Source organism: Hydra viridissima, unplaced genomic scaffold (genome assembly GCF_058129835.1).
Source record: "Hydra viridissima isolate aposymbiotic clone 2 unplaced genomic scaffold, HvirCarnegie_v1 scaffold_10, whole genome shotgun sequence".
NCBI lineage: Eukaryota > Metazoa > Cnidaria > Hydrozoa > Anthoathecata > Hydridae > Hydra > Hydra viridissima.
The window spans coordinates 2,945,254-3,089,432 of record NW_028324309.1 but is presented as its reverse complement, the minus strand read 5'-3'; the positions used below and the strand labels follow the sequence as shown (position 1 = coordinate 3,089,432).

Sequence of the window (144,179 nt, the reverse complement as noted above, 5' to 3'; positions counted from 1 at the left end):
CCACAGTATCTCTGCTCATGCATCCCCACACCATTACACTTATGGGATGCGTCATTGTAACCAATGTGCACTCAGGTAAAAGCTCTTCACCGGGCCTTCTTCTTACATAACTGATTCCATCACTTCCAAAAATGGAAATTTTGCTTTCATCACTCCAAATAACTCTTGCCCAGTCTTCCTTTGTCCACTCCTTGTGTTGTTTTGCCCGAATCAAACTATTCTTTTGTTGTTTTTTGTTTAAATATGTTTTTTTTCTGGATCTTCTTGCTTTTAAACCATTTTCAAAAGAGCCTTCGGCGAATTGTTCTTGAACTAACCGAAGCTCCGGCGGCCTCTAAATCATTTTTAATTTCAGCTGAATTTGCTCTTCGGTTCTTAAGTGCAGGCCTCATTATCATACTTACATCGTATGCAGATGTCTTCCAAATTTTTTTATTTTTTGGCATATTTTTGAAGGTATTGGTTGCCTTAAACCTTTTGCACACCTTCCTCACCCCAGATTTTGTTGCTGCATTTCCCAACTTTTTTGCGATTTTTATGTACGAATAACCTTCTCCACGTAATGCAACAGCTTTGCATCGCTTTGTAGGTGACCAATATCTTTTCGCCATTGTAAAAAAAAGTGCAATTTTAATCAGCAATTATTGAAACTCAACTAAATGACTACAAAACAATGTCCTTGTATTTATAGCTTTAAAGATTTATAGATAAAAATGTTAATTAATGACGTAATGAACTATTATTCATCACAATAAATAGACTAATTTTCACAAAAGCACAAAAATAATGAGACTTAGAATAATGAGAATTACAATTAGAGGCTCGAACCTCGCATCGAACCTAAGACTGATTTTCAAATGCTTTTTCGGTGAAATCGATTGTATTTGAGTTTTTATACTGGCCACTTCGACGTTGAAAATCTATATATATTAATATATAGCAAAATTGTTTAACGGTTTTAACTGGTATTATCGCTAGCGATTAGGAGGCGACTAGTTAGGGAGAAAGAGAAAAAAAAAACATTTGTGCTTTGTCCAACTATTAGTGTAGTGGTTAAGGTGACCTTCTCGTCAGGGTCATGATTTTGTCACCATGGTGTTTCGAAGAGACTATAGCGCCAAGTCCTATGACCTACACCACCATCTAGGTCCACTACTATGCTAAAACGAGCACGTGCTCAAATTTTGTAAAGCACTATAATTTTTGAAATAAGTATTGTTCAGGTTATTTAAGAGAGGAGATTAGTTGTCTCTTTGGTAGTATTATAAAAAGTAAATATTCTTACCGTTTTAAGTGGATATCGAGACTCGGATAAGGAAAAATAATAATATTCACAGGTAAACGGCGTCTAAGCAGTTGGGTAATTTTGTAGAAGAGAAAGTTTAATTAGTAGCTTCAATTTTATACTGAGTGCGGTCCCTTGGGGCTGGACTGAATTGTTATTTTTACTTTCAGGAAAAGAATTTCCAATGAATTATCATTTTAAACCTATTAGCTATTATTTTTGAATTAATTCAAAGTAGTTTGAACCAGATTTTTTGCGTTTTTTAATATTATAATTTTATGACAGCTATTAATCAATCCTGGCGTATGCAAACAGTGCACACCAAAACTTTCCCATCCTAGAGTTAAGTAAAGATTGATGAAAAAATATAAAAATAATTGCTAGAACAAAAAAAGCTTGCAAAAGATTGTTAAAGATTATTTATCATAAGTTTTATATGGTGTTTGCATATTTTTGTTCGTACAAGTCGTATAGTCTCGTTTTGTAAGGAAATTATTTATGAGCAGTTTGGAGCTAGGTGGATAATATTGCTCCCATTTGGCAGTCGAATTACCACACTCGGCATCCGCCAATTATTTTTGACCACCACATTAGAACCAGGGGTCGTTTCGCACAATTCGTATTGCAGATGGTGTGGTTATAGTATAGATCACATATACCCTGGATCCCATTGGTCCAGGCCCAACAGCCCATCGGAACTCACGATGATGTCCGCTACATGTAAGAGCGCTAGGGCGCTACCTGGGGTGAATTAATAGTGGTGTAATGCAAGGTTAGCACAGATAATCTATGCTCTAGTCGAAAGAGTTGTGAGCGTGCGAAGAATCGTATCACCTTAGGTTTTAATCACCCCATTTATGTCGGATGAAAATCGCCTAAAGGTTGTATATTCAGTGTGTCATTTGCTTTATGGAAGATAGTCGTGCTCCCCTGACCAATCACTAACCCAAACGGGCTAAGTAATCATAATATTTTCTCTTAATTGGAAATAGGTTTGCGTTGCTTGGTCAAGACTGAGCAGTGAACGCCTCAGGGAAGAAATAGCATAAGCCCTAAGAATGGGATTAGTAAAATTGTTTTCGGACAGATGTCCAGAGTGGACCAAAGGCTCACGCAGACGAAGAAATTAAAGACTCACGTAGATGAAAAAGTTTCTATGATGAACGCTACACACGCCCAAGGTCGTTAAACAGCCCTTCCTAAGTCAATATTACCTAATGCATCAGATTCATCAATCTTATACCAAACGCTTTTATTTCCTTTAAAGCTGAAGTCTCTCATCAAATTTCCGATAAGAATTAAGATTCTCCTAAACGTATTTCTAGCCTTATTCTCTATGTTCTAGCCATCAGTTAACAATCGCTTTAACACTGACATTTCTACTGATATAAAGTTATTGCTTAGTGCAACTCTAGCCTAAAGATCTTAGTTCTAAACATGTGTCAATACTCGTTTTAAAATTATAAATCCCTGATTACATCAAGATTCTCATAACGGTATTTCTAGTCTTATTCTCTTAGTTTTAACCTAGTGTCAATATTCGTTTTAATATTGACATTTTGATTCCAATTAAGTTCTTACTCAGTGTAATTCTAGCCTGTTTCTCTTAGTTCTAGCCTAATTTCAATATTCGTTTTAGTATTGACTTATCTTAATGTGTTTCTAGCCTGATTTTCTTAATTCTAGCCTAGTGACAACATTCGTTTTAACATTGACTTATCTCCGTGTGATTCTAGCCTAATTCTCTTAGTTATAGCCTTATGTCAATATCCGTTTTAATATTCACAATTCTCAGTGTATTTCTAACCTCATTCTCTTAGTTCTAGCCTAGTGTCAATATCCATTTTAATATTGACTTATCTTAATGTGTTTCTAGCCTATTGTCAATATCCATTTTAATATTGACTTATCTTAATGTGTTTCTAGCCTGATTTTCATAATTCTAGCCTTGTGACAATATTCGTTTTAACATTGACATATCTCCGTGTGATTCTAGCCTGAATCTAATTGTTCTAGCTTAGTGTCAATATCCGTTTTAATATTTACCATTTTCAGTGAGTTTCTAGCCTGATTCTCTTAGTTCTATCATAGTGTGAGTATCCGTTTTAATATTGACTTATCTCTGTGTGTTTCTAAAGCGTGATTCTTTTAGTTCCAGCCTAGTGTCAATATCGGTTTTAATATTGACTTATCTCTGTGTGTATCTAGACTGATTCTTTAAGTTCTAGCCTAGTGTCATTATCCGTTTTAATATTGACTTATCTTTGTGTGTTTCTTGCCTAATTCTTTTTGTTCAAGCCTAGTGTCAATATTTTTTTTAATACAGAAATTAAACATCTTTAATTTGATTAAGTTTCTGCTCGGATATTTTCAAGCCTTATTCTTCTAATTCTATCTGGGTCTTGATCTTCGTTTCAGCTTATGATACATAAAATATCTAAAATTGTATGCTCATTGTAAGCGCTGAAAAAACCGATCTAGAGAACACAAACTCAAAATCCCGGGGAAAAAAAAAAAAAGAGAGACCTCAGCGCGACCCTCACATTGAACTCCTGACATTCTACGAAAATATTAGAAACCCTCCACAAGGCTACGCAGACTTTTGCCAATAAGTGTTTTAAATAATAGTTATAACTGATATTTATTGGAACAGTAAGTTTATTAACAAATTCTTACTTACAGTGCACAGTGACTCAAAACAGCAAAAAATTGGTAATAAACCCCTCACAACTTTTCTATAAATTAAGTGCCCTTTTTTATATAATATGAAATTGCAATAATTATTTATTTCAAAAGTATAAATAATTGTTTCTTAAAACTTTTATTTTGTATTTTATAGTTAAAAGAAGTAAAAAAAATGTGATTTTATTTTAAAAGAAATCTGAAAAATGCGAGATTTTTATTTAATTAAAATAGAGTATTTTTAACTTAAACAAAAGTGTATATTTATTTTGAAGATAATCTTTTGGCTATATATATTTCGAATATACTCAAAAGAAAAAAAAAAAACTCTGATTTTTTTGTTTAAATTTAAAGACTTTTCTAAAAAAAAGTTAGCAAGTAATTGTATTTTTTTTTGTTTATATATCAGCTAAAAAAATGTTCCACCGAGTTCCAAAATCATATACATTTTTTCTAGTTAATTAACATTTCTAATTTTAAATTATAAAGGGATTACTGAGGTCTCCTGCGGTATTGGAAGTTATTAAAGAAATACAAATGTTGATAACCCCTTAAAAACCTTGTTTTCCGCCATTTTTGAAAGTATTTATTATTTGATAAGTACAATATGTTTAAAAAAGCTTAACTGAACAACTTTAATAGTTCCTGTAATATACAGTTAACTTAGTAATGTTGTGTTATTACAGGATGTAACAATGGGAAAATTGTTAATGCCATTACGAAATAAAATTTTAAACAGTGTAAAGTAAAAAAATATATTATACAACTTAAAATGTTTCTGATTTATTAGTTTTATTATATTGATGGTTCTTAAAAAAAATAACAATTAAAAGATTAGATCTTATCCCAAATATACGTGAATTAGGAGTGGATAAATTAAGATTATGGAGGGATTTACATAACGAAATAAAAAATACTGAAGAAATTCGCAAAGAAAACTTAAATAAGTAAGGGTTGCTTTAGTTATATTTATTTTAAAGGTGAAAAGAAAACTAACACAATGTGGACGAAATTATGATACATTTATACAAAAAGAAAATCGTTGGCGTCAAAGAAACCTTATGAACAACAAAAATTGTCATTTTGGTTTTGGAAGGCCCCATAAGCAATTCTCAAGCTAAAAGTCCATAATAGACGTCAATTGGGCGTCCGTTGGACGTCTAATTGACGTCTATTGTGAACTTTTGAAGGAACCGTTTTGGACGTCCTCGAACGTACTTTAAACGTCTGAAATAGAAGGACGAAAGCCGTTTCATTTTGTATGTCCAAAGGACGCCCGAGAATGTTCATTTTGGACGTCCGAACAGACCTTTTTGGACGTCCTTGGACGTATATTTGGACGTTTTGGACGTCCTTGGACGTCTCCGTACCCACTGGGAACTTGGTCCAAACTTCATTGAAACTTTCAGAAACGAAGAAGATTGTCAAGCTAATTTACTGGTTGTTGCTGATCATCGTCTATAATTTCAGACAACAGATAAAAAATCTTGGCTGAAATTTTTAAAATAACTTTTATTTAAAAAAAATACAAATGTAAAAATATTTTTCATTTAAAATACGGATGAAGCAATTTTTATGCCATCTCCCCCCCCCCCCACCTCGCAAATTTGCGCAGCACGTATTCAAATGGATAAGATTGACCATTCATGGTTAATTTACATGGTTAACTATTGTACGTGTTTATTTATGGTTAACGTATTTTCAACAGTTAGAAATGTTAAAGGGTCTGATTAAAAAAATATATGGTTTGAAGCAAATAAAACTTTTTTTTCTATTTTTTTTTTAGTATTTTTACTGATAAAAGGCTTCGAGAGAAAAGATTTTTAGTCTTATAATTATATTTTTCCACAAAGTCTTTTTGAAAAATAAAAAAATTTATTAAAAAGAGCATTCATAAATGACACTTTCAATCCAAATTACTTTCCTGATTTTGTTTCCCATTCCTTACTCGTAGAACTCGACAATGTGACGGATTTACACGGACAAATAATTTATAACAAAAATGTTTAATAATTTGGTGATTTTCAATATATATGCAAGTAACTTTTTTTGTTTGAATATTTAATTTTCCCATTCGGAATATCATTTACACATTCATTTTTTGATTGTCTTACAACAATAGGCACCAGCAAGATATGCGTCAAGGAAATGAGGGAGGGATATATTGGAAGCACTGTTTAAGCACTGATTAAACATTAGTTTACTATATACATAAGTAAACAACTTCCGTAAAAGAAAATTAACCTTCTGTAAAATTAAAAATAAGTAAGAAAACTTAACAATTCTAAAAACCTCAATGTGGGGATCCCGCAGTTACTGATTCTGACGGAAGTGTGAAAAATGAATTAGCATGCTAATCATTGGGGATGGCTCTTTTACTTTTTTTTTACTTACTCAAGTAAGTTAGCTTTTATGAAAAAGTAAGTTGCATATATATTTGTAAACGTTTAAAAAAAATTTAAATTTACTTTAAAAAGTAATTTACTTTTATAAAATTTACTTTTATATTTAAAAAGAATTCATTTTTAAAAAAATTATATTACCATAGTTATAAAAAAAAAAAAAAATATTTTAAAATACATTATAAAAAAGTTACATGCTATCAAATGTAAAAAAACTTACATATACCGAAGATTTCCTTATATCCGAACAGTCCCTAATTACGAACAGCTTTAGTTCACTTATTTTACATCTTTTATTTTTGAGGGATTTTTAAAAGGAAAACTGATTAATATATTGGAAGACTAGGGTAATGAGAATATGAAAAATTATTTTCAAAATATATATTGATACCATTAAGTTTTTTAATTGCAAACAAAACACTTTTTAAAACCCTGAAAATCCAACAATATAAAACCGACTTAAAAAGACAGTTTAAATTGCGTACTGTTTGATGTAGAATTTGATGGTGATTATTTATCTGAAAAAAAAAAGTCAAAAATTAGCAATACTTCGTAAGATATCTTAAAAACAGTACTTTTCTGCATAATTAAAACTTTTCCCAAATTCCGAACAGGGGCCAATGCTATAAACAATTCGAAGTTTTTTTCGAGAAAAAAAATCTTTCGTAAAAACGCAATTTTTCACGTACGAAAAAAAGTTCGTAATCTCGAAGAATTTATCGCTGTTTGTATTTTTTTCGCCCATTGCTATAAAGCATAAAACGTAAACGTCACTGAAATTCACGAACTTTTTTTATCCGTAATATATAGGAGTAATATAATAGTAATTTTTATTGTAACTTTTATTTATTAGGCCTACTTAATGAATTTTATTAGTCATTAAGTATGCTGTACTGTCTATTCTATTTTTATGAATATTTTTAAATTCTAGTATTCGGTGTTTAAAAAATCTGTGTAAAATTAAAGTAGAAACATGAATTTAATTTTTTCGGATGAAGACTTAGATTTCGAAGTTGCAGAAAATGAGCTTCGCCACCGATTGCCTCGAGAGGTTGGTGTTTAAAACATTACTTAAAATTACTATATATATTTTTTTAATGATTTTTTATCGAACAAAATCAGAAATCATACTAAATATGCGCAGAAATTATATTTTTGTTTTGTTTTTCAATTTCATTTTAGTTTAATGGTCGCTTTTAACGAAGATGTTTCTGACAACGTTTTTCGAGAACAGTATCGAGTACCAAGAGCTGTATTAGATTTTTTAGAAACTAGGCTTAAAGATGATTTGCAACATTATACTAAGCGAAATAAAAGCATTTCAGTACGTTTCCAGATAATGGTATTTCTTCATTTTATTGGCACAAATGTTTTTTTTCATGTTCTCAGAGACTGTCATGGAATCTCTACCAACACAATTTATCGTATTATACACAGTGTAGGAGAAGCTATTTTCAATGTTAGTGTATTAAGTTAATAAAACTATTGAAAGTTTTACAATGTCATATAAAGTTGCTTATTATTTTTATTTTAGTGTGAAAATTAAAAACTAAGTTTAGTAAAGAGAAAAATTGTTATCTTATAAGATTAGATTCGACAAGAGATCATAAAATGGCCGAATGATTGCTCCACTCTTCCACAAAAGTTTATGGAAATCGGAGGTTTTCCGTGCGTATGTGGTGTTCTGGATGGGTCTCATATACTCCTTTCTAACCCTCCTCAAGCAGATGAAGATTCTCTAATCAATCGCCATCATGTCCATAGCATAAATGCAATGGCAGTATGTGGACCCGACACGTCCATATTTTATGCATCGACCAACAGTCCAGGAAGGTGGCATGATGCACATGTAAGCCTGTCACTAAGTTATATTTTACAACTGTTAGTTCACTAATGCTGGGTATTCAACTAGTACGTGACATTCTTCGGTATGTTCATATTGAACATACTATTTGAACTATTATGATTGCTAATTAAAATGTAACTTAGACTAACTAATATAATGTATTATAATGTAACTTACAGTAAATTTAAATATTGTGATTTTACTACTATTAGGTTCTAAGAAATTGTAACCTATGGAACAAGTTTGAAATTGGAGAGCTTCCATTTAATGGAGCTGTAATTTTGGCTGACTCTGCGTACCCATGTCGAGAATGGTTAATTCCACCTTTTTTTGGTGATCCAGACGGAGCTCAAAAACGTTTCAACAAAGCACAGAGAAAAACTAGAAACATAATTGAGCGATGTTTTGGCATTGTCAAAAACAGGTTTTATGCTTTGAAAACTGGAATTCGTTTGCATAAGGTCGAAGATGCCTCTAAGCTTATCATGTGTGGATTTGTTATCCATAACTTGTGTATTCAACATGGAGACAACGGTAATGACTTTGAAGAACGCGAAGAAGAACAAGCTGATGAAAATCTAGCTCAAGAAAATCAGAATGATGGAGCTTTGAATAGACGATTACAGCTACTTAACTACTTTACTTAAAAGTATTGTTTAAAAATTCATATACAATTTGCTCTAGAGCATAGGATCTATCAAAATAGTTTGGACATGGATCATAGATTTGTGCCTAAATTAGTTGAATTAAAATTGGAAAAAAATTCACACAATGACTTTTTAATAAATGCAAGAAAGTTTTATAAAATATTAGACCATAAAAATATATGTTTATATCTGTTTTTATATAGTATGTGTATTTTGTTTTTTTATAGAACACGCTTAAAAAAAAATTAGGAGATTTGTTAGCTTTTGTTGTTAGGAGCAATTCTTATTAAGAGTATTTTAAAAAGGTAAAAAATGCTTAATAGCATAAAATTAAGATATGATCGTATTAATATTAAACTAGATTACAAAATAAATTTAAAATATGAAAGATATTGTTTTGTTTAAATTTTAAAATCAACCACTAGCCAATGCAATACCTTATATATAGTTATATATAGTTGTGATGCTTGTATCTATTTCACATCGCAACAGCATTGGTCTTAATGTTTGTGTGAAGTTTTACAGAACTTATTACTGTAAGGTAATGGTGATAAAAAAAATGAAATAACAAGAACAATTTCAGGTTGAAGTTATATTTTTATTGTTACTAAAAAATGTAATTGGTCATGGCTTTACAGTTAAATACCTTCAAGGTGAATGTTTAAATATAGTTATACAACATTTTTCGAAATTTAACATAAAATTATGATGTAGCTCTTCTCTTAATGCTCAAGAATTTCCTCCTAAAACAAAAAAAATTTGTTAATGATAAAGTTATACTAAATACAAGCTACAAGTTATACTAAATACAAAAAATTTGTTAATGATAAAGTCATACTAAATATTATTACAAATTAATTTTAAAATACCGTTTCTGTATTTACAAAATGTTGCTGGTTTGAAGGTTGCAATTTCTCATTCATTAGCTTTGTTGCTGTTGTGTAATATATTGTTAAAGCCTTTTCTTTTCGAATTTGCTGTTGTCTGAGAGCAACGTCCAATTTCAGAAGTTTTACTCTTAATTCTTGTTCTTTTTTTAATCTTTCTTTTTCTAACCGTAAAACACTTACTTTCAATTTTTTAAAACTTCCATCTACCAGGAGACTTTCTCTAGCTTGTTTTCTTTTTAATTTTTTTAATGCCCCCCCCTTGATGGTTTATTTTGAATTGAATCTAAAATTTAATTCTAGGTGTCAAAACAAGATCAGTTAACTAAAATAATAAGAAAGGTGGTTTAGATTCGTTTAAAAATAAGAAGTTTTTAATGGTTTTGGAAATACTAGTTGTGTAAAAATTAAGCACAAATTGATGTTGTCTGTTATATAATTATAAGTCTAAAACCTACAATTAACTAAATTAAACAACTGAGATTTAAAAAAAATTAATTTATAAATTGCATTACCTTGAAGTATCTGACAACTGTCACTAACAAGAGTGGTATTGTCTAAATTAGGGGAGGACATACAATCAAATCTTGCATCTAATATAAACAATCAATTAACTCTATAAATAATAGAAATAGAAATATATATATATATATATATATATATATATATATATATATATATATATATATATATATATATATATATATATATATATATATATATATATGTATGTATTTTATAACACAACTAGTCTTAACCAACAAAGAAAAATATACCAGACATAGACGAAATAAAAGAAGCTGTATCAGAAGATTGTTTCAAAGTAAAGTTTACTTCTTTACTTGATGAAGAAAGGGTGGCAGTGGGAGTGGAAAGTTGGTTGGGAGTGGATGACAATGCATCATCTGTTGTACAAAAAGAGATATTAAAATCAGGAACATCGATTCCAGATACATTTATTGACTTCCTGTCAATAATGTCTAAAACAACATTATCTAATTCTGTTAGTTGTCTCCCTGCAGCACCTTAAAAAAAAAAAATTATATATATATATTTGTATATATAATATATATATACAAAAATATTTAATTTTATATATATATATATATATATATATATATATATATATATATATATATATATATATATATATATATATATATATATATATATATATATATATATATATATATATATATATATATATATATATATATACATATACACACACACAGACATATATATATATATATATATATATATATATATATATAACAAAACTATACCTGTTTTTAGACTCTTAGCAAAATTTTGCATTGTAGCTCTTCGCAAATAATCCCACTCTCTACTACGTAGCTGATTGATATCTTCAATTTTTGCCCCTAAACTATTTAAATGTGACATTATGTCTTCCCAAATTCTATTTCTATGCCTCATAGTAATAGATGGACCTAAAAGTAGATGAAATAAATAATCAATATATAGTATAATATAGTCTTATATAGTAAAATACTAAATATTCTATAATAATATATTATTTTATAATAGGAATCATATATCAAAAAGCTTACCTATATATATATATATATATATATATATATATATATATATATATATATATATATATATATATATATATATATATATATATATATATATATATATATATATATATATATATATATATATACATATATATATATATATATATATACATATATATATATATATATACATATATATATATATATATATATTTATATAAAATATAATGCAATTATACATATTTTTATTTAAATAGTTTGCTAATTAAAACATACCAAGCTTCCCAAGAAGAACCTCTTTGTTTTCTCTAATCTTTATTGCTAGTATCATTTTAAGTTCTTTAGACAGCATTTTATTTTGTTGTGTATTTGTGTATTATATGGCATATTTGTTGACTATTTATACTTTTCTTTAGTCAAACATGAAAAATTTGTTTAACCAAAATTACTATCGAAAACCTAACGAGGAAAAACAACAAGGAACTGAATAATCGATTAAATGCAGATTTTAAGTAATTAGTTTATTATGGAGTTACCAAAATCCTTTTCAGTTTTATCTATAAAATATCTACATAAAAACACAAACAAAGAATGTTCAATGATTTTGAAGCGCTAACGTTGTTCCAGCAATGGCCGCCAAAAATCACGAAGAAAATATCTAAAATTGAGATCAAAAATCTATCTGAAGTTTTTTTTCGAAAAAACGCATTTTTTATCTGAAAAGGCGATTCCCTTGTTCGTTTATAGCATTGGATTTAAAAACGAAGTTTTTATCTTAAAAACGGAATTTTTTGAATGTTTATAGCAATGGACTTTTTTTTTCTTCGCTTTTTACGGTAAAAACTTCGTGTTTTACGGAAAAAACTTCGTTTTTTATGTTTATAGCATTGGCCCCAGATTTTGGAATGCACTTTTTTTTGCAAAAGTTAGAGTTTTTGCGTGCAAGTAGTTAACAACAATATTTAAAAATAGTATTTTAATGACAATAACTTAGAAACTAATGAACGCTTTTAACCTTTTAATTGAATTTCTAAACGTCTTGTTTATCTTAACGTTTGTTAATAAAAAAAAAATGTCAAAGTTTAAAAAAAACGAAGACCGCAAAAGAAAAATTAAACTCTGTATTGAGGCTATCAATAATAAGATGACATATTCAGAAACCGCTTTATGATATAACATTCCTAAAACAACTATTTTTTGCAGACTAAAAAGAATAAATGGAGCTGCTGGTGTTGGGTAGGCCCAGAGCAATAAACCAAGTAATGGAGAGGCTTATAGTTGAACTTGTACAAAATAGCACTACAAGCTTCCTATTTGAATAATGGGGAAGCATTCGCTAAGGCTGCAACTAACCTGATACTAATAACTAAGATTTCTTCTGGTTAACTGAAAAAACTTTCACAATTGATAAAAATTTTGTGCGTATATTAAGTGCGTACAATTTTAAAATGCATTTTTCGTAGGATTGCCATTGTTTTTTTCCCTTTTGCAATAAGATATTCTAAAAGGCGGCAAAAAATGCTGCTAGATGGCATTAGCACAATTTATTCAGGCAAATTTGGAGTCTTATTGTTTTTCACCTGGAGCCTTCAAGTAATTTTAAATTTTAAAAATCTTTTTATTTAATTTTAAGCTAGAGGTCTACGTTAGTATAAATTATTTACTTTTTTAAATTGAATGCCATTTTTTGGGATTTGATATGTACGTTCAGAATTAGGAACACGTGTTCCTAATTCCAAACGAAAACTTTTGTTTTTTAAATTTAAAATTTAACAATATTTTTATTATAAATATACTTGCAGCTTAATATGGTTTGATTCAGTTTATGTTCCAGTTTATTTTTTTAAAAAAATTAGTATGAAATTCAAAAAGCAATGGCAGTTATTCAACTTTAAGCATGATTTTGTATGGGATTAGGGAAATCTACGGTATAATAAGCTTTTCTAACTAGAAATGTTTATATAAAGTTACTTTTGATTACTTAAGTTTCCATTTTGAATAATTCTTGTTACAACTAAAACTAATGTATACTTAAAAAGTAAGTAAATTTACCTTTGGTCGACATTTTCTTTGATAGGATATTTTATGAGAGAGTGAAATGAACTGAAACAAAACTTGCAGCAAAACATCGTTAATTTAATTTGGGGCAACAACTGGTCTGAACGGATTTAGATATTTTTTCCCTGTCCACCTTTAAGATATCGATAATCGACTCCGATCCATGATTATATTGGCAATTAAAACCATTCTTAAAGCCGGAACAATTTCGCATTTACTAGTAAACCAATCTTAAAAACTGAATAAAAAAAAAATTTCAATTCCTGGCCAAACAAGGAAATATTTTACACTAGCCTTAGACTGGAACAGTTATCATTTTGAAAATTTTCAATGACGGAACGTATGGAATTCCGACGGTATAAAGAAAAATATTCTCCTAAAAAAAATCATCCCAGGAAAAATGCCTAAATAGTTTTCTTATATACTTAGATACGTTTTAATGCCATTTTATCATTGTATCAGCTTTTTTCCTGATACTGTTTTTTAATGTATAAATTTTTAAATTAATTTCTTGCTTTTTTATTTTTGTTTTATCACCTGATAATTTTGGAATAAGTGCAGCGGAGTGTACATATATACACTGGCTATTAGGGAGAATATGGACGAAGAAGTACACAAGTGTATGTAAGTATGTATGTATGTATGTATGTATGTATGTATGTATGTATGTATGTATGTATGTATGTATGTATGTATGTATGTATGTATGTATGTATGTATGTATGTATGTATGTATGTATGTATGTATGTATGTATGTATGTATGTATGTATGTATGTATGTATGTATGTATGTATGTATGTATGTATGTATGTATGTATGTATGTATGTATGTATGTATGTATGTATGTATGTATGTATGTATGTATGCAACAAAACAATTTTCGTTATATTTTTCCTAAGAAGTAGCTAATATGGAAAGCAAGTGATGTCCTGCCTTTATTGACCACTTTTGAACCTGATTCTATGTGATAAGTTAGCACCTCTCCCCTATTTAACTGCCTGCTACCACAAAAAACGTCATCTTCCTTTCATTTTTCTGATGATTGCGACCTTTTTTGATAAAAATAGCTGGGTTTCTGTGACCTATCAAATGGGTAATAACTTCTGCAGCTACTTTATAGTAAGTATATATATTACCCCTGCTCTTTCTAGTTCTCTGGATTCTTTCTTTTTCATTAGCGCCCCCATATCATATTTTGTTTTCAGTTAAGGAGTTCAAAGAATACCTCATGTAAAATGTTCTAAATACAACGATACTTTCACTTAAAAGTTTAAAAAAAGTCATCAGTAATCATAAATGACAGATAAACGCATGACCAATTTGCTCTCAGAAATGGTTGAAAATTGTAAAATAAAGCGGATTTTAAAAAGTCTTGTGATGATGTAAATTCTGCACGGTTTAGAAACCATATTCTATAAGACGAAATGAAAGTTTTTAATATGCTAGAATAAAAATCAACAACTTAAATTAGCATTTTCTCCACAATTTAACATTATTCCCTCAATCTTAACTTTATTGGACTTTGTGAAATAATTTTAAACTGTATTCAGTGACATTTCTTTGTGGGGGAGTGGGATGGATATGTGCTATTCCAGGTGCATCCATCACTCTATTATGAAAATAACTAGTATAAAACTACATACACCTAAAAGTACTTTTATAAAACTACATACATCTCAAAACTTTTAAGTGAAATTAATGAAATCATGTGTATTTTTATAAAATGGATATGTGGATTAGTGGCTAATATGTTAACTTTTTATCTTGCTATGTTAAGATGACTTAGATATTAATGTATTTTTAAGGATTTCTAATTTTAACAAAAGTCCAAAAATAATAGTCACGTATTTTTCTTTTTTACCAATCTTTATTATCAATAAACACACGTGATAAAATTCATGAAAAGAAACAAATATATAAGATCATTGTTTTTCTTAAATAACCTTGCTCTTGTAGCCAACTATACGTTCTGTTTGAGTATTCTTAATGCCCATATGCTCTTTTGTACCTGTGCTAATGACAGCGAAAGTCCTTTTGTACGTTTCTACTGCTCGCACCCTATAGTTACCCAAAATGAGATTTTCGACAACTGTTATCATAAATATGGTGAATAATTCCTGCATTTCGTAAAACAAAATATTAGTTTTTGAATTGACTATTTATTACATCATAATCAGCATCCAGTCAGCCTCAAAGTATGCCTTGAAAGCAGCGATAACTTTTCATAAAGTTTAGATTACTCCAACAACTAGAAAAGCAGAACAATCTTCTGCAAACTATTAAAGAACACCAACTTTATCGATAAGTGTTTGAAATTTCTTATTTTCAAACAATCTTCCATGGTGCGAAATCAGATTATAGAGTCTACTTGGTCACTTGTCCTGATTTGACCATATGTTACTTTAGTCTTTGCCGTGATTATTTGAAATAATGTCTTTTTAAGGCCTAAATCTTGCAAGGTTTCTGGATTGCCAAAACAACTAGAAAGAGGGTGTAATCTACATACGTTTGCCTTCTTATTATCACGAGCATCTTAATAGCATTTGCATTTATGAGTGACTTAACTTGTTTTTTCGGTGATCTGATATAAGGAAATCATTTCTTAAGAGGTGATCATTTAAAAATTCTTTGTTCACAATTCTAAGAAACTCTTCACACCATTAATTTCAAGAACGATGTTTAGGATAAAGTCGACAAAAAAATAATGTTAAAGTGATTTTGCGAAAAAATGTTGTTAAAGTGATTTTGAGAAAAAGGAAGAAAAATGCTACGCTTTTGTAACTTTATATTTTGCGTTCTTTTTAACTGGGTGCTATCTTTCTTCGTAACTGAAGAGTGAGCTCATATTTAATAATGACAGGAACGCTTTAATACAGTCAAAAATATGTCGGGAAAATTTTAATGAACAAGAGACCACTTTCGTGTTTAAATTATGACCGATGTATAAGTACCATGTTTGAAAAAGAGCATAGATTAAAGGTTCGTTCAGTTTTTGATGTTAATTAGGAGGTCGTGATAATTGTTGTACCGGACTAAATTGAAGTTCATCAGCGAATTCGTGAAATACTTCGAAAAAAGTACTGTATTTTTTCAATAATACACGAGAATGGGAGAAGATATAAGTTCATTAACAATACAAATTTAATTCGGTAAAGAAAGTTTTTAAAAACGCAACTTTATCAAATGTCGAAGACCTGTATTTTGTTAATTAAACACGAGAATATGAATAGATATAAGTTCTTCAACAATCGAAATTTAATTCTCTAAAGAAAGTTTGTAAAAACGCTACCAAAAGGTGGATTACAATCAGAACATTATTGCAGAAAGTAAAATAAATAACGGCAAATAGGCTACAACAATAACGGAATGATAAAGCAATCGTTCGTTTTTAAGTTCTATTCGAAGAACTTGTATCTGTAGTTGTACTTGTATTCGAGGAACTTATTTTTTTCGATATTCTTGTAACGAAGTTGCGAATATACGAAGTATACATCTTAGAGATTCTGCTGCTTCTACCCACATAAATTAAAGCGTTAAATGCTGAGTTTAATTCAAATATTAGCAGTGCCCATTGTACATATTTACCGGTTTTATGAACGGGCATCCAATCCTCACTGATTACTCTTGTTTGTAAATAATAATAGGAAGCTACCAAAGGAATGTATGCTACCGTGAGTGAAAATGATATTATCGCCATTGTTATGGAAAGTTGCTTTTCTACAATTACGTTTTTTGCAACTTGAATTTCATTACATCTAAGTAATTTTCTTGTACCAATCAATAGTGCAGTGTTGACAGCAAGGATAAACAATAAATTAGCACTTAAACACGATGGGAAGAAATAATTTATAATTTTGGGGTAAACTTGGTATGCAAATAAAATACCTAACCCACATGAGAACACGAAGTTAAAAACGATGATCGGTATTAAGTCCATTTAAAAAATCTACCGCAGTATTTGTTGTTTTTCAAAACAACAACAAAGCGCTCTATCGATATTGTTGACACATTAGTGCATGAGAAAGATAAGGGAAATACCGTCCAAAACCCGATCGCAAGCCTAGTACCACAACTAAGCTCATTTCTCTTTTGAACAAAAGCTAATCGAAGTGGTAAATGAATTAATGCAACCGTAATATCACTAAAAGCTAAAAGTAATACAAGTATTTCATTTGCTGTCGTTTTTTTTCTTATTCTTGTTTTCAGTATCCCAACAATTAACAAAATGTTAGATACCAATATAAGTAAGCTGATTGTTAAGGAAATCACAGTGAATATATCCCTATTCAAATCATTCGGAATCTCTTCATAGAATGGACATTCATCAATTACTTTCATCTTTATGTAAAGCTAAACTCTGAGACATTAGTTTTTGGTATCAATGTCCATTAGATCAAGCGAAACATTAATGACCAGCAATACTGTAGCTGCTGAGAAAATTTTCAATGCTCCCTCTATATTTATAGAAACAAACTCTTCTTTTATGAAACAAAAAAGAAGAGTTTTTGTAAATGACGTGTGATCTTGATTTCAGATGATAGTAATAAATTCAGTGCGACATAAAAATTATGAATAATTCTCACATACGATATGTGCGTTTTGTGTCATATATTTCAACAACAACATCAACAGCATACGACTCTTTTAACGATGGGCAGAACGCTCACACAACACTAATGCGTGATTTATGTCTTGAAAAACCATTGTGTCTGTATTTTTGTAAATTTTGAATTCTGTTTTAGAGTTTTCATGCAACTTTAATTTTTTTAAGAATGATACTGAGCAGTTTAAATCAATAAGTACAGTGAATTGTTGATGTATTATTTAATGATTTTCTCATGGTATTATTCACATAAATACAGGTTTTTATTATCAATCCTCTTTAATTTTACTTTAAAACTTTTAGAAAGCAGCACCACGTTTATTAAGTCCGATAAGGAGTGCAAATTAACTTAAAGCTTCTGAAATAATGTCCTATTGTTATTGCAAATAAATTCGAACGCCAAAAAGATAAAAAAAGTTGTCTGTTTTTAATTTTTAAGAATGACATTTGCTATCAGTAAGAATGCACCCACTTCAAAATATCTTAACCTGATTATAGGTTTATAATTATATTTCTTGGTTTTATGTGTTAACAAAAACATATAATAATTGTCTAAAATGCTGATGCTCCAGAATTATCGGTATAGCTACTATAAAACCCAAACACCTTGGGTTTTTATGTAAAAAAAGGCAAAAAAATGAATATCTGCCTTAGTTTCCTGATAATGTTTTTCTATTTGTATTTATGGGAATCATTTATGTTCAGTTTATTGTTCGAAATAAAAATAAAAGCTGAGGGGGCATAAAGTTCGCACATAGGCAAATTGTGTAGACAAAACGGTAGACAAAAAATGTTGGCATAGGTTGACAAAAAATGTTGGCATAGGTTGACAAAAAATGTTGGCATAGGTTTTAGAATAAAGAATTATTAACAACTATTTGTTTTAGAAAACCGCATATTCAAATTGATTTTTCTTTCTTCCGCTGAATTTTAAGTTCTTTAAAGATTAGGACAAAAATCAATATGAACAAGATTTGTAATAGTTTAAACACAATTATCATCGTTACTGCTGCAACAATCAGGAATGTTTAGAAACAAAAGCTCTCTAGATAATAATTTTAAGATACTTTTGAAAAACAACTTTCATGAATCGTCTACACCGATATGTTAAAATATCAATGTTAGCGGGTTGTTTTCATTCAAAAATATCTTACGGGGTGGTAACTTTTGAATCTTCTTCATTCAGATAAAGATGGCAAAGTATAGAGCAATTATTTACTTTCTTTTAGGGAATTTCGGTCTACACAATATAATGATTATATATATTTTGGAAACATTGTTTTATATTGAAAAGTTATAAAAATCAAAAGTTTCGTACTTATTCTTCATAACATTTTAAAAGAAAAACTTGTGCATCTTCTAGCTGAGCATGATTCTTTCCAAGCTTTAAAGTCAGCTTATTTTAAAGTGTGATTGTTAAAACACAATTTTTTAAATTTTATTCTGTGTCATTTTGTGTGAACAAAATGTTTTATCTTTTAATAAGATCGTTGAAACATGATCTTTAAAGGTTAATAATCAACAATCATTAAAGTTTAATCTTCAAAGTTGCTGTTCTGTAAATTTCGATAACGCTGAAATTTTTTCAAAGCTTTAAATATTTTCATTTGGTATTGAGTCTATCCCGTTTTCATTCTTCTAATCTTCTAACTTATAGCATATATATTGAGATAGCAAATAATGTTCGTTAATTGTGTTCTTCAGCTTTTTAACATAATTAGAAAAGGTTGGCTAGACAAAAAAATAGCGATAGCACACAGTAACATTTTTTGGTTGCTTTTGTATCGGATGCATTCAATATATCTGCTTCATTCTAGAAGCCAACAAATGATTGAAAACGGATTTGAATATGATAACATTTAGTAAGAGAATATTTTTATAGAGCGTTTTATACAAAGCCTTCAAAAAGTATGCTGTGAAAAGAAGATACATCACACAAACTTTATACAGATACGTTGATCAACGTATGTAGGTGAAATAGTGATAAGTAGCTTCTAATAAACTGCTCAAATATTAACCCCAAAAAACCCATTCAAGTTTTTTTGAATGAAAACAATTACAGTCCTCATCCGATTAATAGCAAATGTGATCAAGGCTTTTGAATACATCAAAGAAATAATTATTTTAAAAAATTAAACCTTACATTTTTCGGAGCAACTTTTAAAACGAACTAGGCTAAATTGTGGAAGGTAAACATGTATCATGTTTTGTGGGACAATATTTAAACCAAATCAAAATAATATTCTAAAAATGAAACTTTTCAAAGTGAATTTTTGACAGGCAACCTCATAGGAAATCTGACAGGCAACCTGAAATGCATCAAAAGTATATGTAAACAAAGTTATTGATGTTGCATCAATATACCTCTGTTATTAACTAACCCTCGTGTTAGTTTTCTGATTATTTAAAAAGCGTGCTTACTTTGCCATATACTTTAAAAAAGTGACTAATCTTGTTCCATTTTTTTAATAACTGTAGTATTTTTTAAAAGTTTAATCGACATGTTAAATTTCAAAAAAAAAACTTATTTATGTTTTTTTTTTTGAAAGAATAATTCATTTTGCACATAGTTAATGTTAGCTTGGCACCAAAACAACAAACTATACCTCTTTGTGATGAACCAGTGCATTGTATTTGTAACCAGTGCATTGTAACCAGTGCATTGCTGCTTAAGATGTAGTCCGCCTTGCTTGAAAATGTATTTACATCCTTCTGCCATGCAACTGCTTTTTCGATAGATTAAAATGTGATCCTAGCGTGTAGTAGTAATAGTAGTAGTAGTAGTAGTAGTAGTAGTAGTAGTAGTAGTAGTAGTAGTAGTAGTAGTAGTAGTAGTAGTAGTAGTAGTAGTAGTAGTAGTAGTAGTAGTAGTAGTAGTAGTAGTAGTAGTAGTAGTAGTAGTAGTAGTAGTAGTAGTAGTAGTAGTAGTAGTAGTAGTAGTAGTAGTAGTAGTAGTAGTAGTAGTAGTAGTAGTAGTAGTAGTAGTAGTAGTAGTAGTAGTAGTAGTAGTAGTAATAGTAGTAGTAGTAGTTGTAGTTGTAATAGTAGACATGGGTATATATAATCTGAAACTTACCTAATGCATTTATAGAATATTAGGCATAATGAAGCAAAGCAAGTGAAATTGTGTCCGCTCTATGACTAGGTGTTTGCTCTTTGGTAATTTTTGAAAACTATCTGAGGGTAGACCACGGTTCATAACTTGTCCATCTGAAATACCAATCCCAACAGTTGATTTAGGAGAATATTGCAACTAAATAGAAAATTAATTAATATTATTATACTGGCAAATTAGTAGATACATTTAACAATTTTAATTTAAGCAGTAATCCTTCCATTAATCAAAGTATTCATTTTAATAATCAAAAGAGGGATGCTCTCATTAAGTGAAGAAGTATTTCTTTATTCTGTTTTATTTAAAAAAGAGAAAACCTGACAAGCTGATTTATGACCATACACATGAAATGATGAAATTGAGAATGAAAGGTTCTTATCAAGAATAGAACTTCTTCTTTTCTACAATGAAAAGAATTTACAAGAGAGTTACATTTTGTTTTAAGCCAACAAAGAGTAATCTACATTAGCTCCGACATTTTTTTAAACAAATGCACTTTTTTAGAATGATGATATTTACCTTTAGATGTTTGACAAGGACACATGCAATATCATACATGACTACAACTTTTACTTTTTCATTAACTTCCTGAAGAACTTGATTTATCAAGTAGACTGCATTTGCCAAACTATAAAAAAATGTCTCTTATAAAATATTAAAAAGCCTTTCATATTTTAGGTTTGAGCTTCAAATATAGTATTCAATAATTATTTATTTTAATCAGTAGCTACTTATCAATAATTATTTATTTTAATCAGTTGCTATCTCCAAACTTTAGATTGAAAAACTTTAGAGGAACTTCATGTCTGCAAGCACAACCAAAAACTCCTGTTTCATCAAGTTTTGCGTATGCTTTTTTAGATCTTAGTGAATTTATTACTTTAAAATCATTACATGCCAAAAAAATGTTATTAAAGATTCAAGTTTTCATATTCTTTGATAAACAATAATGCTGAATATGCAAGTTAAATCAGCTATTAGAGAATAAAAATACCTTTAACTCTTGCGATGATAGCTTAGAGTTATAGCTAACAACAAATTCATCTACAATTAATTGATCCATCAGATTAAGATTTTTAAGAACTGGTTTGTAATGACTTTTCCCTGACGAAAACTCTTTTACCAGTCCAAACAGTGCATCAAATGATAACACTAACGTACCAGACTCCTGAAAAATTGACTTTATACAAATATTTAAAATGTTCATTTGAAAAGTATTCAAAATATTTAAATTAATAATTTTGTAACAAGAAACAACAAACATTTGCTAAAAAAAATATGCCAAAGTTTCTCAAAAAAAGGGAATAAATACAGTATATTATCGATGTATTTTACGTACTTTAGGACATGCTGGACATACAGATAACTCAGCAAAGTTCTGAAATTTTGACGTGAAGGTTAAAGTCATTTTTTAATTAAAAGATAACTTTAGAAACACTCACTGGTTAACAGTTTATATACTGTGTTAACCTAATAATAAACAATAATTACTTGGCGCTTGTCTGGTATTGCACTCCCCTTTTTTTTTTTTTTTTGCAGATTCTGGAAGATCTTTGTCTGAAACAGAAAATAATGGTTTGCATTTTTATTTTTGACAAAGAAAAAGTACTCTAATTCACATTTGAATATTCCATTTTTCCGTTAAAAACGACGCTGCTTTTAACTCCATTTTGAAATTTTTTAATGATAGTTTTAAAACCATTAATTCAAACCGCTGAAAACATTTACCTGGTTTTTACAAGCGTTAAGAAATACAAAGAACAAAAAAACAATGATATATTATGTATACTAGATGTCTAACTTCGATCCGAAAAGTGAAGCGTGGAAGCCATTTCTAATTTGGGCTAAAAGCTTATCTTCCTATATGACATTTTAAAAGTTAACATTAAAATAGTGAATTCCTGAGCTGCGTATGGTTGTTCTAATAGATAGATGAAAGGAAGTGACATTTTTTCACTGATTTCCAGTTCTTAAAAAAGAATTTTGCAAAAAGTGGACAATCGCATTAAAACGTGAGAAGCTTACTACATAAAAGCATTCGGTTCTTTGCAGCAATTTTTTTTTACTTATTTAAGTCACTATTAAAACGAGTTTTCGAAGTATCTTTAATTTTTTGAGAAATTTAGATGCTCTCAACATTCATTTTCACTTTTATTTCACATCTCATATATAGCTCTTACCCTTATTACAAATGGTGGATTAAATTTGTTAACAAAAAAAGCGGCTTCACTTTTCATCCAATAAAATCCCGCAAGTTAGACATCTACTATATATAATATATTATTGTTTTTTTATTCTTTGTATTTCTTAACGCTTGTAAAAACCAGGTAAATATTTTCACCGGTTTGAATTAATGGTTTTAAAACTATCATTAAAAAATTTCAAAATGGAGTTAAAAGCAGCGTCGTTTTTAACGGAAAAATGGAATATTCAATATGTTTAAAATGATTTACATACACGCATGCGTAAAAGTAGAAGACGGAGAAGAGAATATACCTTCTTTAGATGTGGATGTCCTATGGAAGTCTCAGGACGTACTATTTTGGACGCATTATTAGGGGGAGTGGGGGCATAACAGCCCCCGTAACGTTTAGATTAATGGAGTATGAAAATAAAAACGGCATGCGTTTTTTATAACAGTGTATTTCGATAAACACATCGTTAAGCTTTAAATTGCTGCAATTAAGAAAAAAATAAAACGGTTTTTGAAAATGTGATAACACAAAAATTAGACTTAGTGAAAAAAACACCCTAAAATATATATATATATATATCTGTGTGTGTGTGTGTGTGTGTGTGTGTGTGTGTGTGTGTGTGTGTGTGTGTGTGTGTATATATGTATATATAATACATATATACATATTGTATATATATGTATATATAATATATATATATATATATACATATACATATTGTATATATATATATATAACATATTATATATATATACAATATGTATATGTATATATATATATATATATTATATATACATATATATACAATATGTATATATGTATTATATATACATATATACACACACACACACACACAGATATATATATATATATATATATATATATATATATATATATATATATATATATATTCAAGTTATATATTGTGTAATGTAATATATGTAATTATACATTGCTAAGAGTATAAATCGATATCTTGTTATATTTAATGTAAAAAGATATTGATTTATACTCTTAGCTTTAAATTTTAATCAAAAACTCATAAAAATTAAATAAAAAAATACAAAATCTTATTTCCGACATTTCAAAACAATACTATTTCTATTTAAGTTTTTACATGAAGCATTCAAGTGTGACAATTGTGATTATTGTCATTCATAATTATCTAACGATCATAAATATCAAAAGTACGCAGTTTTGCCTTCTGTGCGTCTATGCAGTTCTGCCCCAGAGGACAGTTTTTGGAAAGAATGCAGTTTCACAGGTTGCTCATTAAGTTATGCCGATGTCAAAATCGGTTTTTACTTGATGAAAAAATGCTGATAACAAATATGTTTAACACTAAAATCAAATATTGCTTAGTCCTCAAAAAAAAGGTCTGGAAAAATATCATGTAAATATAATATTTTTATCAAAATAGACATTATTACGTACAACTTCCCAGAAACGCAACAGGCGTTCTTTTTGACATAATCGGCATGAAGAAAACTGATTTACCGATGCATGGTATGCTTTTTGACATATTAGGTAACATTTTTCAAAGGGCAATGTTGAAAAACGGTTATGCTTCCATATGCGGTTATGCTCCCATTTCCCCTACTTGGACTATCTTCGATGTTTTTTGATATTTTATTTTCAATATCAATAAAAATTTCAAAAATCAGTTTTCATATCTTATAACTGGCAGCTTTTCTGTTTGAGCTAATTTAAGAGCTAATTTTTGTAGCTGATCTACAGGTAAACATTTATCAGCAAGACACATAACCACAAATCTTTTCATTTAAATACCAAGTGTGTTTTTTAAGTGAGTTCAGTAAAGCTTCTGCTGGTTTAAGACAGAATTCAGAATATTGTATCATTTCATTAATAACCTTAAGATCTGAAGAAGGTGCTGTGGCATGGATAAGAGCCTTAATAAACCACGGAACATAAAACAGTGCTGTAAATGAAGCTGTTTAATGAATAAGATTTCCCTCTTGCAAAGATACTATATTAGAACATAAGCTACTGATCTGTGGCTGAAGAAGATTGCATGTTAAATAATAAACTCTCTGTGCCTTAAAACTAGCATGATGTGAAGCCATTGGAAACCTAAAGTGAAAGTCTTTTATTTTGCAACCTAACCAAAGAACTGCTAATTGTATAAAATACTTGTAGTCATTTCTTGAAAGCATTAATTATCGAAGCAAATTTGAAAGAATGTTAATGATTTAGAAGCCTAAATTTTAAAAAAAAGCTTCATCATAAAAACTTATACTCAAACACATAATCTATTTAAGACAATCAAATCAATTTACTTTTCCAAAAAAGATTCAATTTTGTTATCTGACTCAAATCTCTTCACATTATCATAATTTATCTTCTTTTCAACAATAGATTTCCAATTACACTTCAGCCTTTCTAATAATTCAGTCTTTAGTCCACTTGTATTACCACCCGTAAGAACACTTGAAAAGTGCTGAAATATATTTATTTCAATCTATTTAACTAAACTTTAATAACACCATGTAACAACATTTTTGTTTATGTTAATTTTTTAATGTTTCTTACATAATTTTTGTATGCTGATTTCAGTGGTACCATTGGTTTTTCTCTATCATCAAGATTTCCTGAGAAAAAGCATAAAGTATATTTCGGAGTTTTCGTATATGTGTAATGCAATTAAAACATTATATATATATGCTGATTTTAACTATATTCGTGTGTTTATTTTCAGTTTAACTAATTACAACTGTTACATGAAGTGGTGAATATGTCTAGTAGATCCTGCAAGCTTTGTCCTGACTCATTCTGTTATGTTTGTGGTTACTATATTAGTCCAACACAAGCTAAACATAAGATTGTCAGTGGTACAAAATTCTTTACTGCATATCATGCTTATTTTGGCATGGCTATGGGAGATCAGGACAAATCGTGGGCACCACACTACAGTTGTGGTAGCTGCAGATCAACTCTGGAAGGATGGCTGCGTGGAATCCGAAAGTCAATGCCCTTTGCGATTCCGAGAATATGGAGAGAACCGACGAACCATCATGATGACTGCTTTTTCTGCATTGTTGACATTTCAAAGTATAAAAAACCGAAAGATAGGCTGACTCTAGTTTATCCAAGTACACCATCTTCTATTGGACCAGTTCCACACAGTGATGAATTGCCTGTTCCTACTCCACCTCAATCCGAAGAAGCAGCTGCATATCATTCTGAAGTAGACTCACCGGATGAACTCAATGATGACTGTGATTTCAGGGAACCGAATGATTCACCTCATTTCCCTATCCAACAAGAACTTGATGACTTAGTACGAGATTTAGGTCTCACTAAATCAAATGCAGAACTTCTGACATCACGTTTGAAAGAATGGAATTTATTAGATCCAAGCTGCAGAACCTCGAAATACCGAAAAAGACATGAAACATTCGCATACTTTTATGTAGTATCAGAATCACTGTGCTATTGTCATGACGTTCGTGGTCTTTTCAATGACATTGGCATTGTTCACAATCCTGAAGAGTGGAGATTATTCATTGACAGCTCAACAAGAAGTCTAAAGGCAGTTTTGCTCCATAACGGAAACCGATTTCCTTCGATTCCAGTAGCTCATTCCGTTCATCTAAAGGAAGACTATAAGAACGTGAAGTTGTTGCTTGAGAAAATCAACTACGACAGTTACAAGTGGGATGTATGTGGAGACTTTAAGATGCTAGCATTTCTTCTCGGTCTGCAAGGAGGATACACAAAGTACTCGTGTTTTCTTTGTTTATGGGATAGCAGGGCTGCAAACCAGCACTTCACAAGACGTGAGTGGCCAGTGAGAGAACATTTACAGCCTGGTTCGCACAATGTTATTAATCAATCTCTGATACCTGTTGAAAAGATCTTACTACCACCCCTTCACATTAAACTTGGTCTTATCAAACAATTTGTCAAAGCATTAAACCCAGATAGTGCAGCATTCCAGCATATTCGGCAGATGTTTCCAAAGGTGTCAGATGCAAAAATTTCAGCAGGTATATTCGTTGGTCCACAGATTAAAGTTATGTTGGCATGTAAGGAGCTTGAGGACAAAATGTCTGCTGTTGAAAAAGAAGCATGGACTGCATTTAGACATGTTGTTCATAGCTTTTTAGGCAACAATAAGAGTGATAACTACAAAGAGATAGTGGAAAACTTAATTGTACGGTACGCAGATATGAAATGCAGAATGTCAATAAAGCTGCATTACCTGCATTCACACTTGGAATTTTTCAGACCAAATTTGGGTGATGTGAGTGAAGAGCACGGGGAACGTTTCCATCAGGATATTCTTGCAGTGGAGAAAAGATACTAGGGCAGATGGGATGCAGCTATGATGGGTGACTACATCTGGTGTTTGATACGCGATGACGAGAAACTTCATAAAAGAAAACCTCGTTCTACTGTTCACTTTTAGTGTTTTTTGAGATTGTGAGAGACTGTTACAATACAATATAATGTAACATGATTGCAAAACGATTTATATTAATTATATGTTTAATTGATTTTTTTTTTTTTTTACGACCAAACGATTGATGCAATAAAAAATCCAATGTCATATTCAGACTCAGCATACTCAAATTAATTAAGAAACATCAAAAAACTTTGATAAACAGAAATTTTTTTTTTTTTTGTTACATTGTGTAATAGAGGCGAATCATTTAATTCATTGATAAATATTCACAAATAAATATAAAAGTAATGATATTTAGCAAAAATATTTGCAAAAAATATAATTTTTTTACCATACAAAAAGTGGAGATTAACTTTTTAATTTAAACTTGAGAGTTTTGTAAATAAAACTAAAGATTTACAGATATGTTTTGAAATGAATCTTGTGCAATCCTTTTAATTTTTAATTTAATGAACTATTAAATTTATATCAAATTTTTTTTTTTACTTTCGGCATTAACTAATGCGTTAACGCGATAAAAACGCGTTAATTTGCCAAGCCCTAATATTATTCTATTAACTTATATACATAACTATATTATTATATATTACTATATATTATTATATACTATATATTATTTTACTTTATATCATTACTGATATGTTATTCTTTGTAATGTTCCAGCTCTCAATAATTGAGTCAATTGTTTTTGGCTTTTATTCAAAATAACTTTAAAAATTGTAAGGGAATTTTTTGATGGCATGCATTTTGTATGTTATCAAAAATCATCCACATTATGTATGCTATCAAAAAATGTATGATACATATAAATTTATATCTTAAAATCTTAATTATCCCTTAAAGTTTCGGGATTATCGCTCCTAGTTTAAGATATAAATGCATCAAAAAACACCTTAAAAAAATTCATAATCTATTTATGAATTTTTTAATATAGAAATATTTAATGAACAAACTTCTCATGTTTGACTCAGCTATAACTGATAACCATTATTCTCACTCAGTAAACTTGTTTCAGAAAACTGTGTTTTCTGAAACAAGCTTACTGGTGACCTCTGAGTTAATTATACTCACAGTTGTGTGTAATTACAAGTTTTTTCTTGTAAGTACACACAACTGTGAGTATAATTAACTCAGAGGTTACTTCTAGAGTTATTTGGTTGTAAAGTTTATATATATATATATATATATATATATATATATATATATATATATATATATATATATATATATATATATATATATATATATATATATAACAACTATTTTTATATAAAAACTCTATACAACCAAAAAACTCTAGAAGTAACCTCTGAGTTGTGTATACTCACAGCGCTCAGCTAATAGTTCATGTAGCATTTATGACTTTGTAGTACTTATCTGAAAAACTAATGCATAAAAAATATTTAACTTAAAGAGAAACTTAACTGCCTACCAATCTGTTGTGCTATTTATCTTCTAGCACACATCATTGGGTTAGTTAAGAACTAAAAAGTACATAAGTTATACGAAAAATGCTAATTATTTGAAATTTTAAGATTTCTGCACACTCAAACAAATTCTTTTTCTTCACTACTATTAAACAAAATAAATTTTAAAAAACTAAAATGAAAGTTCTCACTTAGTTTTACCAGGAATTTTTGTTTTATCTTATCATTTTATTCTAAAAAGCGAATAGCAGAAAGTTATTATACAGCAAGTTATTGTAAAAATGTTTTGTTAAATAAAAAAATATTCATATTTGAAATTTATGTAAATATGTAATATTTCGTTATTTTTATGAAAAAAATCTTAGATTAAACAAAAAAATAGATTTTTATTTGAAACTTATCTGTTTATCAATGAGCTTGTAAAACTTGTTTATCATCAGTTTCTTAATTTTTATGTAGCCGTTCGTTTATCATCAGCTTCTTAATTTTTATATAGCCGTAACTCCACCGCTATTTAGGAAGGCCAAAACTGGCTTCAAGAAATTTCCCGTGTACGCAATCCAGTTATATTTTGAGATCAGTGGTATTCAAATGGGTAAGACTGACCATTCCCATTACCTTAGCAAAAAAATAAAAGTTAATCTAAAATCAGATATATCAGGCTGCAAAAATAACCCTGATGGTATTTTTTAAATATTTGTAAACGATGTCCCCACCCCCCCTCCGAATGCACAAAAATTAGAAATTTTTGTAATTTCGGACTGTTGGGACCAACCATAGGAGTATCCATAAAAATAAATTTATATATATTTTTTGATACATATATCAAAAGGAGCCACAAAAACTATTATTGCATTTCTTTTATTGACTTAGGTATTTTTTGCCCCACCCAAGTGGACCTAAATATGTTAGCATATATATTTTAAAGATCGCTAAGATAGGAACTACTTGATATGGTTAATATGTATAATATTAACAATCTATACCTGTTTGCTTTTCGTTGAATTATCCGCTTTTCAATAGCGATCGTGGCGGTAAACACCAATAGTCAGATATTTACCAACAAGCAATCAATCTTTCTTCTACATTATTTCTCTGTGCATTCATCTTTTAAAGGTTAAAAAAGTCCTTTTAAAAAGCTATTGCGATTCTGTAAGTTACCCTTCTCTCAAACTCGGACAACTTTCTCCATCTAGGGCATTCTACTCCGGAGTAAAATGTCCTACCGGAAAATTTACTCTAGCAAACATTTTTCTCTGTGACAAAAAATATTTTTTCATTTTTAGAAAATTATTTTCATATTTCATTACAAAAAAGTTCAATTTTTACTTTAGCCACTTTTATGTGCAATTTCGTAAACAGAATTTGATTTCATATGAACCGCATTAGCAACAAGCTTCAAAATTAGAAAAATCTGTCACCAGTTTTCACGTAGTTTTATAAGTTACAAAAATACAAAAAAAAAAAAAGAAAATTTATTTTGGATCACTTTAACATGTTCATATATTCAGTGCAGTATTCCCCAATTATCTAATCATAATTATTGTTAGATCACTAATTTACAAACATAATTTTGTATGTGATTGTAGCTGATTAGTATTACATCTTGTAAGATACTGCTGAAACAAGCTGCATAAAAAAAATTTAAACGTTTGATATCGTAAACACTTTGTTCATAAAAGAGGTCAGAAGCATCAGCTTTTGTCTTTAAATATGATTTTAGCAACAAGCAAACGGCTGTGATGTTGATTAAAAAATAACTTTCTCGAAGAAAAACAGTACTGATTGCAACAAAACATGAAAAATATCGTAAACTTGCTCCGTTATTCTGTCAGACCAACAGACTTTATTGAACTATGCGTCATACTTTTTGGGCTATGCTTTTGATTGCTTTAAATAATCTAAAAAAAAATAATCCTTAACATAAAAAGTTATGAAAAAACTGTCTTTTAAATCATAGTTCTATCTAAGGTGTCTTGCTACATTATTTGCAACTATATATTTATATATAATTATAGGTAATCTTCCTATAAACTTAGATAATAACAATCAAATGGTATATTTAAAGGCAAATGTTCCCAAATACATCATGACAAAGACAGGCCCTAGAACACTTTTTTTGAAATCGGTTGTGCTAGCAGTAAAGATCTCTGACTAGTATATTTTACTTTAGGTAAGAGAGATTTGCTTGATTTCTTGAATGAGCATTTGGGGGAAAGTTCATGTAAAACCGCTTCATCCTAACTTTCAAACAAACAAATGAAAAATTTAACTTAAATGAACAGCAGTTTAAACCATTAGCGTTTTATATTGTTATAATTACATTTTAGCTATAGTTCTAAATAATAAAAAAAAAAGCAAATTTTTGCGATCTTAGATTGAGTTTATTTTTATCTGAACACCTTCAAGTAAAAAGTAAGCGTAAAGGTCAATAATTATGGAAAGGTATTTGCAAATTGTTGTTTTTGTTTTCAATATGCGAGATTAAATTGAGTAAATTGCCTATATTTTAGTTTGGTCTTCTAGATTAGCATTAATTCTTCACAACTACAAGCAAATTTGCAAGCCCAATTTATTAAGTTGAACTGCTAAAAAGCACACATCAAAGAAAATCGCACGGCGCTAACTAGTCGCACTGTAAAACAGTGGAATTCATATAAAAGGTTTGAAAGTTTTTTGTTTTTAATTTAACAGTAGCAGAAAGTTTCTAACCCTGCGAATAGAGTGTATGACTTTTGTATGACTTGGGCTGCTACCATTTTCTGGTTGTAGCAAAAGTCATACAAAATCGTGAGGGCGAGGAAAAGCCAAAAGTTTTTTTAAGAACTAATCTTATTATATCATTTAATTAAACTTTTGATATAATTTAACATTAACTAATTATAAAAACAATACTCAAGGGCCGGCATAAACCGAGAGAGGGGCGTTTTATTAAAAAGAAAATAATGATCTTCATTGAAACATTGTTGTTTTTTTAAAAAAATGCTACGTTGCTCGTATTTTTGACTTTAATACTTGATTTTCAGTTCTCTTTGAAATTAACTTTCTTAAGTTACCGGTTTAAAATTAAGTTTTTTTACCTAACTTCAAAATAATAGCTTTAAATTTTTGTTCCCTATTAACTTTTCTATTACAAAATGACTGTTAGTTCATTTTGTAAAAGAAAATGACTCTATTAGTTGGTTTGTAAGAGGCGTAAAGAGTCTTACGGATTGAAGAGGACAACCGGAATAAAGCGACTGAAAGAGAAATAAAAATAAGGAGGTGGGAAGGAAAGTAACACTTGTTATAAAATCAAATGGGAAAAAAAAAAATTTAAAGAGCAACTCACGCCAACGTCCTCTAAAAAGAGCGCTACTTTTAACGATTATTTTTGCTTTTATTAACAGATATTAAATCGTCAGATGATTGCTGCTAAATTTATTGTGTACTAACTTTAATAAAACTCGTTTAAGACTAGAAATTTAGATGTTAAAATTCGTTTTTGTGGGGTAAGGTACCTTACTTCACTGATATGAACTTTTACCTTTTACTTTTAATTTCTAAGTTAAAAGATTTCAAATTTTTCCAGTTACCATTTAAAAAAAAGAACTTCTATTATCACTGAGAATTACATAGTCTATTAAGAATTACACACCCTTATAAATATTACAAAGTAAATATAATGCTTTGGAAAATGTTTCTTTTTTTTTTTTTCTTTATTAGGTTAGGGAAAATAAGTTTTCATCACAATTCAAAAAAATTTGATTTAAAAAAAAAAAAGAAAGGGAATGCTGTCATTCTATTGTGGTAAACTTTCTCAGTTAACCTTTTGATGGTGTCTCTGATTCCGTCACGTGGTGATCTTCCGTGACTTGTGCAAAATTATTGGAAAATAATTGTTTAATATTTTTACCTCATAATTAAGATATATACCATATATCTTCGTAAACCATATATCATACTATATTAAGTTGTAATGTAGCATGATATAGAATGTAATCGCAGCGCGAAAATATTATTTTATATATGTTTTTACGTATTTATTTTTTTTTTAGTTTAATATTTATATTTTTTAAAAAAAAAAAAGAATCAAAGAAAGAACAATTTCTTTAATAAATTGATATAAATTCACAAACTTTATAAAGAAAGCTTTTTTATAATCGGAAAAGGTCGATGCAATTAAACAAGCTTTATTTGTAATCCAAGTATCCAAGTACAGTCCAAGTATAGTATCCAAGTATAATCCAAGTACAGCTTTTAGAGATATTTTTTATTAAGATCTACAAAAGTTAAGGGCTTCACAAGTTTTTAAAAAAATTATCAATTTTTTTTTATATATTAAAATTTACGTAGAAGTTGTAAACAAAGACGTAAATGCCGAAATTAAAAATCAATTTAGATTTCAGGTAAAAAAACTATGTCGCCCTTAACGCGGTTTGTTTATCATGTAGACCTAATAGCGCTCTTTTTTTTTTAACTTGTTTAGAGTATTAGCTTCCGAATATTTTTTTATATAGAAAAATGTCTTATTTCAAGCAATGCTAAACAAAATTTTAACAAATAAAAGCAATATTTATCAAAGTTTTAAATAGTTTGTTGTATTTAGATATCTATCGTGTCTATTTTCTTTATATTGTGAAGAGGTAAAATGAGAAAATTATAAATATTATCTTTAAGTTTTTAGCCAACTCAAACATATAACATTCGATCTAAGAAAAGAGCAAGTCAACCAAAACACTAGGTGGACACAGATGTTCAATTAATATGAAAAATAAATATGTCCTACCATTAATGTTTAAATTCTTTTTGCAAACAAGACTAAATATACAGTGATAAGAGTTTAATTAATAAAGTTCTTGAAAATTCTGTAGCCATTTTGAGACAAAGACTAATCAAAAGAAAACTAGTAAAACTTGTTTTAGATTATCATGATTCAGATGTTGAAACAAAAGTACCAAACGAGTTAGGAGAAAAAGGAATCTATTGTCTGTACGAGAATTCAAAATAACATCTGCGGACAGATAGAAAAGGAATAATTGAGAAAATCAAATAGTTTTTTTTGGGGAGATTTTGATGAAGAGTTTTATTTTAAACAGAGTTTTTGAAGATGTAAAAAAGAAAGAGTTTTAAGAGATTTTCTGTAATTCTCCTTATGAGAGATTTTTAAAAGAAAAAAAATTTTAAGAAATCTTAAAGAGGACTTTGTCAGAAAAGAGTTCTAAGAGATCTTAAAGGGGATTTTATGAGAAAAAAAGTTTGGAGATTGAAATAGATGTTTATGAGAAGACTTTATGGAATTTTTAAAGAGAACCTTATGAGAAGAGTTGGTAAGAAAAAATATTTGAGTGACTTTGTTATCTGTATTAATGTATTGTTATTTGCATAAGTTAATGTTGAGAGGATATGGATTGATGAGAAATAGTTGAGATATTTATTAAGAAAAATAAATGAGACGAAAAAAACCAGTTGTAACATTCTATCATATTCCATATTTGCGCTATTCCTACACTCATACCGTTGTTCCCTCGCTACTAAATCATAAAAATGCTTTAAAAAAAACCCGCCCTCACAATATGTTGATCTTTACCAATTCTTATCAGCTCATTTGTTTTTAGTTTGTTCTTGCATTTTTGTTTATTAATGGTTGTGAAGGCTCATATTAGTACAGTTTATAGAAACTTTTATATTACATATTACGTTTTTCTAAGAACAAAACTTTTTCTAGTTACAGTTTTTTCTGTATTGTTTTTCTTTTTGTATTATTGTGTTTATTATTCTTAAAGTGTTAAAATGAGTAAAATTCCACTACTGGAATGGAAAAAAATTATTGTCCTTCACGATGAAGGTTTTTCTAAACTGTAAATTTTTCAAAAAACATAAAAATTTTAAGGACAACTATTAGTGAAGTTTGAAAAAAATTTAAGAATACAGCATCTCTTGAGGATAAAACTCGAAGTGGGAGACCTTCACACCTTACAAAACATGACATTAAGTATTTTAAAAATGTGTCTCTGCGAAATCGGAAAAAACAAGTAAACTACCCCAAGACATTTAAGCTGCAACTGGTACCAAGGTTTCCTCATCTTGCATTCGATGACATTTGCTAAAAGCTTGGTTAAGAGGGTGTAATGCAGTTCGAAAGCCTTTGATTCGTTGTGGGAATAAAGAAAAAAGACTTAAATATGCAAAACATAATAATCATGGGACGCAAGAAATGTTAAAACGAGTACTTTACACAGATGAATCAAAATTTGAATTGTTTGTTACCAGATGCCGTCAGTAAGTAAGAAGAAGGGATGGAGAGGTTTATTGCTCTGATTGCCTATATCCAAAAATCAACTGTGAGGGAGATTCTGTTCTAGTTTGGGTTTGTATTTTATCACCTACAGTACGTGATTTAATCAGTATAGATACAAATATGGCTGGAGAACGGTATGTGGAATATTTAAGACATTATGCAAAGCCATCTGATATGAGACTAATTGGTAATAATTTCATTCTGTAGCGAGGCAATGATTCCAAAGATTGTTCCCGAGTGGCCAAAAAATGTTTACAGAAGGTGTGTGAACAGGGAATTCTCGAAGTAATAAAATGGCCTCCTCAAATTCCAGATTTGAACGTTATTCAAAATGTTTGGGATTATTTCGATAAAAAAAGCTAGAATGTCAATAAAGAAATGTAGAAGATTGTTTCCGAATATTAAAAAGGAAGTCGCCAATATTCAACAAAGTTTCGCTACAAATTTATAATAAGCAATTCACAGAGGAAGCGCTTTTGCGACCAGTGCAAAAGGCGAACATAAGAAATATTAGCACTTTTTCATTTTTTATCATTTTTTGTTAGATTGTTTCTTTTTCTTTGTAATATGTGTCTATAAAACTAATTTTTTTATTTCCTAAGTCGTTCATATTTTCAAGAAAAACCAAAAATAATTGTAATATATATAAAAAGATATAAATATGAAGTGCTTGTTTCTGCAAATATTGAGAGAGCTTTGAAATATTTTCTCAGCAGCTGCAGTATTGTTGCACATGAACGCTTTGTTAAATCTAATGGATATAGCGATCAAAATCTGGCCACTTAGAGTGTAGCTTTACATAAAGATGAAAGTAATTGATGAATGTCCATTCTATGAAGAGATTCCGAATGATTTGAATAGGGATATATTCACTGTGATTTCCTTAACAATCAGCTTACTTATATTGGTATCTAACATTTTGTTAATTGTTGGGATACTGAAAACAAGAATAAGAAAAAAAACGACAGCAAATGAAATACTTGTATTACTTTTAGCTTTTAGTGATATTACGGTTGCATTAATTCATTTACCACTTCGATTAGCTTTTGTTCAAAAGAGAAATGAGCTTAGTTGTGGTACTAGGCTTGCGATCGGGTTTTGGACGGTATTTCCCTTATCTTTCTCATGCACTAATGTGTCAACAATATCGATAGAGCGCTTTGTTGTTGTTTTGAAAAACAACAAATACTGCGGTAGATTTTTTAAATGGACTTAATACCGATCATCGTTTTTAACTTCGTGTTCTCATGTGGGTTAGGTATTTTATTTGCATACCAAGTTTACCCCAAAATTATAAATTATTTCTTCCCATCGTGTTTAAGTGCTAATTTATTGTTTATCCTTGCTGTCAACACTGCACTATTGATTGGTACAAGAAAATTACTTAGATGTAATGAAATTCAAGTTGCAAAAAACGTAATTGTAGAAAAGCAACTTTCCATAACAATGGCGATAATATCATTTTCACTCACGGTAGCATACATTCCTTTGGTAGCTTCCTATTATTATTTACAAACAAGAGTAATCAGTGAGGATTGGATGCCCGTTCATAAAACCGGTAAATATGTACAATGGGCACTGCTAATATTTGAATTAAACTCAGCATTTAACGCTTTAATTTATGTGGGTAGAAGCAGCAGAATCTCTAAGATGTATACTTCGTATATTCACAACTTTGTTGCAAGTGCATCGAAAAAATTAAACACAAGTTCTTCGAATAGAACATAAAAACAAGCGATTGTTTTATCATTCCGTTATTGATGTTACCTATTTGCTCTTATCTACTTTACTTTCTGCAATAATGTTCTGATTATAATCCACCTTTGGTATAGTTGCAACTTTATAAATTTTCTTTACAGAATTAATTTTGGATTGTTGAAGATCTATTCAGATTCTTGTGCTTAATTAACAGATAAATTTTTTTTTTTTCATAAGAATGTAACGAATTCGTTGGTACATCTCACTTTACTGCAGTACAACAAATATCGTGATCTCCTAAAAAGAATCTCATGTTCGTAAAAGAAGCCTCGTGACTGGCATTCTACTGAACGAACGTTTAATCTATGGTCTTTTCCAAACGTGGAACTTTTATATCAGCCAATATTTAAGCATGAAGTAGTAGATCATAAAAATTTAGCTTACATTTATTTTTATTATATTAAAGAGTTTCAATGTCATTATTAAAAATGACCTCGCTCTTTTTTAGTAGCGACATTGAAACCCTTCTTACACTACGAGAAAAGATAACACCTAGTAAATAAAGAGTGCAAAATATATAGTGTGAAAAACGCATTCAGTTAAAGTTAATTCAAAAAATCTATCTTATATAGTGTTTTTTTCTTGCTTTTTCATTGCAAATTCACTTTTACAACGCTTTTTGTTTGAAGTATCCTAAACATCGTTCATGAAACTAATGGTGGGGAAGAATTCTTGCGATTATGAACAAAGAGTTATTGAATGATCACCACCTAAAAAATGATTCCCACACCACGGATCACCAAAAAAGTTGTTTTAGTCACTTACCAATTTAAATGCTATTAAGATGCCACTGATATTAAAATGGCAAACAAAGCTAGATTGCACCCTCTTTCTAGTTTACACCAAAATATATCCTTTGATATTGAGTCAAGGAACCTTACAAATTTTAAGCTGCAAAAAGAAATTATTTTAAACAATCACGATCTCTGTAATGCTTCGGCAAAGTCAGAAGAATCTGAAATATAGTTCAAAATACAAAAAGCCATAGTGTCAAATCGTGACAAGTGATCTAGTAAACTCAATATCTATCTGAGTTCATACTACGGAGGACTGTTTGAAGGCAACAAGTTTTAAAAGCTTATCAATACCGTTGATGTTCTTTTATAGGTTTCAGAAGGTTGTTCGCTTTTCTAGTTGATGGACCAATCTATACTCTAAGGAAAGTTATTGCTGCTTTCAAGGCATACTTAGGGAATGAACTGGGATCTAATTATCTTGAAATAGTTAATCAACTCAAAAGTTTATAACTAGCCATACGGTATGCAAGGGTCTTTCACCATGCTTATGATTTTAGTTGTTGAAAATTTCTTTTGGTTAACAGTACAAAAAGATTTTTACTGTCAATGCCACAGGTACGAATGGACATGTGATCATCAAGAATATTCAAGCAGAATTTATAGTTGGCTGCAAGATCAAGGTTGTCTAAAAATAAATGTATTGTTAAGTATCAGCTTCTTTTAATAAATTTTGTTTAAAGTGTTTATTCATAATAAACTTTGGTTAAAAAATATATAAATTAATATTTTGGGACTTTCGTTAAAATTTGAAATCCTTAACAGCATTTAAGTTTTTAAATCATATTAAAATAGCAAGATAAAAGGTTAACATATTAGCCACTAATCCACTTATTCATTTTATAAAAATACACATGATTTCATTAATTTCACTTAAAAGTTTTGAAATACGTAGTTATAGGTATATGTAGTCTTATACTAGTTATTTTCATGATAGAGTGATGGATGCATCTGGAAAAGCACATACCTATCCCCACTACCCCACAAGGGAATGTAACTGAATTCAGTTTAAAATTGTTTGAAAATATGCAATAAAGTTGTGGAGAAATTGTTCGTCTAAGTTGTTGATTTTTATTCCAGCATATTTAAAACTTTCGTTTCTTGTTATTCAATACGATTTTGAAGCCGAGCAGAATATAAACTATCATAAGTCTTTTTAAAATAGGCTTTTTTTTTACTTTTTGCAGTTCTTACTAAGAGGAAAATGGTGAAATATTCAACTGCCGTATACTTTAACAAATGACTTTTAACAAACAATTTTGAAAAGTACCAAAGTATTAAAGGCATTTTACAAGAGGTATTATTTGACCTCTTTAAATGAAATTAAAATATGCTTAGAGGCGCTGATGGAAGAAAAATGCTTCGAGTTGACTAGAATGAATAGGGCTGATATATACTTACTTTAAAATAGACATACAAGCATACATTACATACAATACATTACATACATACATACATACATACATACATACATACATACATTACATACATACATACATACATACATACATACATACATACATACATACATACATACATACATACATACATACATACATACATACATACATACATACATACATACATACATACATACATACATACATACATACATACATACATACATACATACATACATACATACATACATACATACATACATACATACATACATACATACATACATACATACATACATACATACATACATACATACATACATACATACATACATACATACATACATACATACATACATACATACATACATACATACATACATACATACATACATACATACATACATACATACATACATACATACATACATACATACATACATACATACATACATACATACATACATACATACATACATACATACATACATACATACATACATACATACATACATACATACATACATACATACATACATACATACATACATACATACATACATACATACATACATACATACATACATACATACATACATACATACATACATACATACATACATACATACATGCATACATACATACATACATACATACATACATACGTACATACATACATACGTTTCATTTTTCTTATACTGGAAATAAGGTTTTCAAAAAATATCTGAACAAATTGTTTTAGAGGGCTTTAAAAGTTGTGTATTGAGCAGCAGAAGGCAAATCTATTTGAAAGCCATGAATTATATAAAATATTTTTTCTCAAAAATGAAATTCTTAAAAAAATTTTAAATTAAAATCTAAGCGAAGAAACATTTGCATACTTAGATGCGAATTTAATGCCCTCAACTTTTATTTTTGTTTTGAACGATCAACAGAACATAAGAACGATCAACAGAATATCAGAAACTTTCAATTTAAACAAAAAGCACACAAAGAAAACATGCAGTTGCGAATATTTTTTTTTATCATTCTTTTTTTTTTTTTTTTTTTTTTACTTAAAAAAAACGTTGTTTCAATAAATATAGAGAGAGCATTGAAAATTTTCTCAGCAGCTGCAGTGCTTGCTAGTCATGAGCGTTTCGTTTTATCTTATGGATATTGCTGCCAACAACTGATTAATAGCTAAGAGCTTAGCTTTAAATAAAAATGAATGCAACTGTACAGTGCTCAGGTCGTGTAAACATTCTAAATGGTTTAAATGGTAATATATACATCGTGATTTCTTCAACAATTGGCTTACTGATAATGGTATCTAACATTTTGTTAATCATTGGGATACTTAAATCAAGAAAAAGGAGAAAATGCACAACAAATGAAAAACTTGTATTACTTTTAACTGTTAGTGATATTACGGTTGGATTAGTTCATATTCCACTCCGAATAGCTTCAGTTCAAAAGGGAAATGAGCTTGGTTGTAGTACGAGGTTTGCGATTGGGTTTTGGACGGTATTTCCATTATTTTTCTCTAGCTTAATTGTATTAACAATATCGATAGAACGTTTTCTTGTCGTTTTGAATGACAACAAATATTTCGGTAGAGTTTTTAAAGAAACTTACTTTATACCGATTATCGCATTTGACTTCCTGATTTCATTTGGGTTAGGTATTTTGTATGCGTTCCATTTTAATGATGACGTCTTCAACTTTTTCTTCCCATCATATTTAAGTACTAACTTATTGCTAATACTTGTTATCAACACTTCACTATTGATTGGAACAAAAAAAAAGCTCAGATGTAATGACATTCAAATTGCAAGAAACATGGTTGTGGAAAAACAACTTTCCAAAACTATGATGATAATATCATTTAGTCTTACGGCAGCATATATTCCTTTGGTAGCTTCCTATTACTACTATGCAACGAGTGTTCTCAGACTCGATCTCCATTCTGTCTCCTCAAGTGGAATTTTAAAGCATTGGGCTCTGGTTATATTTGAATCAAACTCAGTATTTAACGCTTTAATATACGTGGTTAGATGTAGCAGAATCTCTAGGATGTATATCTCGTACTTTCACAACTTTGTTGAAAGTATATCAAAAAATTAAATACAATTTGTTTGAAATAACTTTAAAATGAACGATTTCTTCACCAATTGTTCTATTTTCGATTTTTACTGGATGGCTCTTAATTATCTTATTTTCTTCAAAGATGTGCTGATTATAATCAACCGTTGATATATTTGCGTTTTTTATTGACTTTCATTAATTAATAGTTTCAAACGTTGAGGAAGAACTCATATCTATTCACATTCATTTGTTTAATAAGCAGTATATTGTTGATTTGCGAATTTCACGAATTTGTTCACAAATTTAAAAAAATAGCACTTCTTGAAAATGAGTTTTTTTTTTTTTTCAATTATTCTTTCATAAAACCTCAAAAAATATATAAACATGATTTTAAGAGAGGTTACAATAACATATCTGTTTCTGTTCAACGTTAACTAGAGATTATATAAAATGGATCAGTCTCTGTATAGAGTGTATAATGTTAATCGTTTTGTATATTATTTCTTTCAATTTTGTCTTAAAAATCTACAAACATAAAAGGCCATAGTTTTTAAATGTTTTAAATGTTTTTCACTATCCAAATATTTCAAAACAAAACGTAAAACAAAAACTTTAAATGGTTAGTAATTGCTTCATTTTTATTTTTGTTAGTTAAAAATAAAGAAGTATCAAAAGAATAAAATTAACGATAAAAATCTTGAAACAGTAATTTTTAACCTTTAACCGAAAAAATGTCTAATTGTAAAAATACTTTAGAGGGATGAGGTGGTCATGGGGACATGTTTTTGGTGCCTCAGAGTATATACAAGAATGAGAAAAGCTCGGTAGTTGATTTTAGAGGAACTCCCTGTTCCGGTAAAGAAATCTGATAATAGCTCTTTTCTGTTTTTTGCCGAAAACTGAATTAACTGTGTTTTTTTAAAGTGCTTGGAATGTTTTCATTTCTATTAACAGAATTTTGATAACAGTATTTTTTGTATGAATCACTGAGACCACCTTAATGTTCCGCAACCTTTAAAACGATTTTACTTGAATTAAGTTTTAAAACTCAAGTTAAGCCAACTAATGCAAAAAATAACGCTGATGCTAACTTTGCGTAAATGAGTTATTGCGTAAATGAGTTATTGTTTTTTCCATAGCACATTATTAAAAAAACGAAAAAAAAAGGAGAGATTTGAGCTGTTGTGACCCAGATAGCACATAGACGTTGGCCCAACGTTGGATCAACGTCGAAAAATTCGTTGGCCGATGGTCGGCAACCGACATCGAGCCAACGTGGATTTGATAGTCGGCGCGACGTCGCAACCAACCGTTGGGTTAACGTTGGCCCAACGTCGGATATCGACGTTGGGCGAGCGTCGCATTCTGACGTTGGTCCAACGTATAATTCAAATATTATTAGTTTTACTTGTTTGCAAAAACTTTGATTTTGATTCAAAAGGTGTGCTTATCTTTTCAATCAAAAACAAAGTTTTTGCAATCAAATTAAAACTATTTATTTGACTAAAGTGTAACTTTTTTCAACTAAAGGGTAACTGTTTCTTTAAGTAAAGCGTAACTACTTCTTTATAATGTTGAATAAAATGCAATGTCCAAATAAGTTTGAATAAAATTTGACGCTGATGAACGAAAATAAAACATTGATTAATGAACCAACTTAAATTAAACAATTACTAAGAGAAAATCAATATTTGTTGTAATAAACATAATTATGTTAAAGTATTTGTACAAATGTTCAAACAAAATAACGTTCTTCTCGACTGCTAAGCATCCTTACGAATCTTGCATCTTTACTTCACTTGAGACTACAACAACGTTCGAATGTTCCTCGTTATACAATTTGATAGAAATCTTTGAACTTGCATCATTCGTTTTATGAGCTTTAGGCATTGCCATAGCTACTGCTAAAATTATAGGTGTTCATATATTTTTGTGTTTATATATATTATTAGCAAACACTTATCAGTTTCAATTTTTTTACACAAAGTTTCGTCAATAAAGACTTTTCAGAAATCTGGAGGGAGAGGGGAGGACTAATCGCTAATTGGATTTTTGAAAAGTCTTTAAAAGTGATTTCTAATAATTTATTATTGCTTTGTTTTTGTAAGAATATAGGGGGTGTAACCTCTTCAAATTATTAAAATATCCTTTTTTTTTTCGTTTAAATTTTGATTTTCCCCCCTTAACTTTTGTTTTAGTCCCCCCCCCCCCACAACATTTATGATCTTCCTATGCCACTGCATATATATATGTATGTATGTATGTATGTATGTATGTATGTATGTATGTATGTATGTATGTATGTATGTATGTATGTATGTATGTATGTATGTATGTATGTATGTATGTATGTATGTATGTATGTATGTATGTATATATATATATATATATATATATATATATATATATATATATATATATATATATATATATATATATAAACATATATATATACACACACATACACACACACATCAAATACAAAATCTATATTTAAATAATAAAATAGCTAATAACAAACATATGTAAGATATAAGCACTATATACAAATAAAATTTCTATAAATAAAAACATAAAATTTTTTTGATGTGTTACCTGCATAAACATGGCGACAAAATATTTTTTTTAAAATAATTAGTACATTTGTTGATATTTCACTTTCATTTTTTAATGCCACATCTAAACAGAAAATTATTGAAAAATAGTATCAGTATTTTACTGCAAAAACTAGAAGTAAAATGCTTCAAAATTCTCTTATACAAATAATATATGAATTCCAATCACCATTAAAATGCTGCAAATGCATATAAAATACATTACCGTATCCCTCTTTAACAGCTGTTAAAGAGGGATATGGTAACAAATGGCAAATTACAAAACAAATGCTTCACTAGACATAACTGAAAAAAAAAATTTTAACAAAAGTTTCATTCAGTAAATAATCAAACAAAGAAATTTTAAATTAACACACCACTCAGCTAAAGATGCGATAATACCTTTTTCATCAGGATTGCTATCCAGATCACTTTAATTTTCTGAGTCTGATGTGAAATAGCGTTCATCCTGATCATCGTCATAGTGATTATTAAGAATTTGAAAAGGAAAATTATCTTCATCATTGTCAATATCAATCTCATATGAATTGTCATCATAACAAACATTTTCACAATCATTAGAAATACTGCAGGTAGACACATTACTTTTCTGATAACTTTCACCATAAATTTCTTCCATATCTTATCAACTTGCTCTCTCACTCTTCTTCTGTTTGTTGCATATGAAGCAGCCATCTAAACTATTAGTATCAGTTAAATTATATTGTATAATATTAGTAGCCTAATATTATAAACCATTATTAATACAAAAAAACAAAACTAAAAAAAAAATTTAACTTGACTACTTTAAAAATAAGAAGAGCAAGAGGTGATTTAATTCAATTTTATTTTATAAAATAAGTAAAAATATGGATAAAGTTAAATGGAATCATCCTCCTAAAATAATTAAATATGCAATAAAAAGAGGTCATACTCAGAAAATGCAAAAGCAGTTCACACATTCTACCACAAGATTTAATGTCTTCACAAACCTAACAGTTAACAATTGGAATAATTAAACAGGAGAGATAATCAACTCTGATAATGTGAATGTCTTCAAAAACAAGTTTGGTTGTTTCAAAAACAAACAAAAGAAAATAAAAATAATGAAAAAATGAAAAATAAAATGAACACTTTTCCAAAGCTGTCAAAGTTTAACATCTACAGATGTTAGACTCACCACATTGTATGTGTAGAGCAAAAAATTTATTACTATTACTATTATTACATTCTAGCATTTTATATCTTTTACAAATTTTACATCCTATCATAAATATATAAACAGTAAATTACTTAAAGTTTTTTTAGAACATTAAGAAATTTACTATCAATATTGATTAGTCCAAATATTGATTCGTCAATTCAATTTTTATTAAGAAACATATATCTTTTGAATAAAATACAAATATAAGAGCATAAAATGTAGTCTTAATGCATGATATGATAGCCTAATAGAAGCTTTGTAGCACAATTTTTTAGATTCTCCTGCAATCAGTGCTGCTTTGAGGAGAATTTGGTGAAGCAGCACAAACTTGCTTCAGACCATGATAATAAACAGGGTACTCAAGTTCTTGATACAAAATTAAAAAATTCTACTATCTCTAATGTAATATAGAAAAGTTTATTTACAAATTATGTAGCTACATAATTAGTAAACTACTAGTTTAAAGTTAAATAAACACAAAAATGGAAATAAAGTACCTGTATCTCTCTAACAAACTGGATTCTAACAAAGGGGATTTCTTTTCACAACCACTTCTTCGCGTGATTCAATCTTTTTTGATTCTTTTAATACCACTTCTTCTCGTGGTTCAACCTTTCTGAGTTCTTTAACGACTACATTTTCTCATGATTCAACCTTTCCGAGTTCTATAACGACCACTTCTTCTCGTGATTCAATCTCTTTGTTTTAGAATAATTTCTTTACAACTTCTTTGCATAACCAACAGCTTACTAAAAACGGGATTTTTTTAAGAATGGCGGAAAACTTATTTAACACTAAAACCTGTAACACACTGAACGAGTTCAAAAAAGCAAAAATTCAGTAGTATTCTGACGTTGGCCCGACTTTGGTTCGACGTTTTCACTTAAGTGATAAAATAAAGCAACGCTTCCGACGTTGTGCCAACGTTGGCCCAATGTATGTGTGCTAGCTGGGGAGGTTGCTTTAGAAAAGAAATTGAATATTTCAATGCAGACGTATTTCATAACAAAATTTGATTACTAGGCATTACTTGACTGAAGTCTTAACTAAAGCTCATGTTGATAAATGAAACATTAAGTTTGGGTGGGAAAAAATTCACCTCGTTCATTCAAATTAATTGAAGAATTAAGACATGCAGATTTATGAAGATTAATGAACATGTTAAAAAAAACTTGTCTCGAAGTCATGCAGAACATGAAGGAAACATCATCCAAAGATAATTGTTTAGAGTATATATTTTTTATTCTGTATTTAAGTTTTTTGTTATAAAAACTCCCCAAAAGCTATAAAATAATCAAAAAAATGCAAAACTAATTAAACACCAAAATCCTATTGATTACATTCAAACAATCAAATCGTAGAAAAAAATGTTTTTACCCACTTAACTTATTTTGACTTGTTTTATATTTTGACTTATTTCATTGATAACTTTGAAGTTATAGTGAAAAACCTTTTGCGTTTTTTTTTTAAATCTTCGTTTTTACAAATGCTTCGTTTTTACAAATGTAATTCTAAAATAAAATGTTACTAATTTTCCGTAAAGCAATTGATCAATTTTGTCAGAAGCAAAATGACGGTACTAAACGCTCTTTCAGCTTTTACATAGGTAAGAGAAAAGTTTCCTAAAACATTTAAAACGTTATCCCAAAAATTATTCAATTTCACCTTCTCATAGCCTAGGTTTTTCAACCGCCCTTTTTTTTTTTTTTTTCTAGCCTGCACTCTTCCCCCGGCTAGGAGTATTGTAACTCGCTTATATATCTACATATATAGATTTTTTATGGCCTCCACAATTACTTGATTTGGTTGTACCAAAATATATACTTAAGGGATATCTTAAAGAAAAGATATACATAAATAAGCGTAGAAATATCCCACAACATAAACCAAGCAAGCAGGTAGAAACTCTGTCCATACAGCCTCAGGTGCTGAGAACTGTTATGGAAAATGCCATACAAAGAGCTTTTGTTTGCAAAACTGAAAATGGAGGCCATATATGTGAGGTCATTTTTCATAATTAAGATAAAATTGTTATTTTTATGCTCTGTAAACAAAAAAGAATAAACAAAGTACATAAAATTAAAAAATAGATATTAAAATGGTAAAGTGATTTACGCGCCACACCGTATTTTCACATTTGCGACTTTCGCTTTCGTTTTTTAAAAAACCTTTTTATTAACTTGCTCAACGCAGAAACTTTTGCTTATATCTTAACTATAGATGGAATTATTTTATTACTTTGATATGTTTATTGCTTATTAAGTTGAAAAATAATATAATCAAATACATATGTATATTCTTCATGAACAGCTTTTATACTGTTCTTGATCTTGGAGGAAGAGATCACGGACAGCTTTGGAATCGTAAACCAACACCAAAAGCTGACGGGTAAGAAAGGTTTTTATGTAGCTTCATTGGTTGTTCTCACATATATATCTTCATATTGAGTAATACATAGATATTTTGTAGTTTTTTTCTTCAATTGTTTATATTAAATGAGGATTTACATGTGTACATATACACTATTGTGGTATATAACTGTAACTTGGTGCTTCAAAGGCCTATATCTAAAATTAAATAATTTAAGTTATTGTCTTTGCAATACTTTAAATGAGGTACTTTTTATAGTGCACAAAAGGCATTTTGTATGGAACACGAAGGCCATTCTTCAGCTCTTGTTTTTGCTGTCATTTAAGGGCAATATCCAAGTTTCATATTTATAAGAAAGCCCTATAATAGCTTAGGCTAAGTTTATAATTTCAAAAGAAATATGATTCTAAATGTATGCTATATTGCATAACCAAAGAAATATAATCACATAATAGCTTATTTTTCTGTATTTTGATTGTGATATTTTTCAGAAATTTGATTGTGAAAAATGGGAGAAACCTTTAAACAACTGTAGCAGCAAATTAAAATTTTTGACATTGGTCCTTTTAGCACCTATTCATGAATATATAAATGTAATTTTGTATTTTATTGTATATTTACACATTTATATATACTTATATTTGTATACTTGTAGTTATGTATACTTATAAAAAAATTTAATATCCTTTTTCAGCTGTTTTCTTCTTGTCAATCATATCATTAAAAGTAAAGGCTTATCATCAAAAGAGAATCATGTGAGATTCTTACATGCTTCTTTTGATGTTACTGGAGAACACATTGCAACAGCTGATCATCTTGGAAACATTTATGTGTTAAACTTAGAAAAAAATTGGTATGTAACAAGTTACTTTAATGCTTATTTATCTGATACTGATAAGTATATCCTGACTAAGGGGAAATTTTATTATTTTAGTTATAAAAATATATTTTTAAAATATGCAATAGTAAAAATACAGATATTATTACTTTTTTTTACATGATAAATTGCTTTAAAGTTTTAAAAATTCTTAATAACATTTTTAGCATATAACTATCTGCTCCTGAAACTATTAAATAGTTTTCTGTTGTTATTTGATCAATTGTAAAGAAACTTGTCTTTGTATTTTTTTATAACTGATCAAAAGACATAAATATTTATAGTAAAGCTCACTTTATGCTCTGTAGCAATTTCAAAGTTTATAAAGCTTTTTTAAGTTTGTAACCGAAGTCTACTTATAGACTCCTATGTAAAGAAATTACAAGGTTTTATTCAAATTGTAATTTACTTTTCCAGGTTTACATCAGTTTGTAAAACTGGAATTTCAATCACCAACATTTCATGGAATAATTATCGACCAAATGAAATCCTCATTAGCTTAGCCAATTATGAATTAAGATGTTATAATGTAGGTATGTATGCAGATGAAATATTGATATTGATTTTAAAAGAGTTCACTGTATGCTTTGTCAATGTTGTTTTTTAAAGTTTTTGTGTATAATTTCATTAAGTCATAATTATTTTGATTAATTAGATTGTTTAGTTTTAAAAAGTTGTTTAAATTATTTTACTTTGATTAATTGCTGAGTAAACAAAGGTGTAAAAATGTACTTGACTTAATTCACCAATAGTTTTATTAGCTAATAGTTTCTCTTTATCAGAAAAGATGTTTTGCATTTATTTTCCATCAATCAAAACAAAATAAATTTTATAAAACATTTACAAGTATATCTAAGTGAATTCTTGTATGTTAATGAATGAATGTATGTTATGTTTTATAGTAACAAAGGCATTAGTGAACACCTTGAAAGGCCATACCTCTACTGTTCATTCTATTTCTATTCATGGTTGTGGTAGGTATGCATTGACTTCATCATTTGATACAACAATATTATGGGATTTAAATACCTTTACAAAGTGCAGAACACTAATTGGTGCCCAAGACGTAGGAGTCCAACAGGTTTACATGTCTTTTTACATAAAATATAACTCTTATTAACTCTGTGTCACAAACACATTTGCTAAATCTATTTAGTTTAAAAGTGTGTTTATGCATGACTAGCAAATCTTTTATAGGAAACAATGAAAAAAAATCTTTCTATAAGAAACAATGCTTTATTCTTTTTAATTTGCTTAACTTTTTTTTGAATAAAATTAGATTATATAATAAAATTTACGATTAAATAATCTAAATTATGTTTCTTAATGCATCCAGTCAGTTTTTATGTTGTCTAAAATAATTTAAGTTAGCTATTTTCCTAAATATCAAAAGTTTCTAAACTTTAAAGAAAAACTCATTTTCCTTGTTGAAAAACTCTCTTTCTAACAAAATCTTTCTAAAAATTGAACAAAAATGGTTTTTGGAACTTAAACAATTAAAACAGCCATTATTTAAAAAATCTCTTATCAGTAATTTTTTTAGTTTTATCCAGGCAATGATGAAAGGGAATATAAAATTCACTTCCATTATCACCTGATTTAGAAAGGTTGTTCAATCTGATTAGTGAATTAAACAACACTTTACTGCTTTATTTATTTTTTGTTTATGCCCTTATCATTTCTCAAAGAGCTCTTTCATTCATTTGGAAAAAGAACTTGCCTAAATTTAAGCCTCTTTAGTATCTTCTCTTTTATCTTAATTTAATAGTAACAAGCAGTTTATCATGAATGAACTTTTCTTTTAATCATACAACTCACTTTATGATTGCTTTTTCTTTAACAAGTTTTTTCATTTTTCATATGATTAGAAACCTTGTATAATTTGTTGTTAGTTCTTTTGTTTTGTAGTCTTTAGTTCATTTGAGATTGGTTTCTAATCTATAAATGATTTTATTATATTATTATTTTGTAGATTTTTTTCAATATTCAGGCTGTGATTCTATCCTTAGGTTTTCTTTCTTCCCAACAGTAACAAGATAATAACCTGTTTTAAAGATGATAGTTTGTTTATTTGGAACTCAGAAAATATGAAGTGTTTGCATCAGTTGCATTCTCCTGTTGGAGTAAAACCTGGATACAAGTGTCTATCAGTCACAAATGATAGCAGGATTTTAGTTGCTGGTGGTAGGTAAGATCACTTTTATTTTAAACATTGATCATTTCAATAAAATAGTTATTTTCTCTACCACCAGGTTTTAGTTAAGATTAATTTTGTCGTGACTGTCAGTAGTTTAAAGTTTTGAAATAATAATGCATTTTGACATTACATAAAGTTGATAACAAATAGTAAATAGTTTATCTTTTTGTGTACTTTTATATTGTAGTTACAGGTTTTTTTTAAAGTCATCATATTAATTTTTTTTGATAAAGTTAGACTCTTTCTGCACAAAAGTTATAAATATTAAGTGTCACTAGTGTGTACTGACAACTTGGCAGATAGTAATGATTGAGATGAAAAGTTAAGAAGATTCTTTGTAGAATTGCAATATAAAAATGCATTAAAGCTGCTTAAAAGTTTAAAAGCGTTTTCAATACCTTTTTCTAAAAATGAGATTGAAAAAAACAATCTAATAAAAATCAAAAAATATTTTGATGCAAAATTATTTCCTGACCGTGCAGTTGAGAGAAACCAGGTATTATTATTTCAGCTTTTTTTTCCAAATAACAGTGCTTGATATATTAGTTAATGTTACAAAACATCCTGTTGTTTTATAGCTTTTCTTTGCAGATATTTGTTTTTTCTTTTTCTTTTTACAATATCAAATATCTTAAAAGTAAAACATCTAAAAACTTATTCTGTTAACTGCAAAGTTTTCTAGAGTGGATGTTTTGAAATCTTTTTGAATTGAATTTAGATCACGTTTCATTAATGTATGGAATTTGGATAGCTGCCAGTTAATTCAAATAATTGAACTACCCGAGAAAATAACAGAGGTTCAGCATCTAGAGTTTGTTCATGATAACCTCTCTATCAATCAAATGCAAGTAGGTTTTTATTGCCTTTAATTTGCTTAAAGTTTCTGGAATTGTTTTGTGATGTTTATTTACTTTTGTGATGGATACTTCCTCCTCTAGTTATTGGGAATACTAAGTCAAGATGGTATACTTCGGTTTATTGACACTCATTTGTGTAAACTAGAATCAGATATTGGTTCTGTTGAAGAAGTATGTTTTAAATGATTTGCTATAATTTTTATTTAAATATTTGTAAAATTGTTTGTAGTAAAATTATTTCTTTAACTTTTTTTTAATCACAAGGTTAGCCCATTCTTTACACTGATATTTAAGAGTTATGGAAAAGATTCAATAAACAGATATTACTACATTTGTTAAATTACGTAACTTTGGTATAATTATGAGTACTGTATTATATTTTTTTTAGAAAATACATGGATTTACACTTAGTAAAAATGGTCGCTATATCATAACAATTTTAGAAAATGGAAGTATGCTTCTCTACAACATGTCTGCTGTGCTAAATCATCTAAGCAAGGTTTTTTTTTTTAACTATTACATTGTTAGGCCTAAATTTATTTGATAAAATTCTGATTAAATTTTGCACTTTTTATGCAGAAGACCATTTGACTGTATTTTTTGTTAGCAGTAGACCTTTTGGCTGTATTTTTGTTAGCGTATGACTTTTATTTTGTGATCATATAATATTTTTGTGTGGAATTTAATAATCAACATTTAATTCCAGTCCAAAGGTCTAATAGTAATGCAACCAAGCAACAAATTTGGCCATTGATCTACAACTGAATTTTCTTTGTAATATAAAAATTTACTTACTAAATATCATTGATTATGTTTTAGAAATTAGCTTTGTATTTTTTGAGGACTCACAACCAATCATACGCAAAGTGCAGGCAAAAAAAGAATTTAAAATCCTTCAAGAAAAAAAGCAACTAAGTTGTTTAAATGATCAGTCAAATAGTTATGATTCCAAGACCACAGAAGATAGTTTATATGTAAGAACATTAAACCAAAAGCTGGTATTTTATCTTTTGTTGTGTTTGTATGAAATTATTAAATATTAGATATTGAATAAAAATATCCAGGCAAATGTGAATATTGTTAGCAAAAGTTTATAAAAGCTGTTTAGAGTCTTTATTGAAAGTTCATGTTTGCATTTATTTCAATGTATGTGCACAAAAAATATATTTTCTTTCAAAGAGAGACCTTCCTAAAGGTTTAGACATGAAGAAGTTGAGAAAAATTTTAAAAGGATTTGGTGAATATCCAGAAAAGTATAGGTAGTTATTTCTTCTTTGGAATGAAGTATATTACTCTGCAATTCTCTTAACTATGAGTTTTATATTTCATTTTATTAAAGACTGTTTATATGGAAGAGTATCCTTCGATTACCAGAAAATCATATTGCATTTGGTATGTTAGCTGATAAAGGGATACACTCTTCTTTTGCAAATATACATGAGAAATACCCAATTAAAAGTCAGAAACTATTAAGAATGTTGCAGAAGTGGGTTTTCTTGTTGTTTTTTTTTTTGTTTTTTTTTTAATTTTTGTTTTGTTATCTTTTATTTTTAATATTGATTGTGCTATTATTTTTATGAGTCATTAGCTTTTTATATAATTATTTTGCAGAGTACTTTCTGCGCTAGCATATTGGTCCCCAATTTTTGGTGAAATTGAGTATCTTCCCATGATGATTTTTCCAATCATCAAATTATTTGCCAACAATCTGCTGGTTTGCTTTGAAATTGTTGCAACAATTTTATGTAATACTTTATAAATGCATTTTTTTTTTTTTTTATCTTGCTTTATGTTTTATTTCAATTTTTTTTCTTAAATTTTTGACTGTGCATAAGTGTTTTAATGCTAAATGTAGAAGAAAAAAAAAGATAGTTGTATAAATTTGGTTAAAGTTTATTTAGCTTGTAATTGATTATAAAAAGCTAATGAGATTGTAATGCATGTTGTGGTATGATTTTATTTGAATTGAAAAGAAGAAGTTAAATCATAAAAATATTATTTTATGTAGTAACATGGTGCCAAAAGTGGTTTGAATTTTTTCCTAATCCACCGTTAACTATTCTAAACATTATTGAGTCCATGCTTGGTCATCATGATTCTTCTTTACTCCATCATTTTACAAAACTGGATGTTTCTACACAAGTAATATAATTATTTATTTATCTTTTTTTTTTTTTTTTTTTTTTTTTAATATGAAACTTTTATAAAGTTATTATGTCAATATTATGTTTATATTATTATGTTTAGTTCTAAATTTATTTTCTGTTTTACTAGCTTTATGCTTGGCCTATGCTTTACACACTGTTCTCAGAACTAATGACTAAAGATGAATGGCTTGTAGTTTGGGATAACATATTCTCCAATCATCCTGCCTTTATCCTATATTTCACAGTGGCTTACCTTATTCAAGCAAGGCAGACTTTGTTTTCAACAAAATCAAAAGAGGACATTGAGGTTTATTAAAAATATACCTTTAATTATTATGGGTTTTATTTTCTCTATGGGTCCATAAGATTCTATACATCTACAGTTAATCCATAGTCTTAACTGTAGATGTATAGAATCTTAATTTACATTTGACTTTTAATATTATCTTTTTATTTTAGTATTTCTTTCATCATCGTAATGCCATCGATGTGAGCTTAGTGGTCAAAGATACCTACCGAATATCAACTTCCACACCAGCACATCTTGATCCTAAAAATATGCTTAAAAATTTTACACCTTTGACAGAGGGCCAATATCCGATATTTGATTTCTACCCAAAGTTTGTTGTCAATTATCTTGTAAGCATTTCTTATAGTTAGCAAAATGATTTATATTTATAATAAACTAACCCAACATTACAAAATATAGCAATATTGACTTTGCTGTCCTGGTTTTAATGAAGGTTGAAGAAAGAGAAAGAATTCGTGAAGAAGAACTTGAGTATTTAAGGCAGAAGTAAGTGCAATTCTTTATTAGTTTATTGCTGACTTTTATGAAAAACACTTTTTTTTATAGTTTTAAGGACATAAATGTTCTAGATAAAAATAATTGAAATGGTTTTAATAACTTATAGCTGGTGAGCTTTTATAACTAGCAGTTATTTTAGAAGAGATTTTTAAATTTTTAAAGTCTTTGATTTGTTTAATGCACATTTTTATATTGTGAGTGTAGACAACTGACATTTGAACTAAAAAAACAAAAGGAGTTAACAAAAAGGGAAGAGGTAGCATTTTATCGGGAGCAGCAGCAGTTACTAAAGGCTGAAGAGCAAAGAAGAGAATTGATCATTAAAGAAGAAAAGAAGTTAGCAGAGAAGCGCAAAAAGTATTTTTTTTAGTATTTTGTCCTTCTAAATGTGTTCAGGTTGTACAAGGTATTTGAAAACAAGATATGTTCATAAAAGATTAAAAAGATATGTATGCTAAATGTTAATTATTTTTCACTCAAAAATGAAGTTTAGAAATAAACCTTTTTTGTAATGTTATTTAATCAAGTCATATTGCTTCTTTGCAAGATCTAAATTGTCTGCATGCTAGAATCAGACAGTTTTGTTTCACTTCGAAGATTATTCTAGCCTTTGCATCTTTAGCTTTACCAAGTTTTTTGTAGGTAACTCTTGGAACTTCTGTAGAAAATTATTTTTCTTTTTTTCTATTAACTTTTTGATTTCAGTTCTCATCCGAGAAAGGCTAAATCACAACTTAATCTGCTTAATTTTTAAGAAAACTTTTGCCATTCATATCTTAATCTTTTTTTGCATTTTTCATTTCTTTTTTTTCTGGCTGAAATTGATCTTTCCTTATAACATAAAGTTTTGTACATGTTACCACATTTATGAATATATATATATATATATATATATATATATATATATATATATATATATATATATATATATATATATATATATATATATATATATATATATATATATATATATATATATACACATATAACCATAATCTAGTGGTAACAAAAAAAGATTATGTTCTGAAAAACCTTGTGCATCCTGTTGTTATGTTTTTAAATGCTCATAATTCTGGATATTTATTTACATATGTTATTAAAACTTTTTTGCTGCTTCTATTGGATTTGCATTTTTATTGAATTTAAATTTATTTTTACAATGTTCAGGTTGCTTGCTATTAGAAGAGATGTTGCGCTACAGGAATTAGAATCCCATGATATTGTACGTAGGAAGTTTTTACAACACCAGAGATATTTGAAAAGCATTGAGTTTCAACGACTTGATGATGAACTCAAAAGAAAGGTAATTTTTTGCTGTTTCTAATTTTTTAATTGCCAGTCAATGTAAGTAAATTAAAAAAATTATTTACTAATTTGTTTAAAGGTACTTATTTAGATTTTTCAAGGTGAACAAGAAGCCATTGCAGCATTAGAATCTGTAGAAGTCAAAGGATTGGAAATTGAAGCTCAAAAGAGAAAATTTCAACAGGTTAATTTATTCTGACAAATTTTGGTACTAAATAATAAAACTAAAGGAACTAAAAATATTTAACTACTAATAAAGTTAGACTTTAATTATCATAAAGTTGTCACAAAAATGGATTTGCTGTAAGACTATTGGGTACCATATACATTGCCTTTGAAATTTTTTTAGTAACTAGTATTTTTTGGAAAAATGATACACTTTGACAACATGTTTAATACTTTAAATGTATACAATACAAAACTACTTATAAATCATTCTTACTACAATGATAAACTACATACATAAGCTTGTCTGCTTTTCCATATATTGATTAAATATCTTCTAGATATTTTCTTCAAAATTGATATTTGTTGTAATTATCATACAAAAAAAACAGGCTAAGTAAATGGTTTTTAGTAGGCATTTAAAATGGTTTAAATATATTTAGATATTTAGGCAATTAATCTTCAAAGATAAATTAACAGATTTTAGTAAATTAGAAATAAGTTAAAAATAGTTTTAACAAGATTTGAGTAAATGGAGCTTTGTGTCTACAATTCAAACCAATAAAAAATGGATGGAAGAACATCAAATGTCAGAGAAAAAACTTCTAAAAAAAATCTTTAGTTAAGTGGAAATTGTATTAAAATATTATCCAACAGTTAAAAATGTATCTTGAATAAATTCATCAGTGGTAGAGATTTTACTTGTAAGCACCAGGAATGATATGCTAACAGAACTGCATGCCAATTTATATTTTGCTTGTTAAAAGAACCAGCATGAAACAAGTAAACAGCCACCAACCAATCATATTTAATTGCAACATGAACAAGCCATCATTGTAATTTAAGCATATAACTATAAAAATTTATATAACAATAAAGAGTTATATGTTTAAGTTAAAATGATGGCTTGTTCATGCTATAGTTAAATATGGTTGGCTGCTTAATAAATATCAATACAATTTATTCAATATATACAAATATATGCAACATCAAGTTCTGTTCTGAAGTACTCAGGTTCTGTTATAATATATTATAAGTGTTATTTTAACTACGCAGCAATATTTCAAGCCATTTTACTACAATCAAAAAAAAATTTTTAAAGCTTGATTTTTTCAAATTTTTTTCTTAATATCTCAAAACCTCCATCTGGAGAAGTTATCTTTTCCAAATGGGGGTTGAAATTTCAATAGTTTAGGGTTGTGTTTTTTTTTAAAAAACTCTTTTGGCACAATCTACAAATTACATGTTTGTTCCTCAGAATCAAATTTATTTCTAGTTGTTAAGTTAAAGCCATTGAAAAATGTACTTAAATTCAAGAAAACAAAATTTATCAGATTTTTTTCAAAATATTTAAATATCTGTTTTTTCGGCATTTGCTTCCCATCACAATGCTTTTAGCCACCATTTGTTAATATTTGTTGTGATTCTCAATTCTTTAGCTCAAAGGGTGAACTGAATGTCTTTTTGAACTAATTTTGTGCTATGGTGTTTTCAGGAAAATGCTTCTCTTTCTTGCTATCTGCTCATTTTGATACTCCTAATTGATCTTTCTCTTTTATTCTCTTTTAATCTCTCCAGGAGCTAATTCGAGAGGAAGTTAATGCATCTTTTCAAATAAGAAGTCAACAATCTGTAATGCGTCAACAGCATGATAATGAAGATACCAAATTTTGTCACTTAGTTGAAGAAGCCATGGAAATTGAAGGAGAGTCAATCCAGGTATGATTGATTTTTTTTATTTTCAGGTTTAAGTATTTTCAATTTGTGATTTATCTTAATTCAGTTAAAAAAAAATTTATATTGGCTTTTATTGAAATCTGAGATTATCTGGAATTTTTGTGAATTTGCTTTTTGAGAAAAGATAAGAAAATTGGAGATGTTCAAAATTATACCTGTGATGTTTGCAGTTTCTATGAACACTTACACATTTGTTTCTTATGAACACTTACACATTTGTTTCTTATGAACACTTACACATTTGTTTCTTATAAACATTTACACATTTGTTTCTTATGAACATTTACACATTTGTTTCTTATGAACATTTACACATTTGTTTCTTATAAACATTTACACATTTGTTTCTTATGAACATTTACACATTTGTTTCTTATGAACATTTACACATTTGTTGCTTATGAACATTTACACATTTGTTTCTTATGAACATTTACACATTTGTTTCTTATGAACACTGGGTAATTCCATGTAAAAGTGGGACACTCATTTCAGTCACCCCTTGGATTTTCTTTGAAATTTGAACCAGTGGTACCTATTAATGAATAATGAAAAAGTGCAAAATTTGAACTCCCAAATCCAAACGGTTCAAAAGTTATGGCATTTTGAAATTCAGCTTAAAACGCCCTATTTTTTTCCACTTCCGCCATTATGAACTTTGTCGTAGAACTTTTAATTGAATAATTTAAGATCTAGTGGAATAATGTGGCTAAAATTTGGTACCTGACCATTTTCAAGGGTGCTGAATTCAAAAATGTAGATAAACTTGAGATATTTAAATTTTTTGACAGTTTTTTTTTTATTTTAAAATGGCCAGTCAAATTTTTTGTTCTGTTACCATGGGTTGCCCTTTCATTAATTCCCAGAGTTGCCCAAGTCTCATCGATTCCATTTTTTTTTCAAATGAAGTAGATGATCTTAGGCTATCTTTATAAAAAAGATGGTTTTGGTTTCTTAAAGCATAATAAAGATATGTCCTTTTGAAATTCAGACAAAAAATTTCTTTATTTGGCCGCTATTCTCTTTTATAGCGATGCTTTTTGTGTGAATAACTTAAGTTCTAGTAGAGAAATATGACTGAAAATTGGTACCTGACCATTTTTAAAGGTGTTGAATACAAAGGTGAAGAGATATGAACCCAAATCCTAATCTTTTAGAATTATTTTTGAATTTTAAAATGGTATAATATTACTTAACCATAAAACGGGGTAATATTTTCACAAATTGCCTAACTGTCATGGGTTCAATTGTGGTGTGTAAAAACAGTTTATTAAGGTTGGTTTTGATATATAAAAAAAGTTTTGTGAAGTGAGTTATCATGAAAAATATAGTTTTCCAATGCCTGCTGTGATGTATAAATATAGTTTTGGGACGTCAGTTATGTCGCCTAAATATAGTTTTGAAACAACAGTTAACAATAACAAATTTCAATGAAAAAAAATTATTTTAATTTTAGTTTAAATTCTTATTAAATCTTGTTTGGTAATTCAGTTTCTTAGTCATGGCAAACAGCCAACAGTGCTCCATTCGAATCAACCTAGAAAGTGAATGTCATCTCACAACATATACATCGTTGCTGGGAATTGAACCTTTTGAAGATATTCCTGAATATGAAAGAGAAATATTAATGTGGAGGACTGGGCTCTCAATGATAAATATCAAACCAACAACTTGTCTCCATCATAAACATATTTATTTGAAGCGTTATACAACTAAATTAACACGATGCTGCAATCCATTTAATATGCATACCAAAGTTATAAAAGGTATTTACAGTAATCATAACTTTTAGTTTTTTGAAAACGTTGTGAGTTACAATAATGAAATTATTGGCAGCCAAATTCTATTTTAGCTATATTTAACCTTTTAGCTGACTTCTGAAAGTGCACTATTAAATGCCGTACAATTTTAAAATTTTTAAGGTTTTATTAAAATTTTTATACATATTAAAAGTGCTCTTCCCTTTTTTTAGGTAGTCTTCGTGAAATTAACTTGGATACAGCAAAGTACCTATGCAGTAAAGGCAAATTCGTAGTTCCAGGTGAAAAACTTTGTCCACAATGCAGACATAAATTAGCGTCAAGTGAAGAATCAGAAGAGAACGAGTTGGAGATAAAGTTAACTGAAGATAATATGGAAAAAGAAATTATACTGGAATCAACAAGATCATTGCTCAACAGTACTTTATGCGAACTTGAAGTGTCTCCTCTAAAAGTTCATTTACCCAAAACCTCTAACAAGCCTTCACTTGGAAAGAGAAAGATAAAGCAGGTTGAAGAAGCAGTTATTAAGAAGCTTGCAACTGCTCTGGATGTAACCGAATCCGATCTTGTTGCACCAAAAAATGAAGTTCTAAAGGAAATTCAAACCAAAGCTCGTGATCTAGACTACCTTGTAGAATGCATGAAAGAAAAACTTAAGGTTTCTAACAGAAGGCAGCAACTTCAAATTTTGACATTAACCCCAAAATCTTGGTCTATCAGAAAAGCAGCAGAAGAGTTTTCAGTGTCCAAACACAAAATTCAAAATGCAAAGCTTTTATGCGACCAAAAAGGCATCATAGCATACCCTGATCTGGTTGAACGGCATCGAATCAGTAAAGATGTTATAGAACTTGTAAAGCTTTTTTACTGTGACGATGAGTATTCAAGGCAAATGCCAGGTAAAAAAGACTGTGTAAGTGTTGGGGAAAAAAAATACATGTCAAAAAAATTGATTTTGTGTAACTTAAAGGAGCTCTATGTGGCATATAAGACAAAGTACCCAGGCCATAAAATTGGTTTTTCTAAATTTTGCAGTCTTCGGCCTAAATGGTGCATTCTTGCTGGTCCAAAAGGTACACATTCTGTTTGTGTGTGTACAATACACCAAAATTTTAAATTAATGTTGAGTGCTATAGGCCTTGAAACATCTTACCATGAAATCATTGAAAAGATTGTCTGCAGCAGAAAATCTAAAGTTTGCATGATTCACCGATGCAATAGTTGTCCTGGCATACAAGCTGCCCAAAATTATTTCCAGGAGTATCTCACACAAAATGATGATCCAAAAGGGCAATATGACAGTGATGAAAATGAACAGCCAGTGGATTTTAAACAGTGGACAACAACAGATAGAACTGAACTATTAACAATAAAACTTCCATTAAATGAATTCATAGAGCTCCTGTGTGAAAAACTTGATAATATTACTTCTCATTCATTTATAGCAAAATCACAATCTAGCTATCTAAAGCATCTCAAAGAAACAATTAGTATTGATGAGGCTATTGTACTGGCAGATTTTGCAGAGAATTACACTTTTGTAGTACAAGACGAGATACAGAGTTACCATTGGAGCAAGAGTCAATGTTCCCTTCAAAAAAGTTGTCATCTACTACAAGAAAGTGAAATTGGAAATATCTTCTTTTTGTGTAATTTCAGATGATTTGAATCATGATGTTGGATTTATCAATGAAGTTATGCATAAAACCATTAATCATATAAAAACTCATCTTTGTCCCACAATTACAAAAATTCATTATTTTTCTGATGGCTGTGCAGGGCAGTATAAAAACTGCAAACATTTTTTCAATTTATGTCACCACGCTCAAGATTTTTCTGTTCATTGCATCTGGAATTTCTTTGCAACAAGCCATGGCAAATCTCCATGCGATGGAATAGGTGGCACTGTTAAAAGGCTTGTTGCAACAGCTAGCTTGCAGAGTCCAACCACAGGTCATATACTGTCTTCTAAAGCAATGTTTGAATACTGTCAAAAGTCAATCAGTGGAATTACGTTTGTGTACGTCACTGCTGAAGAAATGGAGCTAGTAAGAAACAAACTTACTGATAGACTTTTAATAGCAACCACTATTCCTGGGACAAGAAGTTTCCATCAATTTATACCATCTTCTCATTCAATTATAAAAATGAAAAGGGTATCAGATGATGATGATTTTGCACTAACATTTGACTTCCTCAAAAAACAAAAATATGAAATTATTAAAATTGACAATGTTATGATGTCACAATACCTATTTTGCAAATACGATAATTTTTACTGGCTTGGTATGGTTTCTGAAGTTGATAAAGAGAATGATGATTTTATGGTAAAGTTTATGCATCCACATTATCCAAGTCGGTTATACTACTGGCCAAAGCGGGATGATAATTGCTGGGTGCCAAGAATTAATGTCATTTCTCTTGTTAAAACACCTTCAGCATCTTCTGGGCGTAAGTACCAAATCTCAAAAGAAGATGAAACTCTATTTGAACAAGTTTTATCTTTTCAGTGAAAGTTGATTAATATTTTACTTTCATTATCTAAATGATATAAACTTCAATTTTAGTTATACTTGGTTTATTCCTTTTCATTTTTGAGCTTTTTTCAATAAAGCAGGTTTATAATATTTTTCAAGAAAGTTTGCATTTTAGTTTCTTATTTTTTAACACAACATTTGAGCATGTGAGCTAAAATTTTAGCATGCAACCAATATTTTGAAATAATACCTAATTATTAGAATAATAAAAAAAGAAATTATTTTTTCAATGTCTTGTATATACAAGACATTGAAAAATAAAACATAAATATAAAATAAAAAATAAAACATAAACATGGAAATAAAATTTACTATATAGTAAATTTTACTTCCATGTATACTTTTGAAAATATTGATTATAAATATGCAAGTTATTCAAAACAATATAACTTTTTATTTTATTTCAGAGACCTAAACATTTCCAAAACATCTTATTTCACAATTAGAGTAAGGCAACTACAGAAATAAGTAAAATAAAAGTTATGGTTACAAGAAAAAAAAAGGGACTGTTGACATTTTAAAATTTAAAAATTATTTTAAAAGATTAGGATTTGGGTTCATATCTCTTCATCTTTGTATTCAACACCTTTAAAAATGGTCAGGTACCAATTTTCAGTCATTTCTCTACTAGAACTTAAGTTATTCACACAAAAAGCATCGCTATAAAAGAGAATAGCGGCCAAATAAAGAAATTTTTTGTCTGAATTTCAAAAGGACATATCTTTATTATGCTTTAAGAAACCAAAACCATCTTTTTTATAAAGATAGCCTAAGATCATCTACTTCATTTGAAAAAAAAAATGGAATCGATGAGACTTGGGCAACTCCGGGAATTAATGAAAGGGCAACCCATGGTAACAGAACAAAAAATTTGACTGGCCATTTTAAAATAAAAAAAAAACTGTCAAAAAATTTAAATATCTCAAGTTTATCTACATTTTTGAATTCAGCACCCTTGAAAATGGTCAGGTACCAAATTTTAGCCACATTATTCCACTAGATCTTAAATTATTCAATTAAAAGTTCTACGACAAAGTTCATAATGGCGGAAGTGGAAAAAAATAGGGCGTTTTAAGCTGAATTTCAAAATGCCATAACTTTTGAACCGTTTGGATTTGGGAGTTCAAATTTTGCACTTTTTCATTATTCATTAATAGGTACCACTGGTTCAAATTTCAAAGAAATCTGAGAGGGTGACTAAAAAATTTCAATTTTTTGTCTCACTTTTACATGGAATTACCCCACTTACACATTTATCTTTCCTTTTATCTTCATTTCTTTTCTTTTTTTTCAAAATTTATTTGTTTTAAGAAACTACAGAGAGATTTGGCAGCTGTACAACTGCAACGTCAAAATGCTCAAGCGATGAAAGCTGCTGCATCAAGAGACAATACACTGAAGCGTAACAAAGATTTAAAGACTGCAAAGGTTTTTTGTTTCTATTGCAATTAATTTAAAGTGAAATATTTTGTACTCTTTTTAGTTGCACATTATGAATGAACATCAAATAATGTAGTAAATTTTTAATAGGAGCTACTTGCTATACACCATTCGTGTGCATTGTTAATATTTAGCAATAATTTATATTTAAGCTTGGAGAATTGGATTTCCAAAACCAACTTCAATTAAAAGATATGGAATCTGTAATTAAAAGTCATATTGACCAAGAGGTTTGGGTTGGAGAATGTTGTGTTTAGCTGTTTCTGTATATGCCTTAAAATGAAAAGCTTTATTGTAAAAATTAATTTCTTTTGCAACATTTTTTGGTATCATTAGTTGCTGATATATATTATTATTTGTTGTGATTTGTTTTCATGTTTTTTTTCTTATTAGGAAAAGGCCTTACTTACGGAGGATGCTTTATTGTCAAAAGATGCACCATCGATGCAAATTCCAAGTGGCTGTAAGTGAAAGAGTATTGAAGTTAAATATTTCATTAAATTTTTTGGAATTAAAAGGATAGCGAAGTTGTTTAGATAAACAGTTCTGATATAAGTTCTGATATCAGTAACTCCTTGCAGATCATAAAGTCTTAAAATTGTAGATTTAAATATTTTTTTCTATGGATATTTCTCAACAAAATTTTTTAATATTCAAACTAAGAGTTCTAGAATCAAGATTATCAAAGGTCTTTGTTGAAATTATTCTATAATAAAAAAATTGATTTTAATAAAAAATAGTTCAAGCTCTAATCCAAACATACATATTTATTTATGACTGCTATTAAAGATTTGTTTAAAAGATTTTTTTGGAAGAAATCAAGTTCTATGTAAAGATGATGGTCATGAGATAAACTTAAGTATATTCTTTAGTATAAACTAAAAGCGAAGTGCTATTAGAAAAATTATTGTAACTTAGTTAACAAGTCTTTTAATAAATATATATTTTTTGCAGTGTTTGAGTGTGAAGAAAGTCGAGGATCGTTTGGACCGAAACAGTTAGACTTTATGTCCCAGATTAGAGAATTACGTTTAAAAATGGCGCATCGTAAAAATGGGTCGTAAAAAGAACATACGAAGAAAATTTTTTTGAATTCAGTTTATCGTATATCAAGTTATTGTAGTTATTTAAAAAATAATAAAATGTTCTTATAAAAGGTGTATTTCTATTAGTATTATTATTACTATTAGTATATCTAAAATTTATTTTCATATTTTCTTACAGTTTCAGGATTTTTCTCGCAGTTTTCAAACTAATTTACATTTACATATAATCCTTATCACATGACCATCGTTTCCTTTTTCGGTTGCTAGCATTTTATTCGTCTGGATTCAAAGTGCAGGGTCTATTGAACTCTTGACCATGTTCGTGTATCCATAAATTGCAAACCCATTTTTGACCTAAAACTACAGGACATCCGGCATGTTGTGTTTTCGGGTTACTCTTTCCGTTTCTTAATAAATTATACCAAAATACTCCTGCACCTTTTACTGGATCAGTACCAACACCAGGAGCTGTGTTTGTGAAAACTGTTCTGCCACCCCAATCCACATCTGTTAGGTATATAAGCATTGTAGCTATTCTGTTTCCACCCCATTGATCAAAATGTTTTGGTTTTGTGCCAGTGGCGTGATCAAAATGAGGCTCGTATTGACCTGCGATTCCGTAGTTGGCTACTTGTAGATGTTCAGCATAGCGCATATTTAACCCAGTAACATCTCCTACTCTTTTTATTATTTTTGCTGCAACAACGTCCATGTCTTCAGATATCCACGTGTTTTTACTAACGCGATAATCAGCGTAAATTAGGTCACCAGTTAGCATATCATGAACAAAGGCCCTTCGCAGCAAAGGTTTTGCTGTCTTTATGATATGCTCCATTTCTTTTTCGTTTACTAATTCATAATACAACTCTATCTGAGGATCGTGATGCAGAACCTCCATTTTAAAAGGCTTTAAAATGAAGTGTGCTTTGGGTGCAACATACTTGCAATAAAGTCTATTTATATCTTTCTGCGCCATTTTTTCACGTCCTTGACATAATTTATTATGATGGTTTTCCCAATGATACTTCGGCTGACTGAAATTTTTAAGCACTGCTGGGTCGGACTTACTCAACTCAAATTCTCTTTCGTAGAGTTCAATGTTTATGTTAGCGTTTTTATTTGCTGGATCAACTTTTAATATAGCCTTGGTATGTTTGATGGCATCTTCCAGCTTTCCAATATAATATTCGCACCAAGCCAGATGTTCTATGCAAAAAAAAATTTTTTGAAGAGTTAGCTGGACAACAAAAAAAGAAAAAAAAGAAGCACAAAATATAAAATACTTACCTAGCAACATGGTCTTCTCCACAAACCCTACATTTTTTAAGTTGACTGGAAACCTATAAAGGGCTTCTTTCAGCCATGCATGACCATGGATGTAATCTTGGGTTTGCAAGCAAAGGTACCCAATTTCAAAGATTTCCTCTAATGTTAATATGTGTGACGGCTGACGTATTCCATCAATGAAATTTGCGGGAGGTATTGCATAAGTTTGTTGAAGTCTAGTTAGAGCTGAAAGCGCCCCAAGTAAATCTTCGTTTGTTGGATATGCAGGTTTTAGCTTAACCAAGTCAGCAAATAAACTCAACAAGTTATCTTTGGTTGTTCTAGTTTTTGTGTAATTATCAAAATTCTTCCAAAACTTTGTAAATCTGTCGAGCGTGCCATGAGCGTTGGTTACATGCGAGATCCACATCTCATGTTCTCTTTGAGAAGCTTCAGAGGGCAGAGCTTTTCCCACGTGACTAAGTATCGATTCCAATTTGTTAAGTCGGAGTTCTTCGGAATCATAATATCTTAAAAACTTACGAGCTAATTTTTTCTCTACTTTGAGGAGAATCTCCATATCTGAAGCTGCTGTAAAAAATTCATTTCCTTTCTCTGCATTGATTGATACAAAGATAAATAGTTCAAATAAAATTGCTAGTAGTCTAATTTTTATTGGTGGTTTCATTTCGCTACTCTAATTTAATTGAAAAATCCTTTTTCTGGTATAAAATAATACGAACTTGTTTATTTATACCTCCTTGATTTCACTGTTTTAAAGAACGCTGTTTGTATCTTTTTCACTGAGTTTAAGGGTGCTCATTTAGAGTCTCTTATTTTTTCTTTTTATTTCTTCTAATACCCCCTGAAAACGACCTCACAGTTTCAACTTAAATAGTTACATTTTAAGTTTATGCAAAAGGTTTTCCGGAGGTTTAATTTGTATACATAACTGGGGGCGATCAGAAGGTTAATAATCTAACGCTGAAAATCTTTCGGGTTTTTAGTTATGCCGAAGTTCTTCAAACTCATGATTTGCTGCACGTACTAAAAAAGGTTCTTAAGACTCCAATACAGCAAAAGAAATAGTCTCATAGTCTTTATTCACAATAATTTAAGCTTTTCTCCTCTATTTTCAGCAGTAAACTTATTTAGTCTTGGGTTTGAATTGAAGTTCTGAGTGAACACCAGAACGAGGCGTGAACAAATAGGAAATTTATTTTACAAATTTAAAGTTAAATTTAATCGCATAAAGTTAAATCAAAATCCTCGTGTTTAAAGACGATGAAGAGATAGCGAAGTGGGAGGGGGAGAGAGGGAGATATTAAGTAAAGCCGATTTATTTCTGTTCTAAAAAGTAGAGATTTCAACTAAATTTGCAAAAAATACTTTATGTACTACAATATTTTGTAATTTAATTAGATAAATAATCTGTATGTTTTGGAGGAGGAGGGGGAGGGGGTTACGAACAAGTTTTGAGGTTTTTTCTCTTGTAATTTTGAAGCTTTATTCAGAGAAATCTTTACTATCTATTTTTTTCAAAGTATTGTCCATCGTTAGCTAAACTTTTCACCATCTTTCAGGCAGCGTATAGATTCCGTTTAAAAAGGTTTCTTGTCATTTAGGGCTTTACAAAAATCCATCCAATTTTTGGCTTCTTCGTAACCATCTTTTTTCGCGCAGTGGGTTATCGTAATGGATCCACTTTTTGTTTCCCACTACAATTTGATGTGAAAATCCGATTTTGCCTTTGAAGCAGTTGTTTAAATATAAAAAAAGGTGTTTGACGTTTCTTGGCTTGAGTTAGGGATTTCAGTCACGTTACTTTTTCCATGTCTCAATTTCGGGCCCTAGGGAAGTTTTCTTAACGGGTCCTTATTATGATCAATTATACCCAGGACCACTCGAAGCGTTCTCTGGTAATTGAAAATTAAAGATGAAAATTAATTAAATCTTTTAAAAGTCAAAACTATTTAAATCTTTTAAAAATTTTTTTTAAAAATTATTTGTACACATACGTGTACAAATAATTTTTAAAAATGATTTTTAAAAGATTATTTTTATCATTAAGTTATTCTTTGAAGTTCCTTAAAAAAGAAGCTAGAAAATTCTTCAAGTTGTTTTTTTCATAGTTACGTTAATTTACACATTTTTACAAGTAAATATGCTGTTTTACATTTCTTTTTCGGGATTTCAACACCTTAAAAAAGAAATAATAAACTTATTAAGTTTCAGTATTTGATATTTGTTTTTATATGCATTCACTTTTTATATCTGGACTTAGCAATTTAAAAAAATACACTTTCCATCATTTTTTCGATTTTTTCCTAGGCACCATTATGGTACTCCGTTCAACTTCATAGCTTGTTACTTAAATGCTCACATAGAAAGCGCTTATTAATGTAACTTTGATATATAATTAGTTTTTTATTTCTAGCTGTTTGAATTGCAGAACAGAGAATTGTGTTTCTGATATCAAAATTTAGAAGACAAAAGCTTAGCAATGTGTCCACAGTTTTTAGATAACAATATTTTCCCAATTTCAAAATTGCTAAAAATGACCTTAGTTTGTTTTCGAAAATAAAACTAGTGATTCAAAAAGTTAGGGGTTATCCTGCAGTTAAGCGCCTTAAAATAATTTTTGCTTTCAGCGCTCTCGCTCGCAGAGGCTAAAAGTTCTAAAAAATAATTGTAAAAACCACAGAAGATAAATTTCAAAGTAGTTTTTTTTTTTTTTTTAATACGTTTTTGTTAAATTTTTTTGTTTTTGTTGTTGATATTTTATTATTTTATCATTTATATTGTTAATATTTACTTTTTACATTACTATTTATGTAAAGAAATTTAAATTTTATATTTTAAGATTGTATACTTTTAGATTGTTTTAGACTAATTACTTATTACAATTACAGAATATAGGATACTACAATAATTGTTCTTGCTAATATATCTTTAAAAAATATGTGGCAGAGGATACTGACGAGACACACAAGATAGAAGCGCCGAAAATTTTGGAAACTCTTTAAATGTTTGACGCCAGTTAAATTCATGAAGATGTGATGTAAACAAGTCTTCATGCGTACCAAACTGCTGTCGAAGTTTACGCTTGACACACGCATCCAAAGGTTTTCGATGTTTTGTCTATGAACATCGCTATCAAGGGGATTAACAAAATTGCGTTCAACAACGACCACTGAATGGGAATACGTTGCATAGCCATCTAAACAAAGATTTACCTACAGCCCATGTTACCTAATATAAACGATTTATCCAGTGAAGAATTAATTAATAAGATTAATTTTTGTATATATAATTATAATACGTATAATATATAATAGAAATGAAAAAATAAATAAATTTAACAATGACTATTAATTTTACTTATCTTTTGTGTGAGGCTTTTCTTTTCTTTTCTTTCTTTTTTTTTTTTTTTTTTTTTTATACATTTCGAATTTTTCCACATTTCGAATTTAGTTTTCTTTTACGTTTCGTAACGTCACTTTATATTGCTTTCATTTTCACCACCGCAGAGTTTAATCAAGCGATAATTAAAATTTATTTTACGCCGCTTAACTGCAGCATTACCAAGTTAGGTTGCTAACTTAGAAAAAGAAAGTTGAATTTTTTCTTTTAAATTTTCACCATTGTCTGAAACAAATGTTCAACCATTTTTACAGTTAACATCATCTAAAAAAGAAGAAATCTTATAAAAGACCTACATTATCTCAAAATCAAAAAAAAAATCTAGAGCACAAAGTTATAGATATCAATAATTTTAAAAAGTTTCTGAAGACTATTAGCGATTCTGAAGACTGATAGCGGTTAAATGGTCTTGAGAGTGAAAATAAAAAACTTCAATTAGCTGTAAAAACCAGCAATGGAGAGAAATATGAATTTAAAAGACAAGCCATCCAGTGTAAAGCACTATATACTACAACGAATAAAAGCCTGTTGACTAGAAAAAACTTTAGCGCATTGAAACTAAAGAATAAAACAAACAAAATTCGAAATTTAAACAAGAAGATTGTTTATCAAGATATAAAGTTAAAAAAACAAGAAAAAGAAATTGTTGCATTTAAAGAGCAATTTGAAAAACAATCTCAAACTTAAAATATGGAATTCAATAACCTTAATCAAATGCTAGAAAATATTAATACAAAAGTTGTAATGTCATGTCAAGAAAAAGTAAATATTAAGAAATTAAGCTGTGTGAAAAATATTTTAAACATAACAAAGGAAACAATTTCCTCTTCTTCAATTGAAAGTCTCACTTTTATAAAGTCAGAAGTGAAAGAACTTAATGCAAAAGTTGAAGCATAAAACAAAGAAAACATTTACTTAAATGTTCTTTTTAGAATTGTAGGAAGATGAGGAAATTGTAACATTTGAAAGAGGACGTTATTCAAATGGTATTCAAGAAGTTATCATTAAAAGTCAGTATGAACAAGGTCAATAATGTTATCAAAATTGTTTTAAAGAAACTTGCAAAAAAAGGAATTGCAAAACTCCCCTTAGTAGATACAAGATATAGATTTATGTCAGAAGCTTTAATTCTTGCACAGCTTCAATTATCAGAGGAAATGTTAGATAATATTGAGAAAGACACAGGAAACTGTTTACATGGAGATTGAACAAACAAATATTAAGGTATTATCAAAACTTTCAGTTGACTAACAAAAGCAATAGAGTGCTATCATTAGGATTATCAGAAATGGCCTCCAGGGATGTTGTATCAACTTTAAGTTCTTTATCAGGAGTATTGGATGATATTTGTGACATTCTAGACACAAAGACAGGGAAAAGTACTTTGCAAAGTTTTTTTGTTTGTTTAAGACAACTATGTCAGATTTAGATTCTGTCAATCCACTATTTAATAGTAAGTTCAAAGAAATGAGGGAGCTGTTGTTACGAAAAGTTATAGAAGATTGGGATAGTTTAACAATTGCACAGAAAAATGAACTTAAAGATGTGTCAAACTTTTTTTGTAAGTTACATCTTTTAATAAACTTTGAAAATGAGACATAGTTCTGAATTTATTTGAAAAAATTGCTCTGAGTAATGCTCGCAAAAACACTTATATAAAACTTTTGAATCTGGGGCTGCAAACGAGCATTCCGTAAACGAGAAAGTAATGAACCTGGTGTGGCTTGATATTTCAATTCTTTTCTCATTGGAAAAGGTGAAGACAAATATATGTTTGCTTCTTTTTTAGGCAATAGATTTAACAGTTTGCTTTATAATGGGGTGCACTGTATTATCATTCTGAATCTGTTAAAGAATTCTTGTATCAATGGCTAAAATCCTGATAAAATACTGAAGGCAGTTGATTGTTATTTCAGATCCTACTATTTAAATGTAAATAAAGATAAATCTATTACATTTTTAAAATAATAATCATATTGATTATTCATATTTTACTTTGAGGAACATATAAACACTATGAAATGCTTTTAAGATTAAAAAAAGCCCTTGTTTTTCAACTAAAGTTGTTTTTTATGGTTTCCACAGAGATTTTATTACTTTTGACCCAATTGCCCTAAATGGGAAAAATGAACCCAAGGATCTTTACATATTTTCTTGATTTTCTTATGTGTATATGAGTAAGTTAACTCAAACAGTTTGAAAAAACTAGTTTTTTAACTAGTTGCTTTATGGCTTTTACAGAAATTGTATTTTGTTTGACCTAATTGCCCCAAATGGGAAAAACAAGCCCTTGGATTCTTACATATTTTTAGAATATTCATAAATTTATGAATTTGTTCACTCTTGTAGTTTGAAAAGGCTATTGTTTTTTAATTAAAGTTAGTATTTATTCTTTTTACAGAGATTTTGTTGCTCTTGGCCCATTTACCCCAAATGGGAAAAAAGGAGCCCAGAGATTCCAATACAGTTTCTAGATTTTCATAAATCTATATGATTTAGTTAACTCTGACAATTAAAAAAGCTCTTTTTTCCTAACTAAAGTTAATTTTTATTACTTTTATCGTGATTTTATAGCTCTTAACCCATAAGCCCCAAAAGGGAAAAACAATTCCTACTCCAACGATATCACAAAAACAATTTGTATAATTGAATACATTAATTCCTTTGTTTAGAAGAAAAAAAAGTAAAATGAATATACTTAATTCTGCTCAACAATAAGTCTTCTCGTCGATGTCAGTTGAAAAGTAGATAAAACTTTTAATTTCGGCGCCATAAATCCTTAAGAAAAACTCCGCGAATTTTGACCCAAAATAGGCATTATTGGGCAGTACACAAATCGTCTAAACTCGGGAACCAACTACCCAAATTTAAAAAATGAACTCATTTTGAAATCGTCTACATTTTTCACATATTTTGGTAATAGTTATAGTTAAAGATTAAAATCATGTGAAAAATTAAAATCATGTGAAGCGCCTACTTGAGTTTATACGAAAACCTATTTTCTTGCACTTGTATCATACTCATGGTCTTGACACGGTTTGAAAGCGCTGGTTGAGTCACTCACAAGGTTTCAGAGAGCTCCTCTTGACATTAATCATGTTTCAATAACGCTTCCAACTCTGCGTCTACAAACTTTACTGTTGTTAACCCTTCAGCGAGATGGAACATGATAATTTTTGCGAGAATTGATGATGCTTTAACATGAATATGGTTACAAAATGGTCCGATGAGATTAAATACCAGGTAGTCATCTTTTGTAAATCTTTTAAATTTATTATTACTATTACCATTATTATTATTATTATTGTATTTATTATTATTATTATTATTATTATCATTATTATTATTATTATTATTATTATTATCATTACTATTATTATTATTATTATTATTATTATTATTATTATTATTATTATTATTATCCTTATTATTATTACTATTATTACTATTATTAGTACTTTTATTATTATTATTATTATTGTTGTTGTTGTTATTATCATTACTTTAAGTTTGTTCTGCAGAACGATATCTATTTTCAGGAATGGAAAGAACTTCTTTTGAGTTCATTCGAAATAAAAATCTTATTAGCTAATTTAGCGCACACCTTTTGTTGTTTTTCTTTTTTAGTTATCAAAATTTAATGGATTAAGTAAAAACTCTGAATAAAAAAGGCTAAAAAATTGTAATGAGAAAAATGTTATAATTCAAAAGTTTTAAACTATATTACTGATGAAAAAATTTCGAATTAAAAATCTTAAGGGCGTTCATCAATGCTTAAGCTTGTGCATGTGTAAAAAAAAAAAAAAAAAAAAATAGTTGAAAACAAATTTATTCTTATTATTTATTTACTTTCACTTCTTGAACAATTGCAACAGTTGGTTAACAACAAGGACGATTTTATCACCACTTATATTTGTCTGATTTTTCTCTTTAAAAGAGAATTTGATTGTTTGCTTGATGGAGGAGAGAGAGCTTAAATTTACTTTGCGATTAAGTAATTTTACAAATTAATTGTTCATCTAAAAGTTTTTGTTTTTTTTCTCAATTTTTTCAATTTTTTTAATTTTTTCATTTTTCAAAATTGAAAAAAAAGAAAAAAAAAATGAAATGAAAAAAACGACATTAGAAAAAAAAAAAAAAATTATATAACAAAAAAGACCAAAAAAAAAAATGAAAAAAATGACAACTTGATAGTTTTACTACTGGCGGAGTAACAACTTAAGAAATGAGCAGTATATGTTTAGATGTATTTTTTTCATCCAAAAACTGTCCCTATTTAAAAAAAAAAAACCTAATAAAATTTGTATTTTTTTCGAATCAAATAAAAAAATTCTCTAAGATGAAAGAAAAAAAAAACAAAAAAAACACCGAATTTCTTTCTTTCTCTAAAACATTTTTCGAGAATTTCTAAATTCGGAAGTGAAAGCTAACAAAATTTTAAAAAAAAAAGGTTTTAATGGAAGCTCTACATTTATATTTACATGTAACAAAAAAAAAAAAAAAAAAAAAAAAAAGAAATCCGAGTAAGAAAAATATTACATAAAATGTTCGTCTTCGATACATTGCACTTTATGGAGATAAATAAAACTGAGCTTAAAAATATATAAATAATGAGCTATAGAGAAAAATTTACAGGTAAAACATAAATAAAAAAATATAGCACACTAATAAATTAACAGCCACTAAACTGACTGCATTAAATAATAAAAAAACACACTATTATAAACTTAGTAGTAACATGAAACCTTAATATTTATTTGAATCCGTTTATTGTGATTTATGATTGTGGATAACAAACCTTTCATGATGTATACTTGTTAACTTAGCTTATCAAAACAGATACTGAAATTAAATTTAACTTACAACTGTTTTGAGTTTAAGATAAAAAAGTGACATAACTTAAAGTTTCAGATCCATGCATTGAAGTTACTTCTGGTGGGTAATTTAAATTTTGTTTATAAGAAGAATTAGGAAGAAGAAATCTACTAAACGCACTACTTTGATTAGATTGATCACTCATTGTCAAATTACTGCGAGTAGAAGATGTTCGCCTACTAGCAAATAAATTAAGTTCTGGTGTTTTATATTTTTGGTGGGAAATACTCTTCCCATCTTCATTTTGGCCACTTAACCAAACACCAACTTTTTCAATATAACCAGCATTAATAGTTTCTATTGGGATATAGTGTGACTTAAGAGAATTTGATGATAAAACTGATCCATTTTTCTCAGAATAAACTGAGTCAAACTTTGATAGATCTAAATTTTTAGAATTAGGAAGGTTTGCTTCATCTTCAGAATCTTCATTTATATCTGCAAACTGCTCATGAATATACCGCTCTTTTACTTTGCTATTTAGCCGAAGAAGACTTTGAGAATCAATAACTTTCTTCTCACCTTGCACAGGTACTGTTACATTGTTTCTACTTAAAAGTGGTTCTAAATACATACTTCGGATTTGTTCTCGTACTGCAGGGTCATCTGTTGAATTAAACTTGTCAAAATATTCATGGAGTAATCCAAGATTACTAGGAATTGAATTTGTATCTTCTGTGGCCATCATAGAGTCTATATTGCTAGGAGACAGAGAACTACCATCATCTAAGATTTTTTCTTTAGTAAGCGTTTTACTATTATAAGCACCAGATACAGGAAGTACAAGACCATTATATTCTGTTGACCTGGAATTAAATGAATTATTTCTTAAAGTCATTTCATTTTTTGTTCCATCATAGTCCAACTGATTGGCTGATTGTCTACGTAAATAAGGTTGCATTGACCAAGATTCATCTCTAAATTTCAAAGAGGGTTTTGGTTTTAATTTTGGTTTGCTTCTTTGAGGATTTAATTTCGGTTTTGGTTTAAACAACGGAGGAAATGATGACATCCAATTATGATTTGAAGCTTCTGCAGCACTGTATCGCTGCACTGGGTCTATACATAGTAATTTATCAATAAAGCTTTTAGCTGATTGAGAGACTTGCATCCATACCTTTAGTAAACAAGAATTTCTTAATAAAATTAATTTTGAAGTGCATTTTATTTTTTTTAAATGATTTAGCAGTTTTAGCAAGGTTTCTATAGATTATCTTTAGAAACATATTTAAATACAAATTATGTGTTTAAGTAAATTGTAAAATTAATAATGCTTGTAACCTATTACTTCCAAAATTGATAACTTCCAATTATTATTAAGCAGCTGTAACATCATACTGATGCACTGGGTTAGTACATTGGTACATAGTAATCAATATCATTGAATAAAATAATGGCACATAATTATTATTTTTAAGAGAGTAATTTTATGGAGTTATCTAGATATCTAATTTTTATGGAGTTATCTAGATATCTAATTTTTATGGAGTTATCTAGATATCTAATTTTTATGGAGTTATCTAGATATCTAATTTTTATGGAGTTATCTAGATATCTAATTTTAAAAAATGACTGTTCAAAAAGAAAGTAAAAAGCTTCTCTTATCTGAATACTTAAACTATTCATAGTTGAAAAGAAATGAAAAAAATTGAAGAAAAAGATCTTAGAATTATCAGGCTTAACTCTTACCTCTTGTGAATATGAATAGGTTCCAGACATAATCTGGTTAAAAAGTTTAGGTGTACTCTCAGCACTAAAAGGTAGATGACCACTTAACATAACATAGACTATGACACCAAGTGCCCACATATCTACTTTTGTGCCATATGGTTTTTTTTGAAGAAGTTCTGGTGAAATATACTCTGGGGTACCACACCATGTTGTTAATGGATTTTCATCTAGCAGTGTCATTGATTTATACTTAGCAAAACCAAAGTCTGTAATTAGTATTTTTGAATTTACTCCAGGGTGGTAGAATAAGAGGTTCTCTGGTTTCAAGTCTCTATGTGTAATACCACATTGATGTAAATACTCTATCCCCTCAACTAACATTTGTGTAATATTACAAGCCATCTTTTCATCTAAATGACCACGACTTTTTATTCTGTCATAAAGCTCACCTCCAGTTGCTAACTCCATAACTAAGTATGTAATATCATTAGAAATAATAACTTCTTGAAGCTTTACAATAAATCTATGAGAAGTTTTCTTTAGAGCTTCCAGCTCAGATTCTATAAGCTCTTTAGATTGACTATTCTGAATACGAACAACTTTTATTGCATATGGTTCCTTTGATGTTTTGCTCTCAACTCTTAAAACATCACTAAACGTTCCTTTGCCAATAAGTGCTTTGATACTATATTTAGCTGTAACCCTAGCATCAATCTTCGTTTTATACTTAGGGGTATTATCTTTTTCAGGAGCAGGTCCTTTTTCTAGATCATTAAAGCTACCTGATGGCTTTCGCACAAACTGAGGGAGTATTGTATCACTTTCTTTTTTATATACTTCATTTTGTTTAGATAGTGAACAACCCATAATAAGACTTATTGAGGTGTTCCATGAAAAGCAGCTGACACATACTTTTAATTGCTGTAAAGTAAGATGTATATATATATATATATATATATATATATATATATATATATATATATATATATATATATATATATATATATATATATATATATATATATATATATATATTTGTGCATCTTTGTGCATCTTTGTACATCTTTGTGTGTGCGTGTAAAAGAAACAAATTATTAGGTACTATAAAGCCTATTATATAATTACCCCATAACAAAATGAAAGTATCCAACACATATAGAAAGTAACAAATAAAAAAACCAACGTTGTATTACTATATTGAATAAAGAATAGTAAATATGATGTTTGTCAGCTATTTTGTGCGTCAAACCCACATTATAATTTTTGCAGAAGAGTTTGCCTAAAATATTTTAATATATAACTTAAAAATTCATTAAAACGCACTTTTATAGGGTTATTATACTTCCTAATCGTATGTTTACAACGAGTAACTCAGTCAGTTTCCATGCGCGGACGTATAAACTATAGTAAATAAAAATTCTTATCAACCGCTAATATCAATGGAATGGCGCATCCATGGACGATTTGTAATTTAAACAAGTTAAAAGATTATGATTTTCAGGACAGCGATGCGGTAGCTTAAAAAGATTATGTTTAATATAAAGACTTAATTTCTATCTCGATTTCTTGGATTTGTTTGTTGATTTCGGTTACTAGGATGGCCCTTTGCTTCTGTATATATTTATTGCAACTTGTATAAACAAAGTTAAAAAGAAGATTTAAAAAAACAACCTTATGTTTCAGATTCAATAATGAAAAAAAGTTTATCGAGGCGCCAATTAATTGAAGAACTAAATGTAAGAAATTCTTCTAACACTTTTTGCACTGGAGTACTTGTTGCGTCATTATGCAACAACTGGGTTGAACTATTGTTTATGCGAACCAAGGTATGTTTGTCATATTAGGATCTTAGGTTTACAATATGTAAATTATGCTCTCTGTCATTTATTCCTCCTCTCTCTCTCTCTCTCTCTCTCTCTCTCTCTCTCTCTCTCTCTCTCTCTCTCTCTCTCTCTCTCTCTCTCTCTCTCTCTCTCTCTATATATATATATATATATATATATATATATATATATATATATATATATATATATATATATATATATATATATACATACATACATATTAATAGATCTTTAAAATTATTAGATTCTTCGTTGAGCTTACATTAACATATTGGCATAACAAGTTATGCCAAAAGCTTCCCGTGCCTTAAAAATTGGAAGACTAGCAAGGAGCACCAAGCTGATCCATAAAAAAAAAAAAATCTCATTCAGAAATGTTTTTTGAAAATGTAACAATGTTGTATAGTAAAATTCGTAATATCCCAATTTTTTCAACTGTTGTATAAAATGTATGGTAATTCAATTCTGCACGCCTTTTAGCCTCTTTTTAATGCTAAGATCCATTCTCTTTGTGTGAGAAAAAGAATAAACTGAAACAATTCTGTTTTCCTTCAACAATTTAAGATGAAATTAATTAACTTTTAAAATATAATCAATAACTTAGAAAAAGAAATTTCAACTTTTCTTCAAGCATTTCATCTTTTGCTGCTTTATTCCATTTTGTCTTTGAACTCCAATTAACTATTTTATTTAAAAATATGTTATAGAAATCATGTTTTTTGGTGAAGAGGTTTTCATGTATAATTTTATGGAGATGGAGATATCTGAACTCTTGATTAAGTACAAAAAGAAAACAAAAATGAAACAAACCTTTCCTAGGCTCCTCATTTAGTCAAGAAAATGGCCCATACTACTTAAACTTTGATATTTTTTTTTAAACTAAAGATACTTCAGTCAGAGTATTTGGAAGGCAATAAAAAAACCCGAGAAGCATTTGTATTACAAATTTAGTTTGAACAATAAAGTTATAGGTTTATGGCTGACAGGTAGAAGTTTTAACAATTGAAGGTTTTTTTTCTTCTCAGCACTAAAAAGTAGATGACCACTTAACATAATATAGATTAGACAAATGATCAAACTTTTAGTTAAGAATATTCTCAACTTCAACTTGCTATTTTACATTTCGTTCATCAAAATGCAGACATAGACAGACTAATGGATTTAATGACACAAATAGTTTATTTAATAATTAAGTAGCTGTTCATAGCTACCATCTATTAGCTTAAACATTCTGATTGAGCATAAAATCAAAGGCCTTTGAAGATTTTTTTTTTTTAAAAAAAAGACGCCTTTCTAAAGTTCAAGTCTGACTGATTATGTGACAGAAATATAAATGGTAACTTCATTCATATGAATATCTCACAAATTCAATCGAGGTTTGTATATCTGTTTAATAATTGTTAAACTACATATTGCATTGTTAAGTTATCTATGAAAACCTTTTCACTGTACTTTCAACTTATGTATAAACCTACTTAAGTTACCATGTTTTGTATAACGCAGCTGTTATATTGTGTTCCTGTTTTCCCTTATAATAACTATAGGGAAAAGTATAATATTTCGCAAAATGGTTTGAAAAGTTCCGGAGTCTTATACGAGGATTGGAAACAAAAATATTGATTAACATAAATTTATAATTCATCTGCAGTAAAATATTTTCTTCATCGAATTATGAAAAAAAAGAATGAACAAAATGTTTTATGATTTTTTCTAAAGAGTTGATACAAGAGACGAGAGAGAGAGAGAGAGAGTTTTATCTAGGCTTTCGTAATGTTGAGAGATTCCATGTTGGCTAATAGTTCCATCATAAGTAGTTCATTCTTGGCAAGAGTTCTAAAGATGTTATAACTGAAAAAAAAATTGAAAATGTAATAGTTTTATTATTTTCAGTGTTTTTCAAATGAATGATGCTAAAATCATATTAAATCATAACTATTAGAGGGCATCAAAAGTTACTCCATTTTGAAAGAAATTTGAACGTTATGAAATAAGTGCTACATATTATGAAAAAAATAATTCCGGCAAAATTTTCAGAATTTTTTTAATCACTTTACAACGTCCACAAATAATTCCAACACTGATCTCACCCGAGTGTTGTCAAGAAGCGATAAACAACTTTTATTTTAATTAATTTGTCATTACTGTCAAGATAAAACCAACACAACTCAGTGAATTCCTTGTAACCTTCTTCTTGATGTTTTACTCAAACTTCAAAAGTGATGCTTTGCTTGTACCATCTCCAGATTTAAGTAATGCAGTCTGTTATGCCAGAAAGCTTTATTTATGTAGCGTGAGATACAACTTTAAGTGACTCTTTATTACGAATTATGAAAGCTTTGAAACCTTTACTATAGGCTAGACAATTAAGTAGCAATTGAATTCTTCAAGGTAATGTCTCCTTCTGATTTACTCTACTCATTTCTTTTCTGCGAAATATTTTCTTAGTTAACATAAGCTGTGAATAATTCTTAGACATTTTCATTAGGAACCGAATATGTTTAATGGGTTTATGGTATAAGTTTAATTTAAAAAAAAAAAGCAACAAAAAGAAAGCAATTAAAAAACAATCAAACAGGAACATTTCAGCAACGGCTGTAAAACACTTTATAAAACTGTTTTTGTTTTTTTTTACTTAAAGTAGAAAAGTCGGTGGTTTTAAAAAGCCTTCGTAAAACTAGAAGAGAAGTAACTGGGTCTTTTTAAATTCCTTAAGGAATTTTAAGAAAAGAGAAAGAATAAGTAAAAGCATGAGTGAGAAATTGTCGATGAGCTTGAAGTCTGATTTCCTCTGGCTTTCTAACTCGCGTCTTCTTACTTCGGAATTGTGTCCTAAGAATCAAAAGGTCAAACTTGATCTGGAAGATCTTGATTTTTTCTCAATCGTAAAAACTCAAGATCTTCCTTATTTTTGTAATACACTGCCTCAAAAAGGAAGGGGTCTGTGTGGTAACGAAAGTAAGTGGATACTTTTCTAAATTTTAAAAAGATGTAAATTTTTTAGTATTTATTTAATTTCAACTTTTTTAACACGAAAAACAAGAATGCAAGAACCTAAAACAAAGGTAAGCAAAATGCTCTTAAAATCAAAAGTAGAAGTCTTTGCATATAACTTCTTGCATTTATTTGTAGAACTATGAAAGATTATTTCTTTCGATAAAAATCTTAATTTTTTTAATGCTATTTTTAAATTGTTGATTTCCCTTGTTTTTGTTATTGCTAATTGATCAATGACGTAATTGGCTATCACTAAGTTTTAGCGTCGGCATTTTACGCTTCGTTATTTTTGACTCGGTTCGTAATAAAAAATGTTTTATTTCAAAAAAAGCGATTGCGTCCAACCAAAAAAACTTTTTAAAACCAGTTGTTGCGGTTTTTTTTAGCATCAAAACGTGTTTCAAGACCAATTATTAGAAATTCCCATTTCTGGACTTTGTAACTCCGAATTATCTAATTCTGCATTTCGGCAAGTGTTTCGATTAAATACCGTAAATCGTAAAGTTAATATTTAATATTCCTATAATATTGAGTAAGTTCCAAAACGTTTCTGTTAGAAACGATTTTAACGAAATAAGCATTTCACCGACCAAAACTCAGTTATTCGATTAACTGATAAAAACAAAAATTATGACGTTGTTTAGTTGTGACAAACTTCGTTACGGAAAAATCGAATACAATTACTTTGAACTTAAATTTAAATTACCTTCATAGTTCTTACCGTTACAATTCAAAATAGTATACATTTTATTTTAGTTTCTAAGGGGCTGTTTATATGGACAAAGGCTAGCCCGTTTGCCGAGATCTCGGCAAAAAACAGTGAGTTCTCACTTGCCGGGCTAGCTCTCTTAATCATATAAACGCAAATTAAAATTAAGTTGAAATAAGGACGACGCATAGTGACTCAGGATGATCAAAAAACGGCAAAAACTCAATAAAATTTGATAAAAATTGTAAATAAATATATTTGAAAATGTTTTTTTTGGGTTAAAGAATTCAAATTTTTTAAACAAATTATTTTTTACGCGCACATTGACGCGTATATTGCGTGCATACGCGTTCACGCGCTCTTAAGGTTTGGCTGCACGCGTAAAAAACAATTTTAATCAAAGTTTTAGAATTTCTAAGCTAATACACAACATTTTGGTTGATTACTCTACTTGATATTTGCATGCTTCTGGCAGAATTGCCATCATTTATTTCAGCTGCTACTATTGGTATTGTTATACCATCTATATAAACACAGCTTTAGCAATATTAATGGTAGCAGCTGAAATCAGAGAAAAAAAAACCATTTTTAGGATAGTATTTAACTTTTTCCCCTGAAGCATCGTGCAAGAAGAGGATAAATATGTGTCCAAGGCCTGTTTATCGCGGAGGTCAGTATTCACTTTTAAATCAAGAGCTTGCTTTACACTGATATTTAAACAAGAAGTTTTATCCAAAGAGCCTTTACCTTTTTGGATCTCTAAAACATTTGACTTTTTTTAAAATGACTACTTCTTGAAGAGACTAAAAATAGAGCATGATATTTATGGGGTTTTCCAGAACCAAACTAGCTTCTTTTATTGGTCATAAGATTTTCTTGAAGCAATTGATATTTTTTTTTTTTCAATAAATGATTCATAATTTCTACCACATTGTTTTAGTTTTTGCTTCATTTTTGAAATAAATGTAGCTAAAGTAGCCTTTACTATAATTATGTTCTCTTTGCTAATTTCTTCAGTTTTATTTGATTTCGTTATGTAAATCCTTCCATAATCCTAATATATCCACTCATAATTCACGTATATTCGGTATTAGATCTAATCTTTTTATTGTTATTGTTTTTAAGAATCACCATGTTAATAAAATCATTCATATATATCAGAAACATTTTGAGTACTTTATATAATTTTTACTTTAAACAGTTTAACATTTTATGTTATTATTTCTTTGACAATTATCAAATTAAGATTCCTATAATGTTTAAGTAAATAATGTTAATTGTATATTACAGGAAAAACAGAAGTTTTTAAGTAAAGCTATTTCAAATATATAGTACTTATCGAATAGTAAATCATAATTCAAAATTAACAATAAACATTTAAACAAACTTTTAAGTAGCATATGATGACAAAAATATGTTACTTGAAACTATATTTAATATATTAAAACAAGCTACACAAATAAAAAACTCAAGTTCAAGAAATACAAATGTCAATGAGTCCATAAAAATCTTGTTTTCCGCCATTTTTATTTGTTTTGATATAATGAAAAATTGTTAAAAAATTTACGCATTTACTCAATTTCCGATGGCGGGATGCTCTAGTTGAAAATTTGCAAAATGCTAGTATACTAGTGTAGCTTGTGCCTGAACCTAAAATTTTTTGAAAAAATTTAATTGATCAAAAATGACTTAGGGCCTGTTTATATGGAAAGCGGGCTGGCTCGGCAAACGAGCCAGTCCGCTTACCGAGATATCGACGTCATCAATATTTTAACTTAATTTTATTTTGCGTTTATATGAATAAACGAGCTGGCCCGGATAGCGAGATCTCACTGTTTTTTGCCGAGATCTCGGCAAACGGGCTGCTTAATTTCTTATATAAACTTGTACGCAAGCGTATAAACTCTTACATTTTTTAAATTTGAATAAGACTAAAATTTGTTTTCCATACATCAATGGGAGCTACACCAGTTATTATATTATGCCACCATAAATCAATTCTGCCAGTTTTAAACCAGCAACTACGATTTTTTCTTTGAAGGCACCTCTCTCTTGCTTGTTTCATCTTTTGAAGTGATTGTTATCGTTTTCGTAAAAGAATAATATTTTAAAAATTATCAAATTTAAATTTGTGAAGCTTATATAATACAATTAGGCTTTTAAGAATCATTTGTGTTACCAGTTAAACATATTGTTAAAATGCAATATGTTTTTTTGTCGCTAGCCGCCATCTTTAAAGTTATTATTTTATCGATAAAGAGGTCACCCCTGCTAGAAAAAGCCAGGCTGACCTCGATATCATTTTTTATTTTTTTGGCAAAAATTCATATAAACGCAATTTTAAAACTGGCTTGTTTTCCGGGCTAGCTCGGCAAACGGGCTACCCATTGTCCATATAAACAGGACCTTAATTGTGTATAAAACTTTTTTTAGCGATAAAACTTTCATTTGATATGGCATTTGTAGGTTAAGTTTAATTTTTTAAATTTTTTTTTTAGCTTCAGGTACTCAAAACATTAATAATGAACATATCCTGAAAATTTGAAGCTAAAATAATGTTTTTTTTTTATTGAGATTTGTTTTGTTTTCCTACGGCTTCTCGTAAAAAAAAAAAAAAATAATTGGTTGCTATGGTCGTTGCTATGGTCGTTGATTTGTTATTAAAATATACCTTAAGGTTTTTAAGAAGAATATTCTTCATATTCTAAGATTATTTTGGAAAAAATATTTTTACTATTGAATTCTACAAGATTCAATTGTCCAAATAACATTTTTTCAAATTTTTCATTTTTTTTTTTTCATTTTTCACCAAAATAATGGCTGGAGACCACCTTAAGAACTAAAGCTCAGTAAACTGAAATAATCATTTTTTAGTTAATACTCCGACCTTTGGCTTGCGATACTGTAAATAAATGCTAGTTAGAAAGTAACATTCAATATTAAATTAGCCATGTAATAAAAACAGTCCATAGTTACTTGTAGAGTACTTGTAACTAGTTGCAATGTGGGCATTCACAAACAGTTGCTCTCTCCAACCCCCCCCCCCCCTCCTCTCAAAAATAATGTTTTTTTTAAGAATTGCATTTATTTTAAGACCTTTGACATATTGAAAAAATCATAATGTACATAAAGTAGTGAGAAAACTTGGTTAAGATCAACATGATGATTGATGATGACTGATCTGTATGATGTGTGTTAATAGAGAGGAAAAGAAAAATCCCTTCTTCCCCAATAGCATTTCTGCAAACGCTCATTAATAGTGTTGTTAGTTAAGTTGTAAATTCGGATGTTTCTTTAATGTGAATAAATAAGCACCACTTAGTTCTTAATTATCCAATGTTTTGTGCAAGAAAGCTAACAACACAACTGTATGATAAGCAGCTATAATATCCATGTATAACCAACAAATTTTATACCATTAATTTTCTTAAATAATACTGCAAATGCACAAATGCTGCATGAACTGTTAGCTGAGCTCTGTGAGTACACATAACTCAAAGGTTCCTTCTAGAACTGTTTTACATTATGATTCTACTCAATTGTTAAGAATCATCTACCAAAATCTCTTGATGTAAGTTTACTAAAAGGTTTTAAAACAAATATGTATTTAATGAAAATATTTATAACAAATATATAATAAAGTGTAATATAATAGGTCTGGGAAAAAGTTCGCGTTGTTTTTAAGTAAAATTTAATTGGTTTTTTATAGTGTGAAAATAAATTCAAATCAAATATGCTCTATTAACATCAACATTTCGCCAATTTCCGGGAAAAGTCAAGATGCCATTGGTGAAGAACTTCTGTGGTTTCTGATTGAAAAACTTAATCAAGCGGTTTTCACAGGCCTCTTTTGAAACCAGCTTAACATCCATTGAGGGAATTCTGCAGAGGCTAGAATAGGTGGTAGTAAGAGGGTGCTATATCTCGACTATACTGTGGATACAACAAAGTTTCCCATTCAAGTTCTCTCAATTTTTGACAAAAAAGTGTGTGGTTGGGTGTTGTCATGATGAAAGACAACACCTTTTTAACTACTTTTCAACTTGGGCCGTTTTCTTTCAATTGCCGGTCGTAATCTCAGTGTTCTCAATATTCTTGAGAATCAATCGTCTGAATAACATGAAATATCAGCTCATAGTGGATATTTCCCTTTCAGTCTCACCACACACACACACCACCACACTCACCATCACCTTGTTAGGAGTCAATCTTCGCTTCGCGAAAGCTGGTGACAGCTCACCATCCCTTATCCACGATCTTTTACTCTTCTGGTTGTCGTATGTGACCCATTTTTTAACATTGGTTATGCCCCTTTTTTCTAGGTCTGTAATAGATGTATAGTCGAACGCAATGACCCCTGCACCAATGGAGCGTTGATTCAGCGCTAGTGATCATGTTTACACCAACAAGAGAAAATTTAAATCCGTCGAATCCATTAATGGTTGTCTATTGTCCGAAAAACTAGGACGATTAAAGGTTTTAAACTTTTCACTATCATTTTTTTTTTTTTTTTTTTTTATTCTTTAATTTTTACGTAACTGTTGATTAACAAAACCGCGCTATCTTTATTTTACAAGTGAATAGGAAAATAGCAAAATATAACACGTCACTTTTCTATGGAAGTTTGTCCAAAGTAACAATATTTGCGTTATACGGCAATAAAATGATATTTATTTGCAAACGCAGTCGGAAAAATTGCCGGATTTTATTTTTTGATTAATCAGTTTAACATTGTTTTCATAACAGACTTTTAAATTAATTGAATTTTCGGAATAAATTTCGGAATTTTTTTATTTAACGTTATTTGATTAAGTTATATAAGTAGCGGTGGCTTATTAATTAATAGAAAATATTCATAATTGAAAGAAAACTTTATTTGATCCTACGATCTCAGAATATTTTGAACAGCTCTATTCCTTTATTAATCTATTTAACCGGAAAAGTTACCGAATGATGCCATTGTTTGTTCCTAACTGAGATTTCGGCTAGGTTTTAAACAAGCAAACGACGATGCTTAGCAGACTCTTATCAACGCTAAACCATTTAAATAATATTTCTTTTGTTGCAGTTTTTACTAACAGTATCATAAAGTTTTGATGTAATTGGATACACTTCTGGATTTGTATGGATATTTAAAAAGTTAATAGTATTTTTTCTTTCTCTGCGATGAAAAAAGCATGAAGAATTGTAGCTTTTGAAATTTTTTTTTGATTTTCTAAAACACTTTTATGCTGCTACCTTTTGGTAAAATCAAATGTTTTATAAATTGTTTAAAAAGATAAGTTCAATTTTTTTTTTTTTCTTTTTTCACAATTTCCTATTATGTTATGAATATCTTTTAGAACTTTGGAAACGTTGAACTAAGAAATAAATCGTTTAAGGTAAAAGAAAAGTTGTAACCTGATTTGAGTTTTTTTTAACACCTCGCTCTTTTTAATTAAAACATTACATTTTCTCCCTCTCTCTTTTTTTTCTTCTCAATAAAAACTAAGGGAAAAAAAAAATTGCCGCGCGTGGTGGAGCCCGTTTATTTTCTCGCTAACTGTGGTTGCAAAGAAAACCCTTCTTTCTTATATACCACGTTTCTCAGATAAGACAAAGCGCAGTTTTTAGTTTGAAGACAAAAATTAACAACTCCTTGATATTTGCATGACATTTGTCATATGTGACAATACCTCTAACCATTTTGAGTAATTTTTTAACACTTGGTCCGGCTCTCCTCAATTCTTATGCAAAAACCCTTCTGGAATTTATTTATCCATGTCAACTTGAGAGCCTCATCACAGGTACCTTAGGTATAAAGCTACCGTTTATCTCCTGTACTTATCAAATTTATCTTGCTTGATAGCACCTTTGCATGAAAATACACAACCAGTAGTTTGCAATCTTTTGAAATCAATTGAACAAAAAGTGACAAAATTTAATTGCATGCACCAAGTTCTTAACAGAAAGAAACCAGATTCTTTATCTTAACAATATCTTTGTATAAGTGGAGTTTTTTCAAAATTTCCACAAAAAATGATGGTAAATCCCGAGGTAACGAAATAAAAACCAAGGGCAGATATTGAAATTTATATATCAAAAGTCTATATGATCACCAACTTATTCCTTTACAGTGAGAAATCTCCAATAAAAAGTACAAAATATTGTGAGTATTCCGAATTCTATGTGAATATGAAAGGTCTTCGAAGCAACTTCAGAAGATATAGTCATAGGCATTCAGGTCAGTGAATCGGGCTAACCACAGATATGAGAAACTGATGCTGGTAATACGTTCAACAAAAAAGAAACTCTTTACTTGCTATAAAAGAGTGTGGGCCCCTTCCTGTGGGCCACATCCAGTGTGTGGCCCCATCCTGCTAAAATATGGCTATTGAGTACCTTTTTTTTGCTTACGAATGCAGGATGCAGTGATAAACATCAAATGTAGGATGCAGTGATAAGCATCAAATGTAGGATGCAGTGATAAGCATCAAATGTAGGATGCAGTGATAAGCATCAAATGTAGGATGCAGTGATAAGCATCAAATGCAGGATGCAGTGATAGACATCAAATGATAACTATTATCATTTAAAAAAAAAAAAATCATATATAGTGAACAAATGACAAAACTAATTTTGTTTCATCTTTAAAATGTTGTAATATTTTTTTTTAACTTTCCATTTCTTCTCTTAATCGAATTTTTGCGAAAAGTAAAACTTTTAAAGTTAAAAGTTTTCATTTACCTTTAACGATTTATTTTTTAGTTCAACATTTTTAAAAGTTCGAAAAACTGTTTAGTAGTCTAGTTTCAAAATTTTGCATTTGAGCAATAAAGAGTCCAACTAATTGATTACCTGCACATCTTTAGCTGCTTCAGTTTTCAAAATGAACAACATTGATGGTTACTTGTCTATGATGAACATTACAAAACAGACTGACGCCTTTTGCCGTCTCCCTTACTTAAAAGTTGCCGACGGTTTAAGTGGTTTTATGCTTAGTTTAATTGATATTATTATTGGAATTCTTATATTTATATCGAACGTTTTTTTAATAAACGGCGTGTACAAGACGCCAAGAAGGAATAGTTACACCCGAAACGAAAAACTTGTGTTGTTACTTTCCACTGTTGACTTAATTGTTGCTTTAGTACTTGTTCCGCTTAAAGTTTTTTTCCTGAAAAGATTAAATGACGTTAGTTGTTTAACAATTTCTTTCATTGGATTTTGGGTTGTATTTCCGTTGACATTTTCAGGCTCCATTGTTGTAGTGATATCAATAGAACGATTCGTTACAGTTTTTAACGATAAAAAATGTTTCGGCATTTATTTCAAATTCATTTACGTTATACCGATCATTAGTTTCCATTTTCTCGCCTGTTCTGGACTAGGTATTTGGTATGCATCAACCATCTATCTTCGAGCGACGTTTTATCAGCAATCGCTTTTCTTCTTCAGCATTTCAACATTTACATTCATCAATCTATCATCTATTGTAATTTTAAATACGTCTCTGTTAATTGGAACAAAAAAAAGAATGAGAAACAAAGAAATTCAAGATTTAAAGCACATTGCCGTGGAGAGGCGACTGACTAACACTATGATGCTGATTTCAGTCTCACAAACAGTTTCATACCTCCCTTTAGTGTTGGTCAAATACTATCTTGCTTCAATACTATACTCGGGAAGGTTCCAATCAGTTGGAAATGCAACACAGCTTCTGCTTTGGATTCTTGTTTTATGTGAGCATAATTCAGTCTTTAATGCAGTTACATACGTCACAAGAAGTAGAAGAATCTCACAAATGTATATTTCAAAAATATTTTCGCTGAAAGAATTTTTAATAAATATCTGTTAGAAAATCAGGTTTATAAATATCTTTCATTAACATATTGTTAGCCATAATTTCTTAAAGTTATTTTTATGAGCCTTCTTGCTTTGAAGGTTGACAGATCTATTTTAATTGTGATTGATATCGACAGATGAAATGAAACTGCTTACATATAACTTTGTTTACCAGTATAAAACAAATATTTACAAGCATGTAACAAACATTTACAACTATCTAACAAATATTTTTGATTGTGTGACAAATATTTACGATTATGTAACAAATATTTACGATTATGTAACAAATATTTACGAGCAGATAATAAATATTTACCAGTATACAACAAATATTTACCAGTATACAATAAATATTTACTAGTATATGATAAATATTTACACGTATATAACAAAATTAAAAATATATGCAGCACTTGCGTAAATATCTCTACAAACAACTTAATTAGTTTCCGACACTTCAACACTTCTTAAATGATACACAATCATCGTTTCACAGCTTATTGCCGTTAGTGGAAGTTTAACTCAATTTTTATTACGGCTGCTGTACATTCAGATTGTTAACAGCATCCTGCAACCACTCTTGAATAACTACGGACTTCTTTATTGAACTGTTGCTCAACTGCTTTATTTTACTAGGTTTTAGTTTAACTGCAGAGCTTTTGGAAAGTGTTACAAATAGGGGGAGGGTGGCTCATTAAGAAAAAATAAAAAGCAACGGTAAAAAGCATTTTACAACAACAACGACATAAAGCGACGACAAAACAACGACCAAAAAGCAATTAACATTTTTTATTAAAACATCAAACAGGAAATGGTTATTAAAAATCAAACGGTCTCTAAAATCAGGTTTTCAAATCCAGAAAACCGGTGTTAAAAGATTCAAATACCCGGTATTTTGGTAATTATTTTTTAATCGTTTTTAAACAATATTTGTATTCGACCGTCAACTAAGTTTTAAGTCTGCAACTGGGTTTTCAAGGTAATATGCTTTTATTATAAATTAATAAAGTCAACATCGATGCAACTCGTCGAATATCTATTAAGTGTGAGTTTTTTTATTATAAACATTTTACAGCGACAAATGGTTAACAATCTCCATCATACTGAAGGCATTACGTTCACCAGTGACTTATGGGCTAGCAAGTCGAACGACCCATACTCAACAATAACTATTCACTACGCTAATAAGAATTTCAATCTGAAGAAATTCATTTTCAGTTAGTCTCCATACAACAAAAACATTTTAAATTTCTGGAGATGTTCGAGAAGTGTCTTATGCCGTAAAAACAATAGCCTCGGATGCGAGTTCCAAGACGGAACCCGTGTCAGAGACCATCTGTCCGCGGGATCCTAGCAGTCAAGAAAAGCACTAAAATCCAACACAGTGCAATCTGCATAGCCCATCAACTAAACAGGATCATTTAGGAGGCGCTTAAAGCGGAAGAGGGGTCAGCGAGGCGATCAAACAGGCCACAGCATAAACCAAAAAATGTCAAAAAATTACGGCAGTAATCGTCAATCGTGAGGACAAGGAAGCTGGCGACTAATTGAAGATGCTTAAGATAATTGTTCCAGTGCCAACATGGTAGAATAAAAACTTCATACCGTTGGAGTCAATCATTAAGCTTCGGCCAGCTGTGGAAGCCATTCGTGATCAACCACATCAAGGTGATGGTAAGATTATTCATAAACTTAACATTTAAAATTGCAGATAGTGGTTACTTTCAGTGAAGGTCAATTAAAAAAGGATCCTTTTTCTGAGTGCTTTCCTCCCCAAAATGGGAGGGAACTCTTTCTTATCACAGTTAAACTTGACACGGCAGTCCTTACTCCCTCTGTTCATTTCGTCTGTGTAAAGCATACAGTACAAATGTTGTTGCTTTGGCCGCAGAAGTCATGTTTTATCTTGGTTACCATAGAAAACCCCTCAACTGCTAAAATTTGAGGCCAAAATGTTTCCTTGCGGTTTCTGTGTGGGCCCCCTGGACAAAACCTTGTGGGTCCCGACTGGAATTCCCATGCGGGACCCATACTTTAAATAATGTTGGACTCGTGCAGGTCCCTAAATATTTGGCTGGCTGGGATCTAAATAATAAATATCTAGATGCTGAAACAAACAAAAACTATAAAAGCTCAAAAAAATTAAAGTTAAGGACAGTTTTTACAGAGGGTTTTAAGGACACTTAAGGACAGTTTTTACAGAGGGTTTTAAGGACACTTAAGGACAGTTTTTACAGAGGGTTTTTTTACAGAGAAAGGGGGAGGGGGAGTTTTTAAGAGTAGCTTAAGAAGAGCTTTTAGATTTTTGATTTTGGATAAACAAGAATTTTTATTGGTGAATGAAAAAGAGAAAAAGAAGAAAAAAATTTTGATAAACAGAAAAAGCAAAGAGTTACAAGAAGGTTTTTAAAAAGAGCTTTTAGAGAGGAAGAGAGTATTTGTGATTGAAGAATTTTGGATGAACAAGAAGTTTTATTAGTAAACAAAAGAAGAAAAGAAGTTTTCATAAAATAAACAGAAGCAAAGAATTAAACAGAAATCAGAAAAAAGATTAAAGAAAAGTAAAAGGAAATTTTGCCGTTTCAAATAAAGAAAAAGAAGAGGAGATTTTCAAATAAAGAAAAAGAAGAGGAAAAAGAACTCGTTTAAAGAAGAGGAGTAAAAGTATCAAATACTAGAAGAAGAGTAAAAATATATTATTTTTAATTTTATCAACGTAATAAATAAAAGAGTGCTAGCCCTTACACGCTTATAGAACGTATATTGAGATATATTGTATAATGGAATATACAGAAGATGGAAAATACAACCTTAACCCTTTAACGAGTACCCAGTGGGCACGGCGATGTTGGTTTAACGTTTAGGCGACGTCGAGTGCGACATCGCATTAACGTTGGAAATGGAAAGTTGGATCAACGTTAATATTCGATGTTATCGCGATGTCATCGCGATGTCATCGCGATGTAATCACGATGTAATCGCGATGTTTTACGTCGTTTTGACGTTGATTTAACATCGCAACTCGATGTTAATTTTCGACGTCATTCTCACGTTGGTGCGATGTTGAATTTACGTTGGCGACGTCGCTAACCTAAAACTAACATCGAACCGACGTAAGATTGACGTCGATGCCCACTGGGTAACAATTCGCTAGGTTAGAATTATTTTGTTCTATCTACAAGTTAAAACGTTGGGAGAAAGTTTTTGATTTTTTCTAAAAGTAAAAATTGTTTAAAGTTTTAGCTTTTAGTTTTAAAGAAATAATAACTTATGCTTTAAATAATTCATGTTTAAGCAAATTATTTAATAAAAGTTTTTAAAATAATGCGTATTTTAAAAGTTATTATTACTTACAAAAATTAATAACTCATTTTCTTCCAACTTTTAAAATTGGAGATAGAACAAAATAATTCTAACCTCGTGAATTGTCCTTCCGAACCAAATAGTCCGTAGACCCTCAACCTTAACCCAAACCTTCAAATTCCTTTCATAAAGTACTAGAGCTCGTACCTCCCTTAAATTTCCTAACCCTTAAACAAAAAACAAAATACGTTTGATAAGAAAGACTGTCATTACGGTATTATATTATATGTTGATTTCTCTTAAATATACGGTAATTTTTACTGCCCGTAATTTAAGAAGAATTACATTTTAGCTTTCAAATTAGTATTATATATCAAAAAACAACTTCACTAAATAATAAAGTAATAAAAAAACATTCCAAAAACAAAAATAAATAGATCTACTGTTGTTTGAAAAATATAAAGTTGTATGTAAGAAAATAATATTTTCAAAATGATTCTCAATGATTCAATGATTCATTGAGAATGATTCTCAATGCTGTGTTGTTTTTTTTAAACTTATAAATGTGACAATTTTTTTTTGGTAAATTTTAACTTCATATTCATTTTGCTTGTTTTGTTGCTTTTGCTGTATTGAGTTTATATTTATATTACTTAAGTACAAATACTTCAGGCGTAGTTTATTATTTCGTTATAAACAAAGTTTGTAATTTAATAGCTGAGTGAAAATTAGGAATATAAGATTGAAACGAGGATGTAAAAGATTTTCCTAAAAAGGATTCGATTGCTTGAATCCAAAGTAATTGGCTCCACATTACATTCGAAGAATTTGCAGCAAATTTATTTTCTTTTACTATTAAAAAGAATCGTATAAAAACATGGGTCTCAAAATTAATGGAAAGTGCTTTAAACTGAAGTTGAAGGTACAAAATTATACGACAAATTCCTAATATTTGCTATCTTGAATAAACTAAGATTACCGTTAATTTTGTTCTCAAAAGCAAAAGATTGGCAGCCTGGTTTTTATTATAAAAAAATGTTTTTTTAGATTATTATAGGCGCGAAAGTTCTCTCGAGTGTAATCAGATTTACAAACGAGCTATAAAACATCTTACTCTTGTGAAACATGTGATACTTTCTTGAGAATTTTTGTTTTTATAACAGAATTTAAGACTATTTTTTTAATAAAATATTTGCATTATTAATGAAAAAAGTAATAGAAAAGATGAACTTTCATTGAATAAAAAAATGGAATTCTTTAATGCTTTTTGCAAAAAAATTCTCTAATGAAATTGTGTGGCTATGAAAATAGCCGTTTTTAATTAGCAAGATCCAAGGCAATAGGGCTACTGCCTTTGTTTTTTGGTTTTTCAAGAACTATGGTATGTTTATAAATGAAGAAACAGAAAAATTATTTATGAAACATTCCTTTTTGTATGACAGACATAATGAAAATAAATTTTTACAGGGGGTTAACTTGAAGTGTTAAAAAAATAACAATTTTAATTGCTTGAAAATTCATTTTAGTATGTAATCAATAAAATAATTTTTCAACTTTTTCCATAAAAACTTTTGAAGATATTCTAGACAACAAATTAAGAATCCTAGTTAAAGCAAACTGGCGTGATACTTTAAATGTGAATAAACTCTTATGTCCTATTATTTGAAGTCTTTACTATGATAAAATAAAAACCAGGTTGTGAATACTTTGAAAAGATAACTTTTAGACAAAAAAAAAACAGATTATTCAAGATGGCGGCGAATATTAGGGATTTGTAGTATAATTTTGTACTTTCAACTTCAGTTTAGAGCACTTTCCTTTGATTTTGAGACCCATATTTTTATACGATTCTTAATCAGCACAATATTCTCTATCAGAATCAGTCATAAAATTAGGGGGGGGAGAAAGTTGTGTAGCGCCCGATAGACTACCTTTAAACGGAGTGGGATTATCTGAACGTCTTTGACAAGTAATTTCTTCGCACAATAATACTCGGAAAGAATGAAAGGAATGTATGTTATATAACAATAATACTCGGAAAGAATGAAAGAAAATGAAATTATTGTCATAGTTTGAAAAGTTACTTTTCCATAATTATGTGTTTTGCAACTTGAATATCATTGCATTTAAGTATCTTTTTTGTTCCAATCAACGATGACGAATTTATAGCAAGTATCAACAGTAAATTTATGCTCAAATAAGATGCAATACTGAAGTGGAAAACTGTAAACTCATCGTTACGGATAGTGAATACAAACCAAATGCCCACGTAGGGTCAAAAAGTTGAAAATGATGATTAGTATTAAGTAAATTCCTTTAATTTCTACAGCAGCATTTGTTGTCGTTCAAAACAACAAATAGCCTCTCTATTGATAATGTTAACACAACTGTGCTTGAGAAAGCTTCTAAGTAATATTCTTTGAAATAACAAAATTTAGAGTTGCAAATTCTCCGCAGCCAAATTTACAGAAATATATATATATATATATATATATATATATATATATATATATATATATATATATATATATATATATATATATATATATATATATATATATATATATGTATGTATGAATGTATGTATGTATGTATTCATTTATTAAACAAAAATTCAAAAAAAATTAAATAAAACGCGAAAAAAAAAATAGCACCACAGCTTTAATGTGTACTTTAAAATAAGGAAATATTATGAGATCAATTGTTTTAAACTTTTTACAATAAATATTAGTTATTTCTTAACATATTAGTATTTTGTAGCGTGACCTTTATTGGAATGACGGCTACACAACGTCTTGGCATCGAGTTAACCAAGTCCTGACATCGCTTTAGCGGAGTTTCGCTCCATGTCCTGTTGGAACACCCAGGACAACGGCATTTCTAGTCTGCATACGGTGACATCACTTTATCAAATATATCAACATAAACGTGTTGGTTTATAATAGTAGTAATGTGATGAATACTCCGAAATAAGAAAAGCATGCCCATATCATTATACTACAACCTCCATGTTTAATAGTTTTGATGGTATATTTTGGATTGTATTCTGCATTTGGCGGTCTTCTGACATACGCCCGAGAGCCTTTTCCACCATAAAGCACAATATTACTTTTGTCTGTCCATAAAACATTCCTCCATTTTTCGAGTGGCCAATATGAGTGTTTTTTAGCAAACGCAATACGCTTTACAACATGTCTGGCACTTAGAAGTGAAATTTTTCTGGGGCTACAGGCTTTTAATCCATTAACTCGCAGACAACTCCGAACTGTTTTTACTGTTACATCGATGTTAAAGTCTTTTTTCAGCTTGGTTTTAAAAGGTTCCTTTTTAGCCTGTCGGACTAAGCGATTAGCCAGCAATGTTGAAATAGAACGTTTTCGACCACATGTTTCAGGCTTTTCTTGAAATTTTATGGCATTTCTTATCATTTTATTGAAACACTCAACAAAACGACCAACTTCTCTATAAGATTTCCCTGCTGATATCAACTTTTGGATCAGTTCTCGTTTTCCTGCACTATAATGCTTTCCGCGTCCCATTTTTATATGTAAATGTCTCCTACTAATACTCACTAACATAAAGCGAATAAAACAGCAAAAAAAAAATCCAACGCTTGCTATTTTCACAATTATTTTTACCGTTACCAGAGTATTTTACAACAAAAGAGTGTGTGGTGCTATTTTATTTTTCGGTCAGAATTGGCATTTTTGATTAAAATCGAGCAACACCAAGCAGTTTTTTTTTCCCAAAATGATTTGTTTTAGAAAGTAAACATGTCCGCTAATATTTTAAATAGCAAAGCTATAAAAAAATTTTATTTGGTGTTTTACATGGTGTTTTTTAACAAAAAGGAAAATACGCTAAGTGGTGCTATTTCATTTTTCGCAACTATATATATATATATATATATATATATATATATATATATATATATATATATATATATAAAATATACGGATTGATTTTCTGGTTGATTTTGGTGATTTGCAGGGAGAGAAATTTTATCACTAAAAGATTTTCGCCGTCCTTCAAAGTTATTTTTTTGGTTGTTTGTCTTTGTTACTTGTATTTACATGCATCGTTTGACTTTTATTAGACATTAAACCTCATCTTTTAGCTCAGTTTATCATCATTTTGTTAGATAACAATTCGAAAAATCAACTTAGCATTTAGAGGCATTGTAAGACTTTTTTTTTCGTTTTTTTCTTGGGTGAGATTATTTTTTTATTTCTTTAAGAAATATTTTCTGAGTATTTCAAATTTTTTACTAGGTAAAAAAAACTACCAGTGTTTTGAAATTAAACTGTACAAAAAATGCTAGCTGTCAGCAACATTATATATAAATTAATATTTTTACCCATTTGACAATCTGAAAAAAGGTGTTTGACATAGCCCAATTGAACCAAAAAAGCTAGTAATTACAAATTAGGCCAATAAAGTTTAGCAATTGGTTATGGCTAACCGTATGAAAACAAGCCGGAATTATTTAGGATTTGATTAATTTATTCAAATGAAAGCAACTTCAAAATTTATCCTTTAAAACGCAGAGCCGAAGTGTGGCCAAAACCAGGCACAACGTTTACACCAAAATATTTAACAGAAATTTTAAAATATTTTCACGATAAAATAAATACTCTATGAGCATTTTGATTTTCTGGCTCGTGCATTAACCGCAATCATAATTTTTAAAACATTTTTGGGTAAATAATATGCGGTTTATACACGAGAATAAACGGAATTTATCTAATCTGGGGCCAATTCTATAAACATTTCGAAGTTTTTTTTGAGAAAAAAAGTCTTTCGTAAAAACGCAATTTTTAAGTAAATTATTTTTTCGCAAAAAAATGCGTAAACTCGAAGAATTCATCGCTGTTTGTATTTTTTTCGGCCATTGCTATAAAGCATAAAACGTATACGTTACTAAAATTCACGGACTTTTTTATCCGTAATACGACATTGATAGCAATTTTTATTTTAATTTTTATCTAGTAGGCCTACTTAATAAACTTTATTAGTTGTTAAGTAGGCTGTGCTGTCTATTCTATTTTTATAAATATTTTTACATTCTAGTATTTGGTGTTTAAAAAAACTGTGTAAAATTAAAATAGGAACATAGATTCGATTTTTTCGGATGAAGACTTAGATTTCGAAGTTGCAGAAAATGAGCTTCGCCACCGATTGACTCAAGAGGTTGGTGTTTAAAACATCACTTAAAATTACTAAACTTTGATGTTTTTTTAATGATTTTTTATCGAAAAAAATCAGAAATAAAACTAAATAGGCGCAGAAATTATATTCTTGTTTTGTTTTTCAATTTCATTTTAATTTAATGGTCGCTTTTTTAACGAAGATGTTTCTAAAAACGTTTTTTGGGAGCAGTATCGAGTCCCAAGAGCTTTATTAGATTTTTATAAACTAGGCTTACAGATGATTTACAACATTATACTAAGCGAAATAAAAGCATTTCAGTACGTTTCCAGATAATTGTGTTTCTTCATTTTATTGGCACAAATTTTTTTTTTCATATTTTCAGAGACTGTCATGGAATCTCTACCAACACAATTTATCGTATTATACACAGTGTAGGAGAAGCTATTTTCAATGTTAGTGTATTAAGTTAATAAAACTATTGAAAGTATATATATATATTACATACATATAAAATTGATATATACTATACATTACATCATTTTATCATTGTTAATGTTATATGTTGTAATATATCTCTGCTGTTGCTACTGTTTTTGAATATAATGAATAAATTGCCATTATTATTACCCTTGTTATATATCATTAGCACTATTAGTAGTTTACTTCACATTAGTTTATAACTATTTGTGTGTAGACTTGAATATAAAATCTTTATTTAGAAATATATAAATGATTGATTACATACTTATAGCATGTTAATATATACTATATATTACATACTTATGCTATAACATTTGTTAATATATATATATATATATATATATATATATATATATATATATATATATATATATATATACATAGATACATACATATATATACACGCCCGCCGCGATCCTTAATGACGCCCAGGGTCAAAATTTCACTAGCGCCCTATCATATCGACCGAATCCAAAAAAAATTTGAGTACTGTCCAAATGCTAATCTTTTTTTACTGAATTCTGAGGGCGTGGGTCGAGGAAGCCTCTAATAATTTTTTTAATATATTAAAAAAGAAATGCACAAATAGACATGTTCTTGAACTTTATTTATATTGCAAGTAACTGCAAGTTTTAAATGTAATAGATATTTAATGCTTCAAGAGAAGTTTACTCTCCGGGCTTTATTCATAGCAAAATTCGTAATGACCTCGTCGTAGCACAGACTTTTTGCAAGATCGTGTTCAATAGATCTAACTAGGAGATTAGTTAGCCGGTCTTGACTCATTGTAGATCTTAATGTTGTTTTTACCAGACCAAGCTTACTGAAAGACCGCTCACCTTCGGCGATGGAAACGGGAATCGTGTTAAAAATACGTAACAAAATGCATATTGATTCGAAGAGAGACTCTAGACCTTTCTGATAAATTCCATTTAATAGCTTCATTGAAGAGAGATTTTCTTTTGGACCGAAAAGATTGGCGCGCTTCAGAGTATCCAGATGACGGACCTCTAAAATAAGTTTGTCTTCATCTACATCACTCACATAGATTTGTGCCAAAGTTTTACATTTCTTCTCCACGTTAGGTTGTTCAACTTCTTTTTCTTCACTCGACCTACTATTTGATTCTGAGAGCCATAGGAACTAGAAAATGTTCGTCGTTTTTTCTGCAGCTTGAAATTAAGAGTCCTCATAAGTTTTATCTCATCATCTAGAGTAATATTTTCTGATTGAAATGACACGCTGACATAGTTTATTGCTTGAAGTGCTTTGAACCAGAAGGTTGTCATGATAATAAACTCAAATGACTGAATCCATTTCTCCTAGATTTTACGTCATTCAAAATATCTCCAGTTAAATCAAGATCCCGAAGTTTCTGCAAAGAAAGAAGAATTCCTCTGGGTCGCTTAACCAACGGCTTTACAGCCTCAATGCGTGCACTTCATCGGGTTTGCGAGGTTGATGAAGAGACAAACCAGTCGTCTCGGTCAAGATTTTCCATCATATAGGGCTTCCACTAAAAAGATTGTAGAGAAACTTCATTTCTACAGAAGATTCAAGGGAGTGAACACCAGCTTGGTTAAGGTTATGAGCGCTGCATGGCATATAGAAAGCTTGAGAATTTCTTTGAAGAATGATCGCTTGTACTCCTTTGTACACACCAGACATGTTGGCACCATTGTCGTATCCTTGACCTCGGCAGTTCTTCAGATCGATGTCGTTTTGCTCCAAGACGTCCATAATTAGCTTGGCAATATCTGCATTTTACGCCACCTAGCTGCCTCATTTCTTACCAATTTTTCTAGACTTGAATCAACCCCACACTGATTTTCCATGCTTTCTAGCTCTGTTTTCCACTTAATGCAATAGTCTCAATGGTGAGGATTGTTTTGGTGGCTTTTTACTTTGTCAGCTAACTTTCTCCAGTTTCCATTGATGCCACCATTCCAACGTAGAAGATGCGATTGATTACCAGCCCCGCAAGCTTGCTCGCTTCCGAAAAGTGAGCACGGAAAGCAAAGAAATATTTTAGAAGTTGCACTCCAAACAAGCCAATCTCTGTTTATTTTTTCCCCATTGCGAGTTATTTCGTGGAAAACTGATTCAGGAACCTTAATCTTGTTCGAGTCTCTCGGAAAATATGAAAGATTTTCAGGAGGCCCCTGAAGAACAACTGCATCACGTTCTACTTTAGACATATTTTCAGCCCACAAAGCAGGATCGTTTGTACTAATTGCCTCAACCATCTTATCTTTATACTATTATTTCAAATAAATATTTAAATAAGTATATTACTTACACAAGCTCAAAATGATTATTAAAAGAATCTTTGCAAAGCAAAATTTACCAATAAATTGTTTCCATTTTCAACTCTTGTTGCCAATATTGTGCTTCTTGAAGGAGGCAGCGCTTCTTTTGAGCTCAAAAAATTTTCAAAAGAATTATTTCTAAAGCCATCCTATAGAAAATGAAGTAAAAGATTTAAAAATCTCTTGAATCATATAGCAATAGTATAATGGTAGAGGTATATAAAAAAAAAGGTTATATTTAAATTAATGAACCTACTATTTCAAAAGCTTGACGTGTCTGGGAGGAATTTTTAATAATCAATGTGGAAACGGCAGGCCTATCCCCATCTCCTTTTTTTGTAGCTCGTATACCACAATCTTCGAGTGTACGTTTATTTTTTTGCTCATTTGCTGTCCAATTTGCCGCATTTTTTCTGTTTTGACAGCCAGAATCTTTTTTCTTGAAACTGAACATGTCTTGTTTTTACAAAACAGAAATATTCAAGTATTAAAGCTATTTTTATGTTACTTAGCGAATGTAAACGAAGTCTTGGAATCTCAGTTATGCAATGTACTTTAATTTTTGTTGATATCTATATGTAGGTATGTATATAATAAATATAGATATACATGTGTTTTTTATAAACAAAGCAGCCATTATGAGTATTTTCCCGCAAAAGTTTTGAGTAGTCTCAGACTTCCGCATATGAATTCGGATAATGCTGTATTGCTGAGGCAACAATTCTTAAACTCCTAATTTTAAAATGTGTCAAGTGTATTGTCACAATAAACTTATAATATAAAATTAGGAGTTTTTCTTTGAAGCCCTGTATATCTTTTTTATTAAAGTAAAAAAATTATTGTCATGTGTGCGCCCCTTCTGATCCTGCGCCCGGGTAAAAAGTACCCTGTACCCCCCCCCCCCACGCGGCGGCCCTGTATATATATATACACACACACACACACACACACACACACACACATATATATATATATATATACATATACATATACATATACATACATGTAGTTATACATGTATGTATATGTATATGTAGTTAACAACGCATGCATGAACTTTACATTCCATAGTTATAAATAACCATGGAATGTAAAGTTCATGCATGCGTTGTTAACGAAACGCAAGGAACTGAATAATCGATTAAATGCAGATTTTAAGTAATTAGTTTATTATTGAGTTACCAAAATCCTTTTCAGTTTTATCTATAAAATATCTACATAAAAACACAAACAAAGAATGTTCAATGATTTTGAAGCGCTAACGTTGTTCCAACAATGGCCGTTAAAAATCACGAAGAAAATATCTAAAATTGAAATCAAAAATTTATCTGAAGTTTTTTTTCGAAAAAACGCTTTTTTTTTTATCTGAAAAGGCGATTCCCTGGTTCGTTTATAGCATTGGATTTAAAAGCGAAGTTTTTATCTTAAAAACGGAATTTTTTGAATGTTTACAGCTATGGACTTTTTTTTCTTCGCTTTTTACGGTAAAAACTTCGTGTTTTACGGAAAAAACTTCGTTTTTTATGTTTATAGCATTGGCCCCTGTTTAAATTGGAAATAGTAAAAGTAATTTTTGAGAAAAGTTTAATTATATGAAAATCTTGCAGTTGGTTATTAATATTTCGTTATCTTAATTTGCCAAATTATGTTAGTAAATATTCTTAATACGTCAAAAATTGTTAACATTATTCTTAATGTGTCAAATTGTTTTGATAATGTTCCTAATATGCCAAATTATGTAGCTAATAATCTAAATTATGTTGATAATAATCTGAATTATATTGATAATAAACTTAAGAAGCTAATTTATGTAATAACACTCATAATTAGCCAAGTTATGTAATATTATTTTTGATAAGCCTAATTATTAATGATTTCATTATTAAACACTTAATATCTCTGATTAAGATCAAATTGAACTTTTTCAGATATAAGAACTCCATTAATGAAACTTTCCACACAAATAAACGGTCTCCGATAAATCAGCTGGATACTTTTAATGAAAAGCCTCTCCAGGTTTCAAAAACGAAAACAAATTAATAAAAGAACAATTATCAAATAGTTATTAAAATTTTTTTTACTTTAATTTAAATCGAATCAAAAGTCTTGAAGAAAATTTTATTGCATATGTTGCTCCAGCTGTTGTTATAGCTCTTGCGGTGAAAATGTTACTGCAGATGCAGTTACTTCAAAAATGAATTTTTTTTTTTATTTTTTTTTTTTAACAAATACATATGAAATTGTTAAATAGTTTTTTGTTCAAAAAGAAACTAAAGCGATTAATCTTGCGATAAAACCTGCGAAACTTATTCACGCAAACAACATGCGCTTTCTATTATTTGCGTTTTGTTTTGTTTGAGCACAACTAAAAAATAATGATAATTTTGTAACAAAGTTTGGTTTCTTCAAATGTTTTTTAAAATAGTGAGTCTGACTAAATTTCAGTTGAGCTTTTCACGTGTTGAAAAGAAAAGGATCGGATAGAACATCAGTTCACTTGTTTAAAAGAAAAGGATCGGATAGCCTGCTTCTTGTAATGCTGCGTTTGAACTAAGCGTTGATCTCAAATTAATTTTCTCAAATTAAATTTCTATGCTGCAGGTTTATTTAGTTTGTAGTAATTAGAAAGACTCAAAATGAACGACTTTGATGTTTACTTGTCTATAATGAACATTACAAAACAGAGTGACGCCTTTTGCCGAGTCACTTACTTAAAAGTTACCCATGGCTTAAGTGGCTTTATGCTCAGTTTAATTGATATTATCATTGGAATTCTTATATTTATATCGAACGTTTTTTTAATAAACGGCGTGTGCAAGTCGCCAAGAACGAATAGTTACACCCGAAACGAAAAACTTGTGCTGTTACTCTCCGCTGTTGACTTAATTGTTGCTTTAGTTCTTATTCCGCTTAAAGTTGTTTTATTGAAAAGATTAAATGACGTTAGTTGTTTAACAATTTCTTTCATTGGATTTTGGATTGTATTTCCGTTGACTTTTTCAGGCTCCATTGTTGTGCTGATATCAATAGAACGATTCCTTGCAGTTTTTAACGATAAAAAATGTTGCGGCATTTATTTCAAATTCATTTACGTGATACCGATCATTAGTTTCCATTTTCTCGTCTGTTCTGGACTAGGTATTTGGTATGCATCAACCATCTATCTTCGAGCGACGTTTTATCAGCGATCGCTTTTCTTCTTCAGCATTGCAACATATACAATCACCAATCTATTATCTATAGTAGTTATAAATACATCTCTGTCGATTGGAACAAAAAAAAGAATGAGAAATAAAGAAATTCAAGTTTTAAAGCACATTGCCGTGGAGAGGCGACTGACTAACACTATGATGCTGATTTCAGTCTCACAAACAGTTTCATACCTCCCTTCAGTGGTGGTCAACTACTATCTAGCTTCAATACTATACTCGGGAAGGTTCCAATCAGTTGGAAATGCAACACAGCTTCTGCTTTGGATTCTTGTATTATGTGAGCATAACTCAGTCTCTAATGCGCTTATATACGTCACTAAAAATAGAAGAATCTCACAAATGCTTATTTCATACGTTTATTGGTTGAGAACATTTTTGCACATTAAAAAAACAGAATCACTAAATGGAAGTTATATCAATTTAAGTTTATAACTTATGTTGACTTTTAGTATAATAAACAATAAATATGCTAAAATGAACAACTTGAATCGATCAGTATGAATACTCAGTGTCCCCGTATTTGAAGCTAAAGATTTAGTTTAAATTAGATTGAGCTTATAATTAGGTTACAGACAGGTCCTTACATATTTACCTTATTCGTGGAGCTAGTTTTTTAAACGTTGAATATGTAGTTGTTGTAATATTTTTCCTCTAAACCTTTTTCATAACTAAAGGTATTGAATACACAAATTTCAGAGAAAGTTAAAGGGGGTCGTGGTTTGATTTAACATGAGAATGACCTTTTTTATTTATAAAAACGAAAAAGTTTCTATATCAGTCCCTTAATTGTAGTTGCAAGTTACTAAAATTTGTGATTGCAATCAGCTGCATGTGGATGACTTGAATTTCTAAAGAGATTTAACAAAGCGAGACGTTCAATATTTTTAGAGACAGTATCTGTTAGAAGTAGCTCTCATAGTATTAGGAACACAAACTCATTTCAATTCACCTTTCCTAAATAAATTGAGCTATATCTAATATAAAAAAAAAGAAAAAGAAAATTATTATTAAAGTATTTACCGCCTAATAGAAACTTATTAAAAAAGACGAACTTAAATAAAGGCGAATTTTACTTAAGTTTAAAAATAAACTATAAAAACAAAAAAACGAGTTGTAGTTTCTGTAAAAAAAAACCAAACAATAAGAACAAAATCTTAAGAAAAGTTAAGAAAAAATAAATTTTAATTTTTTGACAAGTTTTTTAAAAATTATCAAAAATTCCTTACCGGTACAGTTAATTATTTAAGGAGTGATTTTTATTTATTTGTTATGGAGCTATGTTCAAGAGTTATGTTATGGAGTTATGTTAAGAAGTTATGCCTATTTATCTATTTGTAAATGTTAGATTGGTTTGATAAGTTTTCAAAACTTTAGAGAGAAACCTCAAAATTTCGAGCCTTCAGCATTCTAGAATTTTTTTGGTTTACTATATATATGTATTAAGACAATTTATCATATCTTCATAGAAGATTGAAAAATGGCTCAACAACTTATACTTGAATCTAACTGGCTACACAACTGCAAAGTATACAATTTCAAATCTTTCTTAAACGCTAACAAATTAAATTGAAGCCATAAAAGTTTTTTTTCTAAACGCTTACTTGGAGAAGATGGCCACCAATATATATATTGGTGATCATTGTCAGAGATCGACATTCTCAAACTATGCGACTTATCAAAACAAATTTGACGATCCAAAAATCAGTAAATGATCTATTCATAATTAAAAAAAGTTAGAAAGTTATTACCTAGGTTTGCAGTTGCAAAACGTGGCTGCAAAATTAGTTTACCAGACCAATAGCTTCTTTCTTTAAAAGTAAACAACCTAATCGTTTCTTTTTGATGTAATGTTTTTTTTTTATGTCTGAAGTTATCAAAATTTTTAAAATAGATAACCCGGCTCTTGCATAGTGATGAATGTGAGCTGTTTCATGGTGCTCTCTGAAAAATTTTGTCCCGCATTATCCTATTTATTTTGTCACACATTATCCTATTTATTTTGTCACACATTCTATTTATTTTGTCCCGCATTATTCTATTTATTTTGTCCCGCATTATCCTATTTATTTTGTCCCGCATTTTTCTATTTATTTTGCTCCGCCTTATCCTATTTATTTTGTCCCGCATTATTCCATTTATTTGCTATCTTGTTTACTCAACCGTTTATATCATTTTTTTCTAATTGGATTTTTAAAATTCGACCACATCAACTTGTACTTGATTCATCATCTGTTTTTCTGGTGAGGAAATTATTATTAATAAATTAATAATATAAAAATGTTCATTAAGCCAATTCACGATCTTGTTTTCAAAACATCTGACGGTTTCGTTAACAGATTTCCATTTTCTTCGATACAGGTAAACAAAGCTGCTGAACAGCATGCGTAGCATCTTTAAGTTCAGGAACTTTTTTTTGTCTGAATAAGTTTAAATATATCTTCAGAAACATTTTGTTTGAAAATATTTGTTTTCTTTGAGAAAATTATTATTATTATTTTTTTATTATTTAAAATAATAATGAGTATCTAGGTTTAATAAAACCAAATCTAAAACAAAAAAAAATATCCTAGGGCTTAAATATATTTTATTTGACAGGTTGATATTAAAATATAAATGTCGCGCAGACTTCTGGTTTTTGAAATTAAAACATGTATGAAATCAGATTTAAATATAGTAGCTCAAATACATATTAGATATTACATGTCAATGTGTGTCATTCATAAATTGTCGCCCAGAAAACAAATTTTTTTTTCAGAATTTTTTTTTTTTTTTTTTGATATGTGATCTTTAAATTTTTACTAAGATGGCAAAAAAAAAGACAAATTCATGTAACGTGACATAAAAAAAGACAAATTCATGTAACGTGACATAAAAAAAGACAAATTCATGTAACGTGACATAAAAAATGACAAATTCATGTAATAATATTCATTGTCTTACCTTTGAATATGTTAAAAAACCTTGAAGCAATTTGGTTTTTTGACAACAAAGATGCAAATAAAATAAAAAACTCAAAGTTGATTTCATTTAAAACATTTTTTTTTAGTTGCAATATTCAAAATGTTGACACAAATGTTAACAAAAGTTAATTAATAACAAATATCGCTTAACATATAAAACTAAATCTAAGTAAGCTTTAGAGATTAGATAGCTAAAATTTTTTCCCTTTTTGTTCACCTACTGCCCCTTGCCCTAATGGACCACTGTGCAGTGGTTTAACTTGTTTCAAGTTAATGTTATAAAAGAGTTCACGTTCCTGTTTTTAGCTAATAATCGTTTTGCAAAATAGTGATCCGACGTTTACCAAAATGCAAAACAACAAAAGTTTAAACTCTATCACGAGTCAAGCAAACTCAATTTATGAGGATAGGTCTGAGCGGGATCCAAAAAGTTGTCTGGGAAGGAGTGCTTGTTAAAATGATAATGCATTTCGAACATTTAAGTTTACCAAGAAATTAAAAATGAAAGTTACACCTTAAAATCAAAGTGAAAGTACACATTAAAATCAAAGTGAAAGATCAACATTACAAAATTTTAAGTTCTACAGAATACCAAAGCAGAGTCAATACAAAGTTTGCGCATCAAATACTAAAACTTTATCAAGAAGAAGATTGTTGAGTTAGTATGTAGAAAATATATATGTCGATATGTAAATATCAATATCACAGCTTGTAAATTCGGACCTAAGTGCCAAAAAAAAAAAATAAACGAAAAATGTTATATAACTTTAGAAGTCCATAGCAGCTAATTTTATAATTCTGAATATAAATTCGCGGCACATTAATCCAGAGTTTGACGCTGGTGCGAGGCATATTTAATGAAGATGAGATGTTTGTTTCAACGGTAATTGAAATTTCAAAACTTATTTTTTGAATTATTTTTAAAACATATGAAAAGCTATGATTAATGTGTGCAAAGTAATTGATGTGTGCAATATTTTTTAAATAGAGACTTTTTTCGAAAGAGAATGATTTTCAAATAAATTAACATTTTCTCATCGATAAAATATATATTTAGCATTTTATGATTATTTATTTTCCATTCTTGCAAGTTAAACCTTCTTGACTTTAACACTGTTCAATGATACGCTTCAGGAGTTGATTGGGTTATCGAGTCTGTGAATTAAATCTCTTGTGTTTATTGAAATTAGAATGAAAAGCATCCGTTGCGTATTCTGAGAAGGTGCTAACTCTTGTTCTCTTCATCGTTATCAATTGTGGTATCTATTGGAAATTGGAAGCCTATTGTAGCTATTTCTAATCTTCAAAATCTTCGTTTCAAAATTAGGATCTTAATTGATGACCAAAAAACTTTCTTTTAAAATAAAAAATTATTTATGGGATTTACTGTCACAGAAAGTTAAATATTGCAGCCTTATTAATTTAAAAAGAAATTAAGCTTTGATAAAAACGATTGTATTTCTAACAAATGATTTTATTACTAAACTGGCAAGTTTGCTTCTTTACATTTTGATTTGACAAGTTTTTTAAGCCACTTCATCATTTTGCAATTTTTTAAGGTTTATATTCAACTTTTTAACTTATGAATTATTTATCAGTCATACTTGATTCAAATTTTTTAATGACCTAATTTCATGTTTTTATTAAACTTAAGTTTTATTTAATTATCATTTTTGTTTAATTTTTAAGAGTTTTATCTGCTTTATTTGATTTTGTTGAGTAAAAGCACTACTTCAAAACACTTTTTTTCTGCAAAAACAGTGAAAGTGTTTGATGAGGTAACTGATCTTAGCTGATTCAGGGAGCAACTTCAATTTGTTTAATCCTTACGAATGCTTCTTGAGATTGTTGTCATTTAAATCCATATCACGGATTGGGAACAGGTATAGTCAATAGAGTTTGGCATTTAATGTTTTAGGGAAGAGTTCACAGAGCTTTTTTAACACTAATTCACCACAATAGATAGCAAATGCAGCTCTTTAAGTGGAACATTTTCAAGCTTCTGATCAGTAAATTCAGGCAATTCAAGCTTGTATTAATGTCATTCATAAGCCCATTACGAAAGCAGCAAAGGACTTTTCATTTTAAACACAAACTTTCTTTAAAAAATCCATTTTACAATAGTTTTAGGAAGTGCCAAATAAGTACTAAAATTGTTAAAGCTTTTCAAAGTGAATATTTTTTCTTATAAAAAAAAGAAATTTCTTAATGGCAAAAATTGTAAAAAACTTTAAAAAACCCAGTAGACTTTAACTCTGCATTTCAAAATGACTTGGTTTGAACTCCTAGTTTCATGAACAATTAGCCCTTACAAGGATTTTCTTTAGGGTATTATTTGGTTGTTAGGTCAAAATTTACAAGCTGTAATGTGTATTTAAAGAAAATATTAGAAAAACAAAGCACGGCTTCTCAAAAACTGGGTTTATTTATACATTTTTATTTATTCATTTTTTAAGTCTTTGTTTAAAGTGTGAATGCTTTTATATTACAAACCTCGATGATATTTTTTAAGTTTTTGCAATCATAGTTTGATGTATTTAAATCGAAAGTCAAACTACCGTGAAAGATTTTATACTTTTCATCTTCTAGTAATACTTTTGTGTCTCATCAATCCGAACTCAATGGAAAAAAGGTGACTCAAATTTTTTTTTATTTGAAAGAATGAGTTAGATACACATAAACATGCCGACATTTGCAAAGGCCTGGTACTTAGGATGTTATATAGTTGTTTTTTTGTTTTTTTTTGAAATCTCGAGGAAAAAAGTTTCATTCTCAAACGCCTTTCTTTTTCGGACTCTTGGGACCAATTGGCTTAAAGAATTTTTCCGGCTTAAACATTATAACTTTATTTTCAACTCCTTACTTACGCAATCAGAATTAATTTTACGTAGTTATCGAATGGGTATTGAGGTAATATCTTTAATGTTAGTATAATATAAGTTAAACTACGGAACATTTGTGGTATTAAGTAAAAATGCGCAAAAAAAGCGAACAAAGGTATATTGAATATGCTTTGAGTCAGTATTATTTGAGTTACTAACCGACTGGCGCAACAAACGGAAGGTTGCCACTTTCCAAAAGGGCCTAAAGTAATTCTTTTTGTTTCGTTTTTTTTAACAACAATAATTTTCTAAAGTATTGTTTAAAAAAATTTCACTCCTTGTAATCATTTAATACAGGTTAGTCTAGCTTAGTACGCAGTCTCTTTGACATCAGTGTAAATCAATATATCAACATTAGAAAGCTTTGACAATTGTTTGTCAAAACGCTACTAATAAACTCGTTACCATCGTTGTTAAAAAATCACCACTGGCGTGATTGAACGACTCCTGAAAAGTTCTAAAATTAATAACGGGGAGCTATTTTATCCCAGATAGCCAATCGTTTGTTTTTACGTTGGATGAGGAAGACTTGCTGGCAAACAAATTAGTTGCTGAGTAAGTATCTCCGCTAGAGCTAGTCAGAGCTAAATAAATAACTTTATGCGCGGGTCTGAATATAACCTGCAAGAAATATTGATATCAAACAATTAAAGTAAAGATTTATTACTCGCCACCATCTTTCCGCAGTCCTCGCTAAAAAGAGTATATTTCGGCTTATCGTCTTAACCAAGATTTTTATTCACTTATATTACTGATACCATAATTAGATATGAAGATTTTAGCGGATGAGATAATTCTCCAATGTGCCCCAGGATCTCTATTTCAAGGGTTTTCCAGAAAAACTAGGGTAAAAGTTCTCTCTCTTTCAGAGGATTTTGTTTATCAAGCAGGTAATGAAAATTGTAGAAATTGTGAGCCACTGAGACGTTTACACTGGCTCGACTACAACACTGGCTCGCTCGCCATTCCCAGCAGGCTTTAATTTTGATTTCGTCACCAAAAAAGTATGAGAAAAAATACTCCAAAGAAAAAAGTTTTTTTTTTGGATTGTGAACAACTACTTCCAATATTTGTTAATGATCGCAAGCTGTTCAAAGATAAATGGCCAAGTCAGACACTTCATTTTAAATAATAAGGTCTTCCCCCAACGACTGGATCAATCTTCAAAAATAATAAGGTCTTCTCCCACCAACTGGATCAATCTTCAAAAATAATAAGGTCTTTCTCCACCAACTGGATCAATCTTCAAAAATAATAAGGTCTTCCCCCACCAACTGGATCAATCTTCAAAAATAATAAGGTCTTCTCCCACCGACTGGATCAATCTTCAAGTGAATTTTGTTAATCGAAATTATTAATAAATATATATATGTAACAAACTTTTTGAAAATTTATTACAGCCCAAAAAAATATTAGCTTTATTACAGTACGAACAAATATTAGCAAATGTTTTACCACAGTTAAGAAGCGTGCGCCTTCGTCAAACACCTGAGAAGCTAATTACTGCAATTAGTTGTTGCACTAGACGATTTGGGTGCCATACACAATATATTCTGTTAACAATAATTAATAAAGAATGTTGTCAAAAAAAGATTGTCAATTCGCACATCAAATTTGGGTTAGAGAGAATGTTCGTAAAGTTTGAGGTTTTTTCCACTTTGTAAGGAACCCAGTTTTCAATAAATCACTAACTGCTAAAAAGTATGGAAAAAAATAAATACATAGATATTGATTAACATACATATAACTAACTTATAAACCAAGGCTACCACTGTACAAAATTTTTTGAGTGGAGCAAGATGGTGGACTAGAGATTAATATTTTTAATAACTATCTTGACAACTAAATGACAACAACAAAACTTTTAAAAAACAACTAGTTGACTTCGAACAAGAAGGTGTTTCTATCAGGCTCCTATTGTTAAATTTGGGTAAAAAAAATAAGCAAAGATTTCCCTCCCCCTTCCTCCCCTCAATCCTCTCCCCTCCGCCATTGGTGCAAATGTACATTTACAGTCACACTAAAAGATAAAAAATTGTAGCTTCAGTTTTTAAATAAGATTTTATAGCAACTTAGTCTGATATGAATTACATGAAAAGAATGTTTAAGCGAGACTTTATCTCTGACCTTCAGTTAAGTAAAACAACTGGCGATAGTGACAAAAAGTTAAAGAAGTTAAAGTTAAAGGTAAAAATCAATAAAAACGTCGAGTGAATTTTTTTTCAAGAGAATTTTTTTTTCTTCAGTGAAAAAAAAATTTTTTTTTTTTACTAATTAAATATCATATTTTAAAATGTGAAAAAAAGTATTTGTTGATGCTTATACTTGCAGTAATTTGGATGCAGTTAATAGCAAATAAGAACTATGAAAAAACTGCAATAAGATAAATTACAACTACTTTTTAAAGATTTTCACCGCTTGTGTGTAGATTTGTTTTTTAGTGTTATCTTTTTCTTTTGATCATTTTTTACTGATTTTAAAAAGACTAAATTCTTAGCAATAGCATCTGTCGATTTGATCATCGGCCTTTGAAGATTACCCAGAAGAAAATTTATTTACGTTTTGATAACATCTTCCAAATCTGACGAAGTATTTGAGATTTGAAAAAGCATAGACATGAGGGAGCCAATTATGATGCAACCTGAAGATGGTCATTATCATATGATAAGAACGCCCCTCTTCTCGCTAATGAAGGAATGTTTTCTACTCTTTGTATTATTATGAATAAAAAAAAAAACAAGCTCTGCTTATTTTATCATAGAGGCAACACCCACTGCGAGAAGTAGGTTCTCTGATAATTCTTTGCAATTATACTCTTACCAGAACATTGCACTTATCAAGAATTTCAAATACGACCAATACCTCTTTTTTGCTGACTTCTAAGCGTCTTCTATACTTCTACAGACGTCTTTGCAGCTGCATATACCGTATTTAACAAATATAAACTGAATTATGTTTTTGACTACGCAACAAATCAATCAGCTCTTCGTATTCAAACATGTTAGCTTAAAATACCTTGTTAGACTTTGTAAATTCGTTTCTGTGTGTATTACAGAAAAAAAAATAATGCTGTTCGCCTTTTTTAAATTCTAAACGAACGTCATATAATTGTTCGAAAGCTTTTCAAACCTTTTAAATAAATAAATTCGTGTTTCTTGTCGAATCCTGAACTTAAATGTTTTTTTGCCGCAACTTGCTGCAACGCAACTAAATAACAGAATTTTTAGTATGTCTTTCTTTTATAGCATAGTTGATTAAGTTTCAAAAGAAAAAAAAAAAACTATATTATTCAAATCAAGTTATTCTTGTTTTAGATTTTAAAGCAATCATCATTAAAGATTTAATAAATTGCGCTTACTATTAAATGGAATGCCTTTGAATGTTTGTGGCACACAAAAAAACTTATCTTTCGAGTTTTTATTAACAAAATCTTATAGCAGCAGTTGAAAATTTAAGGCTGTATTTATTAACTTAAAAAACTTTTTTTTGAGAAGTTAAGTTTTTTTACTTTTTTTTTATCGCATTTTTTTTTTTAGAAAGATTTTTCATAGAATAGATTTCTTGTGTAAAATCTCATTAGTACCACGTTCTGTTCACCTGACATTAGGTTAGACAATTCCTTCAAGAATATCGTGTTATGTAATCTCATTGATAACGTAAATGGAGTAGAAAGCTCTGTGCTTTCAATCGATTTTAAAATTTTGTTTACTTTTAAAAAGTAATTAGTTGCTTGCTGTTGTTCAGATTTTTTTTAAAAATAAGTACTGAAATCCAGACCAGATAAGCATTCAACGTTCTTCGCAAGCTATCCATAAAGTCAAGTTACGTCAAAAGGAAATGTTGTGGCGTAGGAGAAAAGTATGAAGCCAAACTGCTGAAGTATTTCCGCAGCTTAATTTTATATGCAACGAAATAAAAAGATTGAACAAGGTTTGTGATTTTAAAATTGTTTTTCAAATAAAAGACTGCGGTAGATAGATGTGAACTATTTATCAATGAATTTTAGATGCATTTCTTGAAGATGAATAAATGTCCAGATGGGAGAGGAATTTGCTTCATTGTCTTTTTCTTTATTCCTTTTTTTTTTTTTTTTTTTTTTTCAAACTAAGATGGTGGCATTTTTCTTCAGTGAACGAGATTTGCATGGTGGATTGTAAGAAAATTTTTTTCAACTTTGTTTCTGTTAATAAACAGCAACTTTGCATCTTAAACTTCTCTATTTTTTAAAACTTCAAGATTTGACTCAAAAAAAAAAAAAAATTAAAAAAAAGTTCTCAAGTTGAGGCTTTTAAAATGGCAAAATCTATTCCATATTGTTCGAGCATGATCATTAAATCAAAAATATATTCTCCAAATTCCAAAATTCTTTTTAGTTCTTACATTACTTTATATAATACTATAAAATATTGCCAGAAACTCCTTTAATGTGCACGTAAAAAAAAATTATATTCCAATACGAAGCGACCATTTTTCAGGATTATAGACATATTTTGGAACTATTTGACCTGTCACATAAAAGAAGATTTTAGTCTTAAACTTTTTAAATAGTTTTTTTTTCCCACGTTTTTTTGTGTTCAGCGTTAAGCCGACGAATAAGCCGACGTTATAGCTTTTTTGAGTTTATTTAAAAAAATATTTCTATACACTATGGTTTTATATTTATGCAGAAAACTTATATTCATAATAAAAACTCAAAGTTGACGATGAGACTGATTAAAGCAATTGTTTATTTAATCTTGATGCGGTTCAGCAATGGAGGTACGGGTTTGAATTATCTTTTTGAATTATCAATTTTTATAAGTTATATTTGTTTTTAAGTAAAAGTTTTAGGCTGTTATAAAAAATTTACTTTAAAAATGCCGAAAAGAAAATAATTTCAGCATATTTTAGTTCCAAAGTTTATTTTTCTTATAAATAGATCAATAATTATATTTTTTTTAAATTGAATTTTAGACGAAAGTTCTCATGAAGTTTTATGGGGATACACAAATGGCGAAGGATTAAGTACGACATTCTTTTTTATTTCAAAATAATAAAATGTAGATGTTTGTGTCTTATACTTTTAGGAATCTGCAGTAAAATACTGCTGTTGCAGGAAAAGTGTGTGTGTGTGTGAGTGTGTGTGTGTGTGTGTGTGTGTGTGTGTGTGTATGTATATATATATATATATATATATATATATATATATATATATATATATATATACAAATATATATACAAATATTATAACGTTTCAAACTTTTATTTATGAATAAATAAAAGTTTTAAATAGATAATAAAAGTGCAAAAGTGTTATCAACTTTTTTAACGAATCTTTTTTTTAACGAATCTTTTTTTAACGAATCTTTTTAGTGCCGAATGAGTGGGGGCACGACTTTCAGTTTTGCAATGGGCGGAAACAATCTCCTATCAGTATTGTAGACTCTGAAACAGTATATAATAGTTCTCTTCCTCCTCTAATTCTCCAAAACTATGCTCAGACACCGGGTAATGTTAAATTTTACTTAATGAACAACGGACATACAGTATTTTGTGGAATAGAGTCTTCTGATGATCCTATCAGAGTAACATGGATGGGTAAGTTGCATTAATTTTTTGATTTGAAGACTGAACCGCAATATTTAAACAACTCCATTTCTTCATACTTTTTGTCTTTTTGCCCCTGTGCAGATTTGGAGACATATTTTATGTTTTTTTTAATATATTTTATATATTTTATATACTTTATATATTTTATATACTTTATATATTTTATATATTTTATATATTTTATATATTTTATATATTTTATATATTTTATATATTTTATATATTTTATATATTTTATATATTTTATATATTTTATATATTTTATATATTTTATATATTTTATATATTTTATATATTTTATATATTTTATATATTTTATATATTTTATATATTTTATATATTTTATATATTTTATATATTTTATATATTTTATATATTTTATATATTTTATATATTTTATATATTTTGTATATATTATATATTTTATATACTTTATATGTTTTATACATTTTTTTATATTTTATACATTTTTTTGTATTTTATGTTTTCGTATTTTATTTTAGAAAGGGAATACGTTGCTTTTTCATTCCATTTTCATTGGGGAGAAAAAAACTCTGCAGGTTCGGAGCATACAATTAACAATCACAACTATCCTATTGAGGTAATTATATACAATTAACAATCACAACTATCCTATTGAGGTATATACAATTATATACAATTAACAATCACAACTATCCTATTGATTATGAATCCAAATTCTCTCTTATTTTTTCATTAAAGTTTCTGCTAATAGTTAAAGACAAACTGTTAAAGATAAACGCCAATTTTTATGGTTATAGCTCTATTTTAATACCAATTTTGTAATTAGGTACACATTGTTCATTATTTAAAAGAATACGGAACTTTCCAAGAAGCTTCTAACCATAGTGATGGCCTGCTGGTCTGGGCGAACTTTTACGAGGTTTTTTTTCAGTTAATCTAAAGTTACCATAATCAACGGTTCATTGGAATATTTGGTCATACCATTCAAAAATTAGACTATAAGTATATAAGCTTTTAGCTTTAAAATCTCTTTTTAAAATTAAAATAAAGTATGGCCAAATGTCCTTGGACTTATGGTAACCTTAAGTAAATCTATTATTTTTTTACTTGTTGGTGTTTGTTTTTTAATCAATTTTATTTACATAGAGCTTCTTTAATTCTTTTCAACATTTGCCACTTAAAACTGCAATTATGTTATTGACCCTACGAATGATTGATTTCTAAAAACATTTAGATCGATCCAACTGAAGCTGACAACATTCAATTAGCAAATATACTGAACTATTTTCCATACGTCACCGACGCTGGTGAACATTTTTTTAAGTTTCTTCTTTTCTTTTATTTATTTACTTTTTGTCAAAACTTAAGAAAAACAAAAATTTTTTTTTTAGATATAAGACAAGACATAAACCCACTTCCAGTATCATTTTTTGTCCCAGAAGAATCAGCTGGCGAATATTACTACTACCAAGGATCTCTGACAACACCTGAATGTAATGAAGATGTTACTTGGATTATAAACCACAAAGTGATGAAAATTTCCTCAAGACAGGTAAGTAATATGACGACTAGTAAAATTATATAGTAACCGGTAAAGATTTGTAGTAATCAGTAAGGTAATATAGTAACCGGTAAAAATCCGTTGTTATTTGTAATCATTTAACCGCTAAAGGGCATTTTTTAAATATTAAGATTATTTATCTATTTTCACAGTGATTAAAACCTTTTAACCTTTTAATCCAAGATTAATTCATAGCCTTCTTCAATCTTTCTTTCGGATGCCAAAAAGTAGAACTTATTTATTTTCTTTACGAACTTTTTCGCCATGAAAAAAGCAAAGATGTCACGATTTTGAAAAAAGTAAAATTCTTAAATATCGAAAGTTTATAGCCAAAAATTAATTATTATAAAATAGTTTCGAACTTTAATACCCAGTCACTTTACAGCAGAATACACTCATTTAGGCTTAATAACTTTTTGTTGTCTGTCCTGCCTAACAATACATTGTTTATTTTTTCTACCACCTATACATTGAATGTTAATAAAAACACGATGGTATTTAGCCTGAAGGCTTTGTATTGTCCCTTGATCTAAGATAAGTTGGTTTTGAAAAGTTGGTGTTGCCTGAACAACACCAACCTGATATTTCTATGTCCCCCCCCCCCCCTAACACCATGTCTGTCCTTCAAGTCATAGATCAAAGCGTAATAATAAGCTTTCAAGCTAAATGCCGTTGAAAAATTTTGCCCATGTTTATCAAGGCTTTCAACAAAAACAAACTCTTGTCGAAAATTTTTTATTCTTCAAGTATCTTGTTTGTTCTTGGAGTACTCCATCAATGAAAACTATTTGCAATTCTTTTTAAAAATCTGGTATCAGCAAATCAAACCAGTAGATGGCAGAACTTGAGGGTGATGATCAGCTCAAAACTTTTAGTTCTAAGTGCCATTCAAGAAGGTCCTGTCTGATGCCCAACTGATTATCTATTAGAAGATGCTATTAAAACACAATAAAATGCTTCGTCATACAGCCCAAAATAAGGTAATGAAATACAATTCTGAGAACTTAAACTTGAATATCTAATGAAGGTGGAAAAGATAGCTTAAAGCAACCTCAGGTTACCGGTTTTTCTAAATATTGTAGTCTGGTCGTTATTGGTTTTCTCGGATAGAAAATAAAGTGCTTTTAGCAAATTTCAGGGGATTTTCTTTATTTTCAAGCCCTATCTCAATATTGAACTTTTTTAAAGATTCCCCGAGAGTTTGAGACATCGACTCAACTTTACCTTTGATTTTAATTCAAGTAACAAATAAACACAGTACCGTAGCAAGACTAAATAGCGCCCGGGGCCAAATCAGAGTTAACCATCCCTCTCCCCCTTTCCCATACATTTCTTAATGCTGTATCTGGGGGAAAGTTTTTTTTTTTTTTTTCTTGACCTGAAATTTTTGTTTAAAATTAAATTTTGTTTTTTAAATTAAACATTTTTAAGTTAAAATTCGCTTTGATGGCTTTGAACGTAAGAAATTTGTCACTTATATTGTCATGATCAACATGAAACTACCAAATGTTATTTTGTCTGCAACCTTAGATAAGACATTTAAAACCATTTGTGAGATTTTTCGACTTTAATAGTCATTTTTTGTTTTTTACCTCTGAGAATATTTTTAGAGAAATTTATATTCGTTACGCAACATCATGGTTAGCGAATAACATTAACATTTTTAATCTTTTATCTGTTTATTGAATTTAGAAAAAGATACATCGAACCCTAAAAAGTGACATCAAACTCCATAGAAGAAGTTGCATATCGCTTTCAGTTGAATTTAAAAAAAAACTTTAATTCTAAAATTTATTTTTAGTAACAACGTCTTGAAATTATATAAATATATTTTAGGTGGAAAGATTTCGACATTTTCACGGTCATAACTATACCGCTAATCCAGAAGAGTTGAGAACGAACATAAGACCTACGCAGCCTTTAAATGGCCGAACAGTTTACAAAAACTTCTTAAACAGTTCAATCAGTTTTACCCAACCAAATATATTAGCTTTGAATTTATGCTTGATGGTTTCGATTTTAATTACGCACCTGCTAAAACTCTGAGCCTTTGTTACCTTGGTTTTGTTGGATTGGAACAGCAACAGATGATGAGATTTCTATTTTGTTTTTATTTTATCTTTTAGAAAAAAAAAAACATTTTAATTAATCTCATAATTTTATAAAAAATATTAGCATTATTTTTTTTTTACTGTTTATTATTATTTTAATGTTTGTTATTATTATTATCTTTGATGTTTCTTATTATTGCTCATTTTTTAATGTTTAATTTATTATTAATTTTTAATGTTTATTATCTTTTTTTTTTAATGTTTGTTATCATTAGAAGTATTTTTAATGTTTATTATTATTATTATCATTGTTTTTAATGTTTTTTATTATAATTATGTTTATTATTATTATTTGAATGTATATGAAGTATGACGAACTGAACTTTAGTGTTGTCTGGAATAAATTTTAAGAGAAGACGAACTGAATTTTACAGCTGTATGAAATGTACAAAGAGATTTAGCTTTAATATCTAAGTAAAACTTATGTTAAAATTAATATAAATGTTACAAACAGAGTTAAGTATTATATATTTAAAATAACTTTGAAACCTGAAAAATTTCTAAAATTGTGAGGATGGCATAAGAATAATGGAGTTGTACTAAAAACGGCGACAGAGTATTATTAAGTTTAAGTATTTATCTTTCGGTTCACGTTTGATAACAGCGCCGTTTAATAAGTTTTTAAGAACATAATTGATTAACAGCAGCAGAATTTTAAAATAAATGAAAAGTTGTTGATTAATGTTTAAAACATAGTTGCAATATTCAGTCTCAGTTGACCACCTCAGCCTCAGTCGTCAGTCTTTGACTAATTTTTAGACGTAACTTAACGCTATATTTTTGACTTGGAAAAAATTGAATATTGTGGAGTAATCAATTTCTTCTTTTCGGCCAGCAAATTCTTCTTTTTGGTCAGCAAATTCTTCTTTTTGGTCAGCAAATTATATTCTTGCGAAGATGATAAAAGTATCGAAGAAATTTTCTGCTTTATTTCTAAACGTTCTTATATCAGAATTTAAACGTGATTGATAAGCAATATGCAGTAAAGATTTCTAGCTAAAATTCTATCTTCTGATGGAAGACACAATTGAGAGGATATCGTTTATCAGTCTTTTCTATAAGGAATGGTACCTTAAGTCAGAGTTCTGTGAAGTTCTGAATCAGAAGTTCTGTGGTATTAAACTTTACTTTTTTAGTATACATGCTGTTAAATATTGGAATGATCATCGAAAAAGTAAGTTACTCAGTTATTTTCTTAAGGTATGAAAGCCTTCATCTTATCATATAGATTTATTATCTGGATCCACATTTGGTAGTTTTTTTTAAAACTTTTAGTTTAATTTGTCAATTTCTTATTTTTATTTATATTAATTTCTTATTTTTTTTTTGTTTTTTTGTTTTTTTTGTTTACCAGCTGCTTAAATTTTTTATTTATTTTTATTATTATTTTTTTTTTCCTAACATCGAAAAATAAACAGATATCGTGTCATGATCGAATTCTTCGATTTGGAAGGTTTTTACGGGAACCGATATTGACGCAAAAGATGATAGATGTCGAAGAAATCTGCTTCTTCATTAAAAAGTTGTAAAGGTTGATGGATAAAAGAATAAAAACCTGATTGCAATTATGATAATGAAATTGCAAACAAATCTCGGGTTTCTCAAAAACCGAGGTTTTCATAACCGCCGGTTTTCACTTTTAAATACTGCAAACGAAACAACAAAATTATAATAAAATACAGACGATCTTTAAGATGTTTATGTTTATTTTTTTTTTAACAATAAAAAAATTTATTAATAATAAATTAATAGTAAAGTGTAATTTTTCTTCTATTTAAAGGTTCGAAATTTTGAGCAATTTTATCATTGAAAAATTTTAGAAAATTCGAAAAGTTTAGAGATATCCGATAACAGAAAACATTTTTTTTACAAATTGAGAAAAAGCTTTTGTTATCAGTTTTTCTTTGATTCATAGAAGTTAAATATTTAAAAGAGCATTATACAATCGTTTTAAATATTTAACGCCATCTCGTGCATTTTTGAGAATGTTGTGTTAACCAACCTTTTTATTATAATTCAATATCACATCAAACTCCAAATCAAGGTTGTCACTGATGAAAAAATCATACTTTCTGAAAATATCTATGTCATAGCCATAGACATTGTCAGAATCTATGGTAAGCTCTATCATCAGCGAGCTCCAAGTTTTCTTGTATAAAGCATTACAATCACCAAATGCCGTAATTTTAGACAAAATCGTGGAATTAAAAGAACTAAACACATAGATTTCTTATTTAGCGCTGCTTCATCTTGACACGATCCAATGATGACACGATCCAACTGATGACGTTTCTAAAAACTGGATCATGAAAATACCACTTTTCACAAATTAAAGTTACCGATTCTAAACTTAAAGTTTTGCTTTTATACTAAAATGTTATTTATTTATTCAGAAAAACTTTGTGCAATAAAATTGTAGTCGAGAAAAATTAAATAGCTTCAATCTTGTAGTTCAAATTTTAGTTAAAAAAAAATGTCCGTTTAGTTTTCGAAAAAACTTTTGCTTTCATAGTTTTACAATAATTAAAAATAAAATAATAGATAACTCAATGGTTCACTTAAAACTTAACTATGAATATCAAAAATTTTTTATTTTGAATGCATATATTTGTAAGAATATGTTACATGCTGAAAAAATCGATTGGATTTTGGTTCTTGCTATTGCTCAGTTAATCGCAGTTTTTTTGGATTCGGTTAACCTCTTTAGAAAAAGTTTTTTGGAAAAGTTAAGCCACACTCCTTCGTATTTCAATGAAAACTGAATCGAAAGCAACTCTGTCAACTCCTTGTATCTTTTTTTTAAAAAAAAAAAACAATTTTTCGTGTTGTTTTGTACAGTTGAAATTATGAAATCACTATGACCATAATCCTCATCTTAATTGAGAACATATTTAGAAGACTGAAATTGAAATTTCAGCTACGAGAAGACAAAGAGATCATTTTTAGAGAGACTGTGGACTAAGTGTATTAACTTGTTAGAAAGATAACTAAAATAGTCAAAATCATAACCTTTTTTTACTTTACGCTTTCTAAACTTTTCACCCATCATTTAAATTATAAATTTCTTTAAAGGAAATGCTTGAGTGACTCTTATTCGATGTTTCTATAAATAATTATGAAACTTAAAGCATATCAAACATAAAAAAAAAAAGACAAAATGTGTTCATGAATCATTGTTAAAATTCAATAATTCGTAGACTGTTTAACTATGGAAATTTGGTGTTTGGTAAATCAACTTTTTTCAAAAGATTTGTCGACCAGTACACCTATAAAACTTTTATATACAAATAATAAAATAAAATAATAAAAGTATTAATATGTTATGACATCAAACTTTTCTGGTGTAAATTTATGATTTCGAAACAGATAAATAAGATGCGTGATTTAATATCAGCCACCAGAACAAACTGAGTCATTGTAATATTACCACAAGGCCTATTCATGTTTAATCTTTGCTACTTCATTAGAGGTGGTGGACGTAAGTAAAAACTATAATCACGCGTGCGTAACGTTTGAAGTTTTTAGTTGACATTCATTTTTCAGTCCAAAAAAAATAAAATTTAAGTAAAAGTTCTCACAACGCACGTTTTTTTTCCTGTCACAGTTTCACGATTTTTGGTCTGAGAGGGATTCAAATGAATAAGGGGAGAATTTTTTTGGTTAAGGAAAAAGATTTTTTTAAATGTTTTTTACTTTTTTTTTTTTTTTTTTTTTTTTTTTAGTTTTTATATTCATGCATGAATATGACAGACATAAAGTTTGTATTGGTTCAACACACTATTGATTTAGTAAATAATGAGAAAAAATGACACATTTTAAGATTTTTTCATAACTTGGCTAAGTGCCAGTTAGTTTCAACATAATTATTTTTCATTGACTGATTTTCAAACATCGCCGAAAACATCTTGTTTAATTTGAACTTACATATTCTGTAATTGTACTTCACTTTCAGAATTGATTTGCAGTTTATATAATTATGTTTACACAACAAGTAGATTATCGAATGTTCAATCAAAATTTAGCCAAAATATAAATTTAAGTAAAATTAAACTAAATAAAAAAAAGGGATAGAATTCGGAAGGTGAAAGGACGCGTGTTATTACTTTCCTGAAGTTGTTGAACAAGAGATTGGGTCGAAGTTTATTTACCTTAGTTCTGTGTGTTCCGTGTAGTATTACACACGTTTTCGAATATGTAAACAAAGAATTGACATTTATAAAAAACGAGGAAACGCGTATCTTGAAAAAAGTGTCTGTGCTGGGAAGAAAAAAACAATAATTAAAGGCTCCATCTATTTTTTTTTATTTATATTTTATTTATATTATCATTGGCCATAGTGGTATGGGTTGTGTTATTAGCAAAAGCTACTCGGCGAAAAATTCTATGCTGTTTCATTCGAATGAACTTGAACCGACAAGCGATGGTAAAAGAGAAATCAAAAAAATATGCTTAGTTGAACACCAAAGTAAAATGATTACAGATTGCAAAGTAACGCTTCATTACAATATTAAATCATTGATAGGTGAAGGATCCTTCAGCGACGTTTTTCGAGTTGAAAGCACGAAAACCAAGTTACCATTTGCAATTAAAGCAATGGAGATACGCAGTTTGCGGGGAAGAGAGCTTTTCGAAAGTGAATTGAATGTATTGAAAAGGATGAGTTCAGACCAACACCAAAATATTATTAAATTCATCGATGTTATTCATTCCAAACATTATGGCTATATTGTAATGGAACTAGCAACTGGGGGCGATCTCTTAGAAAGAATTCAGTCTCAACGTTTTTTAGGAGAAAACGAAGCGCGACGAATAACTAAAATGTTACTATCGGCTATTTGCCATTTGCATTCAAAAGGCATCACCCATAGAGATCTTAAACCTGATAACATTCTATTCTATACACCTGGAGATAACTCAAGAGTTGTAATTACTGACTTTGGCTTTTCAATATTAGGAGGGTCAGATTGTCAACTTGAAACTTTTTGCGGAACTCCACAATACCTAAGTCCAGAGCTAATCAAACAGAAACCATACAACAACAAAGTGGACATGTGGTCTTTGGGGGTAGTTGTATATGTTATGTTATGTGGGCGTTTACCATTCACTTCAGAGAATATTGTTCAGCTTCATGAGAAGATTACATCAACAACTCATTCTTATAAGCGAGAGGTAAGGCTGATTCGGGCGTAAAATTGCAGTTTCTATGTAAATCCTCACTTATTCACTCTTGCTCACTCACTCATTTTTTACTTTTACTATCCGTGTTTTGAATGGAAGAAGTGTTTCGGAGATGGGAGCTGTTTTATTGAATTTTACATTTTTGCATGAGGAACGCATATTACTTAAACTTTAGTTGATTCTCACGCGCCACGTTCGCTGTTAAATTATTTACATTAAAGTATTACAGTTACAAAATTTTGCGACTTAAAATTTGTGACATTTCTCAAAAAAAACAAAGGTTAAATTTTGATAAACCTTATTATAAACTTTATATGACGCTGTATATATATATATATATATATATATATATATATATATATATATATATATATATATATATATATATATATATATATATATATATATATATATATATATATATATATATATATATATATATATATATATATAAGTCATTTCATTCAAATATTCCATCAAAAAATATGACGTTTATGCTGCGGAGCAAGCTCCTTTGAGAAGGGGGCATAAAAAGTCAAACATTAAAAATAGTAGGCTTATCACGCTAGGCGTAAATAAAGACGTCGGCAATGCATGTTTGTAGCAATATAAATATCATTCAAAAGGATATTTGTTGACAATCTTGTTTTGACGCGAGTATCAGTGCTTATCCGCGGCTCTACGGTTCTTCTTTTTAAGTTTCATTAAAACTCCTAAGATATTCCGACAATTTTAAAAAAGACGGGTACAAGATTTTGTTGACTTTCTTACTCAGATTTTATCTCCTTGATTATCATTCTAAACAATTTCGATGTCATGTGAGCGCACGTGAGGATATTATATATTATATGAGCACTTAGATTATTTAATTATCAATTAGACTTAATTAGTTTTTAAACTTAATCTTCTGAGCATTTTCGTGAATTTTTTCGTGTCGGTAAAGAGAACGGAAAGATGAATAAATGATAAAATGAGATGAATGAGACTGACAGGAATAGAATGAGATAAATTATGAATATAATGAGATAAGTAAAAGATTGATGTTCTTAAATTGTTTTGCTTAGAACCTGAATACTTTTTTAAGATATGGAAAACGGTTTCTGTAAATGCGAGAATGTTTATTAACAAGCTACTGGAGAAAGATCCTTCAACTCGCTCCAATGCTGAAGAAGCGTATCGCGATCCGTGGATATATAATCCTTCGCTAGATCAGCCAAAATCGAATCAAGAAAAAAAAGAACATGTTCAATCAAAATCAACAATTCCGTCATGTAGCATTAAAGATCAAGCTAGAAATAAAGCATTGGAATTCGATAGCTTATGCCATAAAGCGGTATTAAACAGTTTACAAGTAGATCAGGAGCAATCTTCTAGCTTTATAAACTTTGATAAAAATATTTCTGCATTCTCTAGCCACACAAATAGCTATATTGAAGAAAAAGGACCGTTCTCAGAAAGTCACATCTCCACTAAATTCCAATCTACAATAGCTACTTCCATGAAAGATGAATCTTCTCAAAAGAACAGACCTAAAAAAAAGTATGTTTGTGGCGAAGAGTCAATAGTGAGCCGTCAACTTATTATTCCAAGATCAGATAGAAAAATTCTTATTGATGAACTTTTTGGAACAGATACGAGTACTTCTCAATCTACCAACGATGAGACATTTCAAGTTTTCAAAGAGAAAATATCAACTCTAGATGAACAATTGCATGATAACAATCGAGAATATCAAAGCGTTAACCTCGATTGCTTTAAAGGTTCTAAAAATACTGTTAATGTTAAAAATATTTCTTTGCCGTCTAAGTTAACTCAGCAGCAAATTAAGAACGAAGGTCAGGAAATTGTTTTTTCAACATATCCAAAAGACGAGGCAACCAATTTTTTACATTTAGATCGGCTCTTTACTGCTTCACAAACTCTCAAGACTCTTGTTCAAGAAAAAAAAGAATTAAATAGGGAAAAACTCTTTTTGAAGGATGACAAGCATAAAGTAAACAGTTGGTTAAACACACAGCAAAAGAAGAAATCGATCAAAAGGGAGGTAAGATAGTTTCGTATGATTTCAAATTATAATAGATAGCAGAAATTTTCATATTTTTTTTAGCAAAATAATTTTCGTATTTTAGATAAAGTAACCATCAAAAAGACTAAAATATGTTTTATGTTTTTCTTTTTCTTTTTATCAACAATCGTAGATTAATATTATGAATAAGAGCCGTTCCCCACCTCCCACCCCCACCTCACCCCACCCCACCCCAATCGTTAAGTAAAATTTATGTAAATAGCTTATTTGCTTTAAAGAAATTAGGACTTGTATTTTCTCGGAAATTGTTTTCATTGTAACTAGTGCGATTTTTTTTTAAATTGGTTTATTTATTGATGTTTCTTGTAAATATTTATCTAATTGTATATAAATATCACTAATTTAAATTTTAATGTATAAGGTTTGTAGATATTTTATTTGTAAGACTCTGAACAAAGTGTAAATAAGATTTAAGTATATATATATATATATATATATATATATATATATATATATATATATATATATATATATATATAATTTATAAAATTATCTGAGTATTAATATGTAATAACTTATTGTTTTCCAGCAATGATGCAATGATGTACAAAAGAAAGAAATTATATATTAATTTGTTTTTGCAAAAATATTATTTTTAATTTTTATTTTCTTATTTATTTATTATTTTTTTTTTGTTTTTTTTTTTAAAGGTAAAAAGAAAATTAACAAAAAAACAGTTTTTTTTTTTTACCTTTCAAAAAGAAATTCAACGATCTTTTTCGAAAAAAAAAATTTTTTAATGAAATTTAAAAAAAATCTAAAAAGCATGAAAAGTTTTGACAAAATTAATTTCATGAATCAAGCGTAAATATTGAGATTGCGCCATTTTTATTAAGTAATTAGAAAAACTTTTCATCGAAACGAGTCAAAAAATGCAGCACCTTGTAGACACCCACAAAGTAAACTATTTAAATATCCGGATATTTTTACGAGGAAAATTTAAAAAAAAAAAAATTTTTTTTATCGAGAATATTAAAATATCCGGATACTTTTATGGAGAATTCTTAAAATTGGTTCAAAAGCCGCACTTAGCAAGTTTAATTTTTAATGCACACTTGCAAAAAATTTCGGACAGTTTTTATATAGTTAAGTGCGTTTAGCCACTGAAATTTAACAAAACGATTTTAAACGCACTTAAAAAACAACTCGTTTAGTCAGTGCAGACCATTTGAGCACTTTAAATGAATTTCGAGCATAAATTCTTAATACTTTTATTAGTTACGCCTCAAGCCGTCTCGTCTCAATAAGCTTAATTACCCTCAAAAGATTTTGATACCATAGGGGAAAATTACTACTTCTAAAGTTTGTTTACACACGCCATAATTTTCTAAGAAAAATCTTAAAGGAATTGTTATTGAGTAACTTATGACCCATTCAACCTTTCTAGGCAAAAGTTAGCAAACCGACTAAAAAACACAACGGGAATTTTTATACGCAGTGTGCTTAGTAAATAGTCAAATATTATGTAACTTAGGAACGCTATTAATGGTTCATCATGTATTAATGCAACGTCAAGGCTCTTCAGATTATCTGTTGTTATTCGGCATTTTGAATCCTTTTGTTATGTTTTTAAACTGTATTAAAGGATCTAAGGAATTGACAAACTACATACTTTAAAAGATTAATAGTGTGAAATAATATTGTGTAAAAGTTATCTTCGTGGAATCGATCGTTTATTGATTTATGTTACTACTATCTTGGATTTTAACTAATATGACCTTATAAGACCGTGGCAAAAGCTGTAGTCAAGACACGACATTCATTTTAGATTTTTCTGAGTTGTTATATAGTTGTATGAAAAATTAGAATTTTAATTTCACAGGATCAAATTGATCTTTGTTGTAATGAGACTTATTCATTGCTCAGTAGAAAAATTGGAGATTACATATTATTTAAACCTTCAAACCTTTAATTGACAGCACGATTCTCTTAGGATTTGCATAAGAGCGCATACAAAGGTAAATACAGAAAGAGAAAATAAGATATTTTCGCGCCAAAAATTTTCTAAAAATATTAAAAGTGCATTTCTAAACGATCATATAAATCAAAATAGAAATTAAAAGATGAGTTAAAAAAGTATAAGAATATTGATAGAAAGAAAGAAATACATGTTAATATACATATTTATACATTCTCAACCATAGAATAATAACTAACAATACCAATATTACAATTACAAGTAGCTGTTTTCATATAAATTTAAATCTCCATATAAATATATATATATATATATATATAATTAAATATGGACATTTAAAATATATATATATATATATATATATATATATATATATATATATATATATATATATATATATATATATATATATATATATATATATATATATATATATATATATATATATATATATATATATATATATATATATATATATATATATATATATATATATATATATATATGTATGTATATATATATGTTATGTATGCATATATGTAGAGAGAAAGGGAGAGTGAGAGAGCTAGTGAGAGAGAGAGGCAGAGAGAAATAGAGACAATGGCTGCATATATGTAAGAAGTATAAGTATATATAACAAATACACACGCACTTAACCAAGGAAATGATCAGTTTGAAAATATTTATTTTATGGCAGATGATAAAATATTATAAAATTTTTGCTACGCTTTGTCAATCGTCTTCGTCAGGAAGATTAAAAATATCGAATTCGTTTAAGAGATGGGCCCCCATGCTTGAAAGTTGACCACCAACATAAACAAACGCAAAAATAACTAATACTACTTTAACATAGATCAAAGAGTTAGGAACGCGTTGTGGTTCATCTTTAATGGCTCCGCTTTTTAGGTGGGTTCCTGTTGGTTTCAAATACTGAAAGTGAGGATCGTCAATGAGCTTATAAAGAAGTATTGATTCCTCTTTTTTCGAACCTTCCACTACTAAACATTCTTGTGAGTGATATTTTTTATCTTCCTTTGCCAACCTTGACAGAACTCGAATGTTTGTCCGTGCTTTTGATAAAAGAAGGCTAGCAAAGCATTGGTTACTGAAATTAATCTTATCATGGTGCTTTTGAAGACCAAAGTTTATCAGGGTGAAAAATTTCTGACGCGTAACAGGCAAACGTTGCATTGAAACAGTTTGATGAGCTACTAAAATTCCTTCAGCTCTTCAATTAAACGTATTAGGTCGTCAATTTCAACTTGAACTGTTACTGAAAAAATTAGATATGCGTTTACAAATTATTTGACCTGATTGAAAATGCTACCAAAAGGTGAAATAAAAAAACTTTAAGACAATGTGTCAATTACAGATGAAACAAATATCTTTACAAATTAAGTACAAAAAAACGTCATAATTTTTAAATGAGAAACTTCCTATTGACATCGCTCTGAGTGAATAAGTAAAAATTTAGTATTATTTATCAGGTTTATAATGATCGTCAGATTTTAAATTAAGTTATTACGTCTGGTTAACTTTGTTCTGACATTTTCTCGTTCAACAATCGTTAAGAACCTCTTCTTTATCCCAAACGTTGCGAGGCAAAAGCTTTGACATGAAATTTTAAGCAGTAATAGAGCGTTAAAAGACGTTTAAGCAGGTCTTTACTTTATGGATCAAGTAAACTTAAGGAAACCAGCAAAATCTATGTTCATAATAAAAACTAAAATTTTTAAAAAACTAGAAAAAATTAAACCTCTGAGTTTATTGTTATTAATAAATGGTAGAGTTGATTTAAACTTGTATATTTATTTAGAGACAATATCTAAACCAAAACCAAGCTTGTTTGTTTTTAATAAAACACGCTTAAAATAATCAATTAAGTTATTACGAAATTTTCTCTACATTATTGTCACTCTTGCAAAGAAATCAGAGTACCCAAACGTAACTACCAAATATAAAATTATTCAGAATTAAAAAGGAACAACACAAGTAAAAACAACATGAAGTTTCCAGCGATTTTAAATCTGGTGAGTTTTTATTGCAAAATATACTTTCAAATGTAATTTTTTAGTTTCTTTCGTCTTAATAAAAAAATATTAAATGAAATGAATTTTTTTTTTTTTTTTAAATCATTTATCTGATTATAAAGTCTAAAACAGTAATCTATTCTTTTGCATGCAAAAAACTTCAGGTGCTCATTTCAATTTTTTTATATTAAAACTTCAAAACATCCACAATAGAAAATTATAGATTTTCCCTGATGAGACACGTATTTCAAGAAGTATTAGTAATACACGAATGTATCCGCGAAAAAGTTTAAAATTTCTTACGTGAATGCCAATCCGGAAGAAACGCGGAGACGATAAATGGTTTTCGAAGCATTTTTATAAATTTACTATTGTAAGATTCAATTTCTAACATTCGGAAAAAAAGCTCATTAAGAAATCATTGTTTGTGTTGGAATAAATTATATTTTTGTTAAGAAAAAGAATTCTTTCTCGATTACGATCGTAAATACGACGAATAATGTTTTTTTTCCTTTTATAGGCATTTTTTTCCGATATATTTCATACTTAATACAAAAATAATCCACGCATTTACGGAAATTAAATAATTTCAGACTGAATACAAAAGTTTTATCCGTAGCAACAGATTAGTAAAAAACACTTACAAAACATCTTAAAACACTTGTTAGCACAGATGGTATTCCCTGACTTCTTTGAAACAATTTAGTAGCGAATGCAACAAGTTTGAATTCATAATGGTTGATGACGTTTGAATAGTCTTCACAAGATTATTGCATTTACTTAATAAATTCATGCAGCGAAAAAAACATTAGGCTCTTTATCGTCTTAATTGAATTTCTTTTTTTCTTTTTTTTTTAAGATTTGTTAAAAAAATTTTTTTTTTTTTTTTCTTTAATCTTGTTTAACAAGTTCGTGTGGGAAGGGGGGAGGGGGAGGGGGAAGGTAGCAGAGATTGGTTAGAAGATAAAATTATTGTATTACAATTAAAATCGTTTCTTTCAATGTTTCAGTATTAATATATTTTTTTCAATGAAAAATCTGGTCAAGAGTAGGGATTTTCTAAATTTATTAGAATCAAAAGCGTATTAAGTGTAACGCATACTAACGTCATAAATATTTATTACAAAAAAAACAGCTTATGAGTTGCCATTGTTAAAAAATCTCATTGCAATATCTAACTAAAACCTGTGTGGATGCAAAGTTAAATCAAAAGTTGTAAAATTGATCTTTATCTTTAAAATTATAATAGATAAATAAAATGAATTTATTTAAAACCGATACGAGAATCGGTTTTTTTTTTTTTTTTTCCTTTAAGCTGCTTTGTGCGTGCGTATTAATGAAGAACTATAGATTGTGTAGAAAAATGAAATATTTTTGGCTTAATTACCTGGTCTGATATTAGAGCATGACACTTCTTTTAAATTGCGAGTCGCAATTTTTAGTGATACAAGAGTGTACTCTGTATGCCTGGGATGTTTGTCATTTGTTTGCAACTAATATGTGGTTTGCATGACGTGAGGGAAAGAAAGTCCTTCAAGAAAGTCCTAATTTAAGAAGTAAGAAATTTTGTATATGCAAACAAAGATTTGAGGAAAATAATTTAGTTATATTAACTAGATATCTAGTTAGTTAAAATAACAAAGTAATATTCCGAAAATGTTTAACTTACATATAAAAATTTGTCTTAAAGAAGGACTTTTAAAGCATGGTACTTTGTTTGGCCAAACTACGGTACATATTATAAACTACGGTACATATTATAAACTACGGTACATATTTCTCAATTGACAAAAACCGCAAACAAAACACTAAACGCATTTAAATGACATTTATTAACAAACACACCGCGGCGTTTTTCTAAAGTGTAAAAATGTCGAGAATTGCTTTCACTGTAATTAGATTGTGAAAATCTAATTGTTTCAGAGAAGAGAAAATCGTGGGGAAGAAATTTAATTTGTAATGTTTTTTTAAGCTTTTACAAGGCGTCTTGCAGTTTATTAAGCACCCCCCCCCCCCCTCAGATTGCATTCATTCAAACTTGGAAAAATGTTTTCAAAAAATTTTTTAAAAAAATATTTCTTACGTTTTCAATTTTCTTTTTTACGAAGCTCAAATTGATCAAAGAAATCGACCATCAAATGAAAAGTCGAATACTTTTAAGAACCGAAACAAAAAATAAACAAAAAATAAACAAAAAAATCTTAAAAAAGGTAACAAAAAAAAATTCTGTGTTTTTTTAATAATTTTTATTTTAACATTGTGATGCGATAAAAGGAACTATTCAAAATATATTTCGCATAAAAGCCAAAAATTAAAATTGAAACTTCACAATCATTTTTCTCAACTTGAATTAGGTTTAGAAATAAGATTTTAACTGTTTATAAGAAGAAATTATTTTTATAAATAAATATATTCTCCCTACCTAACAATATTTTTTTAAAATAAGATTATTAAAGCCACTGATATTAATGGGTTGTCAGGAAATTCTTGTTATTACAATAAAAAAGGAAATGCCTGCTTATGAAACAAAACTTAATTAAGAACTTTAGCTAATTAATACAAAGCCGTAATAATTTTATAAATTATAATAATTATAATAATATGCAAAACAAAAAAAAAATAAAATATAAAAAAAAAATCCAAAAATTTTGTTTCTTCTCTGTTCAAAAACTTTTCTTGTGAGATTCGTCTTTTTTTAAAAGCTGAAGATTATAATTTGAGCTTTTGAAAGGTTAGTGTCTACAAATATAAATTATAATAATTATAATAACACGCAAAACAAACAAACAAAAAAAAAAAATAGCAAGTGGGCTCAAAAAGTATTTAGTTAAAGGTATGCAAAACAAGAGTAAAGTTGCGTTTTTCCATTACACAACTAGTAAAAACGCAAAAACAATTTCATGTAAATGCTAATTTGTGTGATGTCTTTCTTCAAAAAAAAAATGTCTAAAAGCCAGTTAATTTTATATATAGTTGCAAATCCCCTTTCTTTTCCAAGTAAACAGAAGACGGTTTACGAAAGTATTTAACTACTTTCTATGAGGTATACTTGAAAAAAAACCGTTTAAACAAAGCTTGGCATTAACAAATGTCTAAAGTTTGACATTTTAAATGTGCTGTTTGGCTCTGTTTTTTTTTTAATCTATTTTATATTTTAAAAAGACAGAGCCAAACAACATTTATACATTTTCAATTATTAATATACATAAATTAATAATATTTCGTAATATTTTATTAGCCTACATTTTATTGCAATTATGCTGCAGTATGCTTACAATAAAATGACTCTACAATTTTTTGACAAATTTAGTTGCAATCGGTTTAAACTTTAATAGAAGAAGGTTAACAAAGAGGACCATAATTTCACTAAAATATTAAAATATTTAAGTGAAAATATTACAATATTAATAGTAAAATATTTAAAATATCAAAATATTAAAATTTTAAAAATATTTCACTAAAGTATTAAAAATTTTATATATATATATATATATATGTGTGTGTGTGTGTGTGTGTGTGTGTGTGTGTGTGTGTGTGTGTGTGTGTGCGTGTGTGTGTGTGTGTGTGTGTGTGTGTGGCTATTAATACAAAATTATCAAATCTAGAAGCATTATTACAAAAACATATCAAAAATTAAACTTAGTATGACATTTAATAAAAAACCATTTTAGAAAAAATAAATTGTTTTTAAATGCCAAACTAAATCTATTTTATAAAACCAACCTATCGAACTGCAACAAAATGACTACTATCTATATTATAATTAATCAATTTTATGAGTAATATTTAAATTATAAATAATTTTTTATCGAAAAACTACTTCAAACTTTTTTGAGGCTTAGAAGAGGATCTGAATGATATTTAAGATATAAAGAAGGTCGCAGTTTTATAGTAAGGTTTGCCGGATTTTTTGAAGTGAGAAAGATTGTTTTGACTTTTTAAAATGAATTTAAAAACTAAACAGCGAAAGTTAATTCGCGTAAAACCCAATACCTGGTGGTACATAGGTACATAGTGATGTAGAATGTGGCACAATCCATTACTCTTCAATTTGTCAAAGTCGATTATCTTTAGAAGAAAGTAATAAACCGTTATATTTTCAAAGTATATATTTAAAAGGTGCTACAATCTAATGTGCAAAATAAATATTTATGTGGATGTTGGTCATCATCAGCTGATCTTCGGTGCCTAATCTTTCATGCTAAACAAAATAGTAAGTTTTTTTAATCCTTAACGCGTTCCAAACACCTGCTTAAAATAAATTTTTTTTGTATAAATTGCTTTTTTTTTTAGCAACCATAATAAAAACGTACAAATAAAACTTATGTGGATTTACTTCCCGTAAGCACCACCATGTCGTCCTCCGTAACTTTTTTTTTTTTCCTACGTCCTTATTTTCATCCATACAATCAAAAAACCCATAAATACATGTTGATGAAAAACAAGATGAGTAAAAATGATTACTTTCTTATCAAATCTTTCTTTACTTTTCTAAATAAAAAAAAAGGTTTGAATTAATAGGCTTTTCCAATTTTATGCTGATTTCCTTTTTGACATTAAATGATATACTTAAAAAATATTTAGATAAAAAGACTAGTTACTTTTTATATCCATTATCTTTATATCCATTGTCTTCGTATCCACTGTCTTCAATTCGATTGTCTTTGCTTCTAAATGATTTAAAACTGTTAAAAACATATGCTGTTTTCATGGAAACAGCGTTGTACATTAACATTAATTCTGTAAATGATAGAATTAATGACTGGGTTTTTCATCTGCTCTTTTAACTAATAATCTCGAAATGAGGAAATATAACTGCTCACTTTGCATTATTGCAGTTCCTTTTGGTGTAGCTTCATTGAGCTCAAAAAAAATGCGCATAAAATTAATCAATGTGTCATGTGAAATTTTGTTTTTTTAATTTTGAATTAAAACTGAAAATACTCACAATCAAAGTCACAAACAAAATTATGATTGTGAACCGGATTCATTTTTTATGTTGACCTGTTTTTTTAACAAAACACAAAGTTTTCGTATTTTGTTTACCTTTTATTGTAACTGCCATAAAATATATTACAACTTAATAGTCTCTTGCCAAACCGTGTGGTTGAACATGTGATTACATGAGATTGGACGATTCCAAACCGTGCGTGATAAAATCAAATGCTGTTAATTTTAATTACATCTTTGGCCAGGTGAATAAAAATGAGCAATTGCTTTTACTCAGTAATTGGTCAGCTTTACGTGAATAAAAACTTCAACAACTTTTCTTAAGTTTTTATTCACGTAAAATTGAGCAATTACTGAGTAAATTGCTTACCTTTACGTGAATAAAAATATGAGACAAACTGCTGAAGTTTTTGTTCACGTAAAGCTGACCAATTACTGAGTAAAAGCAATTGCTCATTTTTATTCACCCGGCCTCTTGACAGCTATCCATTTTCACTAATGAATATTTTTACGGTGATGTCATCTCTTGGTTGAGGAGTTCTGTTAAAGCGTTCCATCGCAGTTAGAGGGTAATAAAGTAAGTTAGTGAGTTTTTAGTGGTATGAATGGCATAATTATCGATGTTTAATTATTTAGCAATCTATGAAGCAAATTTATAAGTTTCAATTCCAGGGAAAACCTTTGAGAGAACTCTTTAAAAATAGGACATATTGGAGTTTAGGAGGAGGGGAATGGGGATGAAGTTGAAAAAGAAACTAGTGAAAAAAAAAAATTCTTTTCATGAGAAAAAAAAGCTGTAAATCATAAAAGTTCCACATTTTTCATGTCCATTTAAATACTGTTGCTATACAATTTAAGTTCATTCAAAGGTTGTAGTATTTTTCCAGAAACATTTCCTTTATAAAATAGTATTTTATTTATTGAAGTTAATTTTTTTGCGTTGTGATTCATTAACTGAGGGGGATGTTACTTAACATATCTTACTTAGTCAAGCTCTTACTTATATAAATATTTTACTTGTATAACTTTTGGTACTGTCAGCTCAGACTTTTTTAAGAGTAACAATAAACTGTTTTATGGTTTTGCAATAATCAATAGTTTGCCACGCAGTGGTATGATGTTACTTGGTTGGTATATTTTTCTTTCATTTCTTTTAACGATGAAGTAAGGTTTAAATTTCGTACAGATATTCTTAAAGATACTTTATAATTGCTATAGAATTTTAGGATTTAAAGCAGATAATTATAAGTTCTTTAAGATTTATATAAAGTTTGCATACACTTTTGAAACATTACAAAATATTTTGTTCTGGGCCATCATCTTAACTAATCTGCACTAATGGGGTAGTTATGTCTTCGGACAGTTTGGAGAAAGTAACTTAGATTTTGAAAATGATTTTGAAAATATTTTTGAAAAAAGATTTTGAAAGTAATTACAGGTAGGATGATGAATTACAAATGATTGATTAGAGGGAGGCTACTGGTATAATTGTTAATTAAAAGAAATTTTATAATTATTGTACAAATGCATTTTACAGTTTTTGGCGAAGTACTTTTTTATACCAGAAGAATATTCTGACCTGCTACAATATTTTGAAATAGACTTTTGTAAAATCATTTTTTTAAGTCATAAATTTGTTGAATTGAAATATTTGTCCGTTTAAAGGAAGAAATAACAAGAATCATTGGTTCAAATTGTTAAATATCTTTTGAAAATTGACTTCCCGCTTTAAGAATCTATTTTTTTGTGAAATCTAAAATCCTTATCATTATTATTAATGTTATATCACTATTATTATTATTACTGTTATATTATTATTATTATAATTATTATTACTGTTATATTACTATTATTATTATTACTGTTATATTATTATTATTATTTTTATTATTATTATTATTATTATTATTATTATTATTATTATTATTATTATTATTATTATTATTATTATTATTATTATTATTACTATTATTATTATTATTATTATTATTACTGTTATATTATTATTATTACTATTATTATTATTACTATTACTATTATTACTATTATTATTATTATTATTATTATTATCATTATTATTGTCATTATTAATATTGTTATTATTATTATTATTATTATTATTATTATTATTATTATTATTATCATTATTATTGTCATTATTAATATTGCTATTATTATTATTATTATTATTATTATTATTATTATTATTATTATTATTATTATTACTATTATTATTATTATTGTTATTGTTATTATTATCATTATTATTGTTATTATTATTTTACTATTATCATTATTATTGTTATTATTATTATTACTATTATTATTATTATTGTTATTGTTATTATTATCATCATCATCATCATCATTTTTATTATTATTATTATTATTATTATCATTATTATTATTATTATTATTATTATTATTATTATTATTATTATTATTATTATTATTATTACTATCAACATTATTACTATCATCATCATTATCATCATCATCATCATCATCATCATCATCATCATCATCATCATCATCATCATCATCATCATCATCATCATCATCATCATCATCATCATCATCATCATCATCATCATCATCATCATCATCATCATCATCATCATCATCATCATCATCATCATCATTATTATCATTATTATTAAGTATTATTATTATCTTTGGTGTAATTAAATAATATCTTTATTATTATCATTATTTTTACTAATTTTCATTTTTTATCAATACTTTATATATATATATATATATATATATATATATATATATATATATATATATATATATATATATATATATATATATATATATATATATATATATATATCTTGATTAGTTATGTTGATTGGTTATGTATTTTATCAAAATAATATAAAGCTCTTGTACATACAGTAGCGTGCAAAAGTTTAGAAACACCTACTTTTTTTCAGTTTTTAACGCATAACTTTTCACAAACTTTCTTAAATAACCTGAAATTTTTACCGAATGTGCTCTATATTATAGCAATTCAAAATCCATTTCATAAAATTTTTAAAACTCACAGGTCAATTAATTTTTATTGTTTTTTTGAAAAGGCTTCCGTGCAAAAGTTTAGAAACAGCTGAATAGGATTATTATTTATTTCTATAAAGCTGAAATATTTACTAAAACTTTCAAAATTAACAATTTTTTAATAAAATAGTTTTAATAAAAAAGTTAGTATTTGGTGGCATATCCATTTGCTTTTAAAACGGCATCACAGCGACGATGCATCGAATCAACTAAATTAATGAGAACATCCTGAGGAATATTATACCAACATTCTTTAATCAAACCAAATAAATTGTTTATGTCGGTTGGTTTTCTATCAACTAATTGCCTGCCAATCTACTCCCAAAGATGCTCATTGGGATTGAAATCTGGGCTCTGTGAAGGCCATTCAAGAACGTTGACTTTTTTTGATTGAAAATATTCCTTAACAGATCTGGCACAATTCTTTGGGTCATTATCTTGTTGAAAGATCCAATTGCGATTCATTTTTTCCTTTGCATGGGGCAGCATAATGTTCTTCATTATGTCTAAATAAACTCTGTGGTCCATAATACCTTCTATGAGATGAATGGGACCCAGGTTTTCACGACTAAAACACCCCTAAACCATAACATTTCCGCCTCCATGTTTAACAGTTGGTAACTGATATTTTGGATTGAATCTTTCTGCTATTGGACGTCTGATATATCTAATTCCGTCACTACTGAATAGCATAAACTTTGATTCGTCGGAGAAAAGGACTTTTGACCAATCGTTAACTGAGATGATCTCTCGCAAATTTTATTCTGGTTCTTAAATTTCTCGCAGATATAAGAGGTTTCTTAACTGGACGGCGACCATACAGATTATTTTGTCGTAATCGACGTTTAGTTGTATCAACGCTACAGTTTGTGCCATGAAACTGATGCATAATTGAATTAAGTTTGACAGCAGTCATCCGAGGATTATTCTTGCAAAACCTTACTAATAATTTATCTGCCTTTTCAGTTGTAACTTTAGGTCTTCCAGAGCGAGGCTTGCTTTTCAGTTTTGCGCTGACGAAACCTTTTCATAATGTGACATATTTCTGCTTTAGAAACATTGTAAAGTTCAGTAATCCTTTAGTAAGTCATTTTTTTCCCCACAGCTTTTATAATTAATTTCTTTATTTCATCTGAAACTTCCTTAGCCTTTCCCATGCTTTTAAAATATCACTGCGTAATTGAATTATAAAACTCACAAATAATTTCTCAATTAGTTATACTACATTGCTTTTGAAATATTTCAAGTTAATTCAAATAAAAAATTTCAGAAAAAATTTGACCTTTTATAAGGTTTTTGTTTACAAATACCTGATATAATTGCGGGTTATTATACTGTTTCTAAACTTTTGCACGGAAGCCTTTTCAAAAAAACAATAAAAATTAATTGACCGGTGAGCTTTAAAAATTTTGTGTAATGGATTTTTAATTTTTATAATATAGAGCACATTTGGTAAAATTTTCAGGTTATTTAAGAAAGTTTGTGAAAAGTTATGCGTTAAAAACTGAAAAAAAGTAGGTGTTTCTAAACTTTTGCACGCTACTGTAAAAGAGTGCTCAATATTATAATAATAGAGCAATATATCTGTTATTTAAATGGAGAAAAACAACATTTTAATAATACATGTTTTGTGCCTTGCGGCAATCATCAGCTATTAATTATAAATTAAAGACGTAAAACACCTTTTAAAAACGAATCAAATTTACGGCAATCGGATAGTCTTCAGTATCAAAAGAGGATAGAAGGAACTAAGGGTCTGCGTCTCGTTATTTTTTTTAATCGAGACGAGTCGAGACGATCCTAAAAGCTTTGTCCCGATTAGCGATAAAATTCGAGACAATTTTCAATTTTCAGTCGAAATCCGGGACGATACCGAGACGAGACGAGATGTCCCGGACAAAATAGGAACTTTACAATTTCCCGAAATTTACATCTTTTTAACGGGACATAACGAGACATAACGAGGCATAACGAGACATACTAGTTAATCCTTAATATAAAATTTAATGAATTTCTGGTACAATTGCCATTATTTATTTCAGCTGCTATTATTGATATTGTTATACCATCTACATAAACACAGCTTTGTAAAAGTTAATGGTAGCAACTGAAATCAGGGGAAAAAATATATTTTTGGGATAGTATTTAAATCTTTCCACTAAAATATGTTGGAAGAAGGGGATAAATATGTGTCCGAGAGCTAAGTTTCTGATCATTTAGTATTGTTTACCGCAGAGGTCAGTATTCACTTCTAATGCAAGAGTTTGTTTTACACTCATATTTAAGGGAAAGGTTATCCAAAGTGTCTTTAACTTTTTTGATCCATAAAACATTTGACTTTTTTTAAAAAGTTTAATTCTTGCAGAGACTAACAATAGAGCAAGATTTCAATACCTAGTTCTTTTATTTTTTCTCTTTTCCTTTGCTTCCCAAGGACCACCCATTGCTTATGGGGTTTTCCAGAACCAAAATGGCTACTTTTAATGGTCATAAGATTTTCTTGAAGCCATTGGTATTCTTTTTCTTTAAAAGAATCATAATTTCTACCACATTGTTTTAGTTTTTTTCTTCACTTTTGAAATAAATCTATCTAAAGTAGCATTAATTTATGCTTTAGTTGCTAATTTCTTCAGTTTTATTTGATTTCGTTAAGTAAATCCTTAAATTCGTAAATTATCCACTCCTAATTCACGTATATTCGGGATAAGATCTAACCTTTTTGTTGTTGTTGTTTTTAAAATCATTAATATATATCAGAAACATTTTTGAGTACTTTATGTTATTTTTCACTTTACACTGTTTAACATTTTATGTTATAACTTCTTTGACAATTATCACATTACGTTCCATATAATGTTTAAGTAAATAACGTTACTTGTATATTATACAGGAAATACTGAAGTTGTTAAGTAATGCTATTTCAAATATCTAGCACTTCTTGAATAGTAAATCATTATTCAAGTTTAAACATTTTAACAAATTTCTAAGTAGCATATGATGACAAAAATATGTTTCTTGAAACTATATTTGATATGTTGAAACAAGTCATACAAGTAAAAAACTCAAATTCAAGAAATACAAATGTCAATTAGTCCATAAAAACCTTGTTTTCCGCCATTTTCATTTATTTTGATATAATAAACCACTGTTAAAAAATGGCAAAAGACAAGGTTTTTATGGGTTCATTGACATTTGTATTTCATCAAAAAATATATAAAGTTATAAGATTATCTTCAAAGTAAATATAGACTTTAATTTAGATTAAAAGTTCTCCATTTTTACTAAATAAAAATCTCTCATTTTTTAGATTTCTTTGAAAGTTATATTAAATTTTTTAATTTCTTTTAACCATAAAAATGTAAAATATAAGTTTTATTAAAAAACTGCTTTTACTTTTTAAATAAATGATCATTCTAATTTAATATTACTTAAAAAAGGGCATTATATTTATCAAAAAATTGTGAGGGGTTTAGTACCATTTTTGTTGTTGTTTTGAATCACTGTGCGTCATTTCTGGCTGGCAAAAAATTCTCTTCACTGCGAAAGCTTCGAGTTAGATATCTAGTTAATATAATTGATCTGTCTCGTAACGTTTCGTAATTATCCGGGACACAGTTTTTAAATTCCGAGAAAAAATTTATGTCCCGATTTATAACTTTATTCCGGGATAATTGTTTCCTTTGTCTCGTTATTTTTTTCCGGGAAATTTCTCGTCTCGTTACGCTTTTCCCGGATCATTTCGAGAATACGATTCCGAGACGCAGATCCTTAGAAGGAACTTATTAAAATGTCGACACTTAGATATTATTTCGTTTGTTTTTGTTGAGAAGGTTGTTTCCTTTGTGTAATAAAATTTCGCACAAAAACTTCTCATGAAGACAAAAGTTACAGGTCTTCATTTCTGGGTTTGCAGCTCTTTACAATTCTCCACTTTATTATAGGTGCCATGGCTTTTTCTTTGAATTTCCAAATTCCTTCGAAAGCTCGGTATCATTCTTATACCTGACCGTATTAAAAGATTTTAAATGGTTTGCATATCAGAGCTTAAATCGTATCTCGCTAATACCAATGTAAACTTTTTCTTTGAGTTCAAGATTTTCGGAACTCACGATAGCTCGATAAACGATGTAACTTAACAAACATTGATTGTTTTATGGACGAGCGGTTTCGTTTATATAGTTGCAGTTGTTTGTTGATATGCTTCTTTGGCTTTGTAAAATCTTGCGATTGTGCGAATTAATGATGAATTTTACGTTTCGCATGCAGCTATGACTTACCTTGCAGCTATTACTTGCTTATGCAGCTATACTTAGCAGCTATAACTTACCTAAACAGCTATACTTTTATCTTTTCAACTGTAACACAAACGTTTAATTTTTCTACATTGAGGCCGTTTTTTTAGGTCATTTTTTATCAACTTTGATTTTAGAAATAACCAATGATGATACTACTTGACATCTTTGTAGAATAACTTTAATTTCGCAGAAACAGCTTTAATTTCCCAGGAGATATTTACTGAAGGTCCTCACGATGAAATTACATTTATTTCGCTGCAGTGTTAAAACTTATCAAACTAGGATTTGAGAACACTGAACACTAGATTGTCTGGGATTCTAATGCATAACGAAGTACAATTTTCTGCAATGGCCAGAAGAAATCATAAGAAACTCTTTTTTATTAAAATTTGTTTAAAAAATATTGAAAAACTTTAAATATTAAAGTAAAAATCAAGTAAGAAATGTTTGAAAAATTCATTCATTCTACATTCCGATTATTGTAAAAAGGAGAGCAGATCCTCTTCATTCTGCATAAATAGCAGAATAAAAGAGGAGAATTAGGAATATCGACAAACCGCCATTGTTTCAGGCCGAGCTATATATGTGAATATATGAACTGATTAACAACGGTAAAAAGTACAAGTTTTGTAAAAACCAGAGAATCACAGGGTTGTTTACCGGTTTTTTGTCGCAATTATTCCGATGACACTTTTTTTCCGCTATCAAATTGGAATGATTACAGCACAGAACTGAAACGATACGCAGACCCTTTAACTTTTATATGTGATCGGCCAACGTAAACTCGGCCATATAGCAGATATAAAGAAGTTTAGAAAAAAAGTTTTTTTGAATTTAATAATTAGCTACAGAAAACAGAAACATAAAAATTTCTCGCGACTAAATAACGTACATAAAAGGAGTTTCAACTTTTACATAATTCTTTTTTTTTTTTGCCATTTTTAACCAAAAAAAAAAATTAGTCCAACAAAATTTAAAGCATTAACAAATTTTTACTCGAACAACGATAACATTCCACGTGATGTTCCGCCCCATTGTCTGGTTTTCGTTATTTAAAAACAAGTTCATGAAAATTTAAAAAACAAAATTGATTGTTTGTTAAACAAGAGAATGTCACTAGATAGAAATTCTTCTTCTGCGTGCAATCTTCCTTTTCGGTGATGAATATGCGTTAAAACACAAAACATAGAAATCTGATTATTATGAGCTTATCTTCGCATTAAGATTAGTGAATAAGCCTTCTTAATTGGTCCATTGATAATAATTGATTGCTTTAAAGAATTATGACACAATCGATTGTTTATTTTCAAACTGTGAACAAAAAATTTAAATCGATTTTCTTTACGTTTTCGAACATTTCCAAATTTTTGTAAAAGTATTGTGAATATATGAGCTGTACCTCTTAGAGATTCTACTACTTCTAGTTACGTATACTAAGGCGTTAAAAACTGAGTTAGACTCAAAAATAACCAGAGTTCCATACATCAATTTATATTTTAAAGAGGAATATTTGTAATTAATGGTATGCATTTCAATTGCATAGCAGTAATAAAAGTAGTAAGAGGAAGCCACTAGAGGAATGTATGCTACCGTGAGCGAAAATGATATTATCGCCATAGTTACGGAAAGATGCTTTTCAACTCTGACGTGACGAGCAACTTGAATGTCTTGACATCTGAGCATCTTTTTTGTTCCAATCAATAGCGATGTGTTGATAGCAAGAATTAACAGTAAATTAAAAGTCAAGTAAGAAGCGATACAAAAGTAAAAAACCGCTCTTTTATTAAATTTCGTAGCGCATAAAAAACAAAAGCTCGCCCCACATGAAATCAAAAAGTTGAAAACGATGATTGGTATTAAATAAGTTCCTTTAAAATCTCTACCGCAGCATTTGTTGTCTTTCAAAACAACAAAAAAACGGTCTACTGATATTATTAACACAATTGAGCATGAGAAACCCAACGGAAAAATCATCCAAAATTCTATGGCAGCAGCAGTACTACATTCAACCTCGCCTCCCTTTTGAATTAAAGTTACCTGG

At 29.0% G+C, this 144,179-nt stretch overlaps 10 protein-coding genes, 5 long non-coding RNA genes and 4 pseudogenes across 24 annotated transcripts in view; 7 read left to right on the top strand and 12 right to left on the bottom strand.

Annotated features, from left to right (window-relative positions):
- Window positions 1-611, bottom strand: part of LOC149882635 (uncharacterized) — a 787-nt gene extending 176 nt beyond the window's left edge. The window contains exons 1-2 of the mRNA XM_090100933.1: window positions 318-611; window positions 1-220 (exon numbers count right to left, since the gene is read on the bottom strand). The exon at window positions 1-220 is cut by the window's left edge and continues 176 nt beyond it. Coding sequence (XP_089957059.1) covers window positions 1-220; window positions 318-611 — 514 coding nt within the window. The remainder of the gene's footprint in view (window positions 221-317) is intronic.
- An 8,828-nt stretch (window positions 612-9,439) lies between these two features.
- Window positions 9,440-11,725, bottom strand: LOC145183083 (uncharacterized). Of its 3 annotated transcripts, none has more exons than XM_090101268.1 (6): window positions 11,570-11,725; window positions 11,036-11,200; window positions 10,526-10,774; window positions 10,265-10,342; window positions 9,732-10,035; window positions 9,440-9,605 (listed from the first exon to the last, which is right to left on the bottom strand). In XM_090101268.1, the coding sequence occupies exons 1-5, from the start codon at window positions 11,643-11,645 to the stop codon at window positions 9,998-10,000; spliced, it is 606 nt and encodes a 201-aa protein (XP_089957394.1). In that variant the 5' UTR covers window positions 11,646-11,725; the 3' UTR covers window positions 9,440-9,605; window positions 9,732-9,997. The 3 variants fall into 3 exon arrangements, with proteins under 3 accessions (XP_089957394.1, XP_089957395.1, XP_089957396.1); XM_090101269.1 differs by having other exon boundaries at window positions 10,265-10,306; XM_090101270.1 differs by lacking the exon at window positions 10,265-10,342.
- A 3,476-nt stretch (window positions 11,726-15,201) lies between these two features.
- Window positions 15,202-18,068, bottom strand: LOC149882634 (uncharacterized). The gene is made up of 2 exons (XR_016444569.1): window positions 16,549-18,068; window positions 15,202-16,434 (listed from the first exon to the last, which is right to left on the bottom strand). It is a non-coding gene; the product is annotated as an uncharacterized LOC149882634 (long non-coding RNA).
- Window positions 18,069-24,790: 6,722 nt separating this feature from the next.
- On the bottom strand, window positions 24,791-25,850 carry LOC149882633 (uncharacterized; annotated as a pseudogene).
- Window positions 25,851-34,001: 8,151 nt separating this feature from the next.
- On the top strand, window positions 34,002-38,603 carry LOC149882632 (uncharacterized). The gene is made up of 2 exons (XR_016456266.1): window positions 34,002-34,429; window positions 37,336-38,603. It is a non-coding gene; the product is annotated as an uncharacterized LOC149882632 (long non-coding RNA).
- A 4,506-nt stretch (window positions 38,604-43,109) lies between these two features.
- On the bottom strand, window positions 43,110-44,709 carry LOC149882631 (uncharacterized; annotated as a pseudogene). The gene is made up of 3 exons (XR_016444573.1): window positions 44,416-44,709; window positions 44,015-44,098; window positions 43,110-43,323 (listed from the first exon to the last, which is right to left on the bottom strand). The product of XR_016444573.1 is annotated as an uncharacterized LOC149882631 (transcript).
- A 2,662-nt stretch (window positions 44,710-47,371) lies between these two features.
- Window positions 47,372-64,576, top strand: LOC145193305 (TBC1 domain family member 31-like). 3 transcript variants are annotated; one of them, XR_016456265.1, is made up of 24 exons: window positions 47,372-47,605; window positions 48,282-48,440; window positions 48,882-48,997; window positions 49,367-49,545; window positions 50,474-50,652; window positions 51,380-51,509; window positions 51,600-51,689; window positions 51,907-52,017; window positions 52,361-52,492; window positions 52,698-52,777; window positions 52,858-53,004; window positions 53,130-53,263; window positions 53,527-53,660; window positions 53,793-53,972; window positions 54,125-54,304; window positions 54,409-54,461; window positions 54,678-54,830; window positions 55,641-55,776; window positions 55,858-55,962; window positions 57,522-57,662; window positions 63,292-63,408; window positions 63,573-63,650; window positions 63,814-63,883; window positions 64,375-64,576. XR_016456265.1 is itself a non-coding variant. In XM_090099903.1 (24 exons), the coding sequence occupies exons 1-24, from the start codon at window positions 47,520-47,522 to the stop codon at window positions 64,482-64,484; spliced, it is 2,988 nt and encodes a 995-aa protein (XP_089956029.1). In that variant the 5' UTR covers window positions 47,372-47,519; the 3' UTR covers window positions 64,485-64,576. The 3 variants fall into 3 exon arrangements, 2 of the variants coding, with proteins under 2 accessions (XP_089956029.1, XP_089956030.1); XM_090099903.1 differs by having other exon boundaries at window positions 55,870-55,962; XM_090099904.1 differs by lacking the exon at window positions 64,375-64,576 and having other exon boundaries at window positions 55,870-55,962; window positions 63,573-63,714.
- LOC149882630 (uncharacterized) lies at window positions 59,097-61,956 on the top strand (annotated as a pseudogene).
- On the bottom strand, window positions 64,566-66,557 carry LOC145193308 (prolyl 4-hydroxylase subunit alpha-1-like). Its single transcript, XM_080070760.2, has 2 exons — window positions 65,754-66,557; window positions 64,566-65,672 (listed from the first exon to the last, which is right to left on the bottom strand). The coding sequence occupies exons 1-2, from the start codon at window positions 66,418-66,420 to the stop codon at window positions 64,738-64,740; spliced, it is 1,602 nt and encodes a 533-aa protein (XP_079926886.2). The 5' UTR covers window positions 66,421-66,557; the 3' UTR covers window positions 64,566-64,737.
- Window positions 66,558-69,293: 2,736 nt separating this feature from the next.
- Window positions 69,294-71,212, top strand: LOC149882629 (uncharacterized; annotated as a pseudogene).
- Window positions 71,213-73,590: 2,378 nt separating this feature from the next.
- LOC145193491 (uncharacterized) lies at window positions 73,591-76,624 on the bottom strand. Its single transcript, XM_080070954.2, has 2 exons — window positions 75,720-76,624; window positions 73,591-75,147 (listed from the first exon to the last, which is right to left on the bottom strand). Exons 1-2 carry the CDS (start codon window positions 76,566-76,568, stop codon window positions 74,032-74,034), a joined length of 1,965 nt encoding a protein of 654 aa, XP_079927080.2. The 5' UTR covers window positions 76,569-76,624; the 3' UTR covers window positions 73,591-74,031.
- A 374-nt stretch (window positions 76,625-76,998) lies between these two features.
- LOC149882628 (uncharacterized) lies at window positions 76,999-89,388 on the top strand. Of its 4 annotated transcripts, XM_090100518.1 has the most exons (3): window positions 76,999-77,214; window positions 77,385-77,527; window positions 85,571-89,388. In XM_090100518.1, exon 3 carries the CDS (start codon window positions 88,117-88,119, stop codon window positions 89,083-89,085), a length of 969 nt encoding a protein of 322 aa, XP_089956644.1. In that variant the 5' UTR covers window positions 76,999-77,214; window positions 77,385-77,527; window positions 85,571-88,116; the 3' UTR covers window positions 89,086-89,388. The 4 variants fall into 4 exon arrangements, 3 of the variants coding, with proteins under 3 accessions (XP_089956644.1, XP_089956643.1, XP_089956645.1); XR_016456401.1 differs by lacking the exons at window positions 76,999-77,214; window positions 85,571-89,388 and adding an exon at window positions 77,790-77,980 and having other exon boundaries at window positions 77,227-77,527; XM_090100517.1 differs by lacking the exon at window positions 76,999-77,214 and having other exon boundaries at window positions 77,238-77,527.
- Window positions 89,389-98,595: 9,207 nt separating this feature from the next.
- LOC149882627 (zinc finger MYM-type protein 5-like) lies at window positions 98,596-100,859 on the bottom strand. Its single transcript, XM_090100814.1, has 3 exons — window positions 100,575-100,859; window positions 100,357-100,467; window positions 98,596-100,267 (listed from the first exon to the last, which is right to left on the bottom strand). Exons 1-3 carry the CDS (start codon window positions 100,770-100,772, stop codon window positions 99,881-99,883), a joined length of 696 nt encoding a protein of 231 aa, XP_089956940.1. The 5' UTR covers window positions 100,773-100,859; the 3' UTR covers window positions 98,596-99,880.
- A 1,770-nt stretch (window positions 100,860-102,629) lies between these two features.
- LOC149882626 (uncharacterized) lies at window positions 102,630-104,231 on the top strand. The gene has a single exon (XM_090100683.1). The coding sequence runs from the start codon at window positions 102,955-102,957 to the stop codon at window positions 103,960-103,962; it is 1,008 nt and encodes a 335-aa protein (XP_089956809.1). The 5' UTR covers window positions 102,630-102,954; the 3' UTR covers window positions 103,963-104,231.
- Window positions 104,232-109,628: 5,397 nt separating this feature from the next.
- Window positions 109,629-112,616, bottom strand: LOC149882625 (uncharacterized). The gene is made up of 3 exons (XR_016456357.1): window positions 112,235-112,616; window positions 110,828-111,066; window positions 109,629-110,697 (listed from the first exon to the last, which is right to left on the bottom strand). It is a non-coding gene; the product is annotated as an uncharacterized LOC149882625 (long non-coding RNA).
- Window positions 112,617-114,039: 1,423 nt separating this feature from the next.
- LOC145193106 (uncharacterized) lies at window positions 114,040-125,944 on the top strand. The gene is made up of 11 exons (XM_090100931.1): window positions 114,040-114,130; window positions 114,326-114,376; window positions 114,725-114,949; window positions 115,465-115,562; window positions 115,773-115,865; window positions 116,181-116,253; window positions 116,338-116,498; window positions 118,344-118,547; window positions 122,341-122,406; window positions 122,903-123,787; window positions 124,881-125,944. Exons 1-11 carry the CDS (start codon window positions 114,076-114,078, stop codon window positions 125,847-125,849), a joined length of 2,880 nt encoding a protein of 959 aa, XP_089957057.1. The 5' UTR covers window positions 114,040-114,075; the 3' UTR covers window positions 125,850-125,944.
- Window positions 125,945-128,471: 2,527 nt separating this feature from the next.
- Window positions 128,472-130,644, bottom strand: LOC149882624 (uncharacterized). Of its 2 annotated transcripts, none has more exons than XR_016456356.1 (2): window positions 130,475-130,644; window positions 128,472-129,073 (listed from the first exon to the last, which is right to left on the bottom strand). It is a non-coding gene; the product is annotated as an uncharacterized LOC149882624 (long non-coding RNA). The 2 variants fall into 2 exon arrangements; XR_016456355.1 differs by lacking the exon at window positions 130,475-130,644 and adding an exon at window positions 130,134-130,450.
- Window positions 130,645-134,181: 3,537 nt separating this feature from the next.
- Window positions 134,182-134,766, bottom strand: LOC149882623 (uncharacterized). Its single transcript, XR_016456164.1, has 3 exons — window positions 134,654-134,766; window positions 134,432-134,500; window positions 134,182-134,321 (listed from the first exon to the last, which is right to left on the bottom strand). It is a non-coding gene; the product is annotated as an uncharacterized LOC149882623 (long non-coding RNA).
- Window positions 134,767-142,948: 8,182 nt separating this feature from the next.
- Window positions 142,949-144,179, bottom strand: part of LOC149882622 (uncharacterized) — a 2,065-nt gene continuing 834 nt past the window's right edge. Inside the window, exon 2 of the mRNA XM_090101091.1 lies at window positions 142,949-144,179. This exon is cut by the window's right edge and continues 318 nt beyond it. Coding sequence (XP_089957217.1) covers window positions 143,480-144,179 — 700 coding nt within the window. The 3' untranslated portion in view covers window positions 142,949-143,479.

Bases quoted from the DNA above. Each gene is read 5' to 3' on its own strand.
- LOC145193308 (XM_080070760.2), bottom strand. From the start codon at position 66,420: ATGAAACCACCAATAAAAATTAGACTACTAGCAATTTTATTTGAACTA. The intron at 65,673-65,753 runs GTAAGTATTTTA...TTTTTTGCATAG, and splicing joins GGAGAAGACCATGTTGCTAG to AACATCTGGCTTGGTGCGAA.
- LOC145193491 (XM_080070954.2), bottom strand. From the start codon at position 76,568: ATGGGTTGTTCACTATCTAAACAAAATGAAGTATATAAAAAAGAAAGT. The intron at 75,148-75,719 runs GTAAGAGTTAAG...TGTTTACTAAAG, and splicing joins CCTATTCATATTCACAAGAG to GTATGGATGCAAGTCTCTCA.
- LOC149882626 (XM_090100683.1), top strand. From the start codon at position 102,955: ATGAACGACTTTGATGTTTACTTGTCTATAATGAACATTACAAAACAG.
- LOC145183083 (XM_090101268.1), bottom strand. From the start codon at position 11,645: ATGCTGTCTAAAGAACTTAAAATGATACTAGCAATAAAGATTAGAGAA. The intron at 11,201-11,569 runs GTATGTTTTAAT...ATCTACTTTTAG, and splicing joins GGTTCTTCTTGGGAAGCTTG to GTCCATCTATTACTATGAGG. The intron at 10,775-11,035 runs GTATAGTTTTGT...TTTTTTTTTAAG, and splicing joins TGCTAAGAGTCTAAAAACAG to GTGCTGCAGGGAGACAACTA.
- LOC149882627 (XM_090100814.1), bottom strand. From the start codon at position 100,772: ATGTTCAGTTTCAAGAAAAAAGATTCTGGCTGTCAAAACAGAAAAAAT. The intron at 100,468-100,574 runs GTAGGTTCATTA...CATTTTCTATAG, and splicing joins CACGTCAAGCTTTTGAAATA to GATGGCTTTAGAAATAATTC. The intron at 100,268-100,356 runs GTAAATTTTGCT...TTGAAATAATAG, and splicing joins AAAATGGAAACAATTTATTG to TATAAAGATAAGATGGTTGA.
- LOC145193106 (XM_090100931.1), top strand. From the start codon at position 114,076: ATGAGACTGATTAAAGCAATTGTTTATTTAATCTTGATGCGGTTCAGC. The intron at 114,131-114,325 runs GTACGGGTTTGA...ATTGAATTTTAG, and splicing joins GATGCGGTTCAGCAATGGAG to ACGAAAGTTCTCATGAAGTT. The intron at 118,548-122,340 runs CTCTGAGCCTTT...TTTTTTTTTTAG, and splicing joins TAATTACGCACCTGCTAAAA to TTTTTATATTCATGCATGAA.
- LOC145193305 (XM_090099903.1), top strand. From the start codon at position 47,520: ATGAACAGCTTTTATACTGTTCTTGATCTTGGAGGAAGAGATCACGGA. The intron at 47,606-48,281 runs GTAAGAAAGGTT...ATCCTTTTTCAG, and splicing joins CCAACACCAAAAGCTGACGG to CTGTTTTCTTCTTGTCAATC. The intron at 51,510-51,599 runs GTAGGTTTTTAT...TTCCTCCTCTAG, and splicing joins TCTCTATCAATCAAATGCAA to TTATTGGGAATACTAAGTCA.
- LOC149882628 (XM_090100518.1), top strand. From the start codon at position 88,117: ATGAACAACATTGATGGTTACTTGTCTATGATGAACATTACAAAACAG.